At 33.5% G+C, this 144,179-nt stretch overlaps 1 protein-coding gene across 1 annotated transcript; it reads left to right on the top strand.

The window, feature by feature from the left end:
- Positions 1-40,958: 40,958 nt before the first annotated feature.
- Positions 40,959-137,394, top strand: LOC139860395 (uncharacterized). Its single transcript, XM_071849158.1, has 6 exons — positions 40,959-41,108; positions 41,253-41,363; positions 41,523-41,793; positions 41,913-42,119; positions 135,972-136,610; positions 136,700-137,394. The coding sequence occupies exons 1-6, from the start codon at positions 40,959-40,961 to the stop codon at positions 137,392-137,394; spliced, it is 2,073 nt and encodes a 690-aa protein (XP_071705259.1).
- The last annotated feature ends 6,785 nt before the right edge of the window (positions 137,395-144,179 follow it).

Here is a 144,179-nt window from a genome sequence, read left to right as displayed (position 1 = left end):
TTCCGATCAAACTTAAAACTTTAATCTTTATATGTTTCCGACACGATAAGCAAAGTCTGTAATGTTGAGTCTTAAAATCTTTGGACTGTTTACATAGATTCATTTGACCTTCGACTATTTTCGACGATTCACGAACAATTATGGTTAATAAATATGTATATATATAAATATATGGGTATAAATAATAATGGGAAATAAAAAAAAAAATTATTACAAACTAATCAATAGAATTAAATATATAAAATATTATATAATATAATAATGTTGTTATTAAAAAGAATCTATATATATAAACATATATGCTAACTATACATAATTATTATTATATGTATATTGTATATATATATAAAGATATAAATATTATGTGTTGAAATTTATAATATCTATTTCTATTATGGAAACATTATAGTAAATAGATATATAATAATAATTATATATAACATTATTAATGAATTCATATTTACATATATAATGTACAAAATAACAAGTTAAAAATGTAATAGTAATGACAAATTATATTATTACTATTTTCATTATTATTAATATTATTATTAGTAATATTAATATATGTTAAATATTAAAATTTTAATAAATTTAAGATCATGATTATCAAAATAAACAATTAAAAATAAATATTACTATAAGGATGATTAAAGATTATTAACTAGATGTAATTTAAAATATAGTTAGTTATTTTGATTAATTATTATAAAATGTTATTAATGGTATAAAAATTTATGCTTATTATTTCAAAACATTCTAATTTCATACAGGTTATTATATAAGCATATAATTAAAGACAATTTGTATATATAAAATAGATAATTATACAGATATTTATAAAAAATACAATTATATAAACAAAATTATATAAAATAGATAATTACGTACAAACTGGGACCTGAGTTTGTTTCACGTACCTCTCAAACTGTAACCTGATTTGTTTTATCCCTAATCCAATTCCACAAACGAATATTAATGCAGAGTTAGTCAAGATTGCTGTTAACCTTTTCAATTTAATTATTTATTTATTTTTTCTTCCTTCTGGATGAATTTTTCTATATGAAATATATATACATATTGATCACTCAGTTGTTAAAACGATCCATTTAATTTTCCTCCTTCCTTAATAAACTTTAACAGCGAATGGATGATTTTAGCTGTTAAAAATAAACAGATTTTTTTTACTCGTACGTCCCTGTTATATAACTTTTTACTCATAATTCGATTTCAAACGATTTTTAAAATTGTAATAATGTAATCTTGTTTATTTCCCTTTACTAAAACTATCTGCAAATTTATAAATTCCAATTCTTCATATTCATCAAGAATTTCTGAGGTCAAAGTTCGATTCTTGAAAGTCAAACGGGTGTTCTTCAAATCAAGTCGAGTTTTCTACTATAAATCAAGATCAATTGATGATCACAGTAGTTTCTAGGAATGATTTCAAATATAATTCATTCTATAATCTATGTTCAAAACGTACTCCAATTCAAAATCAAGATTTTAATTTTTTTTTATCACGACTGCAGTAGCAGCTCGTTTATTTTTTTTTGTTGCTTTCTGTCCAATTAAAACAATTGATATGGAATATTTATGATTTCGTTAATGTGTTTACATCATGGTTGTGATGATTTGAAAAATATTTGGATGATACGGTTTGGGTTTGGAACGAAGAAGATGAAATAGATAAACAGGAATATGGATACGAGTTAAATATATATGGGTCTTAGAATATAACAGAAAAACGAAACTGGATAGATGGTTAAGGGAGTGTTCGGTTAAGCGACTGGTCTCGGGTTCGATCCTAGCGTGGAGCAACAATTTTTTTTAAAGACTTCTAAGGTAGATTTTAATACCAAAAATGATTATTATTATATTTATTATCATATTCATTATTATTGTTATTATTATTATAATTATTGTTGTTAATATTATCATTGTTAATATTAGTTACTATTAACACTACTAGTATTATGAATATTAAAAATATTATAATTTGTATTGTTAACATAAGTTATAAATAATATAACTATTATTACCATTATTATTATTATTATTATTATTATTATTATTATTATTATTATTATTATTATTATTATTATTATTATTACAAAGTATTAGTATTATTAATATTGGGTATTATCAATATTATTGTTACTATGAAAATAATAATAACTTGATATGTTTTAATGATAAAGAATATTTGAATGATATGAGTATTACTAGTATTATTATCATACAAATGTTTATTAGTATTATTATGATGATGAAATTAATATGAATTATTATCATTTTTGTAAATATTAGTATTAATATCTTTTTATAAATAGTAGAATTGTAATATTGGCATAAATAATATTATTAACACAAGTATTACTATTAATATCACTAATATCATTACTATGATTCTTATTATAATCATTATTATAAGTAATGTTATCATTAACATTACCATTATAATCAAATACAACTTTAATTTACTATATTATTAGGTATATACAAAATATATTTAAAAGTAATATTACATATAAGTATGAATATATTATATTAAAAATCTTTATATAAATGTTCATATATAACAAATTAGGTATTTTCAGTATATATAACTGTATAAATAATAATCATTTTCAAATATATATACAAATTAAATAAATAATATATAAAGATATAGTATATGAAATTGTTCGATTACGATTATATGTATTAATAAATATATAAATGATATAGGTTCGTGAATCCGAGGCCAACCCTGCATTGTTCAGTTGTTCAAAATAGTTATATGTATTTTTACTACAAAATACATTAGGTGAGTTTCATTATTCCCTTTTTATATATATTTTTGGGACTGAGAATACATGCGCTGCTTTTATAAATGCTTTACGAAATAGACACAAGTGATCGAAACTACATTCTATGGTTGGATTATTAAACCGGATATGCCCCTTATTAAGTCTGGTAATCTAAGAATTAGGGAACAGACACCCTAATTGACGCGAATCCTAAAGATAGATCTATCGGGCCCAACAAGCCCCATCCAAAGTACCGGATGTTTTAGTACTTCAAAATTTATATCATGTCCGAAGGAGGATCCCGGAATGATGGGGATATTCTAATATGTATATTGTTAATGTCGATTACCAGGTGTTCACCATATGAATGATTTTTGTCTCTATGTATGGGACGTATGCTTATGAGAAATAGAAATATGAAATCTTGTGGTCTATTAAAATTATGAAATGGTTATTTATGTTAAACTAATAAACTCACCAACCTTTTGGTTGACACTTTAAAGCATGTTTATTCTCAGGTACGAAAGAAATCTTCCGCTGTGCATTTGCTCATTTTAAAGATATTACTTGGAGTCATTCATGACATATTTCAAAAGATGTTGCATTCGAGTCGTTGATTTCATCAAGATTATTATTAAGGCATTTATAGTTTAAATATATTATGAAATGGTATGCATGTCGTCAACTTTCAATATAAATGAAAGTTTGTCTTCTAAAAATGAATGCAATGTTTGTAAAATGTATCATATAGAGGTCAAGTACCTCGCGATGTAATCAACTATTGTGAATCGTTTGTAATCGATATGAACTTTGTCCGGATGGATTAGGACGGGTCCTTTCAGGTAGATTGTGCTCGGTTTGTTGTCTTTTGAGTTGTTTATAGTCAGTTTGTTAGATTTGGCTTACTGTATCGATTCTTGTAATTGTTTTTGGTCCGCGATCGTTTTATTGATCCGGTTGCTCAAGGCTCGGGTTTAATTAGCTTTTACTCTTTGGTTAGTGTTAGAGATCGTTTACTATTTTCAAACCTTGCAAAGTTTGTATTTATCGATGAAATTTTTTATTATAATGTTATTGTTATTTTAGGAAAAAAAATTAACCATCTTTTTAAAATGCATTTGATGATGTTGCAAACATGTAACCCACATTGATTGTCATGATCAATTTTCAAAGATTCATTAACCTAGTATGTTATTGTACACATTTTCTATTCACATAAATATAATCAATAATTATTAATATTAATGTATATAATCATAATAATTATAATTATATATAATATATCATTAACATAATCAAAATAACCCATTGTATTGCAATTAAAATACTATATATCTATAAGTTCTAATAAATTTCTAAAATGATAACATCATAAATAAACTTTTTTTTTCATTAAAACAAATCAAAAAGAAAACAGAAAAAAAAATTTAAACAACTTAGGTAACATCATTAATCATGTAATTTACAATTAAAAATACAATCTTTACAATTATATTGGTTTCACTCGGTCATAAGCTTTTTTTTTTTTTCAAATCAAAATAACCCTAGAAAGCTGCTTCTTCTTCTTTTTAGCAGCTTCTTCTTCTTTGTAACAACCCAACCCGTTAACCAACCAAAAAAGCGGAATAAAAAAAAAATTTTAAACTGGACAGAAGGGTGCGTGGCGCGCACCACTGCCTGTGCGCGGCGCGCACAAGGCCTGTGACAGTTCTGATCAAAATGTCCATTTTTCGCGAAAAGATCTTCGACTTCCCGACACTTTTAGACCAAACGCTTTTCACAACTACTTATATTAGTTAACACTAACACGTTCCAATAATAAAATGAGTTTTACGAGACCGGGCCCACATCGGCCGTTTTACGACTTTCGTACAAAATACAAGTTTCGACCACATGATTTTTAACACAAAATAAAGACCGAGCATGGCGATTGGGGATACGCTACCCAATCCTAATCCATCCAAAAGCAAGATCTTCTAAAGCAACTATGCGAGTCCACTAGTCCCCGTTTACCCGAGCCACCGCATCCATGCAATCTATAAAAATGTCAACAACGAGAGGGTAAGCTAATGCTTAGTGAATTATAATATACTACATACATATATATGCATAAAATGGACACGCCACGAAATAACAAATACCGCATACCGAAGCATCCATATATAAGGCACTACATTAAGCATACCGTACGATCTCTAAGCAACGAGCTAAAGATACAACAACAATTATAAGTTCACCAATGACGATGTGAACCACGCCAAATAGCTACACCCGGAGGGTTAGCTACAACACAACAATACATTAATATATAACAATATAAACGAACAAGGTTAACACCTTAACCCAATACCGAGAACCAAATACCACAATGAAGATTGGCTGAACTACACGAGCCTTAGTAATCCGAAACCACACGAGATTACTATCTTCACAACATCGAGGTTGGCCGAACTACACGAGCCTTAGTAATCCGAAACCACACGAGATTACTACCTCAATAAGATGACCGAACTACACGAGTCACCATGAATCCGAACTACACGAGATTCATTTTGATAAGATGACCGAACTACACGCGTCATCGTGAATCCGAACTACACGCTATTCACTTCTCCAACTCAAACCCACGGTCACGGGATTATAAAATCCACCACATCGGGGTTATCCACAACCACATCACAATACATGTGATAACGTACACACAAGTGTACACCTCGCCAAAAGGAGGTCAACCAAAACGCACAACCGTGCTAATTGGACTCATACCAAAGTCCATCGAATCCACCTATATGTGAAGTGAGCTTTATAACCGAGAACCACTTCACCAGACCCGCACCCATCCTACACATACATATGCACATAGGATATTAACACTCACCTTGTCGCCTTGATGAATGCTTCCAAGTAATCCGCACCTCGCCAATGGAAAGTACCTATTCCATTATCACAAATTCAACAACACACTTAGATTGGATTTACAAACCAACCCAATTTGACACTTAGTGCAAATTCGACCCAAATGCACTTCCAAGTACAAACCGCGCCCAAATTTAACCAATAATCACTAACACAAGTGAGAATGGTCCTAACACGCCAATTAAACCCGAACACAAGTGTTAAACACTTACAAATCTCCAAATTGCCCATAAACCCTAATTTTGACCCAAAGTCAAAACTAGTCAACCAAATAACCCTAAATGGGTTTCAATACTTCCATAATCACTAACTTAAGTGATTAAACCCAATTTCAAGTCCTAATCATGGTCAATTAGTTCACCAACCCAAAATCCACCAACAATAACAACAAACCCGATTACTAGCATCACTAAACTCACTCCAAGAGTTTAAATGGGTTTCTAATCAATTTAAGTTCAAACCCTAACTTGATTATCAAAATCAAACAATGAAATTCGGAGTTAGAACTTACCACAACCACCAAAACGTAGCTAGGAACGAGGTGAACAACTTTAAAACCCGAGACTTTGACCAATTCAAGCTCCTTCTTCTCCAAAACCCCAAATCTCTCTCTAGAAATCTCCCTCTCTCTCTAGAATGATTTGAGAGTGTTAATGGATGTGAAATGTGATCCAAAATTGAATCTAACCAGCTGATATGGCTTCACATCCGACCTCAAGTGAAAAGACCAAAAAGCCCCTCATTAAACCCAAAATAGAAAAAACAAAATTCTGTCGCTGGGCTTGTGCGCGGAGCGCACCCATGGGTGTGCGCGGCGCGCACCCATGTCTGGGCAGAATCTGAGCTTTGTTTAATTACACAATGCTTCCTGCACTTTATGTAGCATAATTACACTTCCGTATAATAAATATTAGGGTCTTACAACTCTCCCCTACTTAGAATCGATCACGTCCTCGTGATCCTCGTCACTTAACCAAACGGACCACACTCCACTGTCCTCAAACATAAGTCCCAACCGACTTTCCCTAGGCAAGTCTTCCGAATGAATCACCATTAACAACGAAATCGTCACCCGCGATTTATCAAATCCACAATCCGAGCACTAAAACCATGCTCATTCCCCAACATCAGGAAAAATCAACCAATCTCGTACCGAGATATCAATCCCTTAGCGTACCCTTACCGAGTACAACACTAAAAAGCAACCAAGTCTCAACCTAAGGTCAACAACCCGAACGATGAAGACCGAACCAAACGAATCCTTACGGATAACACCAAACATTAGACATCCCTGGTAGTGCGCAATACGACCAAAACGCAACTACCGTAACATCATAAAGCAAACGGCTAAAACCGATAGCGCCCAAAACGACTATGGAAACGCAAATCCCAAGGTGTACCAAATCAACTATCGTCACACCCGTAGCAACATGTGAGCGAAACACGGCTAATGCGTCACTAAACATACAACATGGTCCTCACGACCCCACCATCAGTGTATCAAACAACCGATAGATCAAACAACACGGTCCTTACGACCCCACCATTGGTGTATAAAACAACCAATAGATCAAACATCCAGGTCCTTACGACCCCACCATCGGTGTATAAAACAACCAACGGATCACGCAACACACGAAGGCTGGCCGAAAACACACGCGCCTTAGTGAATCCGAACTACACGCGACTCACTACCTTCACTACAACAACAAACGGGAATGGCCGAACTATACGCGTCATAGTGAATCCGAACTACACGAGAGTCACTATCCCAGAGGAATGACCGAACTACACGAGTCATTTGTGAATCCGAACTACACGAGACTCACTCCTCAATACAATGACCGAAACCACACGAGTCATTTGTGAATCCGAACTACACGAGATTCACTTCCACAACATCGAGGTTGGCCGAACTACACGAGCCTTAGTAATCTGAAACCACACGAGATTACTACCTCAATAAGATGACCGAACTACACTAGTCACCATGAATCCGAACTACACGAGATTCATTCCGATAAGATGACCGAACTACACGCGTCATCGTGAATCCAAAAACACACGCGATCCACAACCATGATGAAGTCAGCGGACCCGAAGATCATGCTTCACCAATCTCAACACCGGATGAAGTCAGCGGACCCGAAGATCATGCTTCACCGATATAACACCACGCTCATGATGAAGTCAGCGGACCCCGAAAGTCATGCTCCACCAATCACGTACTCCCATGATGAAGTCAGCGGACCCTAAAGATCATGCTTCATCAATCAACCATACCATAATGAAGTCAGCGGACCCCGAAGGTCATGCTTCATTAATCACAATACCATGATGAAGTCAGCGGACTCCGAAAGTCATGCTTCATCAATCAACAATACCACGATGAAGTCAGCGGACCCGAAGGTCATGCTTCATCAATCACATACGTACCTTTGGCCTCAAACAACGAGTAGTGCAACATCGCGCTCTGCTACACTATAGTGAACCCTAGCGGACCACTAACCATCCATAATCGAGCAAGAACCACCTATATCAAACATAGGTACCGAACAATAATTCTCCAAAAGAGAACCCGACACACACCTCCCTTAACCGAAGGATTTCACCTTGCTCGCCAAACACGTCCATTATCTCTCAACGAGATTCACCAACTTACCACCTCGGTGATAATTTACAAATCCCAAACCATAAGGACAATTTATCCGAAATTGTACTCTACTACATATCGACCAAAAATTTCCGGATCTACCAAAAGTATCATCCGAAATCTCCCACTAAAGCCTCCTCGTGCGGGAGTGTAACTCCCCCACTTGGAATTACGTTCCAATGTCACAACTCGTACAACCGCACAATGCTTCCAAAGGTAGACTTTACCAATAATTGGGCTCACACGACCCATCACTACATCTTGCTCCAACCTTGAGCACACGAAGGATTTTAACCAATCCTTAAACACTTTGAACGAAAAGTGTACCGCAACACAATCGGAGTCGAACACCACGCTAGTAGGTATAAAAGAGGCACCTAATGTCGCGTCACATAGACTCCTTTACCAACATACATCGAGATCAAACACTCGATCTTTTTCGGGTTCCAATCCACCCAACGAAACTCATGGTTCATCAACTTCAACACGAACGCGAACACGCGCTTAACAATCGAACACCAAAACCCACTTCCATGGTTTGGTAGAAACATTTCCCAAATACTAAGGAATGCTTGGTTGCACCAAGTCCTACGCCCTTCGCCCGTCAATCAAACATCAACATAGGGTACTTCCATTAGGAACGTCACCCATAGCATAACATGCACAACAAAGGCATACAACTCAAACTCAAACGGCATTTAATAAATAATCAAAGGACATATTTATTAAAACGAAACGTACCTTAACGTCTCCTTGCCGCACCCGTCCCCGCTAACTTGGGACATTCCGACTTACGATGTCCTTCTTTTTGGCAATTGAAGCACACCATACTATCACCCTTTGGTACCGAACATTCCCAAGACTTGTGACCCCTCACGCCACAATTGTAACATCTAGCTGCACTAGAGTCCGACATACCCGTTCGCGTACCACCCGTGCTCACACTCGGACCCTTAGCCCTCTTACTCGGAGCACCATAAGAAACGACCCTTCGCTCACTTGAAGGTTCACCCTTTTTCGATCGTGAATACGACTCGAAACCTCTAGCCAAGTCGAATAATTCCGAAAACGATTTCGCTTGACCCCGACTAATTTTACTTTTCAAGTCATCATTCAAGGTCCGATAGAAATCCCCCATCAACAAACGATCATTCCCCAAATACTCCGGATAAAAACGAGCCTTCGCCATAAAGGTCGTCTTGAGAGTACTCAAATCCATAGATCCTTGTCGCAAATTTCGCAACTCATTACGCAATTCCCACAAATCGGCCGAAGTCCAGAACTCCTCGAAGAATTCCTCCTTAAAGTCGTCCCACGATAAAGCCATAAACGTCACGCCACCGACAAGATCAATCTTACCATCCAACCAATCCCTTGCCCTACCCCGCAACAAACTCGTAGCGAGTCTCGTCTTTCTCTCAGGAGGGCAATCAATAGTACGGAAACACCCTTCGACGTCCGAAATCCAAGTTGTGCTTATCAAAGGATCCGGTTTTCCGTCGTACATCGGGGGTTTAGTCCTCACGAAGCTCTTAAGACAACGCTCCATTTCGCTACTACTTTGAAGTTCGGAATACTTCCTATCCATTTCTTCTCGAAACGCACTCATTTGCTCTGCAACGGCGGCCGCAACTCTAGCGTTAAACTCCAAATCGTTCGTCTCGATCCCACTTCCCGTCGCCATTCTAAGGAATGCAAAGCGATTAGATCACGAACGTATAAAACCACACACACAACACCGGCCCATCTTGCTAAACACTCGTCGTACATCACTTGTTAGACACGATTTGCACCCGTAATAAGGTTTGCAAGTCCTTATTACGCACACACGCCGCATCAAATCGTTAGTACAACAACCGCCTCTTTCGATGATATAAACAAACACAAACAGAATTCTACGCGATATAAACACACGCGAGAATTACACCACAACACAAATAATATATTAATAATATCCGCATTACTAATATAAATGTTAGTCCACCTACAATCAAGGCACTAACTATAACTCATTCCGACCCGTAATCCTACAAGTCCCGCAACAAATTAAGCACACACAAAATTCTAAGTCTAGGCACCTATCTCAAGTCACCTAAATCCCTTAGACCATGCTCTGATACCACTTGTAACAACCCAACCCGTTAACCAACCAAAAACGCGGAATAAAAAAAAAATTTAAACTGGACAGAAGGGTGTGCGGCGCGCACCACTGACTGTGCGCGGCGCACACAAGGCCTGTGACAGTTCTGATCAAAATGTCCATTTTTCGCGAAAAGATCTTCGACTTCCTGACACTTTTAGACCAAACGCTTTTCACAACAATTTATATTAGTTAAAACTAACACGTTCCAATAATAAAATGAGTTTTACGAGACCGGGCCCACATCGGCCGTTTTACGACTTTCGTACAAAATACAAGTTTCGGCCACATGATTTTTAACACAAAATAAAGACCGAGCATGGCGATTGGGGATACACTACCCAATCCTAATCCATCCAAAAGCAAGATCTTCTAAAGCAACTATGCGAGTCCACTAGTCCCCGTTTACCCGAGCCACCGCATCCATGCAATCTATAAAAATGTCAACAACGAGAGGGTAAGCTAATGCTTAGTGAATGATAATATACTACATACATATATATGCATAAAATGGACACGCCACGAAATAACAAATACCGCATACCGAAGCATCCATATATAAGGCACTACATTAAGCATACCGTACGATCTCTAAGCAACGAGCTAAAGATACAACAACAATTATAAGTTCACCAACGACGATGTGAACCACGCCAAATAGCTACACCCGGAGGGTTAGCTACAACACAACAATACATTAATATATAACAATATAAACGAACAAGGTTAACACCTTAACCCAATACCGAGAACCAAATACCACAATGAAGATTGGTCGAACTACACGAGCCTTAGTAATCCGAAACCACACGAGATTACTATCTTCACAACATCGAGGTTGGCCGAACTACACGAGCCTTAGTAATCCGAAACCACACGAGATTACTACCTCAATAAGATCACCGAACTACACGAGTCACCATGAATCCGAACTACACGAGATTCATTTTGATAAGATGACCGAACTACACGCGTCATCGTGAATCCGAACTACACGCGATTCACTTCTCCAACTCAAACCCACGGTCACGGGATTATAAAATCCACCACATCGGGGTTATCCACAACCACATCACAATACATGTGATAACGTACACATAAGTGTACACCTTGCCAAAAGGAGGTCAACCAAAACGCACAACCGTGCCAATTGGACTCATACCAAAGTCCATCGAATCCACCTATATGTGAAGTGAGCTCTATAACCGAGAACCACTTCACCCGACCCGCACCCATCCTACACATACATATGCACATAGGATATTAACACTCACCTTGTCGCCTTGATGAATGCTTCCAAGTAATCCGCACCTCGCCAATGGAAAATACCTATTCCATTATCACAAATTCAACAACTCACTTAGATTGGATTTACAAACCAACCCAATTTGACACTTAGTGCAAATTCGACCCAAATGCACTTCTAAGTACAAACCGCGCCCAAAATTAACCAATAATCACTAACACAAGTGAGAATGGTCCTAACACGCCAATTAAACCCGAACACAAGTGTTAAACACTTACAAATCTCCAAATTGCCCATAAACCCTAATTTTGACCCAAAGTCAAAACTAGTCAACCAAATAACCCTAAATGGGTTTCAATACTTCCATAATCACTAACTTAAGTGATTAAACCCAATTTCAAGTCCTAATCATGGCCAATTAGTTCACCAACCCAAAATCCACCAACAATAACAACAAACCCGATTACTAGCATCACTAAACTCACTCCAAGAGTTTAAATGGGTTTCTCATCAATTTAAGTTCAAACCCTAACTTGATTATCAAAATCAAACAATGAAATTCAGAGTTAGAACTTACCACAACCACCAAAACATAGCTAGGAACGAGGTAAACAACTTTAAAACCCGAGACTTTGACCAATTCAAGCTCCTTCTTCTCCAAAACCCCAAATCTCTCTCTAGAAATCTCCCTCTCTCTCTAGAATGATTTGAGAGTGTTAATGGATGTGAAATGTGATCCAAAATTGAATCTAACCAGCTGATATGGCTTCACATCCAGCCTCAAGTGAAAAGACCAAAAAGCCCCTCATTAAACCCAAAATAGAAAAAACAGAATTCTGTCGCTGGGCTCGTGCGCGGCGCGCACCCATGTCTGGGCAGAATCTGAGCTTTGTTTAATTACACAATGCTTCCTGCACTTTATGTAGCATAATTACACTTCCGTATAATAAATATTAGGGTCTTACATTCTTCCTTTCAGATCAGGGTTTATTTTCTCCAAATAATTTAGGGTTTATGTGTTGTTACTCGATTATTACTTACAATCTTCGCTTTCTGTGATTTTATTGTCTAAGATTGCATATGACCTTCTTCTTTCCATGTTTTCAATCTCATCTGCTTTTAGTTTTAATAAAGTAATCATTTTCATTTGTTTAGGTTCAATTTGTTACACTCTTTAATTAAATCTCTATGTATTACTCAATTTCATGCATCGCTACATGTTAAACACGTTAAATTTCTAACAGCAGGTGATAAATTTTCAGGTTTCGGCTAATATATACATTCAGGAGAACGTATATTTATTGGTCTTAAAAGCCTGGCAAAATCGAAAAAGGTATGAACACTCAAAAGGAGAAACAATGGCTGATCAATTGTTAATCCAACACCTCAACACCATCCATGAAACCTCTCAGGTTCTTTTTCTTTTACTATAAATCGTTTTTTTTCTTCTAGATTTTGGATTCAACACTACCATCATCGTTTCAAAAAGTAAGCTGGAATGATGACGTCATCAAATTGGGTGAACAACTTTATAAATGGGCCACTACTTGAAATCTTTTTCTCTCTTTATCATGTCTAGTTTTTGAAGCTTGATTCCGTGTATGTGTGTGTGTGTGTGTGTGTGTGTATATATATATATATATATATATATATATATATATATATATATATATATATATATTATATACATACATATATATAAAGCGCATCCCTTTAATCCTATGTGTCACTCTCTCATTAAACTGAATTAAATTAATCCTACGTGTCACTCTCTTATAAATCTGAAATAAATTAATCCTACGTGTGATTCTATTAATCAATCCTAACCAAATACAAAATCCTACGTGTCGTTTTATTATTAAAAAAATCAATTAAATAAACCAAATACAAAATCCTACGTGTCGTTTTATTATTAAAAAAATCAATTAAATAATTAACTAAATCTTAAAAAGATTACATAATTTAATATATAAAATAAAAAATAAAATAATTCAGAATCATTATCAAATCAATCTCGTTTGTATTTTAGGGTTTATCTCACTAAATAATTCAGATTCAGAATCATTATCAAATCAATCCCGTTTGTATTTTAGGCTTTATCTCACTCCCTCTGAACAATTTCCTCCTTCAATCTTCAAATTTCAATTTTACTAAACAATCAATCACATCACAACTACGATTAATGTTTGCCATTCCTTTGCATTTCGATTTTGTAAGCTGGAGGTTATGGATTATATGGTCAAAGGTAATTTCAATTCCCTACTTTTTCTATGCACAATAGTTTAATGTATACGGAGTAATGCTATACAAACTCCAAATTTAATCATGCTCCAAATTTAATTCCAGATATAATCATGATTTATTGAAAATTAATTAAATTCGTATTCCACAAGTAATCCTTTTTCCCTAAGGATCGTATTCCACAAGAATTCCGTTTTCCCTAAGGATTACTCCCGTTTTCTGTTTTGCCATCTTATAAATACACGTTAATAACCTACGTTTGTAAATACGTAAACAATATCCTCTTTAACTACATTCTTCTTTTTTTTCTCTGTTGTTCCTATCTAATGGGTTCCAATATGCTATTCATCCGAGACATAACTCCAAAAAAAGCTAACTTTTCAATCAGGGTTAAGGTTATGAAGATACATATTATGAATGGAAAAGAGTATGATTTCGGTAAAGATACCATGGAGTTAATAGTTTTTGTTGAACAGGTAACAAATTTTATACAAATTTTATGCTATTAATATTTATGTCATTTAAATTGTGTAACATATTAATCATTATTTCAATTTCAGTGCGTTAATTGTTTATTTTATTCAATTGTTATCTTCACATATAACTAACTCCTTTTACAGGGTGATAGGATTGGTGTTAATATTAGACATATGCTAAAGCCAAAGTTTGAAAGTGCTTTGAGAGAGCACCATCATTACATTCTTCGGAATGTAGCTGTAGTTGACAACCCAGTCAGATATAGATCAATTCACTGGAATCATGAAACTAAGCTAATGTTCACTCACAAATCAACTATTATTCCCTTTGAATCATCTTAGTGGACTGGACCGGAAGGGTTCAATTTTATTCAGTTTAGTGATCTATTTTATCTCCGGATTTTGTTGAATAAGGTGAAAGGTCCTACTTCATATCAAGATATTCGGACAGTAAATGGTAAGGTATGTTCTACTTTCAAAGATGCGTGCTATGAAATGGGATTATTAGATGATGATCAGGAATACATCGACGGTATCAAGGAGGCCAGTGCTTGGGGTTCTGGAAATTTTGTCCGATCTTTATTTGCACAATTACTTGTATCTAATAGTATGAGTAGACCTGAAGTCGTATTCGAAAACTCTTTTCAGTATTTGTCTGTCGACATTATTCATCACCAGCTTTCAGGTATCGTTATATTTATTATTTTATATTTTATATTATTTAAAATTATATGATATATTATATTATTTATCTTATCCGTCTACTTACACATAATAATTTACATACAATCTCAATTAACGCAGGCATAGAACCAACCAAAGAAATGTTACAAAACCTTACTTTGCATGAAATCGAGAAGATACTACAACGAAATGGTAGTACTTTAAAGAGTTTCACTTCCATGCCGTACCCATCTTCAATTGGTTTGAATTTGTCTGATAATCCTCTTATTATAGACGAACTATCATACAACATGTCAGCTCTAGCATCTGAACATTCCGAGCTTATTGGTAAATTAACGGAAGAAAAAAAAACGCATATGTGACGCCCCGTAGTAAATCATCGTGTACGGACCATCAACAACAGGATCATTACAAGGTCAAACACTATATGCTATTTCAAAATACGTTTGCATTCATGATAAAAGGTGACGTCATAAGGAACGTCAAGTGTTTTACAACCAATAGTATGCTTCTACGAATAGCAAGCATGAATAAATGTATGTGACCCTTAGGTCGTTACAAAACATAGTTTCAAATGTATTAAAGTTTGAATGCAAGATAAACAGTTCATGCGGTGATAACACTAGATCAGCGGGTGTCTATGGCAAGACTAGTACACAGCGGAAGCTGAAATGTCCCGTTCTTATTGATTAAAAACATTCCATATTAATTGATTTCGTTGCAAGGTTTTGACCTCTATATGAGACGTTTTTCAAAGACTGCATTCATTTTAAAACAAACCATAACCTTTATTTCATCAATAAAGGTTTAAAAAGCTTTACGTAGATAATCAAATAATGATAATCTAAAATATCCTGTTTACACACGACCATTACATAATGGTTTACAATACAAATATGTTACAACAAAATAAGTTTCTTGAATGCAGTTTTTACACAATATCATACAAGCATGGACTCCAAATCTCGTCCTTATTTAAGTATGCGACAGCGGAAGCTCTTAATAATCACCTGAGAATAAACATGCTTAAAACGTCAACAAAAATGTTGGTGAGTTATAGGTTTAACCTATATATATCAAATCATAATAATAGACCACAAGATTTCATATTTCAATACACATCCCATACATAGAGATAAAAGTCATTCATATGGTGAACACCTGGTAACCGACATTAACAAGATGCATATATAAGAATATCCCCATCATTCCGGGACACCCTTCGGATATGATATAAATTTCGAAGTACTAAAGCATCCGGTACTTTGGATGAGGTTTGTTAGGCCCAATAGATCTATCTTTAGGATTCGCGTCAATTAGGGTGTCTGTTCCCTAATTCTTAGATTACCAGACTTAATAAAAAGGGGCATATTCGATTTCGATAATTCAACCATAGAATGTAGTTTCACTTACTTGTGTCTATTTTGTAAATCATTTATAAAACCTGCATGTATTCTCATCCCAAAAATATTAGATTTTAAAAGTGGGACTATAACTCACTTTCACAGATTTTTACTTCGTCGGGAAGTAAGACTTGGCCACTGGTTGATTCACGAACCTATAACAATATATACATATATATCAAAGTATGTTCAAAATATATTTACAACACTTTTAATATATTTTGATGTTTTAAGTTTATTAAGTCAGCTGTCCTCGTTAGTAACCTACAACTAGTTGTCCACAGTTAGATGTACAGAAATAAATCGATAAATATTATCTTGAATCAATCCACGACCCAGTGTATACGTATCTCAGTATTGATCACAACTCAAACTATATATATTTTGGAATCAACCTCAACTCTGTATAGCTAACTCCAACATTCACATATAGAGTGTCTATGGTTGTTCCGAAATATATATAGATGTGTCGACATGATAGGTCGAAACATTGTATACGTGTCTATGGTATCTCAAGATTACATAATATACAATACAAGTTGATTAAGTTATGGTTGGAATAGATTTGTTACCAATTTTCACGTAGCTAAAATGAGAAAAATTATCCAATCTTGTTTTACCCATAACTTCTTCATTTTAAATCCGTTTTGAGTGAATCAAATTGCTATGGTTTCATACTGAACTCTATTTTATGAATCTAAACAGAAAAATTATAGGTTTATAGTCGGAAAAATAAGTTACAAGTCATTTTTATAAAGGTAGTCATTTCAGTCGAAAGAACGACGTCTAAATGACCATTTTAGAAAACATACTTCCACTTTGAGTTTAACCATAATTTTTGGATATAGTTTCATGTTCATAATAAAAATAATTTTCTCAGAATAACAACTTTTAAATCAAAGTTTATCATAGTTTTTAATTAACTAACCCAAAACAGCCCGCGGTGTTACTACGACGGCGTAAATCCGATTTTACGGTGTTTTTCGTGTTTCCAGGTTTTAAATCATTAAGTTAGCATATCATATAGATATAGAACATGTGTTTAGTTGATTTTAAAAGTCAATTTAGAAGGATTAACTTTTGTTTGCGAACAAGTTTAGAATTAACTAAACTATGTTCTAGTGATTACAAGTTTAAACCTTCGAATAAGATAGCTTTATATGTATGAATCGAATGATGTTAAGAACATCATTACTACCTTAAGTTCATTGGATAAACCTACTGGAAAAGAGAAAAATGGATCTAGCTTCAACGGATCCTTGGATGGCTCGAAGTTCTTGAAGCAGAATCATGACACGAAAACAAGTTCAAGTAAGATCATCACTTGAAATAAGATTGTTATAGTTATAGAAATTGAACCAAAGTTTGAATATGATTATTACCTTGTATTAGAATGATAACCTACTGTAAGAAACAAAGATTTCTTGAGGTTGGATGATCACCTTACAAGATTGGAAGTGAGCTAGCAAACTTGAAAGTATTCTTGATTTTATGTAACTAGAACTTGTAGAATTTATGAAGAACACTTAGAACTTGAAGATAGAACTTGAGAGAGATCAATTAGATGAAGAAAATTGAAGAATGAAAGTGTTTGTAGGTGTTTTTAGTCGTTGGTGTATGGATTAGATATAAAGGATATGTAATTTTGTTTTCATGTAAATAAGTCATGAATGATTACTCATATTTTTGTAATTTTATGAGATATTTCATGCTAGTTGCCAAATGATGGTTCCCACATGTGTTAGGTGACTCACATGGGCTGCTAAGAGCTGATCATTGGAGTGTATATACCAATAGTACATACATCTAAAAGCTGTGTATTGTACGAGTACGAATACGGGTGCATACGAGTAGAATTGTTGATGAAACAGAACGAGGATGTAATTGTAAGCATTTTTGTTAAGTAGAAGTATTTTTATAAGTGTATTGAAGTCTTTAAAAAGTGTATAAATACATATTAAAACACTACATGTATATACATTTTAACTGAGTCGTTAAGTCATCGTTAGTCGTTACATGTAAGTGTTGTTTTGAAACCTTTAGGTTAACGATCTTGTTAAATGTTGTTAACCCAATGTTTATAATATCAAATGAGATTTTAAATTATTATATTATCATGATATTATCATGTATGAATATCTCCTAATATGATATATATACATTAAATGTCTTTACAACGATAATCGTTACATATATGTCTCGTTTAAAAATCATTAAGTTAGTAGTCTTGTTTTTACATATGTAGTTCATTGTTAATATACTTAATGATATGTTTACTTATCATAGTATCATGTTAACTATATATATATCCATATATATGTCATCATATTGTTTTTACAAGTTTTAACGTTCGTGAATCACCGGTCAACTTGGGTGGTCAATTGTCTATATGAAACATATTTCAATTAATCAAGTCTTAACAAGTTTGATTGCTTAACATGTTGGAAACATTTAATCATGTAAATATCAATCTCAATTAATATATATAAACATGGAAAAGTTGCAGTTTTTACACAATATCATACAAGCATGGACTCCAAATCTCGTCCTTATTTAAGTATGCGACAGCGGAAGCTCTTAATAATCACCTGATAATAAACATGCTTAAAACGTCAACAAAAATGTTGGTGAGTTATAGCTTTAACCTATATATATCAAATCATAATAATAGACCACAAGATTTCATATTTCAATACACATCCCATACATAGAGACAATTGAAATATGTTTATAATACAATTATTATGATATCCTTTATATCTAATGATAAAATGTCCCACTTTTAATACTCATATTATCTTGAATCAATCCACGACCCAGTGTATACGTATCTCAGTATTGATCACAACTCAAACTATATATATTTTGGAATCAACCTCAACCCTGTATAGCTAACTCCAATATTCACATATAGAGTGTCTATAGTTGTTCCGAAATATATATAGATGTGTCGACATGATAGGTCGAAACATTGTATACGTGTCTATGGTATCTCAAGATTATATAATATACAATACAAGTTGATTAAGTTATGGTTGGAATAGATTTGTTACCAATTTTCACGTAGCTAAAATGAGAAAAATTATCCAATCTTGTTTTACCCATAACTTCTTCATTTTAAATCCGTTTTGAGTGAATCAAATTGCTATGGTTTCATATTGAACTCTATTTTATGAATCTAAACAGAAAAAGTATAGGTTTATAGTTAGAAAAATAAGTTACAAGTCATTTTTGTAAAGGTAGTCATTTCAGTCGAAAGAACGACGTCTAGATGACCATTTTAGAAAACATACTTCCACTTTGAGTTTAACCATAATTTTTTGATATAGTTTCATGTTCATAATAAAAATCATTTTCTCAGAATAACAACTTTTAAATCAAAGTTTATCATAGTTTTTAATTAACTAACCCAAAACAGCCCGCGGTGTTACTACGACGGCGTAAATCCGGTTTTACGGTGTTTTTCGTGTTTCCAGGTTTTAAATCATTAAGTTAGCATATCATATAGATATAGAATATGTGTTTAGTTGATTTTAAAAGTCAAGTTAGAAGGATTAACTTTTGTTTGCGAACAAGTTTAGAATTAACTAAACTATGTTCTAGTGATTACAAGTTTAAACCTTCGAATAAGATAGCTTTATATATATGAATCGAATGATGTTATGAACATCATTACCACCTTAAGTTCCTTGGATAAACCTACTGGAAAAGAGAAAAATGGATCTAGCTTCAACGGATCCTTGGATGGGTCGAAGTTCTTGAAGCAGAATCATGACACGAAAACAAGTTCAAGTAAGATCATCACTTGAAATAAGATTGTTATAGTTATAGAAATTGAACCAAAGTTTGAATATGATTATTACCTTGTATTAGAATGATAACCTACTGTAAGAAACAAAGATTTCTTGAGGTTGGATGATCACCGTACAAGATTGGAAGTGAGCTAGCAAACTTGAAAGTATTCTTGATTTTATGTAACTAGAACTTGTAGAATTTATGAAGAACACTTAGAACTTGAAGATAGAACTTGAGAGAGATCAATTAGATGAATAAAATTGAAGAATGAAAGTGTTTGTAGGTGTTTTTGGTCGTTGGTGTATGGATTAGATATAAAGGATATGTAATTTTTTTTCATGTAAATAAGTCATGAATGATTACTCATATTTTTGTAATTTTATGAGATATTTCATGCTAGTTGCCAAATGATGGTTCCCACATGTGTTAGGTGACTCACATGGGCTGCTAATAGCTGATCATTGGAGTGTATATACCAATAGTACATACATCTAAAAGCTATGTATTGTACGAGTACGAATACGGGTGCATACGAGTAGAATTGTTGATGAAACTGAACGAGGATGTAATTGTAAGCATTTTTATTAAGTAGAAGTATTTTGATAAGTGTATTGAAGTCTTTCAAAAGTGTATAAATACATATTAAAACACTACATGTATATACATTTTAACTGAGTCGTTAAGTCATCGTTAGTCGTTACATGTAAGTGTTGTTTTGAAACCTTTAGGTTAACGATCTTGTTAAATGTTGTTAACCCAATGTTTATAATATCAAATGAGATTTTAAATTATTATATTATCATGATATTATCATGTATGAATATCTCTTAATATGATATATATACATTAAATGTCTTTACAACGATAATAGTTACATATATGTCTCGTTTAAAAATCATTAAGTTAGTAGTCTTGTTTTTACATATGTAGTTCATTGTTAATATACTTAATGATATTTTTACTTATCATAGTATCATGTTAACTATATATATATATCCATATATATGTCATCATATAGTTTTTACAAGTTTTAACGTTCGTGAATCACCGGTCAACTTGGGTGGTCAATTGTCTATATGAAACATATTTCAATTAATCAAGTCTTAACAAGTTTGATTGCTTAACATGTTGGAAACATTTAATCATGTAAATATCAATCTCAATTAATATATATAAACATGGAAAAGTTCGGGTCACTACAGTACCTACCCGTTAAATAAATTTCGTCCCGAAATTTTAAGCTGTTGAAGGTGTTGACGAATCTTCTGGAAATAGATGCGGGTATTTCTTCTTCATCTGATCTTCATGCTCCCAGGTGAACTCGGGTCCTCTACGAGCATTCCATCGAACCTTAACAATTGGTATCTTGTTTTGCTTAAGTCTTTTAACCTCACGATCCATTATTTCTACGGGTTCTTCGACGAATTGAAGTTTTTCGTTGATTTGGATTTCATCTAACGGAATAGTGAGATCTTCTTTAGCAAAACATTTCTTCAAATTCGAGACGTGGAAAGTGTTATGTACAGCCGCGAGTTGTTGAGGTAACTCAAGTCGGTAAGCTACTGGTCCGACACGATCAATAATCTTGAATGGTCCAATATACCTTGGATTTAATTTCCCTCGTTTACCAAATCAAACAACGCCTTTCTAAGGTGCAACTTTAAGCATGACCATCTCTAAAATTTCAAATTCTATATCTTTTCTTTTAATGTCAGCGTAGCTCTTTTGTCGACTTTGGGCGGTTTTCAACCGTTGTTGAATTTGGATGATCTTCTCGGTAGTTTCTTGTATAATCTCTGGACCCGTAATCTGTCTATCCCCCACTTCACTCCAACAAATCGGAGACCTGCACTTTCTACCATAAAGTGCTTCAAACGGCGCCATCTCAATGATTGAATGGTAGCTGTTGTTGTAGGAAAATTCTGCTAACGGTAGATGTTGATGCCAACTGTTTCCGAAATCAATAACAAATGCTCGTAGCATGTCTTCAAGGGTTTGTATCCCTTTCGCTCTGCCCATCAGTTTGTGGATGATAGGCAGTACTCATGTCTAGACGAGTTCCTAATGCTTGCTGTAATGTCTGCCAGAATCTTGAAATAAATCTGCCATCCCTATCAGAGATAATAGAGATTGGTATTCCATGTCTGGAGACGACTTCCTTCAAATACAGTCGTGCTAACTTCTCCATCTTGTCATCTTCTCTTATTGGCAGGAAGTGTGCTGATTTGGTGAGACGATCAACTATTACCCAAATAGTATCAAAACCACTTGCAGTCCTTGGCAATTTAGTGATGAAATCCATGGTAATGTTTTCCCATTTCCATTTCGGGATTTCGGGTTGTTGAAGTAGACCTGATGGTTTCTGATGCTCAGCTTTGACCTTAGAACACATCAAACATTCTCCTACGTATTTAGCAACATCGGCTTTCATACCCGGCCACCAAAAATGTTTCTTGAGATCCTTGTACATCTTCCCCGTTCCAGGATGTATTGAGTATCTGGTTTTATGAGCTTCTCTAAGTACCATTTCTCTCATATCTCCAAATTTTGGTACCCAAATCCTTTCAGCCCTATACCGGGTTCCGTCTTTCCGAATATTAAGATGCTTCTCCGATCCTTTGGGTATTTCATCCTTTAAATTTCCCTCTTTTAAAACTCCTTGTTGCGCCTCCTTTATTTGAGTAGTAAGGTTATTATGAATCATTATATTCATAGATTTTACTCGAATGGGTTCTCTGTCCTTCCTACTCAAGGCATCGGCTACCACATTTGCCTTCCCCGGGTGGTAACGAATCTCAAAGTCGTAATCATTCAATAATTCAATCCACCTACACTGCCTCATATTCAGTTGTTTCTGATTAAATATGTGTTAAAGACTTTTGTGGTCGGTATATATAATACTTATGACCCCATATAAGTAGTGCCTCCAAGTCTTTAATGCAAAAACAACCGCTCCTAATTCCAAATCATGCGTCGTATAATTTTGTTCGTGAATCTTCAATTGTCTAGACGCATAAGCAATCAACTTCGTTCGTTGCATTAATACACAACCGAGACCTTGCTTTGATGTGTCACAATAAATCACAAAATCATCATTCCCTTCAGGCAATGACAATATAGGTGCCGTAGTTAGCTTTTTCTTCAATAACTGAAACGCTTTCTCTTGTTCATCATTCCATTCAAATTTCTTCCCTTTATGCGTTAATGCAGTCAAGGGTTTTGCTATTCTGGAAAAGTCTTGGATGAACCTTCTGTAGTAACCAGCTAGTCCTAAAAACTGGCGTATGTGTTTCGGAGTTTTCGGAGTTTCCCACTTTTCAACAGTTTCTATCTTTGCCGGATCCACCTTAATACCTTCTTTGTTCACTATGTGACCGAGGAATTGAACTTCTTCCAACCAAAATGCACACTTTGAAAACTTAGCGTACAATTCTTCCTTCCTCAATACTTCTAACACCTTTCTCAAATGTTCACCGTGTTCTTGGTCATTCTTTGAGTAAATAAGTATGTCATCAATGAAAACAATGACAAACTTGTCAAGGTATGGTCCACACACTCGGTTCATAAGGTCCATGAACACAGCTGGTGCATTAGTTAAACCAAATGGCATGACCATAAACTCGTAATGATCGTAACGTGTTCTGAAAGCAGTCTTTGGAATATCATCTTCTTTCACCCGCATTTGATGATACCCGGAACGTAAGTCAATCTTTGAATAAATAGACGAGCCTTGTAGTTGATCAAATAAGTCGTCGATTCTCGGTAGTGGGTAGCGGTTCTTGATGGTAAGTTTGTTCAACTCTCGGTAGTCGATACACAACCTGAATGTACCATCTTTCTTCTTGACAAACAAAACAGGAGCTCCCCACGGTGATGTGCTTGGTCGAATGAAACCACGCTCTAAAAGTTCTTGTAATTGGCTTTGCAGTTCTTTCATCTCGCTGGGTGCGAGTCTGTAAGGAGCACGAGCTATTGGTGCAGCTCCTGGTACAAGATCTATTTGAAATTTAACGGATCGATGTGGGGGTAATCCCGGTAATTCTTTCGGAAATACATCGGGAAATTCTTTTGCAATGGGAACATCATTGATGCTCTTTTCTTCAGTTTGTACTTTCTCGACGTGTTGAGGTTGATCGAGTTCTCGACGTGTACATCGAGTTCTCTATTGGTGCAGTAATGATCGAGTTCTCTATACAGGGTTGAGGTTGATTCTATAATAATATATATACTTTGAGTTGTGATCGAGTCTGAGACGTATACGGGTCACGACACGTATTAATTAATTCAAATATTATATATATGAATTATTGGATTGTCGACTGTGGACTATCGACTGTGGACTAATAACATTGGACAATTAAAATGAATTAAAATATTGATTATAACATATGAAACTAAACAATTCTTCAAGTTGCCACTTGATTTTGTCTTAAACATCATTTGTATCTTCACGATTACATTCTGCGTTCAAACCTTTCATGATTCTTGAAAACACCTCAATCGAGAGGATGAACCAATCGCACTTCATTTACGGGAGAAAAGATTGATGCATATAGTTATGCACCTGAAAACACTCAGAACCTGAGTAAACGTTTAACACGTAGCTATGCTAATTCCTTTAGCGTTGTTATTACCCAAAATAACTTTGCAATCCCTTTCCAAATTAGCAAATTTTGTCACAGCTTCAGCGAGCCAACTTTGACTTTTCATTCAAAACAACCTTATTATACCTTCGATATATACACATGCTCTTTTATTGTTACCAGGGAACCTTTCATATTCCACCATATTACCATCAGCGTTTAGTCATCTAAAAACACAATTCTCCTGAAACCACCTCGGATTAATAACTGATGACTCAGATATCATAGCATTAAATGCAGAGGAAATAGAAAAATGGTAGATGGTCTAAACGGCCAAAAGTTTGATGATAAAGAAAGTAGTGTTAAGGAACGCTCGATAGAAAATTGGATATTGAAAAACAGATTGAGCTACCCATGAAGGAGACCAAAGACAAATACAAGGACCAAATCCTATATTCGAAGGATTCAGGTAATTCTGGATCCGTTGAAATCTTTAGAGAATATCTTGCTCCGAAGTCATGTTAAAATCTTGCGGAAAATCTTTCCCCATCAACCATCGAACTTAAAAATTCCAAAATATCATCATCAATATCTTCGATATTTCTGAGGATATTTTCATAAATATTCTCGTCCGAAATTATATACCTCTTCGTGCTTTCTGTGTATCATTATATTGGAAACATTCAAGAGGAAATTTGGTACCGAAAAGCAGATTATGCGAAACTAAGAATAAAGTCGTGGACAAATCACAAAGAATAAGTTTGACTTCAAAGAATCCAAATGATTCAATGTCTGCTAAAGTCTTTAGTGAATATCTTGCTCCTTACTCTAGACCCTTGCGGACAATAGTTTCTATCATCCTCTGATCTTAGATATTCCGAGATATCATCGTATCTTTCATTATAAATATCCTCCATATTTCTAAAGATATTTTTATAATTATTCTTATCTGAAATCATCAATCTCTTTGTGTTATCAGTGTTACATTATATAGAAACTGTTAGTTTCTATATTCTGTAAACTTTCGAGCTTAGAATATGAATGTTATTGAAGTGATGTTGGGAACTGATGCATGAGTTAGTATAATATAATGACACTTGATCAACGTGATTATATTACAGTAAGTCATGCTGAGTTCTAATGAAACGTGATGATTCACAGACCATAACGTCATCATGTGTCATGTTACATAACTCTTTCATTCTACATAACCTCCGAACATATCAAGAAGAATATATTCTTGATAGTTCTATCTTATGTAATTTTGATAAATTTGAAAATCAAATCGTGCTATCACGTTCCACCATGCTTAGAACATTATAATCATTTGAAACTCTATATCTAAGGATTCTGGATCATTGTTCGTTTGACTTGGAGTCGGGAAGAGAAAACAAGAACATGGAGCTTCGAAAAATAAAGGAAAATACAAAGTCAATCACAAACATAGAAATTACAAACCGTGTATATCAATATTTATCGCAACATAAAGACACGGGAGAATTAAAAACATTATAATCCCGAGGGCGAAGTAGAAGAAAACAGATTCCTCCGATGGTAATTGGAAAAGGTAGAATTTATAGTGGAGATATCAGACAGAGTAATCGAGGCAGATCACCGTATTTAATTATAGAGATCTTAATTCACTGAAGAATCAAATCTTTTAGATTTCGAAGATTTTCTTTAAATTCCTTGAATTCCGGAATTCAATCGCGACTACGTCAAAAGTTATGGAAAAATCTCCATTCCTTCATCTCAATCTTTTGTGATAGCTTCATTCATACGCTTCGATTAATCGAATCATTTTATCCACATTACTCAATGATGATAAAACTCTAATTATCAACTCATATTCGTCATGAAAACACATTTATTATTAGCCATGACCACCTCACTCAAATTTCGGGACGAAATTTCTTTAACGGGTAGGTACTGTAGTGACCCGGAAATTTCCGATCAAACTTAAAACTTTAATCTTTATATGTTTCCGACACGATAAGCAAAGTCTGTAATGTTGAGTCTTAAAATCTTTGGACTGTTTACATAGATTCATTTGACCTTCGACTATTTTCGACGATTCACGAACAATTATGGTTAATAAATATGTATATATATAAATATATGGGTATAAATAATAATGGGAAATAAAAAAAAAATTATTACAAACTAATCAATAGAATTAAATATATAAAATATTATATAATATAATAATGTTGTTATTAAAAAGAATCTATATATATAAACATATATGCTAACTATACATAATTATTATTATATGTATATTGTATATATATATAAAGATATAAATATTATGTGTTGAAATTTATAATATCTATTTCTATTATGGAAACATTATAGTAAATAGATATATAATAATAATTATATATAACATTATTAATGAATTCATATTTACATATATAATGTACAAAATAACAAGTTAAAAATGTAATAGTAATGACAAATTATATTATTACTATTTTCATTATTATTAATATTATTATTAGTAATATTAATATATGTTAAATATTAAAATTTTAATAAATTTAAGATCATGATTATCAAAATAAACAATTAAAAATAAATATTACTATAAGGATGATTAAAGATTATTAACTAGATGTAATTTAAAATATAGTTAGTTATTTTGATTAATTATTATAAAATGTTATTAATGGTATAAAAATTTATGCTTATTATTTCAAAACATTCTAATTTCATACAGGTTATTATATAAGCATATAATTAAAGACAAGTTGTATATATAAAATAGATAATTATACAGATATTTATAAAAAATACAATTATATAAACAAAATTATATAAAATAGATAATTACGTACAAACTGGGACCTGAGTTTGTTTCACGTACCTCTCAAACTGTAACCTGATTTGTTTTATCCCTAATCCAATTCCACAAACGAATATTAATGCAGAGTTAGTCAAGATTGCTGTTAACCTTTTCAATTTAATTATTTATTTATTTTTTCTTCCTTCTGGATGAATTTTTCTATATGAAATATATATACATATTGATCACTCAGTTGTTAAAACGATCCATTTAATTTTCCTCATTCCTTAATAAACTTTAACAGCGAATGGATGATTTTAGCTGTTAAAAATAAACAGATTTTTTTTACTCGTACGTCCCTGTTATATAACTTTTTACTCATAATTCGATTTCAAACGATTTTTAAAATTGTAATAATGTAAAATCAAGATTTTAATTTTTTTTTTATCACGACTGCAGTAGCAGCTCGTTTATTTTTTTTTTTGTTGCTTTCTGTCCAATTAAAACAATTGATATGGAATATTTATGATTTCGTTAATGTGTTTACATCATGGTTGTGATGATTTGAAAAATATTTGGATGATACGGTTTGGGTTTGGAACGAAGAAGATGAAGTAGATAAACAGGAATATGGATACGAGTTAAATATATATGGGTCTTAGAATATAACAGAAAAACGAAACTGGATAGATGGTTAAGGGAGTGTTCGGTTAAGCGACTGGTCTCGGGTTCGATCCTAGCGTGGAGCAACAATTTTTTTTAAAGACTTCTAAGGTAGATTTTAATACCAAAAATGATTATTATTATATTTATTATCATATTCATTATTATTGTTATTATTATTATAATTATTGTTGTTAATATTATCATTGTTAATATTAGTTACTATTAACACTACTAGTATTATGAATATTAAAAATATTATAATTTGTATTGTTAACATAAGTTATAAATAATATAACTATTATTACCATTATTATTATTATTATTATTATTATTATTATTATTATTATTATTATTATTATTATTATTATTATTATTATTATTATTATTACAAAGTATTAGTATTATTAATATTGGGTATTATCAATATTATTGTTACTATGAAAATAATAATAACTTGATATGTTTTAATGATAAAGAATATTTGAATGATATGAGTATTACTAGTATTATTATCATACAAATGTTTATTAGTATTATTATGATGATGAAATTAATATGAATTATTATCATTTTTGTAAATATTAGTATTAATATCTTTTTATAAATAGTAGAATTGTAATATTGGCATAAATAATATTATTAACACAAGTATTACTATTAATATCACTAATATCATTACTATGATTCTTATTATAATCATTATTATAAGTAATGTTATCATTAACATTACCATTATAATCAAATACAACTTTAATTTACTATATTATTAGGTATATACAAAATATATTTAAAAGTAATATTACATATAAGTATGAATATATTATATTAAAAATCTTTATATAAATGTTCATATATAACAAATTAGGTATTTTCAGTATATATAACTGTATAAATAATAATCATTTTCAAATATATATACAAATTAAATAAATAATATATAAAGATATAGTATATGAAATTGTTCGATTACGATTATATGTATTAATAAATATATAAATGATATAGGTTCGTGAATCCGAGGCCAACCCTGCATTGTTCAGTTGTTCAAAATAGTTATATGTATTTTTACTACAAAATACATTAGGTGAGTTTCATTATTCCCTTTTTATATATATTTTTGGGACTGAGAATACATGCGCTGCTTTTATAAATGCTTTACGAAATAGACACAAGTGATCGAAACTACATTCTATGGTTGGATTATTAAACCGGATATGCCCCTTATTAAGTCTGGTAATCTAAGAATTAGGGAACAGACACCCTAATTGACGCGAATCCTAAAGATAGATCTATCGGGCCCAACAAGCCCCATCCAAAGTACCGGATGTTTTAGTACTTCGAAATTTATATCATGTCCGAAGGAGGATCTCGGAATGATGGGGATATTCTAATATGTATATTGTTAATGTCGATTACCAGGTGTTCACCATATGAATGATTTTTGTCTCTATGTATGGGACGTATGCTTATGAGAAATAGAAATATGAAATCTTGTGGTCTATTAAAATTATGAAATGGTTATTTATGTTAAACTAATAAACTCACCAACCTTTTGGTTGACACTTTAAAGCATGTTTATTCTCAGGTACGAAAGAAATCTTCCGCTGTGCATTTGCTCATTTTAAAGATATTACTTGGAGTCATTCATGACATATTTCAAAAGATGTTGCATTCGAGTCGTTGATTTCATCAAGATTATTATTAAGGCATTTATAGTTTAAATATATTATGAAATGGTATGCATGTCGTCAACTTTCAATATAAATGAAAGTTTGTCTTCTAAAAATGAATGCAATGTTTGTAAAATGTATCATATAGAGGTCAAGTACCTCGCGATGTAATCAACTATTGTGAATCGTTTGTAATCGATATGAACTTTGTCCGGATGGATTAGGACGGGTCCTTTCAGGTAGATTGTGCTCGGTTTGTTGTCTTTTGAGTTGTTTATAGTCAGTTTGTTAGATTTGGCTTACTGTATCGGTTCTTGTAATTGTTTTTGGTCCGCGATCGTTTTATTGATCCGGTTGCTCAAGGCTCGGGTTTAATTAGCTTTTACTCTTTGGTTAGTGTTAGAGATCGTTTACTATTTTCAAACCTTGCAAAGTTTGTATTTATCGATGAAATTTTTTATTATAATGTTATTGTTATTTTAGGAAAAAAAATTAACCATCTTTTTAAAATGCATTTGATGATGTTGCAAACATGTAACCCACATTGATTGTCATGATCAATTTTCAAAGATTCATTAACCTAGTATGTTATTGTACACATTTTCTATTCACATAAATATAATCAATAATTATTAATATTAATGTATATAATCATAATAATTATAATTATATATAATATATCATTAACATAATCAAAATAACCCATTGTATTGCAATTAAAATACTATATATCTATAAGTTCTAATAAATTTCTAAAATGATAACATCATAAATAAACTTTTTTTTTCATTAAAACAAATCAAAAAGAAAACAGAAAAAAAAATTTAAACAACTTAGGTAACATCATTAATCATGTAATTTACAATTAAAAATACAATCTTTACAATTATATTGGTTTCACTCGGTCATAAGCTTTTTTTTTTTTTTCAAATCAAAATAACCCTAGAAAGCTGCTTCTTCTTCTTTTTAGCAGCTTCTTCTTCTTTGTAACAACCCAACCCGTTAACCAACCAAAAAAGCGGAATAAAAAAAAAATTTTAAACTGGACAGAAGGGTGCGTGGCGCGCACCACTGCCTGTGCGCGGCGCGCACAAGGCCTGTGACAGTTCTGATCAAAATGTCCATTTTTCGCGAAAAGATCTTCGACTTCCCGACACTTTTAGACCAAACGCTTTTCACAACTACTTATATTAGTTAACACTAACACGTTCCAATAATAAAATGAGTTTTACGAGACCGGGCCCACATCGGCCGTTTTACGACTTTCGTACAAAATACAAGTTTCGACCACATGATTTTTAACACAAAATAAAGACCGAGCATGGCGATTGGGGATACGCTACCCAATCCTAATCCATCCAAAAGCAAGATCTTCTAAAGCAACTATGCGAGTCCACTAGTCCCCGTTTACCCGAGCCACCGCATCCATGCAATCTATAAAAATGTCAACAACGAGAGGGTAAGCTAATGCTTAGTGAATGATAATATACTACATACATATATATGCATAAAATGGACACGCCACGAAATAACAAATACCGCATACCGAAGCATCCATATATAAGGCACTACATTAAGCATACCGTACGATCTCTAAGCAACGAGCTAAAGATACAACAACAATTATAAGTTCACCAACGACGATGTGAACCACGCCAAATAGCTACACCCGGAGGGTTAGCTACAACACAACAATACATTAATATATAACAATATAAACGAACAAGGTTAACACCTTAACCCAATACCGGGAACCAAATACCACAATGAAGATTGGCCGAACTACACGAGCCTTAGTAATCCGAAATCACACGAGATTACTATCTTCACAACATCGAGGTTGGCCGAACTACACGAGCCTTAGTAATCCGAAACCACACGAGATTACTACCTCAATAAGATGACCGAACTACACGAGTCACCATGAATCCGAACTACACGAGATTCATTTTGATAAGATGACCGAACTACACGCGTCATCGTGAATCCGAACTACACGCTATTCACTTCTCCAACTCAAACCCACGGTCACGGGATTATAAAATCCACCACATCGGGGTTATCCACAACCACATCACAATACATGTGATAACGTACACACAAGTGTACACCTCGCCAAAAGGAGGTCAACCAAAACGCACAACCGTGCTAATTGGACTCATACCAAAGTCCATCGAATCCAACTATATGTGAAGTGAGCTTTATAACCGAGAACCACTTCACCAGACCCGCACCCATCCTACACATACATATGCACATAGGATATTAACACTCACCTTGTCGCCTTGATGAATGCTTCCAAGTAATCCGCACCTCGCCAATGGAAAGTACCTATTCCATTATCACAAATTCAACAACACACTTAGATTGGATTTACAAACCAACCCAATTTGACACTTAGTGCAAATTCGACCCAAATGCACTTCCAAGTACAAACCGCGCCCAAATTTAACCAATAATCACTAACACAAGTGAGAATGGTCCTAACACGCCAATTAAACCCGAACACAAGTGTTAAACACTTACAAATCTCCAAATTGCCCATAAACCCTAATTTTGACCCAAAGTCAAAACTAGTCAACCAAATAACCCTAAATGGGTTTCAATACTTCCATAATCACTAACTTAAGTGATTAAACCCAATTTCAAGTCCTAATCATGGTCAATTAGTTCACCAACCCAAAATCCACCAACAATAACAACAAACCCGATTACTAGCATCACTAAACTCACTCCAAGAGTTTAAATGGGTTTCTAATCAATTTAAGTTCAAACCCTAACTTGATTATCAAAATCAAACAATGAAATTCGGAGTTAGAACTTACCACAACCACCAAAACGTAGCTAGGAACGAGGTGAACAACTTTAAAACCCGAGACTTTGACCAATTCAAGCTCCTTCTTCTCCAAAACCCCAAATCTCTCTCTAGAAATCTCCCTCTCTCTCTAGAATGATTTGAGAGTGTTAATGGATGTGAAATGTGATCCAAAATTGAATCTAACCAGCTGATATGGCTTCACATCCGACCTCAAGTGAAAAGACCAAAAAGCCCCTCATTAAACCCAAAATAGAAAAAACAAAATTCTGTCGCTGGGCTTGTGCGCGGAGCGCACCCATGGGTGTGCGCGGCGCGCACCCATGTCTGGGCAGAATCTGAGCTTTGTTTAATTACACAATGCTTCTTGCACTTTATGTAGCATAATTACACTTCCGTATAATAAATATTAGGGTCTTACAACTCTCCCCTACTTAGAATCGATCACGTCCTCGTGATCCTCGTCACTTAACCAAACGGACCACACTCCACTGTCCTCAAACATAAGTCCCAACCGACTTTCCCTAGGCAAGTCTTCCGAATGAATCACCATTAACAACGAAATCGTCACCCGCGATTTATCAAATCCACAATCCGAGCACTAAAACCATGCTCATTCCCCAACATCGGGAAAAATCAACCAATCTCGTACCGAGATATCAATCCCTTAGCGTACCCTTACCGAGTACAACACTAAAAAGCAACCAAGTCTCAACCTAAGGTCAACAACCCGAACGATGAAGACCGAACCAAACGAATCCTTACGGATAACACCAAACATTAGACATCCCTGGTAGTGCGCAATACGACCAAAACGCAACTACCGTAACATCATAAAGCAAACGGCTAAAACCGATAGCGCCCAAAACGACTATGGAAACGCAAATCCCAAGGTGTACCAAATCAACTATCGTCACACCCGTAGCAACATGTGAGCGAAACACGGCTAATGCGTCACTAAACATACAACATGGTCCTCACGACCCCACCATCAGTGTATCAAACAACCGATAGATCAAACAACACGGTCCTTACGACCCCACCATTGGTGTATAAAACAACCAATAGATCAAACATCCAGGTCCTTACGACCCCACCATCGGTGTATAAAACAACCAACGGATCACGCAACACACGAAGGCTGGCCGAAAACACACGCGCCTTAGTGAATCCGAACTACACGCGACTCACTACCTTCACTACAACAACAAACGGGAATGGCCGAACTACACGCGTCATAGTGAATCCGAACTACACGAGAGTCACTATCCCAGAGGAATGACCGAACTACACGAGTCATTTGTGAATCCGAACTACACGAGACTCACTCCTCAATACAATGACCGAAACCACACGAGTCATTTGTGAATCCGAACTACACGAGATTCACTTCCACAACATCGAGGTTGGCCGAACTACACGAGCCTTAGTAATCTGAAACCACACGAGATTACTACCTCAATAAGATGACCGAACTACACGAGTCACCATGAATCCGAACTACACGAGATTCATTCCGATAAGATGACCGAACTACACGCGTCATCGTGAATCCGAAAACACACGCGATCCACAACCATGATGAAGTCAGCGGACCCGAAGATCATGCTTCACCAATCTCAACACCGGATGAAGTCAGCGGACCCGAAGATCATGCTTCACCGATATAACACCACGCTCATGATGAAGTCAGCGGACCCCGAAAGTCATGCTCCACCAATCACGTACTCCCATGATGAAGTCAGCGGACCCTAAAGATCATGCTTCATCAATCAACCATACCATAATGAAGTCAGCGGACCCCGAAGGTCATGCTTCATTAATCACAATACCATGATGAAGTCAGCGAACTCCGAAAGTCATGCTTCATCAATCAACAATACCACGATGAAGTCAGCGGACCCGAAGGTCATGCTTCATCAATCACATATGTACCTTTGGCCTCAAACAACGAGTAGTGCAACATCGCGCTCTGCTACACTATAGTGAACCCTAGCGGACCACTAACCATCCATAATCGAGCAAGAACCACCTATATCAAACATAGGTACCGAACAATAATTCTCTAAAAGAGAACCCGACACACACCTCCCTTAACCGAAGGATTTCACCTTGCTCGCCAAACACGTCCATTATCTCTCAACGAGATTCACCAACTTACCACCTCGGTGATAATTTACAAATCCCAAACCATAAGGACAATTTATCCGAAATTGTACTCTACTACATATCGACCAAAAATTTCCGGATCTACCAAAAGTATCATCCGAAATCTCCCACCAAAGCCTCCTCGTGCGGGAGTGTAACTCCCCCACTTGGAATTACGTTCCAATGTCACAACTCGTACAACCGCACAATGCTTCCAAAGGTAGACTTTACCAATAATTGGGCTCACACGACCCATCACTACATCTTGCTCCAACCTTGAGCACACGAAGGATTTTAACCAATCCTTAAACACTTTGAACGAAAAGTGTACCGAAACACAATCGGAGTCGAACACCACGCTAGTAGGTATAAAAGAGGCACCTAATGTCGCGTCACGTAGACTCCTTTACCAACATACATCGAGATCAAACACTCGATCTTTTTCGGGTTCCAATCCACCCAACGAAACTCATGGTTCATCAACTTCAACACGAACGCGAACACGCGCTTAACAATCGAACACCAAAACCCACTTCCATGGTTTGGTAGAAACATTTCCCAAATACTAAGGAATGCTTGGTTGCACCAAGTCCTACGCCCTTCGCCCGTCAATCAAACATCAACATATGGTACTTCCATTAGGAACGTCACCCATAGCATAACATGCACAACAAAGGCATACAACTCAAACTCAAACGGCATTTAATAAATAATCAAAGGACATATTTATTAAAACGAAACGTACCTTAACGTCTCCTTGCCGCACCCGTCCCCGCTAACTTGGGACATTCCAACTTACGATGTCCTTCTTTTTGGCAATTGAAGCACACCATACCATCACCCTTTGGTACCGAACATTCCCAAGACTTGTGACCCCTCACGCCACAATTGTAACATCTAGCTGCACTAGAGTCTGACATACCCGTTCGCGTACCACCCGTGCTCACACTCAGACCCTTAGCCCTCTTACTCGGAGCACCATAAGAAACGACCCTTCGCTCACTTGAAGGTTCACCCTTTTTCGATCGTGAATACGACTCGAAACCTCTAGCCAAGTCGAATAATTCCGAAAACGATTTCGCTTGACCCCGACTAATTTTACTTTTCAAGTCATCATTCAAGGTCCGATAGAAATCCCCCATCAACAAACGATCATTCCCCAAATACTCCGGATAAAAACGAGCCTTCGCCATAAAGGTCGTCTTGAGAGTACTCAAATCCATAGATCCTTGTCGCAAATTTCGCAACTCATTACGCAATTCCCACAAATCGGCCGAAGTCCAGAACTCCTCGAAGAATTCCTCCTTAAAGTCGTCCCACGATAAAGCCATAAACGTCACGCCACCGACAAGATCAATCTTACCATCCAACCAATCCCTTGCCCTACCCCGCAACAAACTCGTAGCGAGTCTCGTCTTTCTCTCAGGAGGGCAATCAATAGTACGGAAACACCCTTCGACGTCCGAAATCCAAGTTGTGCTTATCAAAGGATCCGGTTTTCCGTCGTACATCGGGGGTTTAGTCCTCACGAAGCTCTTAAGACAACGCTCCATTTCGCTACTACTTTGAAGTTCGGAATACTTCCTATCCATTTCTTCTCGAAACGCACTCATTTGCTCCGCAACGGCGGCCGCAACTCTAGCGTTAAACTCCAAATCGTTCGTCTCGATCCCACTTCCCGTCGCCATTCTAAGGAATGCAAAGCGATTAGATCACGAACGTATAAAACCACACACACAACACCGGCCCATCTTGCTAAACACTCGTCGTACATCACTTGTTAGACACGATTTGCACCCGTAATAAGGTTTGCAAGTCCTTATTACGCACACACGCCGCATCAACTCGTTAGTACAACAACCGCCTCTTTCGATGATATAAACAAACACAAACAGAATTCTACGCGATATAAACACACGCGAGAATTACACCACAACACAAATAATATATTAATAATATCCGCATTACTAATATAAATGTTAGTCCACCTACAATCAAGGCACTAACTATAACTCATTCCGACCCGTAATCCTACAAGTCTTGCAACAAATTAAGCACACACAAAATTCTAAGTCTAGGCACCTATCTCAAGTCACCTAAATCCCTTAGACCATGCTCTGATACCACTTGTAACAACCCAACCCGTTAACCAACCAAAAACGCGGAATAAAAAAAAAATTTAAACTGGACAGAAGGGTGTGCGGCGCGCACCACTGACTGTGCGCGGCGCACACAAGGCCTGTGACAGTTCTGATCAAAATGTCCATTTTTCGCGAAAAGATCTTCGACTTCCTGACACTTTTAGACCAAACGCTTTTCACAACAATTTATATTAGTTAAAACTAACACGTTCCAATAATAAAATGAGTTTTACGAGACCGGGCCCACATCGGCCGTTTTACGACTTTCGTACAAAATACAAGTTTCGGCCACATGATTTTTAACACAAAATAAAGACCGAGCATGGCGATTGGGGATACGCTACCCAATCCTAATCCATCCAAAAGCAAGATCTTCTAAAGCAACTATGCGAGTCCACTAGTCCCCGTTTACCCGAGCCACCGCATCCATGCAATCTATAAAAATGTCAACAACGAGAGGGTAAGCTAATGCTTAGTGAATGATAATATACTACATACATATATATGCATAAAATGGACACGCCACGAAATAACAAATACCGCATACCGAAGCATCCATATATAAGGCACTACATTAAGCATACCGTACGATCTCTAAGCAATGAGCTAAAGATACAACAACAATTATAAGTTCACCAACGACGATGTGAACCACGCCAAATAGCTACACCCGGAGGGTTAGCTACAACACAACAATACATTAATATATAACAATATAAACGAACAAGGTTAACACCTTAACCCAATACCGAGAACCAAATACCACAATGAAGATTGGCCGAACTACACGAGCCTTAGTAATCCGAAACCACACGAGATTACTATCTTCACAACATCGAGGTTGGCCGAACTACACGAGCCTTAGTAATCCGAAACCACACGAGATTACTACCTCAATAAGATCACCGAACTACACGAGTCACCATGAATTCGAACTACACGAGATTCATTTTGATAAGATGACCGAACTACACGCGTCATCGTGAATCCGAACTACACGCGATTCACTTCTCCAACTCAAACCCACGGTCACGGGATTATAAAATCCACCACATCGGGGTTATCCACAACCACATCACAATACATGTGATAACGTACACATAAGTGTACACCTTGCCAAAAGGAGGTCAACCAAAACGCACAACCGTGCCAATTGGACTCATACCAAAGTCCATCGAATCCACCTATATGTGAAGTGAGCTCTATAACCGAGAACCACTTCACCCGACCCGCACCCATCCTACACATACATATGCACATAGGATATTAACACTCACCTTGTCGCCTTGATGAATGCTTCCAAGTAATCCGCACCTCGCCAATGGAAAATACCTATTCCATTATCACAAATTCAACAACTCACTTAGATTGGATTTACAAACCAACCCAATTTGACACTTAGTGCAAATTCGACCCAAATGCACTTCCAAGTACAAACTGCGCCCAAAATTAACCAATAATCACTAACACAAGTGAGAATGGTCCTAACACGCCAATTAAACCCGAACACAAGTGTTAAACACTTACAAATCTCCAAATTGCCCATAAACCCTAATTTTGACCCAAAGTCAAAACTAGTCAACCAAATAACCCTAAATGGGTTTCAATACTTCCATAATCACTAACTTAAGTGATTAAACCCAATTTCAAGTCCTAATCATGGCCAATTAGTTCACCAACCCAAAATCCACCAACAATAACAACAAACCCGATTACTAGCATCACTAAACTCACTCCAAGAGTTTAAATGGGTTTCTCATCAATTTAAGTTCAAACCCTAACTTGATTATCAAAATCAAACAATGAAATTCGGAGTTAGAACTTACCACAACCACCAAAACATAGCTAGGAACGAGGTAAACAACTTTAAAACCCGAGACTTTGACCAATTCAAGCTCCTTCTTCTCCAAAACCCCAAATCTCTCTCTAGAAATCTCCTTCTCTCTCTAGAATGATTTGAGAGTGTTAATGGATGTGAAATGTGATCCAAAATTGAATCTAACCAGCTGATATGGCTTCACATCCAGCCTCAAGTGAAAAGACCAAAAAGCCCCTCATTAAACCCAAAATAGAAAAAACAGAATTCTGTCGCTGGGCTCGTGCGCGGCGCGCACCCATGTCTGGGCAGAATCTGAGCTTTGTTTAATTACACAATGCTTCCTGCACTTTATGTAGCATAATTACACTTCCGTATAATAAATATTAGGGTCTTACATTCTTCCTTTCAGATCAGGGTTTATTTTCTCCAAATAATTTAGGGTTTATGTGTTGTTACTCGATTATTACTTACAATCTTCGCTTTCTGTGATTTTATTGTCTAAGATTGCATATGACCTTCTTCTTTCCATGTTTTCAATCTCATCTGCTTTTAGTTTTAATAAAGTAATCATTTTCATTTGTTTAGGTTCAATTTGTTACACTCTTTAATTAAATCTCTATGTATTACTCAATTTCATGCATCGCTACATGTTAAACACGTTAAATTTCTAACAGCAGGTGATAAATTTTCAGGTTTCGGCTAATATATACATTCAGGAGAACGTATATTTATTGGTCTTAAAAGCCTGGCAAAATCGAAAAAGGTATGAACACTCAAAAGGAGAAACAATGGCTGATCAATTGTTAATCCAACACCTCAACACCATCCATGAAACCTCTCAGGTTCTTTTTCTTTTACTATAAATCGTTTTTTTTCTTCTAGATTTTGGATTCAACACTACCATCATCGTTTCAAAAAGTAAGCTGGAATGATGACGTCATCAAATTGGGTGAACAACTTTATAAATGGGCCACTACTTGAAATCTTTTTCTCTCTTTATCATGTCTAGTTTTTGAAGCTTGATTCCGTGTATGTGTGTGTGTGTGTGTATATATATATATATATATATATATATATATATATATATATATATATATATTATATACATACATATATATAAAGCGCATCCCTTTAATCCTATGTGTCACTCTCTCATTAAACTGAATTAAATTAATCCTACGTGTCACTCTCTTATAAATCTGAAATAAATTAATCCTACGTGTGATTCTATTAATCAATCCTAACCAAATACAAAATCCTACGTGTCGTTTTATTATTAAAAAAATCAATTAAATAAACCAAATACAAAATCCTACGTGTCGTTTTATTATTAAAAAAATCAATTAAATAATTAACTAAATCTTAAAAAGATTACATAATTTAATATATAAAATAAAAAATAAAATAATTCAGAATCATTATCAAATCAATCTCGTTTGTATTTTAGGGTTTATCTCACTAAATAATTCAGATTCAGAATCATTATCAAATCAATCCCGTTTGTATTTTAGGCTTTATCTCACTCCCTCTGAACAATTTCCTCCTTCAATCTTCAAATTTCAATTTTACTAAACAATCAATCACATCACAACTACGATTAATGTTTGCCATTCCTTTGCATTTCGATTTTGTAAGCTGGAGGTTATGGATTATATGGTCAAAGGTAATTTCAATTCCCTACTTTTTCTATGCACAATAGTTTAATGTATACGGAGTAATGCTATACAAACTCCAAATTTAATCATGCTCCAAATTTAATTCCAGATATAATCATGATTTATTGAAAATTAATTAAATTCGTATTCCACAAGTAATCCTTTTTCCCTAAGGATCGTATTCCACAAGAATTCCGTTTTCCCTAAGGATTACTCCCGTTTTCTGTTTTGCCATCTTATAAATACACGTTAATAACCTACGTTTGTAAATACGTAAACAATATCCTCTTTAACTACATTCTTCTTTTTTTTTTCTGTTGTTCCTATCTAATGGGTTCCAATATGCTATTCATCCGAGACATAACTCCAAAAAAAGTTAACTTTTCAATCAGGGTTAAGGTTATGAAGATACAGATTATGAATGGAAAAGAGTATGATTTCGGTAAAGATACCATGGAGTTAATAGTTTTTGTTGAACAGGTAACAAATTTTATACAAATTTTATGCTATTAATATTTATGTCATTTAAATTGTGTAACATATTAATCATTATTTCAATTTCAGTGCGTTAATTGTTTATTTTATTCAATTGTTATCTTCACATATAACTAACTCCTTTTACAGGGTGATAGGATTGGTGTTAATATTAGACATATGCTAAAGCCAAAGTTTGAAAGTGCTTTGAGAGAGCACCATCATTACATTCTTCGGAATGTAGCTGTAGTTGACAACCCAGTCAGATATAGATCAATTCACTGGAATCATGAAACTAAGCTAATGTTCACTCACAAATCAACTATTATTCCCTTTGAATCATCTTAGTGGACTGGACCGGAAGGGTTCAATTTTATTCAGTTTAGTGATCTATTTTATCTCCGGATTTTGTTGAATAAGGTGAAAGGTCCTACTTCATATCAAGATATTCGGACAGTAAATGGTAAGGTATGTTCTACTTTCAAAGATGCGTGCTATGAAATGGGATTATTAGATGATGATCAGGAATACATCGACGGTATCAAGGAGGCCAGTGCTTGGGGTTCTGGAAATTTTGTCCGATCTTTATTTGCACAATTACTTGTATCTAATAGTATGAGTAGACCTGAAGTCGTATTCGAAAACTCTTTTCAGTATTTGTCTGTCGACATTATTCATCACCAGCTTTCAGGTATCGTTATATTTATTATTTTATATTTTATATTATTTAAAATTATATGATATATTATATTATTTATCTTATCCGTCTACTTACACATAATAATTTACATACAATCTCAATTAACGCAGGCATAGAACCAACCAAAGAAATGTTACAAAACCTTACTTTGCATGAAATCGAGAAGATACTACAACGAAATGGTAGTACTTTAAAGAGTTTCACTTCCATGCCGTACCCATCTTCAATTGGTTTGAATTTGTCTGATAATCCTCTTATTATAGACGAACTATCATACAACATGTCAGCTCTAGCATCTGAACATTCCGAGCTTATTGGTAAATTAACGGAAGAAAAAAAAACGCATATGTGACGCCCCGTAGTAAATCATCGTGTACGGACCATCAACAACAGGATCATTACAAGGTCAAACACTATATGCTATTTCAAAATACGTTTGCATTCATGATAAAAGGTGACGTCATAAGGAACGTCAAGTGTTTTACAACCAATAGTATGCTTCTACGAATAGCAAGCATGAATAAATGTATGTGACCCTTAGGTCGTTACAAAACATAGTTTCAAATGTATTAAAGTTTGAATGCAAGATAAACAGTTCATGCGGTGATAACACTAGATCAGCGGGTGTCTATGGCAAGACTAGTACACAGCGGAAGCTGAAATGTCCCGTTCTTATTGATTAAAAACGTTCCATATTAATTGATTTCGTTGCAAGGTTTTGACCTCTATATGAGACGTTTTTCAAAGACTGCATTCATTTTAAAACAAACCATAACCTTTATTTCATCAATAAAGGTTTAAAAAGCTTTACGTAGATAATCAAATAATGATAATCTAAAATATCCTGTTTACACACGACCATTACATAATGGTTTACAATACAAATATGTTACAACAAAATAAGTTTCTTGAATGCAGTTTTTACACAATATCATACAAGCATGGACTCCAAATCTCGTCCTTATTTAAGTATGCGACAGCGGAAGCTCTTAATAATCACCTGAGAATAAACATGCTTAAAACGTCAACAAAAATGTTGGTGAGTTATAGGTTTAACCTATATATATCAAATCATAATAATAGACCACAAGATTTCATATTTCAATACACATCCCATACATAGAGATAAAAGTCATTCATATGGTGAACACCTGGTAACCGACATTAACAAGATGCATATATAAGAATATCCCCATCATTCCGGGACACCCTTCGGATATGATATAAATTTCGAAGTACTAAAGCATCCGGTACTTTGGATGGGGTTTGTTAGGCCCAATAGATCTATCTTTAGGATTCGCGTCAATTAGGGTGTCTGTTCCCTAATTCTTAGATTACCAGACTTAATAAAAAGGGGCATATTCGATTTCGATAATTCAACCATAGAATGTAGTTTCACTTACTTGTGTCTATTTTGTAAATCATTTATAAAACCTGCATGTATTCTCATCCCAAAAATATTAGATTTTAAAAGTGGGACTATAACTCACTTTCACAGATTTTTACTTCGTCGGGAAGTAAGACTTGGCCACTGGTTGATTCACAAACCTATAACAATATATACATATATATCAAAGTATGTTCAAAATATATTTACAACACTTTTAATATATTTTGATGTTTTAAGTTTATTAAGTCAGCTGTCCTCGTTAGTAACCTACAACTAGTTGTCCACAGTTAGATGTACAGAAATAAATCGATAAATATTATCTTGAATCAATCCACGACCCAGTGTATACGTATCTCAGTATTGATCACAACTCAAACTATATATATTTTGGAATCAACCTCAACTCTGTATAGCTAACTCCAACATTCACATATAGAGTGTCTATGGTTGTTCCGAAATATATATAGATGTGTCGACATGATAGGTCGAAACATTGTATACGTGTCTATGGTATCTCAAGATTACATAATATACAATACAAGTTGATTAAGTTATGGTTGGAATAGATTTGTTACCAATTTTCACGTAGCTAAAATGAGAAAAATTATCCAATCTTGTTTTACCCATAACTTCTTCATTTTAAATCCGTTTTGAGTGAATCAAATTGCTATGGTTTCATACTGAACTCTATTTTATGAATCTAAACAGAAAAATTATAGGTTTATAGTCGGAAAAATAAGTTACAAGTCATTTTTATAAAGGTAGTCATTTCAGTCGAAAGAACGACGTCTAGATGACCATTTTAGAAAACATACTTCCACTTTGAGTTTAACCATAATTTTTGGATATAGTTTCATGTTCATAATAAAAATAATTTTCTCAGAATAACAACTTTTAAATCAAAGTTTATTATAGTTTTTAATTAACTAACCCAAAACAGCCCGCGGTGTTACTACGACGGCGTAAATCCGATTTTACTGTGTTTTTCGTGTTTCCAGGTTTTAAATCATTAAGTTAGCATATCATATAGATATAGAACATGTGTTTAGTTGATTTTAAAAGTCAATTTAGAAGGATTAACTTTTGTTTGCGAACAAGTTTAGAATTAACTAAACTATGTTCTAGTGATTACAAGTTTAAACCTTCGAATAAGATAGCTTTATATGTATGAATCGAATGATGTTAAGAACATCATTACTACCTTAAGTTCATTGGATAAACCTACTGGAAAAGAGAAAAATGGATCTAGCTTCAACGGATCCTTGGATGGCTCGAAGTTCTTGAAGCAGAATCATGACACGAAAACAAGTTCAAGTAAGATCATCACTTGAAATAAGATTGTTATAGTTATAGAAATTGAACCAAAGTTTGAATATGATTATTACCTTGTATTAGAATGATAACCTACTGTAAGAAACAAAGATTTCTTGAGGTTGGATGATCACCTTACAAGATTGGAAGTGAGCTAGCAAACTTGAAAGTATTCTTGATTTTATGTAACTAGAACTTGTAGAATTTATGAAGAACACTTAGAACTTGAAGATAGAACTTGAGAGAGATCAATTAGATGAAGAAAATTGAAGAATGAAAGTGTTTGTAGGTGTTTTTAGTCGTTGGTGTATGGATTAGATATAAAGGATATGTAATTTTGTTTTCATGTAAATAAGTCATGAATGATTACTCATATTTTTGTAATTTTATGAGATATTTCATGCTAGTTGCCAAATGATGGTTCTCACATGTGTTAGGTGACTCACATGGGCTGCTAAGAGCTGATCATTGGAGTGTATATACCAATAGTACATACATCTAAAAGCTGTGTATTGTACGAGTACGAATACGGGTGCATACGAGTAGAATTGTTGATGAAACAGAACGAGGATGTAATTGTAAGCATTTTTGTTAAGTAGAAGTATTTTTATAAGTGTATTGAAGTCTTTAAAAAGTGTATAAATACATATTAAAACACTACATGTATATACATTTTAACTGAGTCGTTAAGTCATCGTTAGTCGTTACATGTAAGTGTTGTTTTGAAACCTTTAGGTTAACGATCTTGTTAAATGTTGTTAACCCAATGTTTATAATATCAAATGAGATTTTAAATTATTATATTATCATGATATTATCATGTATGAATATCTCCTAATATGATATATATACATTAAATGTCTTTACAACGATAATCGTTACATATATGTCTCGTTTAAAAATCATTAAGTTAGTAGTCTTGTTTTTACATATGTAGTTCATTGTTAATATACTTAATGATATGTTTACTTATCATAGTATCATGTTAACTATATATATATCCATATATATGTCATCATATTGTTTTTACAAGTTTTAACGTTCGTGAATCACCGGTCAACTTGGGTGGTCAATTGTCTATATGAAACATATTTCAATTAATCAAGTCTTAACAAGTTTGATTGCTTAACATGTTAGAAACATTTAATCATGTAAATATCAATCTCAATTAATATATATAAACATGGAAAAGTTGCAGTTTTTACACAATATCATACAAGCATGGACTCCAAATCTCGTCCTTATTTAAGTATGCGACAGCGGAAGCTCTTAATAATCACCTGATAATAAACATGCTTAAAACGTCAACAAAAATGTTGGTGAGTTATAGGTTTAACCTATATATATCAAATCATAATAATAGACCACAAGATTTCATATTTCAATACACATCCCATACATAGAGACAATTGAAATATGTTTATAATACAATTATTATGATATCCTTTATATCTAATGATAAAATGTCCCACTTTTAATACTCATATTATCTTGAATCAATCCACGACCCAGTGTATACGTATCTCAGTATTGATCACAACTCAAACTATATATATTTTGGAATCAACCTCAACCCTGTATAGCTAACTCCAACATTCACATATAGAGTGTCTATAGTTGTTCCGAAATATATATAGATGTGTCGACATGATAGGTCGAAACATTGTATACGTGTCTATGGTATCTCAAGATTATATAATATACAATACAAGTTGATTAAGTTATGGTTGGAATAGATTTGTTACCAATTTTCACGTAGCTTAAATGAGAAAAATTATCCAATCTTGTTTTACCCATAACTTCTTCATTTTAAATCCGTTTTGAGTGAATCAAATTGCTATGGTTTCATATTGAACTCTATTTTATGAATCTAAACAGAAAAAGTATAGGTTTATAGTTAGAAAAATAAGTTACAAGTCATTTTTGTAAAGGTAGTCATTTCAGTCGAAAGAACGACGTCTAGATGACCATTTTAGAAAACATACTTCCACTTTGAGTTTAGCCATAATTTTTTGATATAGTTTCATGTTCATAATAAAAATCATTTTCTCAGAATAACAACTTTTAAATCAAAGTTTATCATAGTTTTTAATTAACTAACCCAAAACAGCCCGCGGTGTTACTACGACGGCGTAAATCCGGTTTTACGGTGTTTTTCGTGTTTCCAGGTTTTAAATCATTAAGTTAGCATATCATATAGATATAGAATATGTGTTTAGTTGATTTTAAAAGTCAAGTTAGAAGGATTAACTTTTGTTTGCGAACAAGTTTAGAATTAACTAAACTATGTTCTAGTGATTACAAGTTTAAACCTTCGAATAAGATAGCTTTATATATATGAATCGAATGATGTTATGAACATCATAACCACCTTAAGTTCCTTGGATAAACCTACTGGAAAAGAGAAAAATGGATCTAGCTTCAACGGATCCTTGGATGGGTCGAAGTTCTTGAAGCAGAATCATGACACGAAAACAAGTTCAAGTAAGATCATCACTTGAAATAAGATTGTTATAGTTATAGAAATTGAACCAAAGTTTGAATATGATTATTACCTTGTATTAGAATGATAACCTACTGTAAGAAACAAAGATTTCTTGAGGTTGGATGATCACCTTACAAGATTGGAAGTGAGCTAGCAAACTTGAAAGTATTCTTGATTTTAAGTAACTAGAACTTGTAGAATTTATGAAGAACACTTAGAACTTGAAGATAGAACTTGAGAGAGATCAATTAGATGAATAAAATTGAAGAATGAAAGTGTTTGTAGGTGTTTTTGGTCGTTGGTGTATGGATTAGATATAAAGGATATGTAATTTTTTTTCATGTAAATAAGTCATGAATGATTACTCATATTTTTGTAATTTTATGAGATATTTCATGCTAGTTGCCAAATGATGGTTCCCACATGTGTTAGGTGACTCACATGGGCTGCTAAGAGCTGATCATTGGAGTGTATATACCAATAGTACATACATCTAAAAGCTATGTATTGTACGAGTACGAATACGGGTGCATACGAGTAGAATTGTTGATGAAACTGAACGAGGATGTAATTGTAAGCATTTTTATTAAGTAGAAGTATTTTGATAAGTGTATTGAAGTCTTTCAAAAGTGTATAAATACATATTAAAACACTACATGTATATACATTTTAACTGAGTCGTTAAGTCATCGTTAGTCGTTACATGTAAGTGTTGTTTTGAAACCTTTAGGTTAACGATCTTGTTAAATGTTGTTAACCCAATGTTTATAATATCAAATGAGATTTTAAATTATTATATTATCATGATATTATCATGTATGAATATCTCTTAATATGATATATATACATTAAATGTCTTTACAACGATAATAGTTACATATATGTCTCGTTTAAAAATCATTAAGTTAGTAGTCTTGTTTTTACATATGTAGTTCATTGTTAATATACTTAATGATATGTTTACTTATCATAGTATCATGTTAACTATATATATATATCCATATATATGTCATCATATAGTTTTTACAAGTTTTAACGTTCGTGAATCACCGGTCAACTTGGGTGGTCAATTGTCTATATGAAACATATTTCAATTAATCAAGTCTTAACAAGTTTGATTGCTTAACATGTTGGAAATATTTAATCATGTAAATATCAATCTCAATTAATATATATAAACATGGAAAAGTTCGGGTCACTACAGTACCTACCCGTTAAATAAATTTCGTCCCGAAATTTTAAGCTGTTGAAGGTGTTGACGAATCTTCTGGAAATAGATGCGGGTATTTCTTCTTCATCTGATCTTCATGCTCCCAGGTGAACTCAGGTCCTCTACGAGCATTCCATCGAACCTTAACAATTGGTATCTTGTTTTGCTTAAGTCTTTTAACCTCACGATCCATTATTTCGACGGGTTCTTCGACGAATAGAAGTTTTTCGTTGATTTGGATTTCATCTAACGGAATAGTGAGATCTTCTTTAGCAAAACATTTCTTCAAATTCGAGACGTGGAAAGTGTTATGTACAGCCGCGAGTTGTTGAGGTAACTCAAGTCGGTAAGCTACTGGTCCGACACGATCAATAATCTTGAATGGTCCAATATACCTTGGATTTAATTTCCCTCGTTTACCAAATCAAACAACGCCTTTCTAAGGTGCAACTTTAAGCATGACCATCTCTCCAATTTCAAATTCTATATCTTTTCTTTTAATGTCAGCGTAGCTCTTTTGTCGACTTTGGGCGGTTTTCAACCGTTGTTGAATTTGGATGATCTTCTCGGTAGTTTCTTGTATAATCTCCGGACCCGTAATCTGTCTATCCCCCACTTCACTCCAACAAATCGGAGACCTGCACTTTCTACCATAAAGTGCTTCAAACGGCGCCATCTCAATGATTGAATGGTAGCTGTTGTTGTAGGAAAATTCTGCTAACGGTAGATGTTGATGCCAACTGTTTCCGAAATCAATAACAAATGCTCGTAGCATGTCTTCAAGGGTTTGTATCGTCCTTTCGCTCTGCCCATCAGTTTGTGGATGATAGGCAGTACTCATGTCTAGACGAGTTCCTAATGCTTGCTGTAATGTCTGCCAGAATCTTGAAATAAATCTGCCATCCCTATCAGAGATAATAGAGATTGGTATTCCATGTCTGGAGACGACTTCCTTCAAATACAGTCGTGCTAACTTCTCCATCTTGTCATCTTCTCTTATTGGCAGGAAGTGTGCTGATTTGGTGAGACGATCAACTATTACCCAAATAGTATCAAAACCACTTGCAGTCCTTGGCAATTTAGTGATGAAATCCATGGTAATGTTTTCCCATTTCCATTTCGGGATTTCGGGTTGTTGAAGTAGACCTGATGGTTTCTGATGCTCAGCTTTGACCTTAGAACACATCAAACATTCTCCTACGTATTTAGCAACATCGGCTTTCATACCCGGCCACCAAAAATGTTTCTTGAGATCCTTGTACATCTTCCCCGTTCCAGGATGTATTGAGTATCTGGTTTTATGAGCTTCTCTAAGTACCATTTCTCTCATATCTCCAAATTTTGGTACCCAAATCCTTTCAGCCCTATACCGGGTTCCGTCTTCCCGAATATTAAGATGCTTCTCCGATCCTTTGGGTATTTCATCCTTTAAATTTCCCTCTTTTAAAACTCCTTGTTGCGCCTCCTTTATTTGAGTAGTAAGGTTATTATGAATCATTATATTCATAGATTTTACTCGAATGGGTTCTCTGTCCTTCCTACTCAAGGCATCGGCTACCACATTTGCCTTCCCCGGGTGGTAACGAATCTCAAAGTCGTAATCATTCAATAATTCAATCCACCTACACTGCCTCATATTCAGTTGTTTCTGATTAAATATGTGTTAAAGACTTTTGTGGTCGGTATATATAATACTTATGACCCCATATAAGTAGTGCCTCCAAGTCTTTAATGCAAAAACAACCGCTCCTAATTCCAAATCATGCGTCGTATAATTTTGTTCGTGAATCTTCAATTGTCTAGACGCATAAGCAATCAACTTCGTTCGTTGCATTAATACACAACCGAGACCTTGCTTTGATGTGTCACAATAAATCACAAAATCATCATTCCCTTCAGGCAATGACAATATAGGTGCCGTAGTTAGCTTTTTCTTCAATAACTGAAACGCTTTCTCTTGTTCATCATTCCATTCAAATTTCTTCCCTTTATGCGTTAATGCAGTCAAGGGTTTTGCTATTCTGGAAAAGTCTTGGATGAACCTTCTGTAGTAACCAGCTAGTCCTAAAAACTGGCGTATGTGTTTCGGAGTTTTCGGAGTTTCCCACTTTTTAACAGTTTCTATCTTTGCCGGATCCACCTTAATACCTTCTTTGTTCACTATGTGACCGAGGAATTGAACTTCTTCCAACCAAAATGCACACTTTGAAAACTTAGCGTACAATTCTTCCTTCCTCAATACTTCTAACACCTTTCTCAAATGTTCACCGTGTTCTTGGTCATTCTTTGAGTAAATAAGTATGTCATCAATGAAAACAATGACAAACTTGTCAAGGTATGTGAAATGTCCCGTTCTTATTGATTAAAAACGTTCCATATTAATTGATTTCGTTGCGAGGTTTTGACCTCTATATGAGACGTTTTTCAAAGACTGCATTCATTTTAAAACAAACCATAACCTTTATTTCATAAATAAAGGTTTAAAAAGCTTTACGTAGATTATCAAATAATGATAATCTAAAATATCCTGTTTACACACGACCATTACATAATGGTTTACAATACAAATATGTTACATCGAAATCAGTTTCTTGAATGCAGTTTTTACACAATATCATACAAACATGGACTCCAAATCTTGTCCTTATTTTAGTATGCAACAGCGGAAGCTCTTAATATTCACCTGAGAATAAACATGCTTTAAACGTCAACAAAAATGTTGGTGAGTTATAGGTTTAACCTATATATATCAAATCATAACAATAGACCACAAGATTTCATATTTCAATACACATCCCATACATAGAGATAAAAATCATTCATATGGTGAACACCTGGTAACCGACATTAACAAGATGCATATATAAGAATATCCCCATCATTCCGGGACACCCTTCGGATATGATATAAATTTCGAAGTACTAAAGCATCCGGTACTTTGGATGGGGTTTGTGAGGCCCAATAGATCTATCTTTAGGATTCGCGTCAATTAGGGTGTCTGTTCCCTAATTCTTAGATTACCAGACTTAATAAAAAGGGGCATATTCGATTTTGATAATTCAACCATAGAATGTAGTTTCACGTACTTGTGTCTATTTTGTAAATCATTTATAAAACCTGCATGTATTCTCATCCCAAAAATATTAGATTTTAAAAGTGGGACTATAACTCACTTTCACAGATTTTTTACTTCGTCGGGAAGTAAGACTTGGCCACTGGTTGATTCACGAACCTATAACAATATATACATATATATCAAAGTATGTTCAAAATATATTTACAACACTTTTAATATATTTTGATGTTTTAAGTTTATTAAGTCAGCTGTCCTCGTTAGTAACCTACAACTAGTTGTCCACAGTTAGATGTACAGAAATAAATCGATAAATATTATCTTGAATCAATCCACGACCCAGTGTATACGTATCTCAGTATTGATCACAACTCAAACTATATATATTTTGGAATCAACCTCAACCCTGTATAGCTAACTCCAACATTCACATATAGAGTGTCTATGGTTGTTCCGAAATATATATAGATGTGTCGACATGATAGGTCGAAACATTGTATACGTGTCTATGGTATCTCAAGATTACATAATATACAATACAAGTTGATTAAGTTATGGTTGGAATAGATTTGTTACCAATTTTCACGTAGCTAAAATGAGAAAAATTATCCAATCTTGTTTTACCCATAACTTCTTCATTTTAAATCCGTTTTGAGTGAATCAAATTGCTATGGTTTCATATTGAACTCTATTTTATGAATCTAAATAGAAAAAGTATAGGTTTATAGTCGGAAAAATAAGTTACAATTCGTTTTTGTAAAGGTAGTCATTTCAGTCGAAAGAACGACGTCTAGATGACCATTTTAGAAAACATACTTCCACTTTGAGTTTAACCATAATTTTTGGATATAGTTTCATGTTCATAATAAAAATCATTTTCTCAGAATAACAACTTTTAAATCAAAGTTTATCATAGTTTTTAATTAACTAACCCAAAACAGCCCGCGGTGTTACTACGACGGCGTAAATCCGGTTTTACGGTGTTTTTCGTGTTGCCAGGTTTTAAATCATTAAGTTAGCATATCATATAGATATAGAACATGTGTTTAGTTGATTTTAAAAGTCAAGTTAGAAGGATTAACTTTTGTTTGCGAACAAGTTTAGAATTAACTAAACTATGTTCTAGTGATTACAAGTTTAAACCTTCGAATAAGATAGCTTTATATGTATGAATCGAATGATGTTATGAACATCATTACTACCTTAAGTTCCTTGGATAAACCTACTGGAAAAGAGAAAAATGGATCTAGCTTCAATGGATCCTTGGATGGCTCGAAGTTCTTGAAGCAGAATCATGACACGAAAACAAGTTCAAGTAAGATCATCACTTGAAATAAGATTGTTATAGTTATAGAAATTGAACCAAAGTTTGAATATGATTATTACCTTGTATTAGAATGATAACCTACTGTAAGAAACAAAGATTTCTTGAGGTTGGATGATCACCTTACAAGATTGGAAGTGAGCTAGCAAACTTGAAAGTATTCTTGATTTTATGAAACTAGAACTTTTGGAATTTATGAAGAACACTTAGAACTTGAAGATAGAACTTGAGAGAGATTAATTAGATGAAGAAAATTGAAGAATGAAAGTGTTTGTAGGTGTTTTTGGTCGTTGGTGTATGGATTAGATATAAAGGATATGTAATTTTGTTTTCATGTAAATAAGTCATGAATGATTACTCATATTTTTGTAATTTTATGAGATATTTCATGCTAGTTGCCAAATTATGGTTCCCACATGTGTTAGGTGACTCACATGGGCTGCTAAGAGCTGATCATTGGAGTGTATATACCAATAGTACATACATCTAAAATCTGTGTATTGTACGAGTACGAATACGGGTGCATACGAGTAGAATTGTTGATGAAACTGAACGAGGATGTAATTGTAAGAATTTTTGTTAAGTAGAAGTATTTTGATAAGTGTATTGAAGTCTTTCAAAAGTGTATAAATACATATTAAAACACTACATGTATATACATTTTAACTGAGTCGTTAAGTCATCGTTAGTCGTTACATGTAAGTTTTGTTTTGAAACCTTTAGATTAACGATCTTGTTAAATGTTGTTAACCCAATGTTTATAATATCAAATGAGATTTTAAATTATTATATTATCATGATATTATCATGTATGAATATCTCTTAATATGATATATATACATTAAATGTCTTTACAACGATAATCGTTACATATATGTCTCGTTTAAAAATCATTAAGTTAGTAGTCTTGTTTTTACATATGTAGTTCATTGTTAATATACTTTATGATATGTTTTATTATCATAGTATCATGTTAACTATATATATATATATATCCATATATATGTCATCATATAGTTTTTACAAGTTTTAACGTTCGTGAATCACCGATCAACTTGGGTGGTCAATTGTCTATATGAAACATATTTCAATTAATCAAGTCTTAACAAGTTTGATTGCTTAACATGTTGGAAACATTTAATCATGTAAATATCAATCTCAATTAATATATATAAACATGGAAAAGTTCGGGTCACTACAGTACCTACCCGTTAAATAAATTTCGTCCCGAAATTTTAAGCTGTTGAAGGTGTTGACGAATCTTCCAGAAATAGATGCGGGTATTTCTTCTTCATCTGATCTTCACGCTCCCAGGTGAACTCGGGTCCTCTACGAGCATTCCATCGAACCTTAACAATTGGTATCTTGTTTTGCTTAAGTCTTTTAACCTCACGATCCATTATTTCGACGGGTTCTTCGATGAATTGAAGTTTTTCGTTGATTTGGATTTCATCTAACGGAATAGTGAGATCTTCTTTAGTAAAACATTTCTTCAAATTCGAGACGTGGAAAGTGTTATGTACAGCCGCGAGTTGTTGAGGTAACTCAAGTCGGTAAGCTACTGGTCCGACACGATCAATAATCTTGAATGGTCCAATATACCTTGGATTTAATTTCCCTCATTTACCAAATCGAACAACGCCTTTCCAAGGTGCAACTTTAAGCATGACCATCTCTCCAATTTTAAATTCTATATCTTTTCTTTTAATGTCAGCGTAGCTCTTTTGTCGACTTTGGGCGGTTTTCAACCGTTATTGAATTTGGATGATCTTCTCGGTAGTTTCTTGTATAATCTCCGGACCCGTAATCTGTCTATCCCCTACTTCACTCCAACAAATCGGAGACCTGCACTTTCTACCATAAAGTGCTTCAAACGGCGCCATCTCAATGCTTGAATGGTAGCTGTTGTTGTAGGAAAATTCTGCTAACGGTAGATGTCGATCCCAACTGTTTCCGAAATCAATAACACATGCTCGTAGCATGTCTTCAAGCGTTTGTATCGTCCTTTCGCTCTGCCCATCAGTTTGTGGATGATAGGCAGTACTCATGTCTAGAGGAGTTCCTAATGCTTGCTGTAATGTCTGCCAGAATCTTGAAATAAATCTGCCATCCCTATCAGAGATAATAGAGATTGGTATTCCATGTCTGGAGACGACTTCCTTCAAATACAGTCGTGCTAACTTCTCCATCTTGTCATCTTCTCTTATTGGTAGGAAGTGTGCTGATTTGGTGAGACGATCAACTATTACCCAAATAGTATCAAAACCACTTGCAGTCCTTGGCAATTTAGTGATGAAATCCATGGTAATGTTTTCCCATTTCCATTCCGGGATTTCGGGTTGTTGAAGTAGACCAGATGGTTTCTGATGCTCATCTTTGACCTTAGAACACGTCAAACATTCTCCTACGTATTTAGCAACATCGGCTTTCATACCCAGCCACCAAAAATGTTTCTTGAGATCCTTGTACATCTTCCCCGTTCCAGGATGTATTGAGTATCTGGTTTTATGAGCTTCTCTAAGTACCATTTCTCTCATATCTCCAAATTTTGGTACCCAAATCCTTTCAGCCCTATACCGGGTTTCGTCTTCCCGAATATTAAGATGCTTCTCCGATCCTTTGGGTATTTCATCCTTTAAATTTCCCTCTTTTAAAACTCCTTGTTGCGCCTCCTTTATTTGAGTAGTAATGTTATTATGAATCATTATATTCATAGATTTTACTCGAATGGGTTCTCTGTCCTTCCTGCTCAAGGCATCGGCTACCACATTTGCCTTCCCCGGGTGGTAACGAATCTCAAAGTCGTAATCATTCAATAATTCAATCCACCTACGCTGCCTCATATTCAGTTGTTTCTGATTAAATATGTGTTGAAGACTTTTGTGGTCAGTATATATAATACTTTTGACCCCATATAAGTAGTGCCTCCAAGTCTTTAATGCAAAAACAACCGCGCCTAATTCCAAATCATGCGTCGTATAATTTTGTTCGTGAATCTTCAATTGTCTAGACGCATAAGCAATCACCTTCGTTCGTTGCATTAATACACAACCGAGACCTTGCTTTGATGCGTCACAATAAATCACAAAATCATCATTCCCTTCAGGCAATGACAATATAGGTGCCGTAGTTAGCTTTTTCTTCAATAACTGAAACGCTTTCTCTTGTTCATCATTCCATTCAAATTTCTTCCCTTTATGCGTTAATGCAGTCAAGGGTTTTGCTATTCTGGAAAAGTCTTGGATGAACCTTCTGTAGTAACCAGCTAGTCCTAAAAACTGGCGTATGTGTTTCGGAGTTTTCGGGGTTTCCCACTTTTCAACAGTTTCTATCTTTGCCGGATCCACCTTAATACCTTCTTTGTTCACTATGTGACCGAGGAATTGAACTTCTTCCAACCAAAATGCACACTTTGAAAACTTAGCGTACAATTCTTCCTTCCTCAATACTTCTAACACCTTTCTCAAATGTTCACCGTGTTCTTGGTCATTCTTTGAGTAAATAAGTATGTCATCAATGAAAACAATGACAAACTTGTCAAGGTATGGTCCACACACTCGGTTCATAAGGTCCATGAACACAGCTGGTGCATTAGTTAAACCAAACGGCATGACCATAAACTCGTAATGACCGTAACGTGTTCTGAAAGCAGTCTTTGGAATATCATCTTCTTTCACCCGCATTTGATGATACCCGGAACGTAAGTCAATCTTTGAATAAACAGACGAGCCTTGTAGTTGATCAAATAAGTCATCGATTCTCGGTAGTGGGTAGCGGTTCTTGATGGTAAGTTTGTTCAACTCTCGGTAGTCGATACACAACCTGAATGTACCATCTTTCTTCTTGACAAACAAAACAGGAGCTCCCCACGGTGATGTGCTTGGTCGAATGAAACCACGCTCTAAAAGTTCTTGTAATTGGCTTTGCAGTTCTTTCATCTCGCTGGGTGCGAGTCTGTAAGGAGCACGAGCTATTGGTGCAGCTCCTGGTACAAGATCTATTTGAAATTCAACGGATCGATGTGGGGGTAATCCCGGTAATTCTTTCGGAAATACATCGGGAAATTCTTTTGCAATGGGAACATCATTGATGCTCTTTTCTTCAGTTTGTACTTTCTCGACGTGTGCTAGAACAGCATAGCAACCTTTTCTTATTAGTTTTTGTGCCTTCAAATTACTAATAAGATGTAGCTTCGTGTTGCCCTTTTCTCCGTACACCATTAAGGGTTTTCCTTTTTCTCGTATAATGCGAATTGCATTTTTGTAACAAACGATCTCCGCTTTCACTTCTTTCAACCAGTCCATACCGATTATCACATCAAAACTCCCTAACTCTACTGGTATCAAATCAATCTTAAATGTTTCGCTAACCAGTTTAATTTCTCGATTCCGACATATATTATCTGCTGAAATTAATTTACCATTTGCTAATTCGAGTAAAAATTTACTATCCAAAGGCGTCAATGGACAACTTAATTTAGCACAAAAATCTCTACTCATATAGCTTCTATCCGCACCCGAATCAAATAAAACGTAAGCAGATTTATTGTCAATAAGAAACGTACCCGTAACAAGCTCCGGGTCTTCCTGTGCCTCTACCGCATTAATATTGAAAACTCTTCCACGGCCTTGTCCATTCGTGTTCTCCTGGTTCGGGCAATTTCTAATAATGTGGCCTGGTTTTCCACATTTATAACAAACTACATTGGCATAACTTGCTCCGACACTACTTGCTCCGCCATTACTCGTTCCGACACCATTTGTTCCTTTCGTTCTATTAACCCCTGGTCCGTAGACCTCACACTTCGCCGCGCTATGACCATTTCTTTTACACTTGTTGCAAAATTTGGTGCAGAACCCCGAGTGATTCTTTTCACACCTTTGGCATAGCTGCTTCTGATTGTTGTTGTTGTTGCGGTTATTATTGTTGTTGGGATGATTGTTGTAGTTGCTGCTGTTGTTGTTGTTGTTGTTGTTGTTGTTGTTGTTGGGCCGTTTGTTGTAGTTGCGATTGATGTTGCGATTGCTGGGATAATTGTTGCGATTATTGTTGTAATTGTTGTTGTTGTTGTATTGGTGATTCTTATCACCTTTTTCCTCCCACTTTCTTTTGACTTGCTTCACATTGGTCTCTTCAGCAGTCTGTTCTTTAATTCTTTCTTCAATCTGGTTCACTAGTTTGTGAGCCATTCTACATGCCTGTTGTATGGAGGCGGGCTCGTGTGAACTTATATCTTCTTGGATTCTTTCCGGTAATCCTTTCACAAACGCGTCGATCTTCTCTTCCTCATCTTCGAATGCTCCCGGACACAATAGGCACAATTCTGTGAATCGTCTTTCGTACGTGGTAATATCAAATCCTTGGGTTCGTAACCCTCTAAGTTCTGTCTTGAGCTTATTGACCTCGGTTCTGGGACGGTACTTCTCGTTCATCAAGTGCTTGAATGCTGACCACGGTAGTGCGTACGCATCGTCTTGTCCCACTTGCTCTAGATAGGTATTCCACCATGTTAACGCAGAACCTGTGAAGGTATGCGTAGCGTACTTCACTTTGTCCTCTTCAGTACACTTACTTATGGCAAACACCGATTCGACCTTCTCGGTCCACTGTTTCAATCCGATCGGTCCTTCGGTTCCATCAAATTCCAAAGGTTTGCAGGCAGTGAATTCTTTGTAGGTGAATCCTACACGATTTCCTGTACTGCTAGATCCAAGGTTATTGTTGGTATGTAGCGCAGCCTGTACTGCGGCTATGTTTGAAGCTAGAAAAGTACGGAATTCCTCTTCATTCATATTCACGGTGTGTCGAGTAGTCGGTGCCATTTCCTTCAAAATAGTCAAATGGAACAAGTTAATCATACAGAATATTAAGAGTAGTTAATAGTATTTCGTAGCATAATATGAACTCATTTATAAAAGCTTTTTCTTCATATTAGCGTTTTATAAGTTTAAATTCGGGTAGTACCTACCCGTTAAGTTCATACTTAGTAGCTAATATACAATTCAACTACTACAATTCTATATGAAAAACTGATTATAATAATATTTCGCGTTCAAACTTTTACACAATATTTTACAAACTTACAATACCGCTTATTTTACATATAGCATGAAATATAGCACACAATAAATTTGATACAAGATGGTTATGAAGATAATTCTAGCTAGTACACAAGTCGTTCAGCAAAGGCAATAAAGACACGTAATTCATACGTCCAGAAACAAGTCATGCATTCTGGTTTTACTAGGATTACTTCCCATCCTTGGTCTTGTGGAACATAACCGTTATGGCCGTTGATAAGACAGCGTGTTGTAACGTCGTCAAAGGGACGAGGGTTACGTAATGTCCAACAGTCCTGTAACAATCTAAAAACCTCATTTCTTACCCCAATTACCGACTCCGTCACTTGTGGAAACGTTTTGTTTAATAGTTGTAGCCCGATGTTCTTGTTCTCACTTTGGTGAGAAGCGAACATTACTAATCCGTAAGCATAACATGCTTCTTTATGTTGCATGTTAGCCACTTTTTCTAAATCACGAAGTCCAATATTCGGATATATTGAGTCAAAATAATTTCTTAACCCGTTGCGTAAAATAGCATTTGGGTTCCCCGCAATATATGCGTCAAAGTAAACACATCGTAACTTATGGGTTTCCCAATGTGATATCCCCCATCTTTCAAACGAAAGTCTCTTATAAACCAAGACATTCTTGGAACGTTCTTCGAATGTCTTACAAACTGATCTCGCCTTAAATAGTTGTGCCGAAGAATTCTGGCCGACTCTAGACAAGATTTCATCAATCATGTCTCCGGGTAGGTCTCTTAAAATATTGGGTTGTCTATCCATTTTGTGTTTTTAAACTGTAAAATAGACAAGAGTTAGATTCATAAAAAAATACTTATTAATACAAGCAATTTTTACATATATCATAAAGCATAAGAACACTATATTACATATATTACACCACACGAATACAACTATCTTATTCCGACTCGCTCGTTTCTTCTTCTTCGGTTTTGGTTCGTTTTGCCAAGTTTCTAGGGATATATGATGTTCCCCTAATACGATCCGTCGTTGTCCACATTGGTTTAGAAAAACCTGGTGGTTTAGAGGTTCCCGGGTCATTGTTACAACTTAAGGACTTCGGGGGTTGACGATACATATAAAGTTCATCGGGGTTGGAATTAGATTTCTCTATTTTTATGCCCTTTCCCTTATTATTTTCTTTTGCCTTTTTAAATTCAGTTGGGGTAATTTCTATAACATCATCGGAATTCTCGTCGGAATCCGATTCATCGGAGAATTGGTAATCCTCCCAATATTTTGCTTCCTTGGCGGAAACACCATTGACCATAATTAACTTTGGTCGGTTGGTTGAGGATTTTCTTTTACTTAACCGTTTTATTATTTCCCCCACCGGTTCTATTTCTTTATCCGGTTCCGATTCTTCTTCCGGTTCCGATTCTTCTTCCGGTTCCGACTCTTCTTCCGGTTCCTCTTCGGGAACTTGTGAATCAGTCCACAAATCATTCCAATTTACATTTGACTCTTCATTATTATTAGGTGAGTCAATGGGACTTGTTCTAGAGGTAGACATCTATCACATAATATCAAACACGTTAAGAGATTAATATATCACATAATATTCATATGTTAAAAATATATAGTTTCCAACAAAAATGTTAAGCAATCATTTTTAAAGAAAACACGGTCGAAGTCCAGACTCACTAATGCATCCTAACAAACTCGATAAGACACACTAATGCAAATTTTCTGGTTCTCTAAGACCAACGCTCTGATACCAACTGAAATGTCCCGTTCTTATTGATTAAAAACGTTCCATATTAATTGATTTTGTTGCGAGGTTTTGACCTCTATATGAGACGTTTTTCAAAGACTGCATTCATTTTAAAACAAACCATAACCTTTATTTCATAAATAAAGGTTTAAAAAGCTTTACGTAGATTATCAAATAATGATAATCTAAAATATCCTGTTTACACACGACCATTACATAATGGTTTACAATACAAATATGTTACATCGAAATCAGTTTCTTGAATGCAGTTTTTACACAATATCATACAAACATGGACTCCAAAACTTGTCCTTATTTTAGTATGCAACAGCGGAAGCTCTTAATATTCACCTGAGAATAAACATGCTTTAAACGTCAACAAAAATGTTGGTGAGTTATAGGTTTAACCTATATATATCAAATCATAACAATAGACCACAAGATTTCATATTTCAATACACATCCCATACATAGAGATAAAAATCATTCATATGGTGAACACCTGGTAACCGACATTAACAAGATGCATATATAAGAATATCCCCATCATTCCGGGACACCCTTCGGATATGATATAAATTTCGAAGTACTAAAGCATCCGGTACTTTGGATGAGGTTTGTGAGGCCCAATAGATCTATCTTTAGGATTCGCGTCAATTAGGGTGTCTGTTCCCTAATTCTTAGATTACCAGACTTAATAAAAAGGGGCATATTCGATTTTGATAATTCAACCATAGAATGTAGTTTCACGTACTTGTGTCTATTTTGTAAATCATTTATAAAACCTGCATGTATTCTCATCCCAAAAATATTAGATTTTAAAAGTGGGACTATAACTCACTTTCACAGATTTTTTACTTCGTCGGGAAGTAAGACTTGGCCACTGGTTGATTCACGAACCTATAACAATATATACATATATATCAAAGTATGTTCAAAATATATTTACAACACTTTTAATATATTTTGATGTTTTAAGTTTATTAAGTCAGCTGTCCTCGTTAGTAACCTACAACTAGTTGTCCACAGTTAGATGTACAGAAATAAATCGATAAATATTATCTTGAATCAATCCACGAACCAGTGTATACGTATCTCAGTATTGATCACAACTCAAACTATATATATTTTGGAATCAACCTCAACCCTGTATAGCTAACTCCAACATTCACATATAGAGTGTCTATGGTTGTTCCGAAATATATATAGATGTGTCGACATGATAGGTCGAAACATTGTATACGTGTCTATGGTATCTCAAGATTACATAATATACAATACAAGTTGATTAAGTTATGGTTGGAATAGATTTGTTACCAATTTTCACGTAGCTAAAATGAGAAAAATTATCCAATCTTGTTTTACCCATAACTTCTTCATTTTAAATCCGTTTTGAGTGAATCAAATTGCTATGGTTTCATATTGAACTCTATTTTATGAATCTAAATAGAAAAAGTATAGGTTTATAGTCGGAAAAATAAGTTACAAGTCGTTTTTGTAAAGGTAGTCATTTCAGTCGAAAGAACGACGTCTAGATGACCATTTTAGAAAACATACTTCCACTTTGAGTTTAACCATAATTTTTGGATATAGTTTCATGTTCATAATAAAAATCATTTTCTCAGAATAACAACTTTTAAATCAAAGTTTATCATAGTTTTTAATTAACTAACCCAAAACAGCCCGCGGTGTTACTACGACGGCGTAAATCCGGTTTTACGGTGTTTTTCGTGTTTCCAGGTTTTAAATCATTAAGTTAGCATCTCATATAGATATAGAACATGTGTTTAGTTGATTTTAAAAGTCAAGTTAGAAGGATTAACTTTTGTTTGCGAACAAGTTTAGAATTAACTAAACTATGTTCTAGTGATTACAAGTTTAAACCTTCGAATAAGATAGCTTTATATGTATGAATCGAATGATGTTATGAACATCATTACTACCTTAAGTTCCTTGGATAAACCTACTGGAAAAGAGAAAAATGGATCTAGCTTCAATGGATCCTTGGATGGCTCGAAGTTCTTGAAGCAGAATCATGACACGAAAACAAGTTCAAGTAAGATCATCACTTGAAATAAGATTGTTATAGTTATAGAAATTGAACCAAAGTTTGAATATGATTATTACCTTGTATTAGAATGATAACCTACTGTAAGAAACAAAGATTTCTTGAGGTTGGATGATCACCTTACAAGATTGGAAGTGAGCTAGCAAACTTGAAAGTATTCTTGATTTTATGAAACTAGAACTTTTGGAATCTATGAAGAACACTTAGAACTTGAAGATAGAACTTGAGAGAGATCAATTAGATGAAGAAAATTGAAGAATGAAAGTGTTTGTAGGTGTTTTTGGTCGTTGGTGTATGGATTAGATATAAAGGATATGTAATTTTGTTTTCATGTAAATAAGTCATGAATGATTACTCATATTTTTGTAATTTTATGAGATATTTCATGCTAGTTGCCAAATGATGGTTCCCACATGTGTTAGGTGACTCACATGGGCTGCTAAGAGCTGATCATTGGAGTGTATATACCAATAGTACATACATCTAAAATCTGTGTATTGTACGAGTACGAATACGGGTGCATACGAGTAGAATTGTTGATGAAACTGAACGAGGATGTAATTGTAAGCATTTTTGTTAAGTAGAAGTATTTTGATAAGTGTATTGAAGTCTTTCAAAAGTTTATAAATACATATTAAAACTCTACATGTATATACATTTTAACTGAGTCGTTAAGTCATCGTTAGTCGTTACATGTAAGTTTTGTTTTGAAACCTTTAGGTTAACGATCTTGTTAAATGTTGTTAACCCAATGTTTATAATATCAAATGAGATTTTAAATTATTATATTATCATGATATTATCATGTATGAATATCTCTTAATATGATATATATACATTAAATGTCTTTACAATGATAATCGTTACATATATGTCTCGTTTAAAAATCATTAAGTTAGTAGTCTTGTTTTTACATATGTAGTTCATTGTTAATATACTTTATGATATGTTTTATTATCATAGTATCATGTTAACTATATATATATATATATATCCATATATATGTCATCATATAGTTTTTACAAGTTTTAACGTTCGTGAATCACCGATCAACTTGGGTGGTCAATTGTCTATATGAAACATATTTCAATTAATCAAGTCTTAACAAGTTTGATTGCTTAACATGTTGGAAACATTTAATCATGTAAATATCAATCTCAATTAATATATATAAACATGGAAAAGTTCGGGTCACTACAGTATGGTCCACACACTCGGTTCATAAGGTCCATGAACACAGCTGGTGCATTAGTTAAACCAAATGGCATGACCATAAACTCGTAATGATCGTAACGTGTTCTGAAAGTAGTCTTTGGAATATCATCTTCTTTCACCCGCATTTGATGATACCCGGAACGTAAGTCAATCTTTGAATAAACAGACGAGCCTTGTAGTTGATCAAATAAGTCGTCGATTCTCGGTAGTGGGTAGCGGTTCTTGATGGTAAGTTTGTTCAACTCTCGGTAGTCGATACACAACCTGAATGTACCATCTTTCTTCTTGACAAACAAAACAGGAGCTCCCCACGGTGATGTGCTTGGTCGAATGAAACCACGCTCTAAAAGTTCTTGTAATTGGCTTTGCAGTTCTTTCATCTCGCTGGGTGCGAGTCTGTAAGGAGCACGAGCTATTGGTGCAGCTCCTGGTACAAGATCTATTTGAAATTTAACGGATCGATGTGGGGGTAATCCCGGTAATTCTTTCGGAAATACATCGGGAAATTCTTTTGCAATGGGAACATCATTGATGCTCTTTTCTTCAGTTTGTACTTTCTCGACGTGTGCTAGAACAGCATAGCAACCTTTTCTTATTATTTGTTGTGCCTTCAAATTACTAATAAGATGTAGCTTCGTGTTGCCCTTTTCTCCGTACACCATTAAGGGTTTTCCTTTTTCTCGTATAATGTGAATTGCATTTTTGTAACAAACGATCTCTGCTTTCACTTCTTTCAACCAGTCCATACCGATTATCACATCAAAACTCCCTAACTCTACTGGTATCAAATCAATCTTAAATGTTTCGCTAACCAGTTTAATTTCTCGATTCCGACATATATTATCTGCTGAAATTAATTTACCATTTGTTAATTCGAGTAAAAATTTACTATCCAAAGGCGTCAATGGACAACTTAATTTAGCACAAAAATCTCTACTCATATAGCTTCTATCTGCACCCGAATCAAATAAAACGTAAGCAGATTTATTGTCAATAAGAAACATACCCGTAACAAGCTCCGGGTCTTCATGTGCCTCTGCCGCATTAATATTGAAAACTCTTCCGCGGCCTTGTCCATTCGTGTTCTCCTGGTTCGGGCAATTTCTAATAATGTGGCCCGGTTTTCCACATTTATAACAAACTACATTGGCATAACTTGCTCCGACACTACTTGCTCCGCCATTACTCGTTCCGACACCATTTGTTCCTTTCGTTCTATTAAGCCCTGGTCCGTAGACCTCACACTTCGCCGTGCTATGACCATTTCTTTTACACTTGTTGCAAAATTTGGTGCAGAACCCCGAGTGATACTTTTCACACCTTTGGCATAGCTGCTTCTGATTGTTATTGTTGTTGCGGTTATTATTGTTGTTGGGATGATTGTTGTAGTTGCTGTTGTTGTTGTTGTTGTTGTTGTTGTTGTTGTTGTTGTTGTTGTTGTTGTTGTTGTTGTTGTTGTTGTTGTTGTTGTTGTTGGGCCGTTTGTTGTAGTTGCGATTGATGTTGCGATTATTGGGATAATTGTTGCGATTATTGTTGTAATTGCTGTTGTTGTTGTATTGGTGATTCTTATCACCGTTTTCCTCCCACTTTCTTTTGACTTGCTTCACATTGGCCTCTTCAGCAGTCCGTTCTTTAATTCTTTCTTCAATCTGGTTCACTAGTTTGTGAGCCATTCTACATGCCTGTTGTATGGAGGCGGGCTCGTGTGAACTTATATCTTCTTGGATTCTTTCCGATAATCCTTTCGCAAACGCGTCGATCTTCTCTTCCTCATCTTCGAATGCTCCCGGACACAATAGGCACAATTCTGTGAATCGTCTTTCGTACGTGGTAATATCAAATCCTTGGGTTCGTAACCCTCTAAGTTCTGTCTTGAGCTTATTGACCTCGGTTCTGGGACGGTACTTCTCGTTCATCAAGTGCTTGAATGCTGACCACGGTAGTGCGTACGCATCGTCTTGTCCCACTTGCTCTAGATAGGTATTCCACCATGTTAACGCAGAACCTGTGAAGGTATGCGTAGCGTACTTCACTTTGTCCTCTTCAGTACACTTACTTATGGCAAACACCGATTCGACCTTCTCGGTCCACCGTTTCAATCCGATCGGTCCTTCGGTTCCATCAAATTCCAAAGGTTTGCAGGCAGTGAATTCTTTGTAGGTGCATCCTACACGATTTCCTGTACTGCTAGATCCAAGGTTATTGTTGGTATGTAGCGCAGCCTGTACTGCGGCTATGTTTGAAGCTAGAAAAGTACGGAATTCCGCTTCATTCATATTCACGGTGTGTCGAGTAGTCGGTACCATTTCCTTCAAAATAATCAATGGAACAAGTTAATCATACAGAATATTAAGAGTAGTTAATAGTATTTCGTAGCATAATATGAACTCATTTATAAAAGCTTTTTCTTCATATTAGCGTTTTATAAGTTTAAATTTGGGTAGTACCTACCCGTTAAGTTCATACTTAGTAGCTAATATACAATTCAACTGTGACAACCCGAAAATTTCCAACCAAATTTAAACTTTAATCTTTATATGTTTCCGACACGATAAGCAATATTTGTTAAGTTAAATTTCAAGAATTTTAAACTATGTTCATACATTCATTCAACCTCGACCAAGTTCCAACGATTCACGAACCATTAAACGAATATGATTATATATGTATATGTGTATATATATTATAACTTGAAACGTAAACAAAATATTAGATTAAATACTTTATATGATTGTATCTGTTTAAAAATGTTTATCAATGGAATTAGAAGATAAGATCAAATGATTGAATTATCAGATATATTAAATTATGATTACAAGTCTCTGTTGAAAGGCCCACGTTGATTTGAGAAATCTTTCCATTTTAACAATATTCGGAAAATGGTAAAGTGATTTATAAATAAGAACAAATTGTCAATCATTGAGAACTAGACAAAGGATAGTGGAAGATTGAATCTCATAAAGACTCGATTGATCTATTTAGTTTCAAACGTACAAAAACGTTTTCAGTTTAAAAAGAACTTTATTATTAAAACGTATATAACTTTTATAAATATCTACAACCACTTTTGACAATTCATTACTTAACTAGTATGATAAAGATAACAATATTTATATTTTATTTTATTAAATATATATAACGATTTAAATTAATATTATAAATATTTATACGCGTATTATACGTACATAGTTTTATACTTTTACTATACTTAAACTTTACCTTTACTTTATTTTTACTTTACTTTAACTTTAATAATTCACTTTAATAATTCATACTTTAATAATTAACTTTAATAATTTATACTTTAATAATTCACTTTAATAATTCATACTTTAATAATTCACTTTAATAATTCATACTTTAATAATTCACTTTAATAATTCATACTTTAATAATTCACTTTAATAATTCAAAAATCTATTATAAATAGAATTCAATAGGTTTCATTATTTCATAGAAACTTGAAAATATTTTTCTCTAAACTCTCTCAATCGATTTACATATATATATTTACTCCGTATTATTTTAAGATATTATTAGTATACATAAAATATTACGATGGAGTGCTGCCCGAGTGATTTCGAAATTGTTTTTCGAGTGGGATAGGATTAAGGAAATTATGGGTTTAGCTATGGAGGTGATTGAGTATGGTTCATGGGTATGCTCATGAGGTCAATATAGTGTTTATCATTTCCGTTGCGTCTACGTACCTTTCCTGCAATATTGAATCTCAATATTGATACGTGAGTACTCATAATTTAACTTTTACATACTAATAGTGTATCCCTGACTAGTGCTCGAGTATTTAGGATTATGCATGCTTGTACTTTTGATATTGTCCTTAGACAGGTTAGGTTAAATCTTGAATTAGTTACACTTGCGGTTGAGATAGGGTATAAGATATGCATGTCCTTGAAAGCTAGCGAAAAATTAAGAACTTTTCCTTTAGATATCGAATAGTTTCGATGAACGGATTAGAAGTTATAATCAATTGAATTTTCGATATTTTTATTAAAAATAATTATTATTATCGTCGTTTTTATCGTCGTTCTAGTCTTATCTTATTATTATCATTATTATTATCTTTATCAATAAAAGGGATTTATCATTAAAAATTGTTATTTTTTTTATTATTACTATCGTTATTATCGTTAAAGTTATAATTAGTATTATTATTATTATCCAATTATTATTATTATTATTATTATTATTAGTATTATTATTATTATTATCATTATTAATATATATATCATTATTTAAAAATGGTTATTGTTATTGTTATTATTATTATTACTATATTATCATTAAGATAATTATTAGTATTATCGTTAATAATGTTATAGTGACTATCATTATTAATATTAGTGTAATTAAAACAAATATTTGTAACACCTAATTATTTTGATTACTATTATTATCATTATTATGAACACGATATAAAAGACGATTAAAAGCTATTAAATGAAACGATTAGGAAATAATGAGTAAGAGTATCATGATGAAATTAAAATATTATAAGATATTGATTTAGATAAAATTATCGTTCTTATTATTTTTATCATTACTATTATTATTAAAAGTATCGTTAGTATTAAAACTATCATTTTAACAAAAATTATCATTTTAATAGAAATGTCATTGTTACTATAAAATATCATTATTATTATTATTTTCAATAGAATTATTATTTTAAAGATAATATTAAAAATTATCGTAAATATTAAAGTTATCATAATTAGAATTATCGTTTTATCATAATGTCATCTTAGTAATTATAAATATTGATATTTTTATAATAATAATTATTATTACAAAATAATACAACTTTTACTTACTATCATTATAGATATTATTTTATCAAATAAATATGTGATACAAACATATTTTACTACATGTAATAACTTACTTTAATAATACCTATCATATTATCTTTATGATATTAAATGAACCCTATAAATTTTATTACTTAATATATATAAAAGTATATTTTATTATATAAATTTAATATAAAATTTTATTTATTAATAAATAAATTATATTATTTACTCTAATAAATCTTTTAAAAATATTTAAAAATATAAAACGACGATATTTAAACTATATATTAATCATGTATAGATTTTTGGAAATTATTTTGAGTCAAATTTACTTTTGTTGACTTTTGCATATTAGTCTCGAGCATTAGGATTGTGGTACACTATGACTTGACCTAATTTGTTAGACAAATATTGACCAACACATAAATATATAATTAATTTAGGTTCGTGAATCCGAGGCCAACCTTGCACTTGTTCAATGACGTTATATGTATTTTTACTACGAAATACAGTATGGTGAGTTTCATTTGCCTTTTTACCCTTTATATTTTTGGGCTGAGAATACATGCGCAATTTTTTTTAAATGTTTTACAAGATAGATACAAGTAATTGAAACTACATTATATGGGTGAATGATCGAAATCGAATATGCCCCTTTTTATTAAAGTCTGGTAATCTAAGAATTAGGGAACAGACACCCTAATTGACGCGAATCCTAAAGATAGATCTATTGAGCCTGACAAACCCCATCCAAAGTACCGGATGCTTTAGTACTTCGAAATTTATATCATGTCCGAAGGAGGATCCCGGAATGATAGGGGATATTCTTATATGTATCTAGTTAATGTCGATTACCAGGTGTTCACCATATGAATGATTATTTTTGTCTCTATGCATGGGACGTATATTTATGAGAACTGGAAATGAAATTCTTGTAGTCTATTAAAATGATGGAAATAAATGATTATGATAAACTAATGAACTCACCAACCTTTTAGTTGACACTTTAAAGCATGTTTATTCTCAGGTGTTAAAGAAATCTTCCGCTGTGCATTTGCTCATTTTAAAGATATTACTTGGAGTCCTTCATAGTATATTTCGAAGAACGTTGCATTCGAGTCATTGAGTTCATCAAAGATTATTATTAAATCAATTTATAGTTGGATAGTGGATATTATGAAATGGTATGCATGCTTGTCAATTTTCGATGTAAAGAAAGTTTGTCTTTTAAAAATGAATGCAATGTTTGTAAAATGTATCATATAGAGGTCAAATACCTCGCAATGTAATCAACTATTGTGAATCGTTTATAATGTATATGAACGGGTCCTTTCAGTTGGTATCAGAGCGGTGGTCTTAGCGAACCAGGTCTACATTAGTGTGTCTAACTGATAAGTCGATAGGATGCATTAGTGAGTCTGGACTTCGACCGTGTCTGCATGTCAAAAGTTTTGCTTATCATTTTGTGTCGAAAATTTACTACTTATCATCCTCAGGAAATTACCTGCTTATCATTTTTAGTCTAAGACACGTCTTGCTGCATTGATTGCATGAATAGTGTATAGACAAAAATTCATATCTTAGCATATCTGCTAAATCATATCTTATCGTATCTGTTACTTTAAACTTTGCCTGACATATCCCGCAAAGTCCTCCGTAATCTACGAAATCTTTTGATATATATATATATATATATATATATATATATATATATATATATATATATATATATATATATATATATATATATATATATATATATATATATATATATATATATATATATATATATATATATATATATATTCTATGTAATTAGAATACCATCCGTTAGCCAAAATCATTTCATATCGAAAAAAAAAAAATCCTTTATCCAATCGTACGAAGTGGAATTCGTCATCAGTTCAAGTCACTCAGATTCCGAAATGGAATCCCATTCAAGCTCCGAAAGCAGTGTGACCGGAATAGATCAACCAATCAGTCATCACCTATTCTGGATGAATTGGGGATGGGTTCGTAGCCTCCTCAATCATTGGAGACAAGAAGAAGGTGATCCCTTCCATCCACCACATTGCCCTCTTGACGAAGAACCTGAAGCACTTATCGGCGAACCTGTCCGAAACACCATGTTCTCGCTCATTTCTAGAGTATCTCGTCACGATTATATATTACATCAAATTTTAGATTTTATCTATCCACTCGTCCGAACCGACAATAACCCCGGTGTAATAGAAGAAGTCAACGAGCTTCGCGCTCGGGTAGTGGCTTTGGAGAATATGGTGCAGAGATTACAAACACCAGCAGCAGCATCAGCAGCATAACCAGTACCACCATCATCAACACCAACAGTACCATTACCACCTCCAACCACAACCGCGTCGTAAACCTCAACTTCACAATATGTCCTACGAGCATCAACGTCATACGCACCATAGATACCAAGGAGTACCAACAACAATAACTGACGAAGTATTAATTCATAACTTCATTGGAGAAACATTCCGCGGCGATTATGTAATCTCTAACGTCTTAGAGATTATCTAATCTAGCCCTAACCATAAATCAGTTAAGCGAACCAAAATGATAGAAGGAAGAGTAGAAACCCTGACAAAAATGGTGTGTGATTAACAAGCTAAACTTGCTTTACCAACAGCATCAACAGTACCGTCAGCGTTACCAGCATCGTCAGTACAGTCAACATCTGAATCAACAACACCGATAACATCACAAACTCCGTCAGTTCAAGAATCACTGTGGACATCATTACGAATCAATAACGTGTATATTGTATCAACGAGTTATGAAGAATTAACTCATTCCCTCTGAAGAAATTATATGTATATTATATATATATATATATATATATATATTGAAATAAATCTTTCCGTGCTAAGCTATTGTGTGTGAATCTTAACTACTCGGTTAATTCATATTACAAATATGGAATAATGTACGTCCTTCGGCCGCAACTTAACCAGCGTTAACTACAATCTCTGTCGCAATTCAACAAATTCCAATTCATAATAAATCAAGTATATATTTGATTTTACACTTTCATCATCGATGTACCCGAAACTTTTCAGATAACATCATTCGTACTTTGCGAAATTCACAAGAATTCCATGAACCGAACATCATACATCAACAAATAACGAAGTATTGATTCATAATTTCAATCTCATTAAAGAAATACTGCGTAAAAGTTATGTACTTTTTAAAGCCTTTAGGGATTATTCAATTCTAGTTTCAATCGTAAATCAAATGAGTTTAATTTAACATTAACTCATTAAATCTATGTTACATCTGAAGAAAATATACATATATATATTTTCATAAAGACTATAATAAAATTCTTTTGTACAAAATATTAATTGTGAAATTTTTTTTAACGGGTAGGTAATACCCGAGAGATATATAAATTCACAATTAATATGTTACATTCTTCGAATTTGATTCAGCAAATCATCCATTATACTCCCTACTTTCATAATAATATACATTCTTTTATAGAAATCAAAACAACCATACTCATTCAAAATTTAATTACATATTCTGATTTTGAAATCTCAAAATTCAACTTGAGATATGACCAAAATCATCACTCTTAGATCCTTACATCTTTCACAAGCTATATTTTGACTTCAAAACGGTGTTAGAACATCAAATGTATGTTAACGATTACAATTTGTGTTCAAACCCTTCGAAAATTTCTGAAGACACTTCGAATGATGAGCAATCGAGATGATGATCCAACCACATGTTACCCACAGTTATGTACCCGAAAAACTCTTGAAACCAAAGTAAAAGTTTAAACAACGTATCCGCGTCAGATTCTTTGGCATTTATTAGCAAAAATAACTTTGCGACTCCTATTCAAAGTAGCCAGTTTTGTCAAAGCTCCAGCAAGTCAACTTCGACTTTTCAGTCAGACTAACCTTATTATAACCTTGAGATATACACCATCGTTACCAGGGAACCTTTTACATTCCACCACATTATTAGCAGATGTACCAACAACTTCATTACCCTTTGACTTTAGCCTCTCCAAAAAGTCATTATAATTATTCATTGAAACCCCATCATTTACTCATTCGCATCTTGTAATGAGAATTGCCATACGAATCATTGGGAATTAGCAATCATTATTTTGAAATCTCGCAGCATGTCTACGCTAACAGTTATATGTGTATACATAACGTCTATCTTCTGGACTTAATTTGAATGTGAAGTTTCTGAAAAACACTCCGAACTACGAATTGGTTCTCCGAAAATGGAAAAAATGCTGATGAAGCAGCAAAAACTATAAACGACTTTAAATGGTAAAAGCTGGATGATAATGATGAAGTGTGCTGGCAAAGCGCAGAAAAAGAGAAGTTTTGGAACTGGAAAACGGATTGAGCAAAGTAGGAAGGAGACTGTGGACAAATTACAAAGACTGAACCTGACTTCAAAGGATCCAAATGATTTAGTACCTGCTGAAGTCATTAACGAATACCTTTCTCCTGACTCTAAACCCCTGCGGACAATATTCTTCATCATCCTCTGATATTAGAAATTCTAAAATATCATCATATCTTTCATTATAAATATCCTCCATATTTCTGAAGATATTTTCTTAATTTTTCTTATTTGAAATCATTTACCTCTTCGGGCTATCTGTATTACATCATAAAAGAAACTATTTTAGTTTCTAAATTCTGAAACATTTAAGTTTAAAATAGGAATATTTTGAAGTAGTGTTGGGAACTGAAGCATGAATTAGTATAATATAATGACACTTGATCAATGTGATTATATTACAATAAGTCATGCTGAGTTTCTAAATGGAACGTGATGATTCACAGATCATAACATCATCATGTGCCATGTTATACGACTCTTGTATTCTATTTAACCTCTAAAATATCAAGAAAATATTTCTTGATGATTCGGCCTTTTCCAAGGTATTCTAGTAATTTGACAAGTCAAGATCGTGCCATCACAATTTCCTTCCTAGAATATTAACAATGTTCATTCTGAAATTCATATCTGTGAATTCTGGACCATTACAAGCAGTGCTTAATCGCAAGAAGAAGAAACGAAAGGACAAAACTCCGAAATAGAAATTGGGGTATAAATTGCAGCAAATAAAAGAGAGCACTAACTGTGAATGATAATGATTATAGAAGACAGAAGCAGAGACTTTGAAATATAAGGGAACATATAAAGCCCAATGACAAACCAGAAATTATAAACCATATATATCGATGCATATAGCAATATAAAGACACGGGAGAACTAGAAACACTATAAACCCAAGAGTATATTAGAAGTAAATAGATTCTTCCGGCGGTAGATGAAAAAGAAGAATGACCGATATGAAAGTTAGAAGTATATCGAGAATCAGAACTGGATGGAGCATATTGATGAATACTTTAAAATATGAGTTGAGGGGGAAAGAATAGAAGGTGATGAAACATGACTAGGAACTTAGAAATCAACAGATTTAACTCACACAATGGCAGAATAAGTGAATCAAACCCTCTAGTGAATAGGTTAAGTTTTTTTTTTTTTTATTAATTTAGTCAAACCGCAACTAAATCAAGTGTGATTAGATCAACACCTAGAGCTATTATTCACCACCTGGGTGATTTGGACTAAGAGAGAATCGGAGGAGTTCACTAGATCTGAGTGTGTGTAACAAATGAGAGGGTTAACCTAAAATGAAGAACATAAGACTTTATATACCCCTGCTGTTGACTCACCCATACGATTCATTCATCATACGTACGAGTTGGCTTCATCAGCCGTACGGGTGATCACCCACTAGTGTCTTCTCATTTAGGTTGTAATTTTGACTTAGCTCAGCATCAACCGTGCGTATGAGCCTATCAGCCGTACTAGTGAGGCTTCACTCGTACATCTGACTAAGTCTAACATAGTCAAACATCTAAATCTCGTTCCTGCAGTTCCTGTAACCACATACAAACACAGATAGGATAATAACGAGTAATCATGGTGGCCTGTAAAATGTTGTACCTGCAATGGATGTGGGTAGATGTCTAGGGATTTGCATAAAATGCATCAACAGAAGGTGTGAGTTGTAAGGAAACGAAGGAGGTGAATTTATAAGAAAATCTCCGACAAAACAATTAAAATGGACGATTGCATTTAAAGCGGATCCTAATTCCCTTGATTACCGGAGAGTCAAATCTTATTAAGAAGATTTTCTTCAAATCCATTGAAATCTGGGAATCAATCATATCTACGTCAAATGATAAGATGAATCTACACTTACTCATTTCAGTCTTATATGTTAGCTTCATTCGTACTCTTCATATAAATGGATTGTTTATCCAAATTATTCGCTGATGATAAAACTCTAATTTTCAGCTCGTATGCATCATGAAAACATACTTATTATCATTCACGACCTTTCCACTCAAATTTCGGGACGAAATTTCTTTAACGGGTAGGTACTGTGACAACCCGGAAATTTCCAACCAAATTTAAACTTTAATCTTTATATGTTTCCGACACGATAAGCAATATTTGTTAAGTTAAATTTCAAGAATTTTAAACTATGTTCATACATTCATTCAACCTCGACCAAGTTCTAACGATTCACGAACCATTAAACGAATATGATTATATATGTATATGTGTGTATATATTATAACTTGAAACGTAAACAAAATATTAGATTAAATACTTTATATGATTGTATCTGTTTCAAAATGTTTATCAATGGAATTAGAAGATAAGATCAAATGATTGAATTATCAGATATATTAAATTATGATTACAAGTCTCTGTTGAAAGGCCCACGTTGATTTGAGAAATCTTTCCATTTTAACAATATTCGGAAAATGGTAAAGTGATTTATAAATAAGAACAAATTGTCAATCATTGAGAACTAGACAAAGGATAGTGGAAGATTGAATCTCATAAAGACTCGATTGATCTATTTAGTTTCAAACGTACAAAAACGTTTTCAGTTTAAAAAGAACTTTATTATTAAAACGTATATAACTTTTATAAATATCTACAACTACTTTTGACAACTCATTACTTAACTAGTATGATAAAGATAACAATATTTATATTTTATTTTATTAAATATATATAACGATTTAAATTAATATTATAAATATTTATACGCGTATTATACGTACATAGTTTTATACTTTTACTATACTTAAACTTTACCTTTACTTTATTTTTACTTTACTTTAACTTTAATAATTCACTTTAATAATTCATACTTTAATAATTAACTTTAATAATTCATACTTTAATAATTCACTTTAATAATTCATACTTTAATAATTCACTTTAATAATTCATACTTTAATAATTCACTTTAATAATTCATACTTTAATAATTCACTTTAATAATTCAAAAATCTATTATAAATAGAATTCAATAGGTTTCATTATTTCATAGAAACTTGAAAATATTTTTCTCTAAACTCTCTCAATCGATTTACATATATATATTTACTCCGTATTATTTCAAGATATTATTAGTATACATAAAATATTACGACGGAGTGCTGTTCGAGTGATTTCGAAATTGTTTTTCGAGCGGAATAGGATTAAGGAAATTATGGGTTATAGCTATGGAGGTGATTGAGTATGGTTCATGGGTATGCTCATGAGGTCAATATAGTGTTTATCATTTCCGTTGTGTCTACGTACCTTTCCTGCAATATTGAATCTCAATATTGATACGTGAGTACTCATAATTTAACTTTTACATACTAATAGTGTATCCCTGACTAGTGCTCGAGTATTTAGGATTATGCATGCTTGTACTTTTGATATTGCCATTAGACAGGTTAGGTTGAATCTTGAATTAGTTACACTTGCGGTTGAGATAAGGTATAAGATATGCATGTCCTTGGAAAGCTAGCGAAAAATTAAGAACTTTTCCTTTAGATATCGAATAGTTTCGATGAACTGATTAGAAGTTATAATCAATTGAATTTTTGATATTTTTATTAAAAATGATTATTATTATCGTCGTTTTTATCGTCGTTCTAGTCTTATCTTATTATTATCATTATTATTATCTTTATCAATAAAATGGATTTATCATTAAAAATTGTTATTTTTTTATTATTACTATCGTTATCATCGGTAAAGTTATAATTAGTATTATTATTATTATCCAATTATTATTATTATTATTATTATTATTATTATTAGTATTATTATTATTATTATCATTATTAATATATATATCATTATTTAAAAATGGTTATTGTTATTGTTATTATTATTATTACTATATTATCATTAAGATAATTATTAGTATTATCGTTAATAATGTTATAGTGACTATCATTATTAATATTAGTGTAATTAAAACAAATATTTGTAACACCTAATTATTTTGATTACTATTATTATCATTATTATGAACACGATATAAAAGACGATTAAAAGCTATTAAATGAAACGATTAGGAAATAATGAGTAAGAGTATCATGATGAAATTAAAATATTATAAGATATTGATTTAGATAAAATTATCGTTCTTATTATTTTTATCATTACTATTATTATTAAAAGTATCGTTAGTATTAAAACTATCATTTTAACAAAAATTATCATTTTAATAGAAATGTCATTGTTACTATAAAATATTATTATTATTATTATTATTTTAAATAGAATTATTATTTTAAAGATAATATTAAAAATTATTGTAAATATTAAAGTTATCATAATTAGAATTATCATTTTATCATAATGTCATCTTAGTAATTATAAATATTGATATTTTTATAATAATAATTATTATTACAAAATAATACAACTTTTACTTACTATCATTATAGATATTATTTTATCAAATAAATATGTGATACAAACATATTTTACTACGTGTAATAACTTACTTTAATAATACCTATCATATTATCTTTATGATATTAAATGAACCCTATAAATTTTATTACTTAATATATATAAAAGTATATTTTATTATATAAATTTAATATACAATTTTATTTATTAATAAATAAATTATATTATTTACTCTAATAAATCTTTTAAAAATATTTAAAAATATAAAACGACGATATTTAAACTATATATTAATCATGTATAGATTTTTGGAAATTATTTTGAGTCAAATTTACTTTTGTTGACTTTTGCATATTAGTCTCGAGCATTAGAATTGTGGTACACTATGACTTGACCTAATTTGTTAGACAAATATTGACCAACACATAAATATATAATTAATTTAGGTTCGTGAATCCGAGGCCAACCTTGCACTTGTTCAATGATGTAATATGTATTTTTACTACGAAATACAGTATGGTGAGTTTCATTTGCCTTTTTACCCTTTATATTTTTGGGCTGAGAATACATGCGCAATTTTTTATAAATGTTTTACAAGATAGACACAAGTAATTGAAACTACATTATATGGGTGAATGATCGAAATCGAATATGCCCCTTTTTATTAAAGTCTGGTAATCTAAGAATTAGGGAACATACACCCTAATTGACGCAAATCCTAAAGATAGATCTATTGGGCCTGACAAACCCCATCCAAAGTACCGGATGCTTTAGTACTTCAAAATTTATATCATGTCCGAAGTAGGATCCCGGAATGATAGGGGATATTCTTATATGTATCTAGTTAATGTCGATTACCAGGTGTTCACCATATGAATGATTATTTTTGTCTCTATGCATGGGACGTATATTTATAAGAACTGGAAATGAAATTCTTGTGGTCTATTAAAATGATGGAAATAAATGATTATGATAAACTAATGAACTCACCAACCTTTTGGTTGACACTTTAAAGCATGTTTATTTTCAGGTGTTAAAGAAATCTTCCGCTGTGCATTTGCTCATTTTAAAGATATTACTTGGAGTCCTTCATAGTATATTTTGAAGAACGTTGCATTCGAGTCATTGAGTTCATCAAAGATTATTATTAAATCAATTTATAGTTGGATAGTGGATATTATGAAATGGTATGCATGCCTGTCAATTTTCGATGTAAAGAAAGTTTGTCTTTTAAAAATGAATGCAGTGTTTGTAAAATGTATCATATAGAGGTCAAATACCTCGCAATGTAATCAACTATTGTGAATCGTTTATAATGTATATGAACGGGTCCTTTCATCAACTACTACAATTCTATATGAAAAACTGATTATAATAATATTTCGCGTTCAAACTTTTACACAATATTTTACAAACTTACAATACCGCTTATTTTACATATAGCATGAAATATAGCACACAATAAATTTGATACAAGAAGGTTGTGAAGATAATTCTAGCTAGTACACAAGTCGTTCAGCAAAGGCAATAAAGACACGTAATTCATACGTCCAGAAACAAGTCATGCATTCTGGTTTTACTAGGATTACTTCCCATCCTTGGTCTTGTGGAACATAACCGTTATGGCCGTTGTTAAGACAGCGTGTTGTAACGTCGTCAAAGGGACGAGGGTTACATAATGTCCAACAGTCCCGTAACAATCTAAAAACCTCATTTCTTACCCCAATTACCGACTCCGTCACTTGTGGGAACGTTTTGTTTAATAGTTGTAGCCCGATGTTCTTGTTCTCACTTTGGTGAGAAGCGAACATTACTAATCCGTAAGCATAACATGCTTCTTTATGTTGCATGTTAGCCGCTTTTTCTAAATCACGAAGTCCAATATTCGGATATATTGAGTCAAAATAATTTCTTAACCCATTGCGTAAAATAGCATTTGGGTTCCCCGCAATATATGCGTCAAAGTAAACACATCGTAACTTATGGATTTCCCAATGTGGTATCCCCCATCTTTCGAACGAAAGCCTTTTATAAACCAAGGCATTCTTAGAACGTTCTTCGAATGTCTTACAAACTAATCTCGCCTTAAATAGTTGTGCCGAAGAATTCTGACCGACTCTAGACAAGATTTCATCAATCATGTCTCCGGGTAGGTCTCTTAAAATATTGGGTTGTCTATCCATTTTGTGTTTTTATACTGTAAAATAGACAAGAGTTAGATTCATAAAAAAAATACTTATTAATACAAGCAATTTTTACATATATCATAAAGCATAAGCACACTATATTACATATATTACACCACACGAATACAACTATCTTATTCCGACTCGCTTGTTTCTTCTTCTTCGGTTTTGGTTCGTTTTGCCAAGTTTCTAGGGATATATGATGTTCCCCTAATACGAGCCGTCGTTTTCCACATTGGTTTAGAAAAACCTGGTGGTTTAGAGGTTCCCGGGTCATTGTTACAACTTAAGGACTTCGGGGGTTGACGATACATATAAAGTTCATCGGGGTTGGAATTAGATTTCTCTATTTTTATACCCTTTCCCTTATTATTTTCTTTTGCCTTTTTAAATTCAGTTGGGGTAATTTCTATAACATCATCGGAATTCTCGTCGGAATCCGATTCATCGGAGAATTGGTAATCCTCCCAATATTTTGCTTCCTTGGCGGAAACACCATTGACCATAATTAACCTTGGTAGATTGGTTGAGGATTTTCTTTTACTTAACCGTTTTATTATTTCCCCCACCGGTTCTATTTCTTCATCCGGTTCCGATTCTTCTTCCGGTTCCGATTCTTCTTCCGGTTCCGACTCTTCTTCCGGTTCCTCTTCGGAAACTTGTGAATCAGTCCACGAATCATTCCAATTTACATTTGACTCTTCATTATTATTAGATGAGTCAATGGGACTTGTTCTAGAGGTAGACATCTATCACATAATATCAAACGCGTTAAGAGATTAATATATCACATAATATTCACATGTTAAAAATATATAGTTTCCAACAAAATTTGTTAAGCAATCATTTTTCAAGTAAACACGGTCGAAGTCCAGACTCACTAATGCATCCTAACAAACTCGATAAGACACACTAATGCAAAATTCTGGTTCTCTAAGACCAACGCTCGGATACCAACTGAAATGTTCCGTTCTTATTGATTAAAAACGTTCCATATTAATTGATTTCGTTGCGAGGTTTTGACCTCTATATGAGACGTTTTTCAAAGACTGCATTCATTTTAAAACAAACCATAACCTTTATTTCATCAATAAAGGTTTAAAAAGCTTTACGTAGATAATCAAATAATGATAATCTAAAATATCCTGTTTACACACGACCATTACATAATGGTTTACAATACAAATATGTTACAACAAAATAAGTTTCTTGAATGCAGTTTTTACACAATATCATACAAGCATGGACTCCAAATCTCGTCCTTATTTAAGTATGCGACAGCGGAAGCTCTTAATAATCACCTGAGAATAAACATGCTTAAAACATCAACAAAAATGTTGGTGAGTTATAGGTTTAACCTATATATATCAAATCATAATAATAGACCACAAGATTTCATATTTCAATACACATCCCATACATAGAGATAAAAGTCATTCATATGGTGAACACCTGGTAACCGACATTAACAAGATGCATATATAAGAATATCCCCATCATTCCGGGACACCCTTCGGATATGATATAAATTTCGAAGTACTAAAGCATCCGGTACTTTGGATGGGGTTTGTTAGGCCCAATAGATCTATCTTTAGGATTCGCGTCAATTAGGGTGTTTGTTCCCTAATTCTTAGATTACCAGACTTAATAAAAAAGGGGCATATTCGATTTCGATAATTCAACCATAGAATGTAGTTTCACTTACTTGTGTCTATTTTGTAAATCATTTATAAAACCTGCATGTATTCTCATCCCAAAAATATTAGATTTTAAAAGTGGGACTATAACTCACTTTCACAGATTTTTACTTCGTCGGGAAGTAAGACTTGGCCACTGGTTGATTCACGAACCTATAACAATATATACATATATATCAAAGTATGTTCAAAATATATTTACAACACTTTTAATATATTTTGATGTTTTAAGTTTATTAAGTCAGCTGTCCTCGTTAGTAACCTACAACTAGTTGTCCACAGTTAGATGTACAGAAATAAATCGATAAATATTATCTTGAATCAATCCACATCCCAGTGTATACGTATCTCAGTATTGATCACAACTCAAACTATATATATTTTGGAATCAACCTCAACCCTGTATAGCTAACTCCAACATTCACATATAGAGTGTCTATGGTTGTTCCGAAATATATATAGATGTGTTGACATGATAGGTCGAAACATTGTATACGTGTCTATGGTATCTCAAGATTACATAATATATAATACAAGTTGATTAAGTTATGGTTGGAATAGATTTGTTACCAATTTTCACGTAGCTAGAATGAGAAAAATTATCCAATCTTGTTTTACCCATAACTTCTTCATTTTAAATCCGTTTTGAGTGAATCAAATTTCTATGGTTTCATATTGAACTCTATTTTATGAATCTAAATAGAAAAAGTATAGGTTTATAGTCGGAAAAATAAGTTACAAGTCATTTTTGTAAAGGTAGTCATTTCAGTCGAAAGAATGACGTCTAGATGACCATTTTAGAAAACATACTTCCACTTTGAGTTTAACCATAATTTTTGGATATAGTTTCATGTTCATAATAAAAATCATTTTCTCAGAATAACAACTTTTAAATCAAAGTTTATCATAGTTTTTAATTAACTAACCCAAAACAGCCCGCGGTGTTACTACGACGGCGTAAATCCGGTTTTACGGTGTTTTTCGTGTTTCCAGGTTTTAAATCATTAAGTTAGCATATCATATAGATATAGAATATGTGTTTAGTTGATTTTAAAAGTCAAGTTAGAAGGATTAACTTTTGTTTGCGAACAAGTTTAGAATTAACTAAACTATGTTCTAGTGATTACAAGTTTAAACCTTCGAATAAGATAGCTTTATATGTATGAATCGAATGATGTTATGAACATCATTACTACCTTAAGTTCCTTGGATAAACCTACTGGAAAAGAGAAAAATGGATCTAGCTTCAACGGATCCTTGGATGGCTCGAAGTTCTTGAAGCAGAATCATGACACGAAAACAAGTTCAAGTAAGATCATCACTTGAAATAAGATTGTTATAGTTATAGAAATTGAACCAAAGTTTGAATATGATTATTACCTTGTATTAGAATGATAACCTACTGTAAGAAACAAAGATTTCTTGAAGTTGGATGATCACCTTACAAGATTGGAAGTGAGCTAGCAAACTTGAAAGTATTCTTGATTTTATGTAACTAGAACTTGTAGAATTTATGAAGAACACTTAGAACTTGAAGATAGAACTTGTGAGAGATCAATTAGATGAAGAAAATTGAAGAATGAAAGTGTTTGTAGGTGTTTTTGGTTGTTGGTGTATGGATTAGATATAAAGGATATGTAATTTTGTTTTCATGTAAATAAGTCATGAATGATTACTCATATTTTTGTAATTTTATGAGATATTTCATGCTAGTTGCCAAATGATGGTTCCCACATGTGTTAAGTGACTCACATGGGCTGCTAAGAGCTGATCATTAGAGTGTATATACCAATAGTACATACATCTAAAAGCTGTGTATTGTACGAGTACGAATACGGGTGCATACGAGTAGAATTGTTGATGAAACTGAACGAGGATGTAATTGTAAGCATTTTTGTTAAGTAGAAGTATTTTGATAAGTGTATTGAAGTCTTTCAAAAGTGTATAAATACATATTAAAACACTACATGTATATACATTTTAACTGAGTCGTTAAGTCATCGTTAGTCGTTACATGTAAGTGTTGTTTTGAAACCTTTAGGTTAACGATCTTGTTAAATGTTGTTAACCCAATGTTTATAATATCAAATGAGATTTTAAATTATTATATTATCATGATATTATCATGTATGAATATCTCTTAATATGATATATATACATTAAATGTCTTTACAACGATAATCGTTACATATATGTCTCGTTTAAAAATCATTAAGTTAGTAGTCTTGTTTTTACATATGTAGTTCATTGTTAATATACTTAATGATATGTTTACTTATCATAGTATCATGTTAACTATATATATATCCATATATATATCATCATATAGTTTTTACAAGTTTTAACGTTCGTGAATCACCGGTCAACTTGGGTGGTCAATTGTCTATATGAAACATATTTCAATTAATCAAGTCTTAACAAGTTTGATTGATTAACATGTTGGAAACATTTAATCATGTAAATATCAATCTCAATTAATATATATAAACATGGAAAATTTCGGGTCACTACAGAAGCAGCCTTAAGCACCTGAGAAAAACATGCTTAAAAATGTCAACACAAAGGTTGGTGAGCTATAGTTTAAGTATAACAGTATGTAAGGTAGGCCACGAGATTTCAGTGCTACAAAGAGCGTTTCAAAACAGTATGATAAAGTATATGCTTAACCGTGGGCACTTGGTAACTAACTTAACGTTTATACCCCCTGAAAGTACACTTGGCAAGTGCATATGTTTACGAAGTATTAAACACTCGTTAAATGCTAGCGCGACTAGCCCGAGTGGGGATGTCAAACCCTATGGATCCATATCTAAGATTCGCGTTCACCGGTTCAAAAACCAATGACTAAACGTTACCGAGCTAAAGGGAATGTTTATGTCGTTGTATAACCCACACATATATAAGTTTAAGTACTCATGCCTACTATGTAAAATGTAAAATGCGCATGTATTCTCAGTTCCTAAAATAGTTAAAGTAAAAAGGGATGCTATAACTCACAATGATAAAGTAGCGGTAAAGTCGAGTTGGGAAATAAGCAAGTACGTAGGTCCGGAAAGTACTCAACCTTAGTCAAATAGTACTAAGTCAGTAAATCGTCCCAATAGGTTTAAATGTATGTAAATAAGGTCTTAAAGGTCATTATCATTCATCATCAAACAAAAGGTGTAAAGTAAGTTTCGTTTATGAAAGAAGTTTAAAACAAAGGCTGACTTCGGCCAGTCACCACGGCCTCAATACCTACTGAAATAAGGTGAGACCAGTGGCCATGGATCCATATATGAGTCCTTTAGTTGTGGTAAACATCCCAGAAACAAACTAGTCTTCGTTCGACCGTGGTGACGGTCTAAGTGCGAGTAGGTCAGAATTTTCAGCACAACGTTAAAAGGACATAGGGACGATCAGAGGGCCATAAATCCTAAACCGTAACTCGGATTAAGATGAGTCCTAAATGAAAAGTAATCTACTAGAACAGAGATATCTGAAAATCATCTTTACAGTAGCCCAAGTTGTACGGGTCAGACACAGAAACAGTAAAACAGTAGGGTCAGTAGGTTCCGGTGGTTCTTGGTGCTCGATGCTTATCATGGTTCTCATCCTTGATGCATATAGCTTCAAGTGTACAACTCGTTGATGTGTTTGCATCATTTTCACCATGGTTTGACCATCATAACCCAAGTGTAAGTCTAAGACATGATGTGACGACCCGAAAATTTCTGACCAAATTTAAACTTAACCTTTATATGTTTCCGACACGATATGCAGAATTTGTAATGTTGAATCTCAAAAAGTTTGGAACTACATTCATGTAATCAATTATCCTTTGACCGTGTTCGACGATTCACGAACAATTATGTGTATATAGATATGTATATATAATATATAATATTAACTGAAAACATTAACAAAGTATTAGATATATGATACTTTACATGAACGTATTTGTTTCGATATATTTAGTGACAGAATTAAGAGATAATATCAAATGATTGAATTATCAGATACGTTATGATATGATTACGGGCCTATGTTATGAGGTCCACTGTGATTTAAGAAATCTATTCTTTTTGACCACTCATTACTTAACTAGTATGATAAAATAACGATATTTATATTTTATTTTATCAAATATATATAACGATTTAAATTAATATTATATATATTTATACGCATATTATACGTACATAGTTTTATACTTTTACTATACTTTAACTTTACCTTTACTTTACTTTTACTTTACTTTAACTTTAATAATTCATACTTTAATAATTTACTTTAATAATTCATACTTTAATAATTCACTTTAATAATTCACTTTAATAATTCACTTTAATAATTCATACTTTAATAATTCACTTTAATAATTCACTTTAATAATTCATACTTTAATAATTCACTTTAATAATTCATACTTTAATAATTCACTTTAATAATTCAAAAATCTATTATAAATAGAATTCAATAGGTTTTATTATTTCATAGAAACTTGAAAATATATTTCTCTAAACTCTCTCAATCGAATTACACATATATATTTTCTTTGTATTATTTCAAGATATTATTAGTATACATAAAATACTACGACGGAGTTATATTCAGACGATTTTAAAATAAGTTTTCAAACGGGATAGAGCTAAAGAAATTATGGGTTATAGCTATGGAGGTTATGGGTATTGATCGAGGGTATTGCTCCTGAGGTCAACCTAACGTTTATCATTTTCGTTTCGTCTACGTACTTTCCTGCAATATTGAATCTCAATATTGATACGTGAGCACTCATAACTTAACTTCTATATTTCAATAGTGTATCCCTGACTAGTGCTCGAGTATATAGGATTATGCATGCTTGTACATTCGATATTGTCCTTAGATAGGTTTGTTGAATCCTGAATTAGATACATATGCTACTGAGATAGGGTATATGATATGCATGTCATTGGAAAGCTAGCGAAAAATTAAGAACTTTTCATTTAGATATCGAATGGTTTCGATGAACGGATTAGAAGTTATAGTCAACTGAATTTTAGTATTATTGTTAAAAGGATTATTATTACTATAGTCGTTATTATTTTAATAGAAATATCATTGTTATTATAAAATATCATTATTACTATTATGTTAGTATTATCATTTTATCATAATAACATTTTTAGTAAATATAAATATTGTTATTTTTTTATAGAATAATAATTATTATTATTACAAAATAATACAACTTTTACTTATTATTATTATGATCAATATTATTTTATCAAATAAATAGGGGATACAAAGATATTTTTCACCACGCGTAATATAATTACATTAATAATACTTACCACTATAGTTTTACGATATTAAGTGAACTTTATAAATTTTACTACTTAAGATATATAAAAGTATATTTTATCATATATAAACGTTAATATAAATTTTTATTAATAAATGACTTTTATTATTATAAAATCTAATAAATATATTTAAATATATAAAATGACTATAGTTAAGTTATATAATAAACACGTATAAATTTTAGAAGTCATTTTGGGTTAAGTTGACTTTTGTTGACTTTTGCATATTAGTCTCGAGCATTAGGATTGTGGTACACTATGACTTGACCAAAAATTGTTAGACAAATATTGACCAACATATAAATATATATAATTAATATAGGTTCGTGAATCTGAGGCCAACCTTGCACTTGTTAAATGACGTTATATGTATTTTTACTACGAAATACAGTATGGTGAGTTTCATTACTCCCTTTTTATATATATTTTGGGGCTGAGAATACATGCGCTGTTTTATAAATGTTTTATGAAATAGGCACAAGTACGAAAACTAATTCTATGTGGGTTTAAACCAGAAATATACCCTTAGCTTGGTAACATTAAACTACTTGTCTATGTACGGTAGGCGCGAATCCTAAAGATAGATCTATTGGGCCTGACAAACCCCATCCTGACTATGGGATGCTTTAGTACTGATGTGCAGCGGGGTAGTATATAAAATAGTTATTATTTTACTAGGAAACACTATTAAATACGATACAATTTTACACAAGATATTTATTTATTTATAGAATGGATATACTTAAACCTTGCTACAACACTTATAGGCAGTGTACCTAATCGTACAGTAGTGTAGTTTTTAGTAAGTCCGGTTCGTTCCACAGGGAAATCTTTAAACAAAGCTCAACGCTATATTAGTTTACTTTTATAAAAATACAAATATATATATAGGTAATATTATTATTATAAAGGGGGGTTTTTTTTACCGTTTAATGACCGGTTTGTCGATTTTAAGACTTTAGTCGCAGTTAAAACCTAATGTAAAATATAAAATAAATACAAGACTTAAATTAAAGCGTAAAGTAAATAACGATAATGAAATTGCGAATAAAAAAAATGCGATAAAATAAAATTGCGATAATTAAAAAGTACGATAATTAAAAGTGCGATTAAATAACAAATAATAAAAGTGCGATAATTAGAAGTGCAATTAAATATAAAATAAAGGAAATTAAATATGAAATAAAAGAATTATGCTTATTTAAACTTCCGTAATCATGATGTTTGACGTGTTGATTTTAGTTTTATGCCCATGGGTTAATTGTCCTTTGTCCTGGATTATTCAATATGTCCGTCTGGTTTTTTGTCCATAACAGTCCATCAGTCATAAATATAAAATGCAAGTGTCCTTGTCAAATTATTATTATACCCGAAGTTAAATATTCCAACTATTTGGGGATTCGAATTGTAACAAGGTTTTAATACTTTGTTTAATGAATACACCAGGTTATCGACTGCGTGTAAACCAAGGTTTTACTACTTTGTTAACAATTACACCAATTACCCTTGAATGTAATTTCACCCCTGTTTTGATTATTCTAGTGGCTATTAATCCATTCCCGTGTCCGGTTAAATGAACGATTATTCGTACATATAAATACCCCGCCCATCGTGTCCGATCGAGTGTATATGGTAATTTATAGGGACGCCCAATTGTAAATCTTTATATTAACATTAACAAACTTTCATTTAGTTAAACAAATATAAAGCCCATTAATAGCCCATAGTCTAGTTTCCACAAGTGTCGTTCTTTTGTCCAAACCCCAATTATGGTACAAAGCCCAATTACCCAATTTTAGTAATTAGCCCAACATCATGATTACTTCGTTTTAAATAAGCATAATAATAACTTAGCTATGAGACATTAATGTAAAAAGGTTGAACATAACTTACAATGATTAAAAATAGCGTAGCGTTACACAGACAGAATTTCGACTTACACCCTTACAACATTCGCTAACATACCCTTATTATTAGGATTTAAAATTAAAATTAAAATTAAAATATAAATTATATATATATTACTCGTATGAATGAGAGGAAAAAAGATGATGAAATTTGATCAGAATTCGGTTGGCTTTATAGCCAGAGTTGAAAATTGGGGCTCCGCGACTCGCGGCAAAATGCCCCTCAAACTCCGCGAGTCGCGGAGATATATTTACAGCTCACACCCTTGGAGTTTCTTGCTGCCGACGGTTTTAATAATATATATATAATATATATATAATTAATATAATTAATTATATATTATATTATATTTATATACATAGTTAACTTGTAATTTTTAGTCGGTTGCGTCGAGCGTTAAGAGTTGACTCTGGTCCCGGTTCCGGATTTTCGAACGTCCTCGCGTACAATTTAATATCTTGTACTTTGCGTTTTGAATCTTGTACTTTTGTAATTTCGAGACGTTTCTTATCAATAATTGGAACCTTTTTGATTGTCTTTTGTACTTTTGAGCTTTTTGGTCGTTTGCGTCTTCAATTCGTCGAATCTGTCTTTTGTCTTCACCTTTTATTATTTAAACGAATATCACTTGTAAATAGAACAATTGCAACTAAAAGCTTGTCTTTCTTGAGGAATAATGCTATGAAATATATGTTCGTTTTTAGCCTTATCAAATATTCCCACACTTGAGCGTTGCTTGTCCTCAAGCAATATCGTCTTGAAATACTAGAATCACTTCTTTATTCTTCACACTTTGTACATCAGTGATTTCTATACGGCGGTATAAACAATGGTAGTAACGATATGGTTTACAGTCCCACATGACTATAAAAATTTAGATCCATTAAGGAAATTGGATCTTTATGAAAACATTTGATCTTTTGAAATCTAGTTTTTACCCTAGATTAGTTTTCCGGAATAACCCTTTACCGGTGTTTGCAAAATATTTTTGTGGGTTTGGTGGGTTTCAGAATTGAAAATTTTAGCTCAAAACTTGCGGTTTTGTGTCACCCACTTGCTAACCTTGTATTTGGAAAGCAACACGTCCAGTTTACTTGTTCCGTATATTACCTTTCGGCAAACTACCGTCCGGTTGTAAAGGAAAGCGTTGAACAAGCAACTGTTAAGGCAATGTCCCGTGACATGCTTTTGATTATGGTCTATAACGTGTCGGACGCAATTACTATCCTTGGTAGGAGCAATAGTAAAGCTCACCCTTATAATTTTTTTTTCGGTCTGGCACAAGGTCATGTCTTTGACCACTATGCAACCACCGTTCTTACGGTTGACACCCGATTTAGTTCAGGTGACCTAATGAATTCCAGGTGAATTCCTAGGATTTTACGTTCAATGGTAATGAACGCATTGAAAATAGGGTTTTCAGAAAACAAATCGGTTTGTAATTTTTTTTCAAAATATTTTCTCGTTTAAGCTCGAGTTTAGATATCATTGAATTCCATGAGTTTGAATTCTCAATCTTTAAGGTCAATCTCTAGGATTGAGTAATATCAGTCTTAAAAGCTGATTTTTAATCTTTAAGGAGATTATCCTTTCTGGGGATCTGATTCATTAGTCTTATCCAGCTAATTTGCATGGTGCCCCCCCATTGTACGAGATAAATCCTTCTCATGGTTAGGATAAATCTGACCACTTGGCGACCCTGTTTAATGCTGAGGTCCGTGGATTTCCTGCTGATTTTAGTGATGACTTTTCTAGATTTTTCGTCAACCTACAGCTGGTCTGAACGACAACTTCATGACCTAAATCAAGAAGCGCGTTTCTTTTTTCGGAAGACTTTACTTCCTTTTAATGATGGAATTGATTCATCGTGTAGATCCATCTCTTCTTTTCTTTCATTGGGTAAAACAGTTTAGTTTAGTCCAAAGCAAAAGTATTTTCAGTTATTTGTTACAGATATATGTGACATATGTTTAAGATAACTTGGTAAATTTTCCCACACTTGGCTTTTATTTTCCTTTTTATCGTCCTCTATTCCATTTTAAATGAATTTTAACATTTTAGTTTGTTTCTCAATTTATGTCCTTTCCGAGGTAACAATAATTTCGGTGTTAAAACCTAGTTTTATCGTTCATAAATATGTATAAACATGATTTTGAATTCATTTAATTGAAAATTTTGAAAAATTTTACTAGAATTGGGTAGTCAGTATATAAGACCAGGGCTGTTCTTTATTATCAGAGAGCACTAGATTCTAATACAACTACTGCTTTACTAGTATTTTTAATGGTAACCAAGTGTTTAATATAAAAATTTTAAAATCCGAAAGAATTTAATCCCTTCCCACACTTAAGATCTTGCAATGCCCTCATTTGCAAGAAATCAGTAACAATTTAAATTATTGAAGGTGATTTGTGTGAAAATGATTAAATTTTTACCAAAGTTTCCAAATATATTGGCGTTTGTTTGCTGAATGATAAATGGTGCACATCATTTGTTCATTCCGTCTTGTTGTTATTTCACATATATTTTGCATCTTGTCGTCAAAATTAGTTGCTTTTGCTGAACTTAATGCCAGTCTTTGAAAATGCGTTGTTTTACCCTGTTGTGTACATAAGATAAACTGCAAACATATATACATATTTTTGAAGTTTGGTATATTACCCCACATTCAAAAATTATTAAAATCTAAGAATAAAAGTTAGAAATTATAAAAATGATTACAATATTAACAAAAAATATTAAATGTATCAATAATTACAAATTACAAAATAAAAAAAAATAATAAGTAAACTAAGGATGATATTGGTACCAATAGGGGTTCCACGCATAACCATAAGTGCTATAGAATGCTTCGCCAGGGTCATACATAGGATATGGTGGCTGCATCTCTATCGACCAAGGAGGGAAGACGGGTTTCGGTGTAGGAATATAGTTTCTACCTATATGTTGGCAATGCGCTATGATCTGGTTCTGATGAACTTGCCAATCTTCAAATGCTCTCTGTCTAGCATTTTCGTATTCCTGAGAAGCTATAAACCTATGCATTTCTTGCATCTCATTCCCCCCTCCTACATTACCTTGCTGCTGGTTTCTCTCTACCTGTGGATGTCTACCATTGTATCGTACTGCGGCGTTATTTCGCCGCTTCAAAACTTTCGCACCATGGTATACATTTAAACCTATAGTGTCGCGGAGTTCCGGCTCTTCTACTAATAATCCCCCCCGACTTATATCCACACCGAGATATTCACCAATCAAAGTAATAAAAATACCACCTCCTATTATGCTATGTGGACGCATCCCCCGAACCATAGCTGATAAATAATAACCCACACAATATGGTATACTTACAGCGCTGTGTGGGTCTCGAATACACATATGGTAAAACAAATCTTGTTCATTTACCTTTTCTTTGTTCTTACCCCTTTGTGTAATCGAATTAGCTAAAAACCTATGTATTACTCTTAATTCGGCTCTATCTATATCCAAATAAGAGTAGTTTCCCCCTTTGAAACGGTGATGGCTTGTCATTTGACTCCACACACCGTGTGTATCAAAATTCTCATCTATCTTTCTACCGTTTAGTATCAATCCTCTACAATCGGCAGACGCTAACTCCTCAGGCGTATATATACGTAAAGCCTGAGCCATGTCCAGTAAATACATGTGGCGCATCGAACCGCCTAACAAAAATCTAATAAAAGAACGATCGGTTAAACTAGCTACCCGATCATTCAACTCTATACTACATAACAACTCTTCACACCATACTTTATATACAGGTCTGCGTATGGTGAATAAACATATCCAGTCATTAAAAGAAGAATTACCATACCTCTGTACAAGTAATTCCCTAATTGGCCCGGCCAATTCTACAGCTTCCAAGGGTCCCCATTCTATGAACCTCGGTACCTCAACAACCTTGGAATGAAGAGTATGCAAACCCCGTTGATATTTTGGATAATCTATCCAAAGTCTGTCAAATCTCAGGTTCGGGTGCAACTGTTCCAAGTGCATATCTGAAAAGGTCATGACTGGATGAGGTACATCCTGCTTGTAGTAGTTATCTACCTCCTGTTGTTCCAAATTCTCAGCAGGAGCATGGCGGGCTTGGGATGAAGATTCACCCCTTTCATTCTGCAAAACACATCAAACACAAATTTTGTGCATCCAAATATGCATTAGTGTCAGCAAAATCATCAATCAAAATAATTACAATGACATTATCAATTTATATCAAACTTAAGCTCATTTTCACATTTTTATCAAATCTATACTTTTTCAAATAAGCATATACGAAAATTTTCGCCAAGTTCATAAGCATTCAACTCAAATAACATGTCAAAATAATCATTACTAGCAAATAAACAAGTCTCAAATGGCATTATCTTTCAAAAATCAAGTTCATGAATTTTAGACTTGAAAAAGTCCACTTTAATTCTCAAAATCATGTTTAGGCTCAAAGTTTGGATCATTTAACTACCTAGACATGTTACACTACTCAATTTAGCAACAATTCATGACAAAAATCGGCCATAACCTGTTTATATCAAAAAGCCCCAAATTGCTCAAGAACACAAACCCTAGATTATTCAAAATTTGAAGTTTAAGGCTTCTAATCATGTTAAACAGCATCAATCTAGGTTATACAAGCATAATACATAAACAATTTAAGTCTAATTACACTAAAAAGCATCAAAATCAAATTGGGGAAAAATTAGCTCAAGAACACCTAATTTTCGAATTAAATGGTGTTTAGGTGTAGAAATTTACCGTTTTTCTTGAGTAATTCTTAGATATCATCCTTCTCAACATGATTTAACAAAAGATTTGGTGATTAACGGTTAAAAATTGAGATTTTTGGGGGTGATTTTCGGGTTTTTTCGGGGTTTTATCGCAGTATTTTTCGGGTTGTTTTTGTGTTGTTGAGTGTACTGATCGAGCAGCTCTTTTATTTTTTTCTGGGTTTTGGTCCCTCCGCGAGTCGCGGAGGTTTTGTACTTCAAACTCCGCGAGTCGCGGAGTTTACTCTTTTTTTTTTTTTTTTTTTTTTTTTTTTTTTATAATCTTTAACTTCTTAAAACAATTTAGTAATTAATTTTAAAATTTTGTTTCCCTTGTTATTTAGGACGAGGTCGTTTCGGATCGATGTCCTAGTCCGTCCTTCGACAAAATTTTAAAATTTGTCTTTTTGTAGCGATTGTTTTAAAAGCTAAGATTTTTGGGTTTTTTAATTTTTTTGGCATACTTTAAATCAATAAGATTAAAAATAATGATAATAAAAGTTCTCGTCCCTTCCTCGGGTAAAGCAATTTCGGTTCAAAGACCTAGTCTTCAACTTACGACGAATTTTAAAAATCATATTTTTAACTTAATGAGATAAAGTAAATTTTTGTTTTTAAATTAACACAACTTAAATATAAAATTCAAAATTTATATTAAAAATTCACACCAAACTTAAAATTTGAAATGCATAAAATTAAAATTTCATATTTTAAAAATTAAAAATTCACACCAAACTTAATTTAAAAATTCATATTATAAATTCATACCAAACTTATATTAATTTTTCAAATATTTACAATTTTAAATATATTGTTTTTACAAAATTTACGATATTAATTTAAGATTTAAATATTAATTTTAAAAACATGGTAAAAATAAAATTAAAAATCTTTTTGTCTTTTTATCCCACTTTAATCAATCAAATATTATCAAAAATATGCGCCCCTCTTATCGGTAAAGTAATTTCGGTTCCAAGACCTAATTTAACTCATGACGAATTTTTGAAATATTTTGGGTTGATTGATTAAAGATATTTATACCTTAAGAATAAACGTTAAATTTCGCAGTGATGTAATAAATTTTTGAATGATATCAATAATTTCGGTCGCCAAACCTAATTTTATTTAATACCAATTTAATACTTTTTAGCGAACAAATTAGCGTTTATTATCAAAAGGTTAAAAATAAAAATAAAAATAAAAACTGTACATACATACCTGTGAAATAGATTTCTTAGTTATATGATCTATTATATTCATAAGATAGTCGGTTTAATTGATTTTCCATGGCTGCATAGGCGTAACCTCGAGCATTCATTGTCTTTTCTTCTAAACATATGAACAGTCCGTCTCTGCATAAAGTAACAAATTCGGTATTTGAATAGGTTTGATTATTTGAACATTTACCTCCATGTGACCATTTTCCGCATTTGTGACATCGTTCTAGGTGTCGTGCTCTTCTTTTCGCTGCGGATTTTGATTTTCCTTTACCAAATTGTAACTTATTATCTTCGCATCTGGATCCTTTTCTAACTCCGTCCATTCTTTCTCTGATTACTGATACTAATTCGCTCGGTAGTATGTCATTATTACGTTTAGTGATCAAAGCGTGTAGCATTAGACCATGGTTTAGTTCACAGGCAGTCTTCATTTTGTAAAAACCTAAAAAAATAAAAATTCAGAATGGGGGGAGAAGACTAGTTCTTTAGGGTCTGCTAGGGAAAGACCATACGTGTTCTATTTTCGAGAACTACACGAAAACAGACAATCTAACTCTAACAGAAATACATATTATCCTTTAAAGACTTGATTCTCCCCACACTTAGTTAGCTGTGGTATCGAAATTGTGATTAACTTCGTTGTCGACTTCCATCGGACCATGTATGTAATGTTTAACTCTGTGACCATTAACTTTAAATTCAATCCCATTTGAATTTATCAATTCTATCGTTCCGTATGGGAAAACTCTTTTGACTATGAATGGTCCAGACCATCTTGATTTCAATTTTCCAGGAAATAACTTGAATCGTGAATTGAAAAGAAGAACTCTGTCTCCTTCTTTGAATTCTTTTGAACTTTTGATTCTTTTATCATGCCATTTCTTCGTTCTTTCTTTATAGATTAACGAATTTTCGTATGCTTCATGTCTTAATTCTTCTAATTCGTTTAGTTGACTTAATCGTAGACGTCCGGCTTCATGTAAATCAAGATTACATGTTTTCAAAGCCCAAAATGCTTTGTGTTCAATTTCTACTGGAAGATGACATGCTTTTCCATAAACAAGTCTAAAAGGTGTGGTTCCAATTGGAGTTTTGTAGGCTGTTCTAAAAGCCCAGAGTGCATCCTCCAATTTAATGGACCATTCCTTCGGATTTGATCCTACGGTTTTCTCTAGAATACGTTTTAAAGCTCGGTTGGTATTTTCAACTTGTCCACTTGTTTGTGGATGATATGCGGTGGAGATTTTATGAGTTACTCCATATCTTTTAAGAACTTTCTCAAGTTGATTATTACAGAAATGAGTACCCCGATCACTTATTAAAGCTTTCGGTGTTCCAAACCTTGCAAAAAGACGTTTTAAAAAGTTGACTACAACTCGTGCATCATTAGTTGGGAGAGCTTGTGCTTCCGCCCATTTAGATACATAATCAATGGCTACGAGTATATATAGATTATTATGAGATTTTGGAAATGGACCCATAAAGTCAATACCCCAAATGTCAAATACTTCACATACTTGGATGACATTTTGTGGCATTTCATCACGTTGACTTATTCTTCCGGCCCTTTGACATGCATCACAGGATTTGCAAAGAAGGTGTGCGTCTTTGTAAATTGTAGGCCAATAGAATCCAGCTTCATAAACTTTTCTTGCTGTTAGTTGAGGCCCATAATGCCCTCCTGTTGGTCCTGTGTGACAATGGTTTAAAATTTTACTAGCTTCATCTCCAAATACACATCGGCGTATTATTCCATCGGGACAACTTTTAAACAGATGTGGATCTTCCCAGAAATAGTGTTTTATATCACTGAAGAATTTCTTTCGTCTTTGGTACGATAATCCTTTTTCAAGGAATCCACAAACTAAGTAGTTTGCATAGTCTGCAAACCATGGGATTTCTTTATAATCTATCTTCAATAGATATTCATCAGGAAAGTTGTCTTGTATGGCTGATTTATTTAGAACTTCTAATTCGGGATTTTCAAGACGAGAAAGATGATCAGCGGCGAGATTTTCTGCTCCTTTTTTATCTCGGATTTCAATATCAAACTCTTGTAAGAGTAAGATCCAACGGATTAATCTTGGTTTAGCATCTTGTTTTGAAAATAGGTATCTAAGAGCAGAATGGTCGGTATAGACCACCGTTTTTGCTAGAACGAGATATGATCGAAATTTGTCAAAAGCAAAGACAATAGCAAGGAGTTCTTTTTCAGTAGTTGTATAGTTCGTTTGTGCTCCTTGTAACGTCTTACTAGCATAATATATAGGTTGAAATCGTTTTTCAATCCTTTGTCCTAAAACGGCTCCCATTGCAAAATCACTTGCATCGCACATTAGTTCAAATGGTAGATTCCAATTTGGTGTTATCATGATCGGTGCATTAGTGAGTTTTTCTTTAAGAATATTAAAAGATTTGATACATTCATCTGAAAAGATGAATGGAGCATCCTTTTCTAGGAGTTTATTCATAGGAGTGGCAATTTTAGAAAAATCTTTTATGAAACGTCGGTAAAAACCGGCATGCCCTAGAAAACTCCTAACTCCTCTAACATTGGTGGGATGTGGAAGTTTAGCAATTACATCTACTTTAGCTCTATCCACTTCAATTCCTTCTTTTGAAATTTTATGTCCAAGAACGATGCCTTCTTTAACCATGAAATGGCATTTCTCCCAATTAAGTACTAGATTTGATTTTTCGCATCTAATTAGCATTCGTTCCAGATTAACTAGACATGATTTAAATGTATCACCGAAGACTGAAAAGTCATCCATGAATACTTCCATGCATTCTTCTATCATGTCGTGAAAAATTGCCATCATGCACCTTTGAAAGGTTGCAGGGGCGTTACAAAGTCCAAATGGCATGCGTTTGTAAGCAAAAGTACCATAAGGGCACGTGAATGTGGTCTTCTCTTGGTCCTCGGGTGCTATTGGAATTTGAAAATATCCGGAAAATCCATCTAGAAAACAATAGTAACTATTTCCGGCTAATCTTTCCAACATTTGATCTATGAAAGGTAAGGGAAAGTGATCTTTTCTGGTGGCGTCATTTAATTTTCTATAATCAATACATACACGCCATCCTGTTACAGTCCTAGTAGGAATAAGCTCATTTTTCTCATTTGTAATGACAGTCATGCCACCCTTCTTAGGCACGCATTGAACTGGGCTTACCCATGGACTATCAGAAATTGGATATATCAAACCTGCATCTAGCAGTTTAATAATCTCTTTCGTAACTACATCTTGCATATTAGGATTTAGTCTTCGTTGGCGTTGCACATACGTTTTATGACCTTCTTCCATAAGGATTTTATGTGTGCAATACGAAGGACTTATTCCTTTAATATCATGAATCTTCCATGCAATGGCTGGTTTATGAGCTTTCAACACAGAAATGAGTTGTGATTTTTCATTTTCAGTAAGAGAAGACGATATTATTACAGGTAATTCAGATTCACCATGTAAATAAGCGTATTCCAAATGGTTTGGAAGTGGCTTTAACTCTAATTTCGGAGGTTCTTCTATCGATGATTTATATCGATATCTGTCTTCTTCTTTTAGTATTTGAATTTCTTCTGTTGTTGGTTCATATCCATTAGCTATAAGTGTAGCTAACATTTCAGCTTCATCAATTGGTTCATTACCTTCTCCTAAAGAACATTCTCCTGTTCCTTGTAATTCTGGAAATTCTTCTAATAATTCTGCATGTGCATCTATAGTTTGAATATAATAACATGTATCATCTGCAGATTGTGGTTGTTGCATTGCTCTATCAACTGAAAAGGTAACACTCTCATCCTCTATACTTAGGGTCAATTTCTTACCGAACACGTCTATCATTGCTTTAGCCGTGTTTAAGAATGGTCTTCCTAATATGAGAGGAACTTGAGAATCTTCTTCCATGTCCAAAACAACAAAATCTACTGGAAATACTAAAGTACCAACTTTAACTAGCATGTTTTCCATTATCCCTCTAGGATATTTTATTGATCTATCGGCTAGTTGTATGCTTATTCTGGTTGGTTTTAATTCTTCAAGGTCTAGTTTAGCGTATAGTGAATACGGCATTAGATTTATACTAGCACCTAAGTCTGCCAATGCTTCTATTGAACTAAGACTACCCAGAAAACATGGAATTGTGAAACTTCCTGGATCAGATAATTTTTCTGGTATCTTATTCAACAACACTGCTGAACAATTTGCATTCATAGTAACAGCCGAGAGTTCTTCCATTTTCTTTCTATTCGTGATTAGATCTTTCAAGAATTTAGCATACCTTGGCATTCCTGAAATCACATCAATGAAAGGAAGATTTACATTTATCTGTTTAAACATATCCAAGAATTTGGATTGCTCGGCTTCAAGTTTTTCTTTCTTCATTTTACTCGGGTAAGGAAGTGGTGGTTGGTATGGTTTAACATAAGGTTTATCCTTAACTGTGTTATCTTCATTAACCTTCTCAACTACCGGTTCTTTTTCCTTATCTTGATCAGGTTGTGGTTCTTGTGGAGTAGGAATAGTTTCATCAGAAGTTACAGGTATTTCAGGTGGTTTAAGTGTTGTACCACTTCTTGTGGTAATAGCTTTAGCTGTTTCATTCCGGGGGTTAGCGTTTGTATCACTAGGTAGACTTCCCGGTTTTCTTTCACCTATTAACCTTGCTAGGTTACTCACTTCTTGTTCCAGATTTTGAATAGAAGCTTGTTGATTTCTAAATGCTTGAGCATTTTGTTCATTTGTTTGTTTCTGAGATGTGAAAAACTGCGTTTGAGTTTCAACTAGCTTCGTCATCATATCTTCTAAATTCGGTTTTTTATCATCGGTCTGTTGTGGTGGTTTGTTTTGAAAATTAGGTCTTTGCTGATTGTAAGTATTATTGGATACTTGTTGATTGCTAGGACCTTGTTGGTTGTTGTATGGAATATTTCGGTTATAATTCTGGTTTTGATTGTAAATCGGTCTTGGCGGTTGATAATTATTCTGATAATTATTTCCAGGCCTTTGGTTTATGTATGAAATATTCTCTCTTTGTTCCATTGTTAATTCAATACTGAGACAATCTTTTGTCAAATGTGGTCCTCCACACTGCTCACAACTAATTCGTATTGAGTGAATATCCTTAGTCATCTTTTCCATTCGTCTCTCGAAAGCATCTATCTTTGCCGAAATGGAATCTAAGTCATGGCTAGAATCGGCTCTAGCTGCTTTAGATGATCTAATGATGTCTTTTTCTTGGTGCCACTCATGTGAGTGGGAAGCAGTATTATCAATAATTTTGTAAGCATCAGTTTCGGTTTTCTTCATAATCGAACCACCAGCTGCTATATCTATGTCTTTTCTTGTAGTGATGTCGCATCCTTGGTAGAATATTTGTACTATTTGACAGGTGTCTAAACCATGTTGCGGACATCCTCTTAACAACTTTCCATATCTTGTCCACGCCTCATATAGAGTTTCATTTGGCTTTTGTGTGAACGTAACAATTTCTGCTTGAAGTCTTACGGCTTTAGATGCAGGAAAGAATTGTTTAAGAAATTTGTCAATTAAAACGTCCCATGTATCGATCGCCCCTTCAGGTAACGATTCCAACCAATCTTTGGCTTCTCCCTTTAAAGTCCAGGGAAATAACATGAGATATATCTGTTCATCCTCCACTTCTCGTATTTTAAATAGTGTGCAGATCCTATTAAAGGTACGTAGATGTTCATTTGGATCTTCCTTCGGCGCACCACTAAATTGGCATTGATTAGTCACCATGTGTAAAATTTGTCCTTTGATTTCATAATCTGGCGCATTAATGTCTGGATGAGTAATTGCGTGACCTTGGCCAGTGCGTTTAGCTCTCATTCGGTCTTCCATACTTAAAGGTTCCAGATTCTCCATAATTGAATTTGTTGAATCGGTATCAATAGATGATTCTGATTTAATAGTTCGTTCCTCAACAATCTCTGTTTGAATGATTGGTGGCTCCGGAGGAAAGTTTAATGGTTCGGGATCTACAAACCGTTCCTGAATATTCTCCGGATTCTCAATTGTGAGGTTGGGTTCAAAAAATGGATTATCGGTAATTTGAACTGAAGTACTTGGTCGACTGGATGACGATTCTAAAGAAAAATCAACGGCGGTTATATTTGTTAAACGATGTCTTGATCTAGTTACAGGTGGTGAACGTACAAAAGGTGATGAACGTCTTGCTCGGTGCATTCACTGAATATCCTATTAGTTTTTAAAAGGAAAGAAAAATTATAATAAGTTATCCAATCAATAGACTTTTCTGATTTTGCCCACGTTTCGAATAGCCAAAAGATGCAGCAGAGGGGCAGGATTCGTTTGGTCTCAATATAATTGAGGACTGTTTGGCTCCAATAACCCGGTCCACGTACAAATCCAACTATTACTACGAACCAGAAAATTTTGATGTCTATTAATTTAACCACTCAAAATAAATTTTCGTAATTTTAAGAAATTTAGATAAGAAGTAGAAAAAATTCTAAGTCCTAAAAACTAGAATGGCGAGAAATAAGAGAGAAAAAGAGTTCGTCGAAAAAAGTTGAAAAAGAAAAAAAAATGGTTTAAAAAAATAAAAGGTGACGGAAAAATAAAAGAAACTTATCAAAACTTAAAAATACTTAACTAACCTAACCTTATTACTACAACTAACTTAAAATTATAATCGCAAATTGAAATTACTAATTGGAATGATAATTGATACATAGTAAAAGGTCTAAAAATATTAAAGCTTACAGGAAAAACTAAATCCCAAATGGAAATAACTTAAAAAGAAACTAAAACTTAAAAAGGCGTCGCAAAATTCTAAAGCACCTAAATCTTTAGTCTTAAAGAAAAAGCACTTAAGGAATTCTACGGCAAAGCCTAAAAATCTAGGAGTAAAAATAACTATAGCAAAAACTAAGTTTAAAATTAAATATGAGCTAAAAATACAAATATTACGCTACAACGATTAAAAAGGTACAAAATATAAAAATATACAAAAAGTTGTAAAAAGTACAATTTTTATAAAAATATTATTTTTATATTATTTATTTAATAAAACTATTAATTTTACAATTTAATAAAACTAATTAAACTAAAATATATAAATAAAAAGTACAAGTAAAATTAAAACTAATAATAATAATAATAATAATTAGGTTTTAATAATAATAATAATTAAAAATAACCCGTAATCAATGCTTGATTAGGGTTTTTGTCCGTGTGTCAGAAACCCTCCGCGAGTCGCGGCAATTAAAGAAGAAAACCCCGCGAGTCGCGGGGTTTAGAAATTCTGTTGACAGCTTTGAAATTTTTACGCGTTTTTCTTTATTTTTTTTTTTTTTATGTTTTCTGTTTTTTAAATAAATAAAAGATTTTTAAATAAAACTTATATTTTTATAAACTAAAATAGAAATAAAGAAACTTATAAAACTTAAATATTTAACAAAATCTTAAAAATACTAATATTTTTGTTATTCTTTTTATATTTTTGAATAATTAAAACGTATTTTTACAAAAGCGACTTTTAATAAAAGTAACTAAAAATCTTTTTTTTTATATTAGCGTTGCGCTTCCGGCTTTTAAGATAGTTCCCCGGCAGCGGTGCCAAAAATACTTGATGTGCAGCGGGGTAGTATATAAAATAGTTATTATTTTACTAGGAAACACTATTAAATACGATACAATTTTACACAAGATATTTATTTATTTATAGAATGGATATACTTAAACCTTGCTACAACACTTATAGGCAGTGTACCTAATCGTACAGTAGTGTAGTTTTTAGTAAGTCCGGTTCGTTCCACAGGGAAATCTTTAAACAAAGCTCAACGCTATATTAGTTTACTTTTATAAAAATACAAATATATATATAGGTAATATTATTATTATAAAGGGGGGTTTTTTTTACCGTTTAATGACCGGTTTGTCGATTTTAAGACTTTAGTCGCAGTTAAAACCTAATGTAAAATATAAAATAAATACAAGACTTAAATTAAAGCGTAAAGTAAATAACGATAATGAAATTGCGAATAAAAAAATGCGATAAAATAAAATTGCGATAATTAAAAAGTACGATAATTAAAAGTGCGATTAAATAACAAATAATAAAAGTGCGATAATTAGAAGTGCAATTAAATATAAAATAAAGGAAATTAAATATGAAATAAAAGAATTATGCTTATTTAAACTTTCGTAATCATGATGTTTGACGTGTTGATTTTAGTTTTATGCCCATGGGTTAATTGTCCTTTGTCCTGGATTATTCAATATGTCCGTCTGGTTTTTTGTCCATAACAGTCCATCAGTCATAAATATAAAATGCAAGTGTCCTTGTCAAATTATTATTATACCCGAAGTTAAATATTCCAACTATTTGGGGATTCGAATTGTAACAAGGTTTTAATACTTTGTTTAATGAATACACCAGGTTATCGACTGCGTGTAAACCAAGGTTTTACTACTTTGTTAACAATTACACCAATTACCCTTGAATGTAATTTCACCCCTGTTTTGATTATTCTAGTGGCTATTAATCCATTCCCGTGTCCGGTTAAATGAACGATTATTCGTACATATAAATACCCCGCCCATCGTGTCCGATCGAGTGTATATGGTAATTTATAGGGACGCCCAATTGTAAATCTTTATATTAACATTAACAAACTTTCATTTAGTTAAACAAATATAAAGCCCATTAATAGCCCATAGTCTAGTTTCCACAAGTGTCGTTCTTTTGTCCAAACCCCAATTATGGTACAAAGCCCAATTACCCAATTTTAGTAATTAGCCCAACATCATGATTACTTCGTTTTAAATAAGCATAATAATAACTTAGCTATGAGACATTAATGTAAAAAGGTTGAACATAACTTACAATGATTAAAAATAGCGTAGCGTTACACGGACAGAATTTCGACTTACACCCTTACAACATTCGCTAACATACCCTTATTATTAGGATTTAAAATTAAAATTAAAATTAAAATATAAATTATATATATATTACTCGTATGAATGAGAGGAAAAAAGATGATGAAATTTGATCAGAATTCGGTTGGCTTTATAGCCAGAGTTGAAAATTGGGGCTCCGCGACTCGCGGCAAAATGCCCCTCAAACTCCGCGAGTCGCGGAGATATATTTACAGCTCACACCCTTGGAGTTTCTTGCTGCCGACGGTTTTAATAATATATATATAATATATATATAATTAATATAATTAATTATATATTATATTATATTTATATACATAGTTAACTTGTAATTTTTAGTCGGTTGCGTCGAGCGTTAAGAGTTGACTCTGGTCCCGGTTCCGGATTTTCGAACGTCCTCGCGTACAATTTAATATCTTGTACTTTGCGTTTTGAATCTTGTACTTTTGTAATTTCGAGACGTTTCTTATCAATAATTGGAACCTTTTTTATTGTCTTTTGTACTTTTGAGCTTTTTGGTCGTTTGCGTCTTCAATTCGTCGAATCTGTCTTTTGTCTTCACCTTTTATTATTTAAACGAATATCACTTGTAAATAGAACAATTGCAACTAAAAGCTTGTCTTTCTTGAGGAATAATGCTATGAAATATATGTTCGTTTTTAGCCTTATCAAGTACTTCGAGGTTATTTTAAACACACCTGATCTGGTGTACTTCAGAGGGTAAAACATGAACGTTAAGGCTTGTTACCGGGTGCCTACAACTTATAGAATACTTTTATACACTCACGAGTGTACGGATATTTATAGAAACTGAAATCTCGTAGTCTATTACTATTACGGAAATGATTGATTATGATAAACTAATGAACTCACCAACCTTTTGGTTGACACTTTAAAGCATGTTTATTCTCAGGTATTAAAGAAATCTTCCGCTGTGCATTAGCTCATTTTAAGGATATTACTTGGAGTCATTCATGACATACTTTGAAAGACGTTGCATTCGAGTCGTTGAGTTCATCAAGATTAATATTAAGTCAATTATAGTTGGATGTAATATGAAATGGTATGCATGCCGTCAATTTTTTATGTAAAGAAAGTTTGTCTTTTAAAAACGAATGCAATGTTTGTAAAACGTATCATATAGAGGTCAAATACCTCGCGATGTAATCAACTATTGCGAATCGTTTATAATGTATATGAACGGATCCTTTCAGTTGGTATCAGAGCGGTGGTCTTAGCGAACCAGGTCTTGCATTAGTGTGTCTAACTGATAGTTGTTAAGATGCATCAGTGAGTCTGGACTTCGACCGTGTCTGCATGTCAAAAGTTTTGCTTATCATTTTTAGTCTGAAATCATCTACTTACCACCCTTAGGAAATTACCTGCTTATCATTCTTAAGTCTAGACGCGTTTTCTTACATTTATTGCATAATAGTGTATAGACGAATTCTTATCTTAGCATATCTGTTACTGTGAACTTTGACTGACATCTTTCAAAGATTCCTCCGTAATTTATGGGATTTTGGTATTATATATACATATGTAAATTATGTATTGAAGAATACCAAATCTAAATTCTACAATCTATTTCATACAAAAAAATTCTTTCCCTGATCATACAAGATGGATCCCTCAACCAGTTTGAGTTCCTCGGATTCCGACAGCTATGCCGATATGGATTTCCACATGAGCTCCGAAAGCAGCGTGACCGGAATGGATCAACCAATTAGCCATCATCTATTCTGGATGAATTGGGGATGGGTTCATAATCTACTTAACCATTGGAGACAAGAAGAAGGTGATCCCTTTCATCCACCACATTGCCCTCTTGGCAATGAACCTGAAGCACTTACTGGCGAACCTGTCCGAAACACCATTTTCTCTCTCATTTCCAAAGTATCTCGTCATGATTATATACTACACCAAATTCTAGATCTTATTTATCCGCTCGTCCGAACCGACAATCACCCCGGTGTAATAGAAGAAGTCAACGAGCTTCGCGCTTGGGTAGTGGCTTTGGAGAATATGGTGCAAAGGTTACAAACACCAGCAGCAGCACCAGCAGCATAACCAGTACCACCATCAACAACATCAACAGTACCATTACCACCACCAACAACAACCGCATCGCAAACCTCAACTTCACAATCTGTCCCACGAGCATCGACGTCATACGCCATGTAGATACCAAGGAATACCACAACGATTAAGTATTGATTCATAACTTTATTGGGGAAACATTCTACGGCGATTACGTAATTTCTAAAGTTTAGAAATTATCTATCCTAGCCTTAACCATAAATCAAATGAGTTTAATTTAATATTAACTCATTAAATCTATATTACATCTGAAGAAATATACACATATATATTTCCATAAAGACTGTAATAAAAATTTTTTGTACAAAATATTAATTGTGAATTTTTTTTAACGAGTAGGTAATACCCGAGAGATATATAAATTCACAATTAATATGTTACATTCTTCAAATCTGATTCAGCAAGTCATCCATTATACTCCCTACTTTCACAACAATATACATTCTTTTATAGAAATCAAAAAAACCATACTCATTCAAAATCTAATTACATATTCTGATTTTAAAATCTCAAAATTCGATTCAAGATATAACCGAAATCATCACTCTTAGATTCCTACATCTTTCAAAACTATACTTTGACTTCAAAACTGTCCTAGAACCTCATTTCTATTCATGGAACTCACAAAAATATTTGTATCATTCAAAATCTTAGAACATCATATGTATATTAACAATTACAATATGTGTTCAAACACTTCGAAATTCCTAAAGACATGCGAGATGATTATCCAACCACACATTACCCACTGTCATGCACCTGAAAAGCTCTCGAAACCAAAGTTATAGTTTAACATGTATCCATGTCAGATCCTTTGATATTTATTACCAAATATAATTTTTCAATCTCTTTCCAAAATAGACAGTTTTGTCACAGCTCCAGCAAATCACCTTCATTTGTTTATACGAATAAACCCTTCATCATGGTTACCGGGGAACCTTTCATATCTCGTCACATTAGCAGTAAATTTATCAACAACTTCATTAACCTTCGACTTAAGCCTCTCCGAAAATCCACTATACTTATTCATTAAAACACCATCATGTACTCACCTACATCCTGTAACAATAATTGTCACACCAACTACTGGGAATTTGCAATCAGTATTTTGAATTTCGCGACAATTTTACGTTAAAAGTTATATGTATACATATAACGTCTATCTCCTAGACTTACATACTTCGAATGTGAATTTTCTGAAAAACATCCCAAACTATGAACTAGTTCTCCGAAATTGAAAAAATGCTGATGAAGCAGCAAAAACTGTAAACGACTTTAACAGTCAAAAGTTTGATGATAAAGAATAGTATGGTGGTAAAGCTGAGAAAAAGAGAAGGTTTGAAACTGGAAAATGGATTGAGCAGACCATGAAGGAGGCTGTGGATAAATCACAAAGACTAAACCTGCCTTCAAAGGATCCAAATGTTTCAGTATCTACTGAAATCGTTAGCAAACACCTTACTTCTTATTCTAAACCTTCACAGACAAATCTTCTTCATCATCCATCTATGTTAAGAATTCTAAGATATTATCGTATATTTTATTATAAATATCTTCGATATTCCTGAAGATATTTTCACAACTATTCTTATCCGAAATCTTTTATCTCTTCGCAATATCTGCGTTACAACATAAAAAGAAACTGTGTTAGTTTCTAAATTCTGAAGAAGAAAAAAATTCGAATTTAAAATAGGAATGTTTTTAAAGCAGTGTTGGGAACTGAAACATGAGTTAGTATAATATAATGACACTTGATCAACGTGATTATATTACAGTAAGTCATGCTGAGTTTCTAATGGAACGTGATGATTCATAGAACATACCGTCATCATGTACTATTTACACGACTCTTACATTCTACCCAATTTCCAAACATATTAAGAACATATCATCTTGATAGCTTTATATTTTCCGATATTCTGGTAAGTTGCCAAATTAAGATCGTGCCATTACGATTTTCTTCTTGGAACATTAACTATGTTCATCCAAAAATTCATATCTACGAATTCTGGACCATTATCCGCTTGACTTAAGGCTGGGAAGAGAAAATGAAAGCATGAAGCTACGAAATATAATGGAGAATATAAAGCCCGATAACAACCTCGAAATTACAAACCGTGTATATCAATGCGTATAGCAATATAAAGACACGGGAGAATGAAAAAACAATAACCCCAAGGTAATGGTAGAAGAAAATAACTTCCTCCGGTGGTAGATGAAAAAGAAGAATAACAGATATGAAAGTTAAGAGTATATCAAGAATCAATACTGGATGAAGCATATTAACGAATGCTTTAAAGTATGAATTGGGGAGAAAGACTAGAAGGTGTGAGCTGTGGAAATAAAGAAACGAAGGGGGTGGATTTATAATAAAATATCAGACAGAGAAATCGAGACAGATTATCGCATTTAATCAAAGAAGGTCATGATTTTCTTAATCGCCGAAGAACCAAATCTTATTGCAAAGATTTTCTTTAAATCCAATGAATTCTGGAAATAAATCATAACTACGTCATCGGTTAAAATAAATATACGTTTACTCATTTCACTCTCTTGCGATAGCTTATACTCTTCGCGTAATCAAATTGTTTTATCTATATTACTCAATGATGATAAAACTCTATTTATCAACTCATATTCGTCATGAAAACATTTTTATAGTTAGCCATGACAACCTCGATCAAATTTCGGGACAAAATTTCTTTAACGGGTAGGTACTGTGACGACCCGAAAATTTCCGACCAAATTTAAACTTAACCTTTATATGTTTCCGACACGATAAGCAGAATTTGTAATGTTGAATCTCAAAAAGTTTGGAACTACATTCATGTAATCAATTATCCTTTGACCGTGTTCGACGATTCACGAACAATTATGTGTATATAGATATGTATATATAATATATAATATTAACTGAAAACATTAACAAAGTATTAGATATATGATACTTTACATGAACGTATTTGTTTCGATATATTTAGTGACAGAATTAAGAGATAATATCAAATGATTGAATTATCAGATACGTTATGATATGATTACGGGCCTATGTTATGAGGTCCACTGTGATTTAAGAAATCTATTCTTTTTGACCACTCATTACTTAACTAGTATGATAAAATAACGATATTTATATTTTATTTTATCAAATATATATAACGATTTAAATTAATATTATATATATTTATACGCATATTATACGTACATAGTTTTATACTTTTACTATACTTTAACTTTACCTTTACTTTACTTTTACTTTACTTTAACTTTAATAATTCATACTTTAATAATTTACTTTAATAATTCATACTTTAATAATTCACTTTAATAATTCACTTTAATAATTCATACTTTAATAATTCACTTTAATAATTCACTTTAATAATTCATACTTTAATAATTCACTTTAATAATTCATACTTTAATAATTCAAAAATCTATTATAAATAGAATTCAATAGGTTTTATTATTTCATAGAAACTTGAAAATATATTTCTCTAAACTCTCTCAATCGAATTACACATATATATTTTCTTTGTATTATTTCAAGATATTATTAGTATACATAAAATACTACGACGGAGTTATATTCAGACGATTTTAAAATAAGTTTTCAAACGGGATAGAGCTAAAGAAATTATGGGTTATAGCTATGGAGGTTATGGGTATTGATCGAGGGTATTGCTCGTGAGGTCAACCTAACGTTTATCATTTTCGTTTCGTCTACGTACTTTCCTGCAATATTGAATCTCAATATTGATACGTGAGCACTCATAACTTAACTTCTATATTTCAATAGTGTATCCCTGACTAGTGCTCGAGTATATAGGATTATGCATGCTTGTACATTCGATATTGTCCTTAGATAGGTTTGTTGAATCCTGAATTAGATACATATGCTACTGAGATAGGGTATATGATATGCATGTCATTGGAAAGCTAGCGAAAAATTAAGAACTTTTCATTTAGATATCGAATGGTTTCGATGAACGGATTAGAAGTTATAGTCAACTGAATTTTAGTATTATTGTTAAAAGGATTATTATTACTATCGTCGTTATTATTTTAATAGAAATATCATTGTTATTATAAAATATCATTATTACTATTATGTTAGTATTATCATTTTATCATAATAACATTTTTAGTAAATATAAATATTATTATTTTTTTATAGAATAATAATAATTATTATTACAAAATAATACAACTTTTACTTATTATTATTATGATCAATATTATTTTATCAAATAAATAGGGGATACAAAGATATTTTTCACCACGCGTAATATAATTACATTAATAATACTTACCACTATAGTTTTACGATATTAAGTGAACTTTATAAATTTTACTACTTAAGATATATAAAAGTATATTTTATCATATATAAACGTTAATATAAATTTTTATTAATAAATGACTTTTATTATTATAAAATCTAATAAATATATTTAAATATATAAAATGACAATAGTTAAGTTATATAATAAACACGTATAAATTTTAGAAGTCATTTTGGGTTAAGTTAACTTTTGTTGACTTTTGCATATTAGTCTCGAGCATTAGGATTGTGGTACACTATGACTTGACCAAAAATTGTTAGACAAATATTGACCAACATATAAATATATATAATTAATATAGGTTCGTGAATCCGAGGCCAACCTTGCACTTGTTAAATGACGTTATATGTATTTTTACTACGAAATACAGTATGGTGAGTTTCATTACTCCCTTTTTATAAATATATATAAATAATATAGGTTCGTGAATCCGAGGCCAACCTTGCGCTGTTTTATAAATGTTTTACGAAATAGGCACAAGTACGAAAACTAATTCTATGTGGGTTTAAACCAGAAATATACCCTTAGCTTGGTAACATTAAACTACTTGTCTATGTACGGTAGGCGCGAATCCTAAAGATAGATCTATTGGGCCTGACAAACCCCATCCTGACTATGGGATGCTTTAGTACTTCGAGGTTATTTTAAACACACCTGATCTGGTGTACTTCAGAGGGTAAAACATGAACGTTAAGGCTTGTTACCGGGTGCCTACAACTTATAGAATACTTTTATACACTCGCGAGTGTACGGATATTTATAGAAACTGAAATCTTGTGGTCTATTACTATTACGGAAATGATTGATTATGATAAACTAATGAACTCACCAACCTTTTGGTTGACACTTTAAAGCATGTTTATTCTCAGATTTTAAAGAAATCTTCTGCTGTGCATTAGCTCATTTTAAGGATATTACTTGGAGTCATTCATGACATACTTTGAAAGACGTTGCATTCGAGTCGTTGAGTTCATCAAGATTAATATTAAGTCAATTATAGTTGGATGTAATATGAAATGGTATGCATGCCGTCAATTTTTTATGTAAAGAAAGTTTGTCTTTTAAAAACGAATGCAATGTTTGTAAAACGTATCATATAGAGGTCAAATACCTCGCGATGTAATCAACTATTGCGAATCGTTTATAATGTATATGAACGGATCCTTTCACATGAAGCACAACTCACTTAAGTGTTGCAAGTGTTTTGATGAACCAAAGTTACATCAAAGTCTTAGGTTCAACACATACATGAAATGTAAAAGTAATATTGAACTACAAACTTGAAAGTAAACTAACTAATCAAGATCTTAAGATGTAGAACATAGTTCTTAGTTAGATCTTGAAGATAATCTAAAGTTATTAAGTTAAATCTAACACAAGTGTATGAAGTCATAACTAAAGAGTTACACTTCCATGTTCTTGAAATCTTTAAGTTAACTTTTAGTTTCAAGAAGTATGAGATCAAGACTAACTTGTAATACTTGACCATTTAAACCAACAAACATGAAATTAAAGTACATAATACAAAGAAATAAACTAAGTAAACAAGTAACTAGTTCATGAGTTGTTCATACTTTAAAGATTCAAACCAAAGTTTGATCTTTAAGAATGTAAACTTTAAGTTTACAAACATGACTTACAAGTAATGATTTTTACAACCATGAACTTACAATCTTTAAAACTTTAAAGGTAGAACATAAACTAGTAAGTTTATGTTCTTGAGTGTTCTTGTAAATACAAGATAAAAGAAGAATGAAACTAGGTAGTTTGATTCTTGTAACTAGTATGTAACAACAACAAGTAAGTAACAATGAACTTCAAGTAACTTAAACAACAACAAAGAATAAGTAAACAACAAGCAAATAATGATGATGTAGAGGGTGTTAGTATTCGGTTTTTACAAGAGAAAGGAAGGAAGAACACAAGCTTGTTACTTACAAATAAGAAAGTAAAATGAGAGGAAAAGCTTGAGAGAGAAATGCAAGTAAGTGTGTGTGTTTGAAATGAGAGAAAACTAGTGAGTTTGTAACAAGAAAAATTGAACCAAAACACCCCTAAAGGGCCCCAAGGCCGACGGCCTGCAGCAACAACAAAGGGGAAGGGAAAAGTTCAATGGTCACTTGCATGGTAAAGCTTGAAAAGTTGGTTAAATGAGGTGGTTTCATGGGGATCATGGTGTAACAAGATTCTTTAAGTGTTAACTAACTAGTTCATTTCAAAAGTAATACTTACATGGAAGAGTGGGCTAGTTAGTCCATTTAAAATGGGTAGGGTGGGCTTCATAAGTCCATTACACTTAATGAAGGCCCAAGTTCAAGTAACTAACAAGTAAATCCAATAAAAGCCCAAGTAATTAACTAGTAACTTTAGTTAATTAAAATGATTAATAAAATCAATCATGAATGTAAATAATACTCTAAAAATATTATTCGTGTAATGTACGTGTGTCACAAAGACGTTTCGGGCATTCAAAAGTCATGTACGTTTAATCATGGCAACATGTAAATGTAATAACATACATTCGTTTAATCACAAGTATTAATAATAATAATTATTAATAAATAAACATTGGAAAATCCAGGGTCGTTACATTACCCACCTGTTAAAGAAAATTTCGTCCCGAAATTTTAAGCTGAGGTAGATGGAGGAGTCGGGAAAAGGTGAGGATACTTCCGCATCATTTGATCCTCTCGCTCCCAAGTAAACTCAGGTCCTCGTTTGGCATTCCATCATACTCGGATGATCGGAATCTTGTTGTGTTTCAAAGTTTTGATCTCACGATCCATAATTTCAACAGGTTCTTCCACAAAGTGGAGTTTGTCATCAATTGTAAGTTCTTCCAGTGGTATGATAAGTTCAGGTGCAGCAAGACACTTCTTCAAGTTTGACACGTGGAAGGTAGGATGAACTGAGCTCAATTGTGGTGGTAGATCCAAACGGTAAGCAACGGGTCCAACACGTTCCAAGATTTCAAAAGGACCAATGTATCGTGGGTTTAACTTTCCACGTTTTCCAAAGCGAGTCACACCTTTTCAAGGTGCAACCTTCAACATTACACGATCACCAACGTTGAATTCAAAGCCTTTACATTTAAGATCAGCATAACTCTTTTGGCGATCACGGGCAGTCTTAAGTCTAGCTTGAATCTGAGCAATCTTCTCCGTTATTTCATGGACTACCTCGGGTCCAGTGATTTGCTTTTCGCCTACTTCGGCCCAACAAATAGGAGATCGGCACTTATGGCCATACAATGCTTCAAAAGGTGCGGCATTAATGCTTGAGTGATAACTGTTGTTGTACGAGAATTCGGCTAATGGCAAATGCCTTTCCCAAGCCTTTCCAAAATCAATGACACATGCACGCAACATGTTCTCCAAGGTCTGAATCGTTCGTTCACTTTGCCCGTCAGTCTGAGGGTGATAAGCAGTACTCATGTCAAGACGAGTTCATATGGCTTCTTGTAAAGAACGCCAAAATCGAGAAGCAAAACGGGGATCGCGATCGGAGATAATCGATAACGGTACACCATGACGAGATACAACCTCTTTGATGTATAATTGAGCAAGTCTCTCCATCGTATCCGTTTCCTTCATAGCCAAGAAGTGTGCAGATTTGGTAAGACGATCAACGATAACCCAGATGGTATCGTATCCGCCCACCGTCTTTGGTAGCTTGGTGATGAAATCCATTGTGATCCTTTGCCACTTCCATTACGGGATTTCCGGCTGTTGAAGTAACCCAGAAGGTCTCTGATGCTCGGCCTTAACTTTCGAGCAAGTTAAACACTTACCAACATAGGTTGCAACGTCTTTCTTAAGATTCGGCCACCAATACTGTTCTTTAAGGTCGTGGTACATCTTGTCCGCTCCAGGATGAATCGAATATCTCGATTTGTGTGCTTCATCAAGTATAAGGTTCTGTAGATCTCCATAAAGAGGTACCCAAATTCTTCCGGCATAACATCGGAGTCCAGACTCCCTAACCTCGAATCGAGAGACATGTATGTTCAAATGTTCATGAGTTATATTCTCCTTCTTGAGAGCCTCATCTTGGGCTACTCTGATCTGGCTGTTGAGGTTCAAATGGATGGTGATGTTCAGTGCCCTAACACGAAGAGGTACCGTCCTCTCCTTTCGGCTTAAAGCGTTAGCTACAACATTGGCATTGCCGGGATGATAACGGAGTTCACAATCGTAGTCGTTGAGCGTCTCGATCTATCGACGCTGTCTCATATTCAGTTGCTTCTGATCGAAGATGTGTTGGAGGCTTTTGTGATCGGTGAAAATAGTGCTCTTAGTTCTATACAAATAGTGTCTCCACAATTTGAGCGCAAAGACAACGGCTCCAAGTTCGAGATCATGGGTAATGTAGTTTCATTCGTGAATCTTCAGTTGACGAGAAGCATAGGCAATAACCTTTGATCGTTGCATCAGTACACAACCAAAACCACTTTTCGAAGCATCGCAATAAACAACAAAATCGTCACTGCCTTCGGGAAGCGATAAGATAGGCGCGGTGGTTAACTTCTTCTTCAAAGTTTGGAATGCTGATTTGTGTTCGGGTTCCCAAATGAACTTCTTCCCTTTGTGAGTCAGCGCGGTCAACGGACGCACAATCAGAGAGAAACCTTCGGTAATAACCGGCGAGACCTAGGAATTGGCGGATGTGAGTTGGAGTAGTGGGGGTCTCCCACTTGCTGATAGCTTCAATCTTGGCGGGATCAACTTTGATACCCCGGTCGCTCACAACATGACCCAGAAATTGGACTTCCTTCAACCAAAATTCACACTTGGAGAATTTGGCGTAAAGTTGCTCTTGTCTCAAGAGTTCAAGTACTAGTCGGAGGTGTTGCTCATGCTTTTCTTCGCTCTTAGAGTAGATGAGGATATCATATATGAAGACGATAACAAACTTATCCAAGTACGACTTGCAGACACGATTCATGAGATCCATGAACACGGCAGGTGCATTGGTTAATCCGAATGGCATCACAAGAAACTCATAATGACCATAACGAGTTCTGAATGCAGTCTTCATTACATCACTTTCTTTCACCCTCAACTGGTGATAACCGAATCGCAAATCAATCTTTGAGTAAACGCTCGATCCTTGTACTTGATCAAAAAGGTCGTCAATTCTGGGAAGAGGATACCGATTCTTGATAGTCAATTTGTTGAGTTCACGGTAGTCGATACACATACGGAAGGATCTATCCTTCTTCTTCACAAACAACACAGGTGCGCCCCAAGGCGAGAAACTTGGTTGGATAAATCCACAGTCTAATAGCTCTTGTAGTTGACTCTGTAATTCTTGCATCTCTTAAGGTGCGAGTCTATAAGGTTCGCAAGCTACAGGTGCAGCTCCTGGCACTAAATCAATTTGAAACTCTACTGCTCTCGGCGGCGGTAATCCAGAAAATTCTTCAGGGAAGACATCGGAAAATTCGTTCACAATTCGAACGTCGTTCACACTCTTCACCTCAGTTTCTACTGTTTTCACATGCGCTAGGACAGCAAGGCGTCCCTTCTTCATAATCTTTTGTGCTTTCACGCAACTAATGAGGTTCAGCTTCGAGGTACATCTCTCTCCGTAGATGATCAGTGGCTCATCATCTCCGTGTAGTATACGAAGTGCTTTATCTCCGCAGATAATATCGGCCCTTATCTTGCTCAACCAATCCATATCGACGATCACGTCAAAACTTCCCAATTTGATAGGTATCAAATCAATTTCGAAATCTGCACCAGCTATGTTGATAATAGCTCCTTGACTAATATGGTCAACTTTCTCAAGTTTTCCATTGGCGACCTCGACAAGCATACTCTCTTTTAACGGGACTAACGACCAATTAATCTTATCGCAAAAATGTCTACATACATAACTTCTATCCGCACCAGTATCAAACAAGACAGAAGCTAAAAGATTGTTGATAGTGAATATACCTGTCACCAAGTCGGGATTTTCTCGGGCGTCCCTTGCATTAACTTTGAAAGCTCTACCACGGGGTGGTCCACCGTCTTTTCTTTTGTTGGGGCATGCATTTCTGAAATGGCCCGTCTGTCCGCATTCGTAGCACTTTTTTGGTCCATTGGTGTTCGGCTTCCCGTTCAGGGTGGTGACCTTGCAGTCTTTCCCGATATACCCAGTCCGTTGGTACTTTTCGCAAACAACATTACAATAACCAGTATGGTGCTTGTAGCATTGCTTGCATTGTGGTAAGGTTCCTTTGTAGTTCGGGTTCGTGTTGGTGTTTGGATTGGGATTTCCACCGTTGTTGTTTCCTCTGAAACCCTCATGTCGTTTCGTCGGGTTTTGATCATAGGTCCTTCCCTTGTTGTTATCCCATTTGTGCTTCTCACTACTACCCGCTTCAGACTTGGCCTTCTCCGGTTCATCGATGGTAATTTGATTCATTAAAGTATGCGCCATGCGCATCGCTTCCGGGACATTTGGTGGCTTGGACGAGGTGACGTTTCCTTTAATGCTCTTAGGAAGTCCCCAGAAGTACATTTCCATACGCTTGAATTCCGGGGTGACCATTGTCGGACACATCAGGGCTAGTTCCAAAAATCTCCTGTTGTAACCATCAAGGTCGTTCCCAATGGCCTTTAACTGCATGAATTCCATTTCCATCTTTTGTATCTCGGCTCTCGGACAATACTCCTCAATCATGGCACACTTAAATTCTTCTCATGGCATAGCATACGCCTCATCAATGCCTTGTGCCTGTGCCATTGTGTTCCACCACGTTGCCGTCAGACAGCGTGCAAGAAGCAAATTTGGTTTTGCTGTCCTCCGAATAGTTGCTAACTCGGAATACTGATTCTAGCTTTTCGAACCATCTAGTGAGACCAACCGGTCCCTCCGTTCCACTAAAGCTATGAGGTTTGCAGCTTTGAAACTCTTTGTATGTACACCCATTACGAATGGGTTGAATAACCGGTGGTGGTGGTGGTGGCGGTGGAGCTTGGGGTTGCATTTCCACAATGGTTGCGGCTACCCTTTCATGCAATCATCTCTTCGATTTGGGCGGTGGTAGGTGTTGATCGTCCGTTGGCCATGATGTTCTAAACAAAAATTTTGACTCAAGTCAAAATCCAGTATTCAAATAGTAATAATACAGTATATAGTAACCAACATGGAATCAAAACATCACATGTTATTAAATAACGCATCTAGGTACAAATACCACAGAATCATCGTACAGTAATGTAAATAGAATATCGTGCAAGAATTAAATAACGCAAAGTTCCATTCATTAATAATAATAAGTTTCATACATATGAATAAGTCCGTACAATACATAAGTGAAACATAAAACTACAACTAGATTACATAATGAAATCTAAATACAAAAGCCCTACGGTGAAGGTGGGTGTAGGATGTCCAATACATGAGCCATCTGCTCCTCGAGCTCAGCAACCCGAGCTCGGAGGATTTTCACCTCCCTTGTCAATTCCTCGACGATGGGAGATGGTGGGGCAGGTGGTGCTGGGGGTGCAGGTGGTGCCGATGGTGCAGGTGGTGCAGACAGCACATAACGGGGTGCAGATGTAGTCGGTCCGGCTCCAGATGTAGACGGTCCGACTCTAGAGATAGTCAATACGTAACGGGGTGACTTACGCACGAGTAGGTCGGCAGGATACGGCACGAGCCGCTTACGGGCAGTAACCCTACGACGCCGACCAAATGCGTCAGTGAATGCTCGTCCTCCGTCGATCCCCGGAACAATAGTACCGTCGAAACAATACCGCTTCTTCAGCGGGGTAGAGGGTGGCTATACAGGTGCATCAGGGTCCTCCTCGTCGGAGTCATCGTCACTCGAGTCGTCTGTGGATGAGTCATCGGATGAAGAATCATCTGAATCATGTGGTGGTGGCTGCACTGGTGGCTGAACTGGCTCTCCTCGAGCGGCCATCATCTGTCTGTACCTAGCGGGTCCGATCGGAATGAGACGTCCATCAGGGGCGCATCGGCACCAATGGCGATACCGGTTACGGAACGGACCTTCCCCGAACTCTGTGGGAATCACAATCTCACCGGAGCGGGGCTGTGATCCTGAGGGTCCGGGGGCAGATGGAGCTGGAATCTCCGAAAGGTCCTGGGCTCCGCTAGAAGTAACCACTGGGGCAGGCGCCTGGCTGCTAGTCCCGGAAGGTGAAGCGCCGGGGTCACTCGTGGTAGCGGGATCGGTGTGTCGGCAGCAGCAGCAGGTGGGGTGGCTGACGAGTCTGAACTGCCTAAAATGATAGCAGGTGGAGTATCCGACATCTGAACAAGGAAAAATAAATTTTTCCATGTCAGTAAGTCATAAAGAAAGCACGTATTAGGCCAACAGTTTAAATCATGTATAACAATAAGTAGCATGGAAATAATAACGAATCGTACAGAAGTAGCATGCAATCGAAAGCAGATAATAGCATGCAGTAGTGAAATCATGTAATAGCATACGGCATATAGCAGTAAAAGTAAACAGCAGCATGCAATAAGTTCAGCAGAAACACGTAAACTTGCAAGTTGTAGATTAGTCCTATTAGTGAATCCTACTCGGGTCGGTCTTAGACTCATTAATGCAACCTAATTCCCTACAACCAATGCTCTGATACCAAATGTGACGCCCCGTTGATAATGCTAAAAACGAACATATATTTCATAGCATTATTCCTCAAGAAAGACAAGCTTTTAGTTACAATTGTTCTATTTACAAGTGATATTCGTTTAAATAATAAAAGGTGAAGACAAAAGACAGATTCGACGAATTGAAGACGCAAACGACCAAAAAGCTCAAAAGTACAAAAGACAATCAAAGAGGTTCCAATTATTGATAAGAAACGTCTCGAAATTACAAGAGTACAAGATTCAAAACGCAAAGTACAAGATATTAAATTGTACGCAAGGACGTTCGAAAATCCGGAACCGGGACTAGAGTCAACTCTCAACGCTCGACGCAACGGACTAAAAATTACAAGTCAACTATGCACATAAATATAATATAATATTTAAATAATTCTTATAATTATTTATATATTATAATAAATAATAAAAACCGTCGGCAAGAAAGACTCCAAAGGGACTGAGCTGTAATTTCATTCTCCGCGACTCGCGGAGTTTGAAGAGTATTTCACCGCGAGTCGCGGAGCCCCAAAAGTCGAATTTTCCTATAAAAGCAACCGAATTCTGATCGCAAATCATCATCTTTTTTTTCTCCTCATTCATACGATATATTTATATTTATAATTTATATTTTAATTTTAATTTTAATTTTAATTTTAATTATAATTCTAATAATAAGGGTATGTTAGCGAATATTGTAAGGATGTAAGTCGAAATTCTGTCCGTGTAACGCTACGCTATTTTTAATCATTGTAAGTTATGTTCAACCTTTTTACATTAATGTCTCGTAGCTAAGTTATTATTATGCTTATTTAAAATGAAGTAATCATGATGTTGGGCTAATTACTAAAATTGGGTAATTGGGCTTTGTACCATAATTGGGGTTTGGACAAAAGAACGACACTTGTGGAAATTAGACTATGGGCTATTAATGGGCTTTATATTTGTTTAACTAAATGATAGTTTGTTAATGTTAATATAAAGATTTACAATTGGGCGTCCCTATAAATTACCATATACACTCGATCGGACACGATGGGCGGGGTATTTATACCAACGAATAATCGTTCATTTAACCGGACACGGGAATGGATTAATAGCCACTAGAATAATTAAAACAGGGGTGAAATTATGTACAAGGACACTTGGTATAATTGATAACAAAATATTAAAACCTTGGGTTACACTCAGTCGACATCCTGGTGTAATTATTAAACAAAGTATTAAAATCTTGTTACAGTTTAAGTCCCCAATTAGTTGGAATATTTAACTTCGGGTATAAGGATAATTTGACGAGGACACTCGCATTTTATATTTATGACTGATGGACTGTTATGGACAAAAACCAGACGGACATATTAAATAATCCAGGACAAAGGACAATTAACCCATGGGCATAAAACAAAAATCAACACGTCAAACATCATGATTACGGAAGTTTAAATAAGCATAATTCTTTTATTTCATATTTAATTTCCTTTATTTTATATTTAATTGCACTTCTAAATATCGCATTTTTATTATTATTGTATTTAATTGCACTTTTAATTATCGTACTTTTTAATTATCGCAAGTTTATTTTATCGCACTTTTATTATTCGCAATTTCATTATCGTTATTTACTTTATGCTTTAATTTAAGTCTTGTATTCATTTTTAATATTTTACATTTGGTTTTAACTGCGACTAAAGTTTTAAAATCGACAAACCGGTCATTAAACGGTAAAAACCCCCCTTTATAATAATAATATTACTTATATATATATATATATATATTTGTATTTTTATAAAAGTAAACTAATATAGCGTTAAGCTTTGTTTAAAGATTTTCCCTGTGGAACGAACCGGACTTACTAAAAACTACACTACTGTACGATTAGGTACACTGCCTATAAGTGTTGTAGCAAGGTTTAAGTATATCCATTCTATAAATAAATAAATATCTTGTGTAAAATTGTATCGTATTTAATAGTATTTCCTGCAAAAATTTAATAGTATTTTATACCACTCCGCTACCGCATCAAGTATTTTTGGCGCCGCTGCCGGGGAACTTTCTAAACGCCGGAAGCGCAACGCTAATATATATAAAAAAAGAGAGATTTTTAGTTTACTTCGATTAAAAGTCGCTTTTGTAAAAATACGTTTTAAATATTCGAAAATATAAAAAGAAAAACAAAAATATAAGTATTTTTAAGATTTTGTTAAATATTTAAGTTTTATAAAGTTTCTTTATTTTTATTTTATAAAAACATAAGTTTTATTTAAGTATTTTGTTTTTATTTAAAAACATAAAAAATATATATATATAAATCTAGTTTTAAGCATTTTATTTATTAAAATTATAAAGTAGTTCTATTTTATTTAAGTTTTTAAAATATAAGTTTTTATACACATATTTTTTAACAGAAAAAATTAAAAACAGAAAAAAATAAATAAATAAAGAAAAACGCGTCGAATTTAAATAACCTGTCAGCTGAATTTTGGAACCCCGCGACTCGCGGGGTTTGAAGCTTTGAATACCGCAAGTCGCGGAGCTGCTCTGACACGCTGACAGAACCCTAATTTCACATTAATTACGGATTATATTATAATTATTAATATAAAACCCTAATTAGGTTTTAATTAATTATTAATTTTAGTTTTTATTATTATTTTGTTTAATTAGTTTAATTAAAATATTAAATTAATAGTTTTATTAAATAAATAATATAAAAATAATATTTTTATAAAAATTGTACTTTTTACAACTTTTTGTATATTTTTATATTTTGTCCCTTTTTAATCGTTGTAGCATAATATTTGTATTTTTACCTCATATTTAGTTTTAAACTTAGTTTTTGCTATAGTTATTTTTACTCCTAGATTTTTAGGCTTTGCCGTAAAATTCCTTAAGTGCTTTTTCTTTAGACTAAGATTTAGGTGCTTTAGAATTTTGCGACGCCTTTTTAAGTTTTAGTTTCTTTTTAAGTTATTTCCATTTGGGATTTAGTTTTTCCTGTAAGCTTTAATATTTTTAGACGACTTTTACCTATGTATCAATTATCATTCCAATTAGTAATTTCAATTTGCGATTATAATTTTAAGTTAGTTGTAGTAATAAGGTTAGGTTAGTCAAGTATTTTTAAGTTTTATAAGTTTCTTTTATTTTTTCGTCACCTTTTATTTTTCAACCATTTTTCTTTTTCGACCTTTTTCGACGAACTCTTTTTCTTTCTTATTTCTCGCTATTCTAGTTTTAGGACATAGATTTTTATTCTACTTCTTATCTAAATTTCTTAAAATTACGAAAATTTATTTTGAGTGGTTAAATTGATAGACATCAAAATTTTCTGGTTCGTAGTAATAGTTGGATTTGTACGTGGACCGGGTTATTGGAGCCAAACAGTCCTCAATTATATTGAGACCAAACGAATCCTGCCCCTCTGCTGCATCTTTTGGCTATTCGAAACGTGGGCAAAATCAGAAAAGTCTATTGATTGGATAACTTATTATAATTTTTCTTTCCTTTTTAAAACTAATAGGATATTCAGTGAATGCACCGAGCAAGACGTTCACCACCTTTTGTACGTTCACCACCTGTAACTAGATCAAGACATTTAGCAAATATAACCGCCGTTGATTTTTCTTTAGAATCGTCATCCAGTAGACCAAGTACTTCAGTTCAAATTTCCGATAATCCATTTTTTGAACCCGACCTCACAATTGAGAATCCGGAAAATATTCAGGAACGGTTCGTAGATCCTGAACCATTAAACTTTCCTCCGGAGCCACCAATCATTCAAACAGAGATTGTTGAGGAACGAACCATTAAATCAGAATCATCTAGTGATACCGATTCAACAAATTCAATTATGGAGAATCTGGAACCTTTAAGTATGGAAGACCGAATGAGAGCTAAACGCACTGGCCAAGGTCACGCAATTACTCATCCAGACATTAATGCGCCAGATTATGAAATCAAAGGACAAATTCTACACATGGTGACTAATCAATGCCAATTTAGTGGTGCGCCGAAGGAAGATCCAAATGAACATCTACGTACCTTTAATAGGATCTGCACACTATTTAAAATCCGAGAAGTGGAGGATGAACAGATATATCTCATGTTATTTCCCTGGACTTTAAAGGGAGAAGCCAAAGATTGGTTGGAATCGTTACCTGAAGGGGCGATCGATACATGGGACGTTTTAGTTGACAAATTTCTTAAACAATTCTTTCCTGCATCTAAAGCCGTAAGACTTCAAGCAGAAATTGTTACGTTCACACAGAAACCAAATGAAACTCTATATGAGGCGTGGACTAGATATGGAAAGTTGTTAAGAGGATGTCCGCAACATGGTTTAGACACCTGTCAAATAGTACAAATATTCTACCAAGGATGCGACATCACTACAAGAAAAGACATAGATATAGCAGCTGGTGGTTCTATTATGAAGAAAACCGAAACTGATGCTTACAAAATTATTGATAATACTGCTTCCCACTCACATGAGTGGCACCAAGAAAAAGACATCGTTAGATCATCTAAAGCAGCTAGAGCCGATTCTAGCCATGACTTAGATTCCATTTCCGCAAAGATAGATGCTGTAGAGAGACGAATGGAAAAGATGACTAAAGATATTCACTCAATACGAATTAGTTGTGAGCAGTGTGGAGGACCACATTTGACAAAAGATTGTCTCAGTATTGAATTAACAATGGAACAAAGAGAGAATATTTCATACATAAACCAAAGGCCTGGAAATAATTATCAGAATAATGATCAACCGCCAAGACCGATTTACAATCAAAACCAGAATTATAACAGAAATATTCCATACAACAACCAACAAGGTCCTAGCAATCAACAAGTATCCAATAATACTTATAATCAGCAAAGACCTAATTTTCAAAACAAACCACCACAACAAACCGATGATAAAAAGTCGAATTTAGAAGATATGATGACGAAGCTAGTTGAAACTCAAACGCAGTTTTTCACATCTCAAAAACAAACCAATGAACAAAATGCTCAAGCATTTAGAAATCAACAAGCTTCTATTCAAAATCTGGAACAAGAAGTGAGTAACCTAGCAAGGTTAATAGGTGAAAGAAAACCGGGAAGTCTACCTAGTGATACAAATGCTAACCCCCGGAGTGAAACAGCTAAAGCCATTACCACAAGAAGTGGCACAACACTTAAACCACCTGAAATACCTGTAACTTCTGATGAAGCCATTCCTACTCCACAAGAACCACAACCTAATCAAGATAAGGAAAAAGAACCGGTAGTTGAAAAGGTTAATGAAGATAACACAGTTAAGGATAAACCTTATGTTAAACCATACCAACCACCACTTCCTTACCCGAGTAAAATGAAGAAAGAGAAACTTGAAGCCGAGCAATCCAAATTCTTGGATATGTTTAAACAGATAAATGTAAATCTTCCTTTCATTGATGTGATTTCAGGAATGCCTAGATATGCTAAATTCTTGAAAGATCTAATTTCAAATAGAAAGAAAATGGAAGAACTCTCGGCTGTTACTATGAATGCTAATTGTTCAGCAGTGCTGTTGAATAAGATACCAGAAAAATTATCTGATCCAGGAAGTTTCACAATTCCATGTTTTCTGGGTAGTCTTAGTTCAATAGAAGCATTGGCAGACTTAGGTGCTAGTATAAATCTAATGCCGTATTCACTATACGCTAAACTAGACCTTGGAGAATTGAAACCAACCAGAATAAGCATACAACTAGCCGATAGATCAATAAAATATCCTAGAGGGATAATGGAGAACATGCTAGTTAAAGTTGGTACTTTAGTATTTCCAGTAGATTTTGTTGTTTTGGACATGGAAGAAGATTCTCAAGTTCCTCTCATATTAGGAAGACCATTCTTAAACACGGCTAAAGCAATGATAGACGTGTTCGGTAAGAAACTGACCCTAAGTATAGAGGATGAGAGTGTTACCTTTTCAGTTGATAGAGCAATGCAACAACCACAATCTGCAGATGATACATGTTATTATATTCAAACTATAGATGCACATGCAGAATTATTAGAAGAATTTCCAGAATTACAAGGAACAGGAGAATGTTCTTTAGGAGAAGGTAATGAACCAATTGATGAAGCTGAAATGTTAGCTACACTTATAGCTAATGGATATGAACCAACAACAGAAGAAATTCAAATGCTAAAAGAAGAAGACAGATATCGATACAAATCATCGATAGAAGAACCTCCGAAATTAGAGTTAAAGCCACTTCCAAACCATTTGGAATACGCTTATTTACATGGTGAATCTGAATTACCTGTAATAATATCGTCTTCTCTTACTGAAAATGAGAAATCACAACTCATTTCTGTGTTGAAAGCTCATAAACCAGCCATTGCATGGAAGATTCATGATATTAAAGGAATAAGTCCTTCGTATTGCACACATAAAATCTTTATGGAAGAAGGTCATAAAACGTATGTGCAACGCCAACGAAGACTAAATCCTAATATGCAAGATGTAGTTAAGAAAGAGATTATTAAACTGCTAGATGCAGGTTTGATATATCCAATTTCTGATAGTCCATGGGTAAGCCCAGTTCAATGCGTACCTAAGAAGGGTGGCATGACTGTCATTACAAATGAGAAAAATGAGCTTATTCCTACTAGGACTGTAACAGGATGGCGTGTATGTATTGATTATAGAAAATTAAATGACGCCACCAGAAAAGATCACTTTCCCTTACCTTTCATAGATCAAATGTTGAAAAGGTTAGCCGGAAATAGTTACTATTGTTTTCTAGATGGATTTTCCGGATATTTTCAAATTCCAATAGCACCCGAGGACCAAGAGAAAACCACATTCACGTGCCCTTATGGTACTTTTGCTTACAAACGCATGCCATTTGGACTTTGCAACGCCCCTGCAACCTTTCAAAGGTGTATGATGGCGATTTTTCACGACATGATAGAAGAATGCATGGAAGTATTCATGGATGACTTTTCAGTCTTCGGTGATACATTTAAATCATGTCTAGTTAATCTGGAACGAATGCTAATTAGATGTGAACAATCAAATCTAGTTCTTAATTGGGAGAAATGCCATTTCATGGTTAAAGAAGGCATCGTTCTTGGACATAAAATTTCAAAAGAAGGAATTGAAGTGGATAGAGCTAAAGTAGATGTAATTGCTAAACTTCCACATCCCACCAATGTTAGAGGAGTTAGGAGTTTTTTAGGGCATGCCGGTTTTTACCGACGTTTCATAAAAGATTTTTCAAAAATTGCCACTCCTATGAATAAACTCCTAGAAAAGGATGCGCCATTCATCTTTTCAGATGAGTGTATCAAATCTTTTAATATTCTTAAAGAAAAACTCACTAATGCGCCGATCATGATAACACCAAATTGGAATCTACCATTTGAACTAATGTGCGATGCAAGTGATTTTGCAATGGGAGCCGTTTTAGGACAAAGGATTGAAAAACGATTTCAACCTATATATTATGCTAGTAAGACATTACAAGGAGCACAAACGAACTATACAACTACTGTAAAAGAACTCCTTGCTATTGTCTTTGCTTTTGACAAATTTCGATCATATCTCATTCTAGCAAAAACGGTGGTCTATACCGACCATTCTGCTCTTAGATACCTATTTTCAAAACAAGATGCTAAACCAAGATTAATCCGTTGGATCTTACTCTTACAAGAGTTTGATATTGAAATCCGAGATAAAAGAGGAGCAGAAAATATCGCCGCTGATCATCTTTCTCGTCTTGAAAATCCCGAATTAGAAGTTCTAAATGAATCAGCCATACAAGACAACTTTCCTGATGAATATCTATTGAAAATAGATTATAAAGAAATCCCATGGTTTGCAGACTATGCAAACTACTTAGTTTGTGGATTCCTTGAAAAAGGATTATCGTACCAAAGACGAAAGAAATTCTTCAGTGATATAAAACACTATTTTTGGGAAGATCCACATCTGTTTAAAAGTTGTCCCGATGGAATAATACGCCGATGTGTATTTGGAGATGAAGCTAGTAAAATATTAAACCATTGTCACACAGGACCAACAGGAGGGCATTATGGGCCTCAACTAACAGCAAGAAAAGTTTATGATGCTGGATTCTATTGTCCTACAATTTACAAAGACGCACACCGTCTTTGCAAATCCTGTGATGCATGTCAAAGGGCCGGAAAAATAAGTCAACGTGATGAAATGCCACAAAATGTCATCCAAGTATGTGAAGTATTTGACATTTGGGGTATTGACTTTATGGGTCCATTTCCAAAATCTCATAATAATCTATATATACTCGTAGCCATTGATTATGTATCTAAATGGGCGGAAGCACAAGCTCTCCCAACTAACGATGCACGAGTTGTAGTCAACTTTTTAAAACGTCTTTTTGCAAGGTTTGGAACACCGAAAGCTTTAATAAGTGATCGGGGTACTCATTTCTGTAATAATCAACTTGAGAAAGTTCTTAAAAGATATGGAGTAACTCATAAAATCTCCACCGCATATCATCCACAAACAAGTGGACAAGTTGAAAATACCAACCGAGCCTTAAAACGTATTCTAGAGAAAACCGTAGGATCAAATCCGAAGGAATGGTCCATTAAATTGGAGGATGCACTCTGGGCTTTTAGAACAGCCTACAAAACTCCAATTGGAACCACACCTTTTAGACTTGTTTATGGAAAAGCATGTCATCTTCCAGTAGAAATTGAACACAAAGCATTTTGGGCTTTGAAAACATGTAATCTTGATTTACATGAAGCCGGACGTCTACGATTAAGTCAACTAAACGAATTAGAAGAATTAAGACATGAAGCATACGAAAATTCGTTAATCTATAAAGAAAGAACGAAGAAATGGCATGATAAAAGAATCAGAAGTTCAAAAGAATTTAAAGAAGGAGACAGAGTTCTTCTTTTCAATTCACGATTCAAGCTATTTCCTGGAAAATTGAAATCAAGATGGTCTGGACCATTCATAGTCAAAAGAGTTTTCTCATACGGAACGATAGAATTAATAAATTCGAATGGGATTGAATTTAAAGTTAATGGTCACAGAGTTAAACATTACATACATGGTCCGATGGAAGTCGACAACGAAGTTAATCACAATTTCGACACCACAGCTAACTAAGTGTGGGGAGAATCAAGTCTTTAAAGGATAATATGTATTTCTGTTAGAGTTAGATTGTCTGTTTTCGTGTAGTTCTCGAAAATGGAACCCGAATGGTCTTTCCCTAGCAGACCCTAAAGAAGTAGTCTTCTTCCCCCATTCTGAATTTTTTTTTTTTAGGTTTTTACAAAATGAAGACTGCCTGTGAACTAAACCATGGTCTAATACTACACGCTTTGATCACTAAACGTAATAAAGACATACTACCGAGTGAATTAGTATCAGTAATCAGAGAAAGAATGGACGGAGTTAGAAAATAATCCAGATGCGAAGATAATAAATTACAATTTGGTAAAGGAAAATCAAAATCCGCAGCGAAAAGAAGAGCACGACACCTAGAAAGATGTCACAAATGCGGAAAATGGTCACATGGAGGTAAATGTTCAAATAATCAAACCTATTCAAATACCGAATTTGTTACTTTATGCAGAGACGGACCGTTCATATGTTTAGAAGAAAAGACACTGAATGCTCGAGGTTACGCCTATGTAGCCATGGAAAACCAATTAAACCGACTATCTTATGAATGGGATAGATCATATAACTAAGAAATCTATTCCACAGGTATGTCTGTACAGTTTTTATTTTTATTTTTATTTTTAACCTTTTGATAATAAACGCTAATTTGTTCGCTATAAAGTATTAAATTGGTATTAAATAAAATTAGGTTTGGCGACCGAAATTATTGATATCATTCAAAAATTTATTACATCACTGCGAAATTTAACGTTTATTCTTAAGGTATAAATATCTTTAATCAATCAACCCAAAATATTTCAAAAATTCGTCATGAGTTAAATTAGGTCTTGGAACCTAAATTACTTTACCGAAAAGAGGGGCGCATATTTTTGATAATATTTGATTGATTAAAGTGGGATAAAAAGCCAAAAAGATTTTTAATTTTATTTTTACCATATTTTTAAAATTAATATATAAATCTTAAATTAATATTGTAAACTTTGTAAAAACAATATATTTAAAATTGTGAATATTTGAAAAATTAATATAAGTTTGGTGTGAATTTATAATATGAATTTTTAAATTAAGATTGGTGTGAATTTTTTTCTTATTTTTAAAATATGAATTTTTAATTTTATGCATTTCAAATTTTAAGTTTGGTGTGAATTTTTAATATTAATTTTGAATTTTATATTTAAGTTGTGTGAAAAAAAAAACAAAAAAACAAAAATTTACTTTATCTCATTAAGTTAAAAATATGATTTTTAAAATTCGTCGTAAGTTGAAGACTAGGTCTTTAAACCGAAATTGCTTTACCCGAGGGAGGGACGAGAACTTTTATTATCATTATTTTTAATCTTATTGAATTAAAGTATGCCAAAAACATTGAAAAAACCCAAAAATCTTAGCTTTTAAAACAATCGCTACAAAAAGACAAATTTTAATATTTTGCCGAGGGACGGACTAGGGCATCATTCCAAAACGCCCTCATTCTTAAAAGAAACAAAATTTTAAAATTAATTAATATTTGTTTTATAAGTTAAAGGTTTTATAAATAAAAAAAAAGTATTTATATATTTGTTTGTAGTTTATCTTATAAACAGGGTAAAACAACGCGTTTTCAAAGACTGGCATTAAGTTCAGCAAAAGTAACTAATTTTAACAACAAGATGCAAAATTATATGTGATGTAACAACAAACGGAATGAACAAATGACGTGCACCATTTATCATTCAAAACAAACGCCAATATGTTTGGAAGTTTTGGTAAAATTTAATCACTTTACTACGCTAATCACCCTCAATAATTTAAATTGTTACTGATTTCTTGCAAATGAGGGCATTGCAAGATCTTAAGTGTGGGAAGGGGTTAAATTCTTTCGGATTTTAAAATTTTTTACTTTATAAACTTGGTTACCATTAAAAATACTAGTAAAGCAGTAGTTGTATTAGAATCTAGTGCTCTCTGATAAAAAAAGAACAGCCCTAGTCTTATATACTAACTACCCAATTCTAGTAAAATTTTTCAAAATTTTCAATTAAATGAACTCAAAATCATGTTTATACATATTTATGAACGATAAAACTAGGTTTTAACACCAAAATTATTGTTACCTCGGAAAGGACATAAATTGAGAAACAAACTAAAATGTTAAAATTCATTTAAAATGGAATAGAGGACGATAAAAAGGAAAATAAAAGCCAAGTGTGGGAAAATTTACCAAGTTATCTTAAACATATGTCACATATATCTGTAACAAATAACTGAAAATACTTTTGTTTTGGACTAAATTAACTATTTTAACTGATGAAAGAAAAGAAGAGATGGATCTACACGATGAATCAATTCCATCATTAAAAGGAAGTAAAGTCTTCCGAAAAAGAAACGCGCTTCTTGATTTAGGTCATGAAGTTGTCGTCCAGACCAGCTGTAGGTTGACGAAAAATCTAGAAAAGTCATCACTAAAATCAGCAGGAAATCCACGGACCTCAGCATTAAACAGGGTCGCCAAGTGGTCAGATTTATCCTAACCATGAGAAGGATTTATCTCGTACAATGGGGGGGCACCATGCAAATTAGCTGGATAAGACTAATGAATCAGATCCCCAGAAAGGATAATCTCCTTAAAGATTAAAAATCAGCTTTTAAGACTGATATTACTCAATCCTTGAGATTGACCTTAAAGATTGAGAATTCAAACTCATGGAATTCAATGATATCTAAACTCGAGCTTGAACGAGAAAATATTTTGATCAAAATTACAAACCGATTTGTTTTCTGAAAACCCTATTTTCAATACGTTCATTACCATTGAACGTAAAATCCTAGGAATTCACCTGGAATTCATTAGGTCACCTGAACTAAATCGGGTGTCAACCGTAAGAACGGTGGTTGCATAGTGGTAAAAGACAGGACCTTGTGCCATACCGAAAAAAAAAATTTATTATAAGGGTGAGCTTTACTATTGCTCCTACCAAGGATAGTAATTGCGTCCGACACGTTATAGACCATAATTAAAAGCATATCAGGGGACATTGCCTTAACAGTTGCTTGTTCAACGCTTTCCTTTCAATCGGACGGTAGTTTACCGAAAGGTAATATACGGGACAAGTAAACTGGACGTGTTGCTTTCCAAATACAAGATTAGCAAGTGGATGACACAAAACCGCAAGTTTTGAGCTAAAATTTTCAAATCTGAAACCCACCAAACCCACAAAAATATTTTGCAAACACCGGTAAAGGGTTATTCCGGAAAACTTATCTAGGGTAAAAACTAGATTTAATTTTCAAAAGATCAAATGTTTTCATAAAGATCCAATTTCCTTAATGGATCTAAATTTTTATAGTCATGTGGGACTGTAAACCATATCGTTACTACCATTGTTTATACCGCCGTATAGAAATCACTGATGTACAAAGTGTGAAGAATAAAGAAGTGATTCTAGTATTTCAAGACGATATTGCTTGAGGACAAGCAACGCTCAAGTGTGGGAATATTTGATAATGCTAAAAACGAACATATATTTCATAGCATTATTCCTCAAGAAAGACAAGCTTTTAGTTACAATTGTTCTATTTACAAGTGATATTCGTTTAAATAATAAAAGGTGAAGACAAAAGACAGATTCGACGAATTGAAGACGCAAACGACCAAAAAGCTCAAAAGTACAAAAGACAATCAAAGAGGTTCCAATTATTGATAAGAAACGTCTCGAAATTACAAGAGTACAAGATTCAAAACGCAAAGTACAAGATATTAAATTGTACGCAAGGACGTTCGAAAATCCGGAACCGGGACTAGAGTCAACTCTCAACGCTCGACGCAACGGACTAAAAATTACAAGTCAACTATGCACATAAATATAATATAATATTTAAATAATTCTTATAATTATTTATATATTATAATAAATAATAAAAATCGTCGGCAAGAAAGACTCCAAAGGGACTGAGCTGTAATTTCATTCTCCGCGACTCGCGGAGTTTGAAGAGTATTTCACCGCGAGTCGCGGAGCCCCAAAAGTCGAATTTTCCTATAAAAGCAACCGAATTCTGATCGCAAATCATCATCTTTTTTTTCTCCTCATTCATACGATATATTTATATTTATAATTTATATTTTAATTTTAATTTTAATTATAATTCTAATAATAAGGGTATGTTAGCGAATATTGTAAGGATGTAAGTCGAAATTCTGTCCGTGTAACGCTACGCTATTTTTAATCTTTGTAAGTTATGTTCAACCTTTTTACATTAATGTCTCGTAGCTAAGTTATTATTATGCTTATTTAAAACGAAGTAATCATGATGTTGGGCTAATTACTAAAATTGGGTAATTGGGCTTTGTACCATAATTGGGGTTTGGACAAAAGAACGACACTTGTGGAAATTAGACTATGGGCTATTAATGGGCTTTATATTTGTTTAACTAAATGATAGTTTGTTAATGTTAATATAAAGATTTACAATTGGGCGTCCCTATAAATTACCATATACACTCGATCGGACACGATGGGCGGGGTATTTATACCAACGAATAATCGTTCATTTAACCGGACACGGGAATGGATTAATAGCCACTAGAATAATTAAAACAGGGGTGAAATTATGTACAAGGACACTTGGTATAATTGATAACAAAATATTAAAACCTTGGGTTACACTCAGTCGACATCCTGGTGTAATTATTAAACAAAGTATTAAAATCTTGTTACAGTTTAAGTCCCCAATTAGTTGGAATATTTAACTTCGGGTATAAGGATAATTTGACGAGGACACTCGCATTTTATATTTATGACTGATGGACTGTTATGGACAAAAACCAGACGGACATATTAAATAATCCAGGACAAAGGACAATTAACCCATGGGCATAAAACAAAAATCAACACGTCAAACATCATGATTACGGAAGTTTAAATAAGCATAATTCTTTTATTTCATATTTAATTTCCTTTATTTTATATTTAATTGCACTTCTAAATATCGCATTTTTATTATTATTGTATTTAATTGCACTTTTAATTATCGTACTTTTTAATTATCGCAAGTTTATTTTATCGCACTTTTATTATTCGCAATTTCATTATCGTTATTTACTTTATGCTTTAATTTAAGTCTTGTATTCATTTTTAATATTTTACATTTGGTTTTAACTGCGACTAAAGTTTTAAAATCGACAAACCGGTCATTAAACGGTAAAAACCCCCCTTTATAATAATAATATTACTTATATATATATATATTTGTATTTTTATAAAAGTAAACTAATATAGCGTTAAGCTTTGTTTAAAGATTTTCCCTGTGGAACGAACCGGACTTACTAAAAACTACACTACTGTACGATTAGGTACACTGCCTATAAGTGTTGTAGCAAGGTTTAAGTATATCCATTCTATAAATAAATAAATATCTTGTGTAAAATTGTATCGTATTTAATAGTATTTCCTGCAAAAATTTAATAGTATTTTATACCACTCCGCTACCGCATCACCCGTACTAAATCATCATGTACGGACCATCAACAACAGGATCATTACAAGGTCAAACACTATATGCTATTTCAAAATACGTTTGCATTCATGATAAAAGGTGACGTCATAAGGAACGTCAAGTGTTTTACAACCAACAGTATGCTTCTACGAATAGCAAGCATGAATAAATGTATGTGACCCTTAGGTCATTACAAAACATAGTTTCAAATGTATTAAAGTTTGAATGCAAGATAAACAGTTCATGCGGTGATAACACTAGAGCAGCGAGTGTCTACGGCAAGACTAGTGCACAGCGGAAGCAACCTTAAGAACCTGAGAAAAACATGCTTAAAAATGTCAACACAAAGGTTGGTGAGCTATAGTTTAAGTATAACAGTATGTAAGGTAGGCCACGAGATTTCAGTGCTACAAAGAGCGTTTCAAAACAGTATGATAAAGTATATGCTTAACCGTGGGCACTTGGTGACTAACTTAACGTTTATACCCCCTGAAAGTACACTTGGCAAGTGCGTATATTTATGAAGTATTAAACACTCGTTAAATGCTAGCGCGACTAGCCCGAGTGGAGATGTCAAACCCTATGGATCCATATCTAAGATTCGCGTTCACCGGTTCAAAAACCAATGACTAAACGTTACCGAGCTAAAGGGAATGTTTATGCCGTTGTATAACCCACACATATATAAGTTTAAGTACTCGTACCTAGTATGTAAAACGTAAAATGCGCATGTATTCTCGGTTCCCAAAATAGTTAAAGTAAAAAGGGATGCTATAACTCACAATGATAAAGTAGCGGTAAAGTCGAGTTGGGAAATAAGCAAGTACGTAGGTCCGGAAAGTCCTCAACCTAAGTCAAATAGTACTAAGTCAGTAAATCGTCCCAATAGGTTTAAATGTATGTAAATAAGGTCTTAAAGGTCATCATCATTCATCATCAAACAAAAGGTGTAAAGTAAGTTTCGTTTATGAAAGAAGTTTAAAACAAAGGCTGACTTCGGCCAGTCACCACGGCCTCAATACCTACTGAAATAAGGTGAGACCAGTGGCTATGGATCCGTATATGAGTCCTTTAGTTGTGGTAAACATCCCAGAAGAAAACTAGTCTTCGTTTGACCGTGGCGACGGTCTAAATGCGAGTAGGTCAGAATTTTCAGCACAACGTTAAAAGGACATAGGGACGATCGGAGGGCCATAAATCCTAAACCGTAACTCGGATTAAGATGAGTCCTAAATGAAAAGTTATTTCTCGAACAGAGCTATCTGAAAATCATCTTTACAGTAGCCCAGGTCATACGGGTCAGACACATAAACAGTAAAACATTAGGGTCAGTAGGTTCCGGTGGTTCTTGGTGCTCGATGCTTATCATGGTTCTCATCCTTGATGCATATAGCTTCAAGTGTACAACTCGTTGATGTGTTTGCATCATTTTCACCAAGGTTTGACCATCATAATCTAAGTGTAAGTCTAAGACATGAAGCACAACTCACTTAAGTGTTGCAAGTGTTTTGATGAACCAAAGTTACATCAAAGTCTTAGGTTCAACACATACATGAAATGTGAAAGTAATATTGAACTACAAACTTGAAAGTAAACTAACTAATCAAGATCTTAAGATGTAGAACATAGTTCTTAGTTAGATCTTGAAGATCCAAGACCCAAAAGTCTAGATCTAAAGTTATTAAGTTAAATCTAACACAAGTGTATGAAGTCATAACTAAAGAGTTACACTTCCATGTTCTTGAAATCTTAAAGTTAACTTTTAGTTTCAAGAAGTATGAGATCAAGACTAACTTGTAATACTTGACCATTTAAACCAACAAACATGAAATTAAAGTACATAATATAAAGAAATAAACTAAGTAAACAAGTAACTGGTTCATGGGTTGTTCATACTTTAAAGATTCAAACCAAAGTTTGATCTTTAAGAATGTAAACTTTAAGTTTACAAACATGACTTACAAGTAATGATTTTTACAACCATGAACTTACAATCTTTAAAAATTTAAAGGTAGAACATAAACTAGTAAGTTTATGTTCTTGAGTGTTCTTGTAAATACAAGATAAAAGAAGAATGAAACTAGGTAGTTTGATTCTTGTAACTAGTATGTAACAACAAGTAAGTAACAATAAACTTCAAGTAACTTAAACAATAACAAAGAATAAGTAAACAACAAGCAAATAATGATGATGTAGAGGGTGTTAGTATTCTGTTTTTACAAGAGAAAGGAAGGAAGAACACAAGCTTGTTACTTACAAATAAGAAAGTAAAATGAGAGGAAAAGCTTGAGAGAGAAATGCAAGTAAGTGTGTGTGTTTGAAATGAGAGAAAACTAGTGAATTTGTAATAAGAAAAATTGAACCAAAACACCCCTAAAGGGCCCCAAGGCCGACGGCCTGCAGCAACAACAAAGGGGAAGGGAAAAGTTCAATGGTCACTTGCATGGTAAAGCTTGAAAAGTTGGTTAAATGAGGTGGTTTCATGGGGATCATGGTGTAACAAGATTTTTTAAGTGTTAACTAACTAGTTCATTTCAAAAGTAATACTTACATGGAAGAGTGGGCTAGTTAGTCCATTTAAAATGGGTAGGGTGGGCTTCATAAGTCCATTACACTTAATGAAGGCCCAAGTTCAAGTAACTAACAAGTAAATCCAATAAAAGCCCAAGTAATTAACTAGTAACTTTAGTTAATTAAAATGATTAATAAAATCAATCATGAATGTAAATAATACTCTAAAAATATTATTCGTGTAATGTACGTGTGTCACAAAGACGTTTCGGGCATTCAAAAGTCATGTACATTTAATCATGGCAACATGTAAATGTAATAACATACATTCGTTTAATCACAAGTATTAATAATAATAATTATTAATAAATAAACGTTAGAAAATCCAGGGTCGTTACAGCATATGACACTATTATAAGTGCTGTTGATTAAGACAAAGGTGGTGTATTCTTTTTGTACGGTTATGGTGGCACAGGTAAAACATTTCTATGGAAAACATTATCAGCTGCATTGCGTAGTAAGGGAGACATTGTTTTGAATGTTGCATCAAGTGGGATTGCAGCTTTGTTGTTGAGTCGAGGAAGGACTGCCCATTCCCGTTTTGCAATCCCTATTAATCCAACTGACGACACATTTTGTCAGATTCTGCCAAATAGTAATTTGGCAGCATTAATAAGAAGAGCTAAACTGATAATTTGGGATGAGGCGCCAATGGTGAATAGATTGTGTGTTGAAAATCTTGATCGATCTTTACGCGATATATGCCGGGTAGATAATCCTAATAGCATAGATACACCATTCGGAGGAAAAGTTATAGTATTTGGTGGAGATTTTCGACAAGTCCTACCAGTCGTTACACAAGGAAAACGAGAGGATATAGTTGATGCATCACTTAATTATTCATACATATGGGATCATGTTACCGTTCTGAAACTTACAGTTAATATGAGACTTTTGGGACTTTCTTCAGGTGCATCTAATGTTGATAATGGAAATACTGTAGAAGATACTCGAAGGTTTGCAGACTGGATTCTAAACATAGGTGATGGTACTTTAAACTCGACAGATGACGGTATATATCAGAAATTGAAATCCCTGACGATTTGTTAGTCAATAATGCTGAAGATCCTATTGGTTCTATAATTACCTCTATATATCCAGATTTTTTGGAAAATTTGGGTAATCCAACTTATTGTGCAATTCTCGCTCCAACTCACGAAATTGTTAACATCATTAATGATCGTATGATGGAGTATCTAGAGGGTGATGAAAGGTCGTTTTTAAGCTCAGACAGTATTTGTCAATCCGAAAAAGACTCAGACTTCAATAGTGAATTGTACAATACAGATTATCTAAACAGCATCAACCTTGGTGGCCTACCAAAGCATAATCTTAAACTAAAAGTAGGTGTACCAGTAATGTTGCTTAGGAATGTCGTTCAAGCTGGAGGATTGTGCAATGGTACACGATTACAAATAACAGAGCTCGAGGAGAAAATGATCAAAGCTAAAATCTTAACAGGTACCCACGTTGGCACAATAACTGCTATTCCACGTATGTTAATTGTTCCATCAGATAAAAGAATTCCTTTCAGATTTCAAAGAAGACAATATCCATTGTCTGTATGCTTTGCAATGACAATCAATAAAAGCCAAGGACAGTCCTTACAACATGTTGGTTTATTTCTACCAAAACCAGTTTTTAGTCACGGGCAACTTTACGTTGCTCTCTCTAGAGTTACTAATAGAAAGGGGTTGAAGGTGCTGATATTAAACAAGGAAAAAAGTTATCAAATAAAACCCAAAACGTCGTATACAAGGAAGTGTTGCAGCACCTATAGCAGCTGGATCGTATAACTATATATTCAGTTTTTTAACTTTATACTCTATGATCTTACTAGAACTCGCAGAATTTTTTATTTGTTACCTTCAAACTTATAAGTCTTCATCTTGTGAGATTACAAATTTTGTTAAATAGCACGTTGTTTAATACTATATAATGTAGTGATACATACTGTTGTTAGAAGAAATAAAACATAACTCACCAAACTAAAAATCATACTAACACACACTAAACACATTTATAGCTTTGATAACAGACACCTAACAACACGAAGACTTTGAAAAAACAAAGTTTTTCATGTAACCAAATAAAATTATATAGACAAAACTATAGGGAGGGCTGAAAAAAAAAACGAAAAATCTACCAGTTATAATGGATTATTTATTAATTTTTTATCATTCCGTGCAACGCACGGGCTCATAAAACTAGTATATATATATATATCCACTACACTTAAGTTAGTCTTGAATTATTAGCTGTCTGCAAACTGGATGATTGTAAATAGTTATTGAGTTGGTGATTTGAATCCTTATACCATGATTTTATTTTCTGTAAATTTTCCATGGACGTATAGGAAAGAGTCTACAAATGGTTGAGGGTTCAAGTTTCACTTGGGACATATTCGTGGTTGTAAATATTCGTGTTAATGGTGTGTGCGAGTTTGCCTTTCAGAAAAGAAAAAAAAAAAAAAAAAACTGTTTTGAGTTTATCGTTAATAATAATTCTTTGCTTTTCAAAAAAATAAAAAATAAAAATAAATAAATACGTGAATATACTATACATGTAATACTATACATGTATAACTATATAAGACGATTCGTTTTTACCAATCTCAGTAGCTATCTTAGTGGTGCTTAATTTGATGATTCAAACTGACAGGTTGATACAAGACTTTTCATTTGAAAATGATGTCTAAAGAGAGTTGAAAGAAATTATTGAGCATAATAATGATTGTGAAGGTCGTTGAATTTTTTGGAGTGGAACCTAGCAAAGTCAGGTATATATGTATTGATTCAAAAGATTTTAGTGAATTTCACTCTTAACTCTATATTCAAAAGATGTTTGATGAATGTTTATCATACTGTATCATGTATCTTATAAAAGTAACATGTCATGTGCATACTTGGAATTTTATTTAGGGCATTTGTCTTTAAAACTATTTAATTGCATTGTTATCATATATCACAAAATTCAAATAAATAAGCTTAATCTGTTATAATTCAGTAGGCTTATAACTACCTTTAATGGTTATAAGAACAAAGAGAGAAAAAGAGAGAAGAAGGAGAGAAGAAATATTGATATTGATATTTCAAGAGAAATGGTGCACCTTAAATGGTTACCATACATGTCTATTTATAGTATAAAATATTACTATGCAAGAAATATAATAATAATAAAATTAACATCCAATCTAGATATTTTATAACACAATCTAGATATTTTATAACACTCCCCCTTGGATGCCAATTTTATTAGAGAATAACTAGTACTGCCTCGTTAAAAACCTTGCTAAAGAAAACCCATTGGGATAAAACTTTAGCTAAGGGAAAAAGAGTGCAGTATAGAGTTGACTCCCCCTCAAGTAGGCAACGCCTGAGTTGTTACATCTTCTGAACATGTCTCATGCCAATATTATGAACGTGTGTTCTGAAAATAGCAGTTAGTAGTGCTTTGGTATAAAGATCAGCAGAGTTGTTGATTGAACGTATCTCATTTTAATCTGGTTGTCTTTTACGATATCTTGAGTATATGAGAAAAATCTGAGGTTTTCATCTGAAACTGTATCATCTAAATCTTTTATGTACAAGTTTGGCCCTCGTGATTTGTCTACAGTCTCCTTCATGGTTTGTTCAAACCGTTGTTTCAGTTCCTATTCCCTTTCAGTCTTTTTCTGAGCCTTACCAATATACCATTCTTTTCCATCAAACTTATGACCGTTAAGACCGTTTATAGCTTTAGCGCCTCGTCAGCATTTATGTTTTGTTCTGTCATTTTTGATACTCTTCTTTCATTTGTATTATGTAAGCTGTATTATCTTCATAGATAGTTGTTACTCTTTTATAGCGTTCTAGTCCACAAGAATCAATAATGATTTGTATCATTGATCTTAACTAAAATCATTCCCGAGTAGCTTCATGTAATGCAATCACTTCGGCATGATTTGATGATGTTGCAACAAGTGTTTGTTTTGAGAACGTCATGATATTGCGGTGCCTCCATTTAGGAATACATATCCAGTTTGAGATTTAGCTTTATGTAGATCGGATAAATAATCTGCATCTGTATAACCAAACAAATCTTGTTTCGAGTTGTTAGAATAAAATAATTATAAATCAGTAGTTCCCCGAAGGTATCAAACTATTTGTTTGATCCCATTCCAATGTCTTTTGGTAGGGGCTGAGCTGAACCTTGTCAACAAATTAACTGCAAAAGAAATGTCAGATCTTGTATAATCTATAAGATACATAAGAACCTCAATTGCACTAAAATATAGAACTTCCGATCTGTTAAAATTTTCATGATCTTCGCAGGGATGAAATAGATCAGTGTCAATATTGAGTGATCTAACAACAATGAGTTTGTCTTTAAAAAAAATATTTTAAAATCTTTTCGGTATAAGTTGTTTGATGTACAAGTAAACCATTAGGCATATGCTCAATTTGCAATCCAAGGTAATACTTGGTTTTTTCAAGATCTTTCATTTCAAAATAATTCTTTAGAAGTTGAATGATTTCATAGATCTCTTTATTTGTTCATATGATGTTAAGAACATTGACATAAACAACTACGATCTCATATCCAAACATTGTTTTTATAAAACATACGTGCAAAATAAGTTTATATTTATACCCTTTTTTTTATCAAGTAGTCATTTAATCGGTTATACCACATACGTCCCGTTTGTGTAAACCCACTTAGAAATCTTTGTGATTTAATGGAATATATTCCCTTGGGTTTTACATTAGATGCTTATGATACCTTAACCCTTTAGGTATATTCATATATATCACTATTAAGTGATCCATACAGATAAGTAGTAACAACATTCATGAGATGCATTTAAATAACTACCAGGTTGATTAAGTATCTAATAAGTAATTGTATCCATTACAGGAGGATAATTTTTCCTCCTAATTCATTTCTGGTCTTTGTGGGAAATATTGAGTTACAAGTCTAGTTTTCCCTTGTAACTTCATTTGCACATTTCTTTTCGGATAAAAATTCATTTGTATCCCATACGTTTCACATCTTTAAAAGTGATAACGATTGATCCGAAAACTTTTCTTTTATCGAGCGATTCTAATTCAGCTCTTATTGCTCCTTTCCATTGAGCTCAATCATGTCCATTTTGTATATTCAATGACAGATTTTAGTTCCAGATCATCATCTTTATTCATGATGTCATTGTAACATTATATGAAAATATCTCATAGAGATTTTAGTTTCATTTCGGTTCCATAATATTGCATAATTTATCGCAATTTTAGTATTTACATTTATCAATATCCTCTGCAGAAGGAATATTGATTTGTGGTTCTTCTTGAACACTTTCTCTTACCTCATTATCAGCTGATTTTCTTTTTCGAGGATTTTTATCTTCGGAACCAATTGATCTTCCACGTTTGATGCGTGGCAAAGACTCAACAGTGACATTATTGCCAGCTTTTGAAATTTCAGTTCGAGCTGGAGCATTTATCGCTGGTATATATGATTTAGTCACTTTTTTATATCTGTAAATGCATAAAGTAATTAATTTGCAAGTTCTTGCATATGCATTATTTTTGAACTTTCGTTTCACATTCTTTTGTGCGAGTTCAATATACCTTAATTGATGTTCACATCATGAAGCATCATTTTATTTTTTATTTTTATTTCTCCCCCTAATCTAGGGAACAATGTTTTATTAAAATGACAATCAGCAAAACGTGCTGTAAAAACATCACCCATCATGGGTTCAATATATCTTATGATTGGAGATGTTTTATATCCAAAATATATTATCATCTTTCTTTGAAGAACCATTTTATTGTGTTGTGGTGATACAATTGGAACATACACTGCACAACCAATGTTTTAAGGTAGAAAATATTTGGCTCTTGGCCAAAATCAAGTATTAAGTGAAAATATTTACGACTTCCACATGGTATAATGCGAATTAATGTCGCAGCATGTAAATTTACATGTCCACATATAAATATTGAGAGATTTGTACTCATTATCAATTGTCTAGTTATTAGCTGTAAGCGTTTATCTATTGATTCAGCTAAACCAATTTTGTGTATGCACATGAGCAACTGGATGTTCAACAACAATCCCTGTAGATATATAATGATCATTAAATGCTTGAGATGTTAACTCACCAGCATTATCAAGTCTCATCCTTTTAATGGTGTAATCAGAATAATGTGTTCTCAATTTAATAATTTGTGCAAGAAACTTTGCAAATGCCATATTACGGCTTGATAACATACAAATATGAGACCATCCGCTAGATGCGTCTATTAGAACCATGAAATATCAAAATGGTTCACATGATGGATGAATTGGTTCATATATCTTACCTTGAATTCTTTCAAGAAACATTTGTGATTCTTTTTCACAATATACTTTTCATTAATCACCATATGTGCTTTCCATTAATCACCATATGTGTTTTTTTTTTTTTTTTATAAATCACCATATGTGTTTTTTTTTTATCATATATCCTTTTCACCATATACGCTTTTAATCATATGCGTTGTGTTTTTCACCATATGCGCTTTTAATCATATGCGATTTTCATCATATGCGTTGTGCTTTTCATCATATTCGCTTTTTATCATATGCGCTTATCATATGCGATGCGCTTTTTATCATATGCGCTTTTTTATGTGAATAGTAAATTAATTAATTTCGTTTTACTATTCATATGAATTAATTTAGATTTACTATTTTGTTAATTGAGTAATATATATATACATCATATACTTGTGACTCCGAAGGCTCAAATGAATTTGACCATATAGTTATACGTTGTACCTTGCACATTAATTTTCAGTAGAAGCTTTAGATGCATATTATTTTCAGTAGAAGCTTTAGATGCACTTTTTTTTTAATCACCAAATACCACAAACACTTTGTTTGCGTTTGTTCATAGTCATCAATGAAAACCATTTTCTTTAATTTTATTTTATACAATAAAATTAACGCATCATTATTCTTTTCAAAAACAATAATCTATTGTTATTGTTCACTTGTGCCATGTTTAACAACAAAAGTCAACAACCTCTGTCTTGTTTGTTGTGGCAACCAAAAACAACCTTTGCTTTTGTTACCGAGAATCCAAGACCAAAAAACAATTAATTTTTAATTAATCTTTTATCAAAACCATAAATGATTTTATTGATCTACGTTGATATGGCCATAAAGAATTGACGGCTGACCTACTTTTGTAAGTGTATTTCGGCTATCATTCCGAAAACGCACAACGACCTTTTTTTTTTTTTTTTTTTTATGAACTATTTGTTTCATATCTAGCTTAGGCAATTATTGTGAACATTTGGTCCCTATAAGAGCATTTATTTTTTAGACTTTTAGTTGATTTGTACTTGTCACAATTAGGGATAGCACCCGCGGGTCGTGGATGCGGATCCATTGGATCCATCACCCGTACCCGCGGATTTTTTTTTAAGAGACATCCAATTGAACCCTTGTTCGTTGAAACAATTTGACTATATTTTTTACTCCCCATTATTAAACGGGCCATTTTGATGCACACTCTTAAAAAAATAATTTGTTTTTTAAGTTTTATTATTCAACCTCCTTTTTTCAACGGTCACGTTTTTAACAAAACATTTGACAAGTTTGGAAAAAAGTTTTTTATTGATTATCATCAAAAATTTTCTATTGTCACTCTACTGGATGGAATTATGGCATACAACCAAAATTGCAACCCAACACTACATAAGAACAAAAAGGTTGTTTTTAATTAACATATGTATATGTGTTAAACTCGGAATAATAATAACTTATTTTAGAAAATTAACATAAGACATGTTGAAACATTTTTGTCACATTTAGCTCATCAAGTCTAATACTTATCATTGATAGATTTTATCACGTCTAGGAGATGTTTACTTTTTTCTTGTATTAAGTCCTACTTTCATTTACCTTTGTTTGGAAAAAAGTTTTTTTTTTTTACTTTGCTTTCCCCCTTTCTGTAAAACTCATTTAAACACTTTCTTTGTTTTTTTTTTTTTTTTAAAAAAAAACTTCCTTTTTTTTACGTTACCCGTAAATTATAAATATATAAAAAAAACTTTTTGTTTAAATTTTTTTTCTAGTTTTTAAAAGGCCACTTGACCAATTTTTTAATTCTTTCACAACACCTGATATCGTGATCGTGACCTTTCACCAAAGCAAGAGATATTCTTGATAAACTAAACACGGACTCGTGTTTGAAATTGTCGGCCACAAAAAAAATTCATTTGATAAAAGTATATATATTTTTTTTTAGTTATAGAAGGAGACCACTTCATTTTCAATACTTCATTTTTGACAAAAAAACTATTCCATTTTACCATTCCTTTTTTATTTTATTTTAACTTCTAAGATTTACTTTTAATAAAAATACAAACTACTTTTTGTATTTTAACTTTTAAGATTTACTTTTAATAAAAATACAAACTACTTTTTGTATTTTAACTTTTAAGATTTACTTTTAATAAAAGTACAAACTACTTTTTCGTATTTTAACTTTTAAGATTATAAATTTAAGAATAAACATTAGTATGCATGAAATAAATAATGATTAATTGCA

Source organism: Rutidosis leptorrhynchoides, chromosome 7 (assembly GCF_046630445.1).
Source record: "Rutidosis leptorrhynchoides isolate AG116_Rl617_1_P2 chromosome 7, CSIRO_AGI_Rlap_v1, whole genome shotgun sequence".
Lineage (NCBI taxonomy): Eukaryota > Viridiplantae > Streptophyta > Magnoliopsida > Asterales > Asteraceae > Rutidosis > Rutidosis leptorrhynchoides.
Note: the sequence above shows the minus strand (reverse complement) of the source record. Positions and strands in the feature narration are given on the sequence as shown.

What these genes read in the sequence shown, in the direction of transcription:
- LOC139860395 (XM_071849158.1), top strand. Translation starts at nt 40,959, where the DNA reads ATGGGTTCCAATATGCTATTCATCCGAGACATAACTCCAAAAAAAGTT. An exon ending in TAGCTGTAGTTGACAACCCA is followed by an intron (nt 41,364 to 41,522) that starts GTCAGATATAGA and finishes TTGTTGAATAAG; the next exon opens with GTGAAAGGTCCTACTTCATA. An exon ending in TATTCATCACCAGCTTTCAG is followed by an intron (nt 41,794 to 41,912) that starts GTATCGTTATAT and finishes CAATTAACGCAG; the next exon opens with GCATAGAACCAACCAAAGAA.